Genomic DNA, 144,179 nt, shown 5'->3' with positions numbered 1-144,179 from the left:
GGAAAGAAAAAGTAATTTTTCAGGTGTAAATTGAGCGACCATGGGTTATGACTTTTAAAATGCTTCCTTAACCTTGCCATGTTGTTACAGTGTTGAGTTGTAGTTCAAGGCATCTTAATATCTTGCATATTCAAAGGCACATTTAAACAGCTGAATGAGCTTAATTAAACCCTTTCCCAGAAAGTTATCTGATGGTGGTGAAAATATAACAACCTGTTTCAAAACTTACACATAAATACCTAATTAACATTTTTCAGTTTAAGATCAGAGAAGAACTTAATATGTTTTTGTGAAGATTTTAACTGCCCCGTTTTAATTATTTTCTTCATAAAATCTGTTCAGTTTGAAACAATAAGTAAACCTGTCATGGGGCAGTAATGGAGGACATTGCCATCCATAAAGTATCTCTTCATTAGATTGAGCTTATTTAAATCACCGATAAAATAATTTGAGGTCAATATACAACAGAAAGTGAAGTGTGAATAAAAAGAAAAAAGAGTCAGCCTAAGATAAAATTATGTAGGTTAGAAATTTTCTTTGTTTAAATGAAGTTTATAAAGCATTTTTACACATTTGCAGTACAATACTGTAATCAAAATACTCCTATTTGTATTTATATATAGTTTCTATTGTGCCTTTTTAAAGTCATATAGCTACAATATAGCAGTACATGCATATGATAAATTTATACACTTACAAAAGTTGTTTGAAATCTACAAGTATTGCTTAAAACCAATGTTAACTCATTAACTCCTGGATGTTTTTGTCATTTTCGCCTGAAATGCAACCAGGAAACACATTTTGGGGGCTGTTTCTGAATACATCCTAATAAATCGACTTCCATGAGATATCTGGTTAACCTAATGCCTAGCTGTGTAAGAAATTTCGTTTTTCGTTGGCTATTTCACTCATGCATGAGCAGAAAGGTAAAAGTTGTTTTTTTTTTTTTTGCTTAACGGATCCATAATTTTTGCATCCATACCACTTTTTATTCCAAATCCCCATCTTATCCTACTTTTGCAAAGGTTCTCCTGTCTGTGTGCAGTTCAGACCAGTCTGCCTTAGACCTAAGACCAAAATGTCTAAAATTCAGACAAAGTTTGATTCTGACAACTTTGATTGGAAAACAATCAGGTCCAAAAACAGAAAAGTTTTTCCGTGTATTTTGTAGTGCAGCTAGAAGGTCCTGAATATTTGTTATGCAAAGCTATATTTGTCTTCCTTTCAACAATACCACCTACTTTAGTGTATCTTAAGTGACCCTGACGCTACAGAGCTCAGAAGTAAGGCATTACCTCCTGACACGTAAAAGAGGTGCCACTGGTTAATGAGTTAAATGCACAAATGCATACTGAGCAAAAGAGGGCATACTTTAAATAAGGGAACCAAAGCACACATACACTTTTCCCTGTTCTGTCAAAAGAAGAACTCGCTTCTCCCTACCATTCAAGTCCACCTGGACCCCTGCAAAATATGCCCCTGAAAGATATCAATACATTAATGGGCACAATCCCATCACTCTAATCGAGGACATGATCCAAGGGAAGAAATGCCACATGAAATTAGGGAGGTATACTGTTTTATATTCAAAACAGGATGAAAATTAGATGCAAAAATAAAATAAAAACAGCATCACTGTCTACCTTTAAACCCTATCCATACTGTTTCTAGAAAGGAATTGTACAATATGATGAATAGGAATGGCTAAAAAGTATTTTCAGAAATCCAAGATGAGACTAATCTTTTTAATTAGAGTGCTGAAACCATCTGATGGAGACACTGGATTTTATTTAGGACAAACCAGAACAAGCAGACATCACAAGTCTTTTCCCATGATGATACAACTACCCATTTAGGAGAAGCAAAAACAAGATTTTTAAGATGGCCACCACTGGTAGCAATCATGGATGTTAGATTGATGTAATTTTTCATCTTGGCCAACTGGACACCATAAGGAAAGTCTTTTGGCAAAAACCCCATCTCTATACAACTTTTCATTAGCAAGGCTGCATCTAGGATTTAGTAAAATGGGCACTGTCCCCATCTAAAACTGAGAGAAGGGGAACAATCTTGTCACACCTGGTGCCAAAGATTCCTCACAATACACTGGCATTACTATCTGTAGAAATCATTCAAATTTGTCAACTGAACAAAATGGCATAGATTAAAATCTGCCGGCACATTATCTGATGGTTGACTAATACTATATAAAGTGTCAACCCAGATAAATGGGGTGGGTGGGTGGGCTACAGTTTACTTCAGTAAAGATCACTTTTTCAGAACTGTTCTGAGAGCATCATCGCAAAACTGGTGGTTGGTGAAATTTTGAACAATACCTCATGTTTGGCAGTCAATACTGACAATATTGCACAATTTAAAACCTAACTATTTTAGAGTCGCTCTAATGCTTTTTTTCTTTACTGATGTAACTTCATGCATCTAGTAGCAGTATTTTTCAAACTGCTGACTACCATTTCAGTTCTTCGACTAGTGACAGTACCTTAGGAATACCAAAGTTGGCTGAAATGAGGTGCAATATATTTTATGAAATGAACACGTGTAATCAAAAGTTCAACTAAATGTGCAGACATATTCATTTAAGAAATTGCCCCCTCAAGTGCAACAAGCTTTCAGCATTCCTCCTGTGCCCTTGTTAGGATCAAACATCCATAAGAAGTCTTTTAGACATAACCACATGCTGATACGGATCATAAATTCTGGAGGAGTAGTTTTTAAGATGGCCAATATGGTGGCTTTACTGGATACCACAGTAGCATAATTTTCCTTTGAACATTACAATTTCATGCATGGTCTTACCTAAATGTTGTGCAACTTCTAAGACAAGCCTAGGACTTCTCTTCTCAACTTCAAGAGCATTTAAAATTGGCGGAAGACTGTCTTCAAACTGGACATCCACCACAGCTCCAATGACTGCCACAATTTTACCTACTGCCACTCCTGGTTTTGGCTTGGCTGCCTCTGAAGCATATTTCTTGTCTGAAAATAGAGATTATGAATTACACAAGACATGGAAATGAAAGAAGATGTATTTCTTAAAATTTGCCATTCTTTTTTTTTTCTGGTGGGGAGGAGAGAGAGGAATGAATGATGCTATAAACTGAAAAGGGCATTTGGCTTTATTATGAAGAATTATTTGCATCACAAGGTTTGTACAGACCTGGTAGCCTTTTGCAAGGACTTTGTAAAAAATTCCCTCAATTTGCAAAGATGTTTTTTATACTTTCACCGTTTTCTGCCAACGGTTCTTAGCTCAAAACTGCTTCAGCATGGAAACTGCTCAAAATATGAATCTTAAACATATTTGGCAGCAAATGTTTCTTAATACAATGTATATTTTATGAATATACAGTATTTATGTGCATGGCTTGAAAAGAACTTTACTCAATACTAGCCACATTCTGGTTTTCAGTAAGTAAAAATAGGGTTATTATTAATGTCCACTAGCATATTACCATGTTCTTAAATAAAAGTTTACAAAATATTTAGGGCTAGAAACTTCTAGCTCATTTTCTCAGCTAGCACAGGATTCTACTGGCAAGCTTTCTCACATTTCAACATTGGCAGATCCTGAGACTTGAACCAAAGCAGACAGACATGACTGCTATAGAAAAGCACTTTCAACCACTGGGCTTAGGAAGAAGTTACTGAATGACTGATAGTGTAGAATCAATAGACTAGAAACTATTGATATTAATTTTGATGGCAATGGCATTAACAAAGTTGTCGCCAAAATCCCACCAACCTCAATATTTTGTTACCAATTTTCATTTTTTTCCCCGCCATTTTCATAATACAGCACTAATTGTTCATCTTGATATCCTGTGACCAAGGTAATATTAAGCAGGCATTGAGATAGGTGTTTATGGGACAAGCTTACAAAAAAATCAGATTATGCGAACAAGTGAAAGACAATCTGGGCTCAGTAATTAGCATAGCTGCCAACCTTCCATGCCCACAATTAGTGAAAATAGGGATAAAAAGTCGTGAATTTGGACATGAAATAGTGAAAATTACGATAATAACTCCATCCACTCTGACCGTCAATACTACACTATATCAAGTTCGCAATATAAAACTAAAACACTACATATATGCAGAAATATTTATTTATCAAGACATGATACTGTGGCAGACCTGAGCTTCCTCAACTGATCGATCGTAAATTTGTTTTCTAAACAGTTCAGACTTCTTGCATGCTGGTTGATCTTGGTGACTAAAATTGCTGACAAATTTTCTGCAGCTAAGGAGGCCCTAAAGTCTCTTATTTTTACTCACTAGAGAAAATACTCTTTCGCTGTCACTGTCGCTGTGAGGAATGCACAGGAGCTGCAGCACTTTTGGTTCTTCCACAGGAAAATGTGGAAGCAATTTTCGAGTCCGGGAACATTTGTCATAACAAATGTTTAGCATGGTCTCCAACTGATAAAGGTAGATTGTGTTCGACAAGAAAACTCACAAATAATGCTTCAGCATAAGTAGCCTGCAGATCTTCCGCCGATGGCTTAAAATATTCCATAACTGAAATCTGCGAAGTCTTAATTCCCCCCCACTTCTACATGTTTTTGCAACCGACGTGCTTCCTCACATCGTCTCTGTGATGGCACACTGAGTGCAAAAAGCATGATGAATATCAATGTTTAATGGCAGAATGCACGACCAATTTTTGATATATTCCAAATTAAGCTTCACTTTTTGAGCAATACATTTCTTTTTTCCTTGGTGGTGAAGACATTTTCAACATCTTACATGCGATGCTGAACGGTAAATAAAATCAGTGTTAGGGACACATGCACGTTGGAAAATTCTGGTTAGGCCCCCATTTCTATCAAAAGCATTTGTAAAACTACTCTTATACATCTAGATTAAAACAGGCTAAAATGCTTGCTACCAGACCAACTGTACTAATCGGCTGTAGATCTACTAATATTGCTACCAGCAGTACTGGACTGTTTTGGCGACTGCAAATATCACGACTAGCACTTAACAAAAATCGGTTATTTTATTAAAGATTTTAAATGATTAAGGATTGGAGAATTCATGAATTTTTGGCTTGAGGCGTGAATTTCTGAAAAAGTCGTGAATTCGTGAGGGTTGGCAGCTATGAATTAGGTTTTACTCCAAGAGAAAATAAACAATGGACATTTTGATTAATCGAAGACAAACCTAGTCTGAAATACATGTGTAATGACAACTTATAACTGTGTTATATGATGTGATTTTGGATTTTTAATGTAGCTTTAACAATTTATCAGTCACACTGCTACGATGTCTGCAATGTGGCAGTTTATAGTGATGTCTAGCACTGAGGCAGCATAACGCAGACATGCAGCATGATGTCCCACCTAGTCACATTATCCAGACACCAGGCCGACCAGTCATAACACTAATCTATTAATGCTGAATGCTCAGCGAGGTAGCTGTTAGTATAATCTTTGTAAGTCTTTGGTATGACTCTGCCTTGGATCGAATCCACAAACTCCCATATCCGAGGCAGACACACTGACTACTAGGCCACCGGAGCGGTAGATAACTTATAACTGTGTAGAAGAATCCATAATGCGTTAACCACTGTAAATGTACAAGAGAAGTCCATGAAATAAGAGTATAAATCAGATGTTAGAAAATTTATCAAATCCTCTGTTAGAAAAAACAAACATGTATGCAAAAATGTCCTCATTTGATCTATATCCCATTGTCAACAAACATGTACCACTAAACAATTCAACCAGATATTTGTTGCCAGTAGCAGATGGCCTAATGGTTGTATATATGGTCTAGATTTTGGTCAGCTATCATCAAGCTATGACTACCCAAGAGGATGAGGCTGTTAAAAGGGAAATAAAAACGTGAACAGTTTAATAAACAGCTTTGCAATCAATATCTATGGTTTCAAAAGATCTGAAATTTGTGTCTTATGCCGCCTTTGGCAGGAATCATAAACATTTTTCCTGCAAAGATGAAACTTTCACAGCACAATAAGTGTTCCAATCTCTTTGGAAAATGCAACAATCCATCAGATACACTTGCTTTAAGTTTGATGCCTCATTCCTTTGATGAAGGGTGCATGTGTTATTGGAGTCACTGCTAAATGCAAACTTTCAAGAACCAAACAAACGCGTATTTGTTCTTTCAGCTACATCAAGTAATTGCAGAACACTGAAATAGATTTTTGTATTTTATTTGTTTAGCATTCATACAGAACAATTGGTGCTTCAAAGGTATCAAGTTTTCTTTAAACCTTCAGAAAAACTTGGGGGGGGGGGGATATAAAAAAAAAACACACACACACACCCATATGATTGATTGCACCCATTCCTGTTCCTGCATTTGGAGGTTCATCGATTGTAGCTAATCTGGTAGCATGACTATCTGAGTGTATCGCACATACAGTACCCAGACCAGATGTCTGCATAATGACATTATGATGTAAAAACGCACTAATTATGATGCCTTTTTTTTCAATATAAACAATGGATTTATCTAACAATTGATTCAGGTGCATATTATATCCAAGATTGTGGCTTCATTTCATGGTGGCTTTGAATTTCTCCACCCCAAGCCAAAGACTGTATATACAAGTTTAAACACATAAAAATATTGTTGCCAAAGAAATCGCAAGATATATTTTGTTGCCAATGAGTAAAAGAAATATGCAATCTGCTATATAAACGAAGCTCATTGCCATTCCTGCCTTTTACCTCATTGCCATTCCTGCCTTTTACTAAACATCCATCATTTATTTAGTCAGGCATAGATAAACCCATTTTAAACTTTATAAATAAATCAAGCCTTTCCCCGATATCCTCTTTCATAGACATTCATGATTTTCAAATCACGAATAACTTGTGAATGATATTACGCAAGAAAACCATCAAAAAGTAGGCAACGAACCTTCCAAAATAAACAAATAATGGGGTTAGGGGGTAATGCATCTTTCCAAGGTCATAGCATGAACCGTCAGATTATAAATGACATTTCAAGTTGCTTCGAAGCTGACTGACGTAAACATATCGTAATACAATTATGCTATTATACAGGGCGTCAATTCTCTCATCATACAATATTTGTACATCCAGCATTGAAATACAAGTTAATGCGGCCCGGCTATGTACCGGCAAGCAAAATTCCACAAGCGACTGGATGTCAGTGGCTTTTGAGGGAGAAAAGGAACAAGACTGCATAAAAAAACAACTGCTTACGTGCGATTATGCATCCTGGCAAAGCCTTAAACGCTGCATTATGTGTTGACGGCGTTAAAAAGGCCCCTTTTGAGGCCTTAAGCGCCCCGATACACGTCCTTCTCACCGCATGCATGATGGCGACCTGTACGAGAGATCTGTCACGTGACTAGTATACTAGAGCACTATGGGAGTAGATGCTTGACTGGAACACGCAAACTTCCAACACACGAAGTATTAGAAACTAACAATGATTAATGGAGTCGACAATGCAAAAACAAGTTAGAAGTTGTACAAAAGAAAGAACATTCATTGCTGTATCAACTGAGTTACCGCGACTAAAACAAACAGTAAATGACCACAGGTGCTGGACCCGAGCTTAATGTTAAAAACAGCAACAAGCTAAAAGAAAAAAATAATACAGAGTGACATAATTACCTTAGATTACCCCCATGATCCGTTCTGACATAGGACCTTGTCTATCATACTATAAGAGATAATAGACAGGGTCCCATGTGGGAACGGTAATCTAAGGTAGTTTTGCCACTGGGTTATTGCGTTTTCTCAGCAATAAACTTGCGTTGAGCACCTGAGTAAATGATTTTCCCAATTCGTGACCTTTTTCTGACTAATCACGACCTTGGCCTTTTAGCTAGGGAATTGGTTATTGTATAATAAAGTTTTATCAAAATATCTGCATGCAGAGCCGTTGCAAGTTTGAGCTGAACGGGGGGGGGGGGGGGATACCGCAATATCCGCGAAATTGCGCCTTCAAAGATCGCCCGTATCTCAACCCCCCGGTTATCACCTTGACCTTTCGCCGCGTGTCATACCTGAAATTTGCTAGACTGTCAAATAAAGGCATTTGCGAACATGATTTAAATATATCTGAACTTAATAATAATGATGTTTTACGGTTTTATTATTATTATTATTAGCACATCTACTTATGGTTCTGTAACTATTATATGAATTCACAAGGCTAATTTTCCAAGAAAAATCATGATTTCCGTGTTAGGGAAACCAGAAAATAGTATGTACAAAGACTAAATATCAAGTGTATGTTTGATAATGGTACTCATAACCTTTCCAGTTAATAAGTGCTTTTTTCTTTATCATGATTTAATATTTGTGCAGCGAAAATATCTTGTGTTTTTCCCAATTCAGCTTCATAAAATGTACCATAATTTTTTTCATCCATTTAAACTGTAGTGTTAGGCTTAATCTAATTAGCTTTAAAATATCACTTGACGGTAAAAGTAATCAGATATTACACACTGGATCAGAACTGATACACACCAACAGCGGGTTTATGTTATACATTCACAAGCGTTTATATTCCACGGAAAAACACTTTCAGGGCAGTCTTTACTCCCCTTCCTAGCTGTATTGATGTCTTGTATTTAATAAATAGTATAGAACGCCTTCTGCAGTTATTCTTCAATAACAAATAACATTACATAAACCTTCTGCTTAGTAAATAATTGGATTGATATACATGGTGTTAATTTTTACACATTCAATTTAATTCAGTTTTTGTGCATATATTTTGTCAAGAGTTGTTGTATATGACGAATGGTAGGACTGAACTGATGACTACATAATGTTCAACTATATAATGTAGTACGCACCCGTACTCTTTAATTAATTGTGGAACTGATGCTAGGCACCCACTTATACACTTTGAAGTTTGCGCTGCACATTTCTTAATCGCTTATGCCGGAAGTGGCAAAGAAGGAACGGAAATGGAGCGTCTCGATATCAGCCGATGGCTTCTGTTGATCCAGGGTTTAAAACTTGTGTGTTTTTTCGTTAAATTTTAACGGTATCGTTTAGTTACGATTAGATCGTTTATTACGGTCGTGTAAGGTCACTCTGCCTTCTACGACCAATTAATACAAACACGGTATACTTCTCAATTTATAACTGAGTAATAAGCGAATGATGTCCCGATAGGAGATCAGACTGACTGACTGATTGATAATGGATTATAGTCGCTTTCGACCAATAAGCTATGTGCGAGTGGTTAATTTGCGCATCGCGTACTTCTTAATTAATCGTCGAACTGGAGATGGACACCAGCTCAGCTAGACGCTTTCATGGATGCAATGCATTCTTCTTAATTTATCATGCAAAGAGGCGGGAACGGAAATGGAACTGGAGATTCGCACATCGACGTAACTACATGGCTCCTATTAGACCTGGATTGAAAATTTGTGATCTTTTCCCAGTGTTAAAAGGTATCATCTTGCACTGATATTTGGAAAATGTTATTTACTTATGAATGATTTAAAAAAAACTTCAAACGTTGTTTAAGGTTTAGGAAAGATCAACCCTGATTTTTTGTTCTTTTAGTTTTGTTTGGAACGCATTTATGCCACTTTACGTGGCCGGAATAGTCCTATATTGGGGTTGTTCTGGCCCAAACTTCTATTTTGAACTTGACGACAACATAATTCATAAAGTTGTATCAAGGGCTACGTGTTAAATAACATGTATCAATTAGGTTTTTCCAGAGGATTGACTCACATCCGGGCATCTGTTTTGCGTTGTAGTTAGATTTATTACTGATCTTTTGAGAAATAATAGTTATTCTTGCCTTAGCAATTGAGAAGTTAAAGTGTTTTATGTCGTGACCAGTTTGGGGCTAATTATTCTGTTTTCTTCAATTTATTTGGATTTCAAGTTTGTTTTCCCTGGAAATGCTAGTGCTCTAAATTAATTCTTGGATAATGACATTGATCAAAATTTACAAAGAATTCAAAAACTGAAATATTATTTTCTGTGAGTCAACAAAGAACTCAACTGTTGACACTTCAGTACGACGCTGACCAGAGCATACGTCATCGCTTTCCATTTTGGATTTCATCGGGATTCGAACTCAGATAACTTTTTATTACTAGGATTTTTATTATTTATTTCTTGGATTATTTTTGGATTTGATTCATAAAACCATAAGGTCTTTTTCTCATTTTTAAATTGTATTTCTAGGGATATAAATTATTTGTTAAATTTTATAAAGCTTGTTGTCTTCACTTTTTTCTTGTTACGTTTTGTAAGAGCCTAAAAACGTAACAGTCTAAACAACTACGAAAACAACTTTGTTGAGCCAACACAATTATTTCATAATCGATTACCAGCACGAGGACATGCCATTGTATAGTCGCCGTCGTCATACAAACTAGGGCTTGATCCAGAAACACCCCATCATATAAGGATACTGATATATTTTAGACAAAGTTGCTAGAGATTGCAAGCAATTTTTATATTTGATATTTCACACAAAATTGCTGCAGATTTCTCGAGATATTTTTTTCACGTCTAAGCTTTTGCAATAATATACCTCTCATCATCATGACAAAACAAGTACATATTTATTTTGCCGCTGATAAGAGAATCAGGTTCGAACATTTTGATAAAGTTTCCATGAGAAACTATTGTTTTATTAACGTAACATTTTTAGCTCATCATCAACTGTAATTTTTGTGTATTTGTTTTGCGATATTGGATTATAAAGATTGCCAATAGTTTTAACGAGCTCCTTTGTGATCAAAGGAACTCTATCAAAATATCCTGAATAATCATTACAAACAAGAGATAACTTTATCTTGTTTCTATTTTTGAAGTCCGTTCTATACTTCTCGTTGTTAAATATAATCGTCATATGCATACTCTGAAAGAGAATTATCTTCGTCTTTAACGTGGTATCTTCCACCGTAATATCTTCCATTATTTTCCCCACAAAATTTACTTGTTTTTCGTATTTTGCAACTCTATTTGGTATCATATCTACGAACAACTCGTCTTTAACTCGCAGTTCCAGTATAACATCTAACATTATAAACTGTTCACTTCTGAGATAAGCTCGAAGTCGGTTAAGAATTTTATTGATTTAAAAAAAAAATACATATCCCTGACACAATTAACAACAATGGGTTTGTGGTCCAGTCCGCTGTTGCAATTTCAACTGTTGTTTGTGGTCCAGTCGGCTGTAGCAATTTCAGCTGTTGTTATTAATACTGGAATATATTTCAGCTTGCTTTATATTCTGCTGTAATATTTTCTGGCGCGTCTGATACAGTCAAGTTTTATATGGTTATATTCATAGTATTTAATCAGCTCGACTCTATCATTGTCTTGGAGACCTGATGAAATGTGATTGAAGTCTATTATTTCATTTTTCGTCATTATGGACTGGTTTTATAATTATTTCGATAGCCGTAGTAAAAGCATTTTCAGCTGAAACGTTTTTGATCAGAGCACTAACTTTTTTGTTGACAGGATCGGCAAGAAACGTTATACCTATCATACACTTCAAATGAGATATCATCCTGTCTTATGATGGGTAAAACTGGGGATGAAAACGAAGGATTAAAATGTGTTGGTATCTTCTGTTTCACCAATATTGTTCTTGTTCTAGGGTTTAACGCCATTTTTTCAGCACAAGATAGGCTGTACATGGCGGCCAGTATAACTGGTGGAGGAAGAACCCTGGAAAACCCAGGGAAGAACCACCTACCCACGAGAAGCTACTGGCAGGCTTTCCCACGTACCCACGCTAGCCGAGCCTTGGACTCGAACCCACGCAGACAGAGGTGAGATGGCAGTGATCCGGAACGGTGAGCGCTTTAGACCACTCGGCCACTCGGGGCCCCCTTCATCAATATAACTAACAACATAATATAACTGATCCAGCTTAATTTTTTTAAAGTACTATATAAAGATTGAGAATTGCATATGCTGTTCCAAAACTTAAAAGACTGAGAATATCAGCTTGCCCTAGCAGCAGTGAGGGCGAACAGACCAGATCGTTTTTCCATATAACCTCTACAGAAAAGTTTGTTCGCAGAAGGGTTGAATTTCAAAATAGAACGCTTCTACGATGATTAAAAATCGCTGAAAAATATGAAAATAACTATATATATTATATCCTCGTTGTTGTCGTGGTAATTAAAATTAAATTTATAAATTAATCTTAATCAGGTAGGGCGAACAGACCAGATCGTTTTTCCATATAAAAAGCTCTACAGAAAACTTTATTCGCAGTAGGGCTGAAATTCAAAATAAAACTCTTCTACGATGATTAAAAATCGCCAAAATATCCGAAACAGCTACTGGGTATTTGTCTCCGTTGCTGTCTTGGTGGTAATGTTCTTTTTATCGAAATATTTTGTCAGGGCCAACTCGATATCGTTTTCGAGGATCATGTAAATTTACAGTTACAAATCCGTGAGGTGTTGCCTGAGCACGACTAAAGAAATTTCTAAATTTATTAATATCCATATCTCCGCTGCACCAGGTACAATGAATATTTCTTAGCGTGTGAGTATCTACGCCGTTGAAAACAGCTAAAATATTACAATTATCTCTAATTACTTTTGGTATTTGTGTATACCGCTGAGTTACGTAAATAATATCAGTATTTTTATGTCGACCACGAGAAAATATTCTTGCAGGATTTGCTTGTTTGTCCAACATTACATCGTCGTAAACAACGAAATTGTTAATAGATCCATCTAAATCATCAACTGATGGGGCTTCTTCGATATCGGTAATAAATTCAATAATATTATCATTATTATTTAACAACGATGCGTTCTCGCTAAAATCTTTTAATACTTGATAACATTGTTGATCATCAACAGATGGTGCAACCAAATACAACTTATCCCAGGGCCGATTTTCATTGAGAACTTTATTGATCGTGATTGATTATTTTAAAATCTGAAACAAATTTAGGACTGTCGCCCTCACTGCTGCTGTGGAAAACAAACAAAAAAAAATCAATCACGAGGCTAAATCCATATCGAGGCTAAATATTAGGTCATCAAAAAACAATCATTTGGGATGTGGGGAAAGTGTCAGTAAATAATTTTATTATTAGGGAAAATGACACTTTCCCCATACACCTAAGGTCATCATGGTCCTATGGTGCGGGGCTGATGACGTCATCAAATTGTTGTTTTTCTGCCAATAAAATCATTTAGTGATGGTGGTTCTTGTTTCCGAACAAAACATTTAGGATCCCTTGTTGAGTAATAATAACACGAAGAACGGTATTCGTTTCCGCCACAATCTCGACATAAATCAATTTGGCCTCGAACACCTCGCTGGCAAATCACACACGGCTGAGGTCCAAGGCGACTTTTTCGAATAAATTTATTGTGAAACCATCAATATTTACCGCGGCAACTTCGCCCGCAAATATCTGGGGAACTCATAATTAACCAGGAGCATTTATTCATGATATATATAATTATATCTTAAAAAATTAATTCAGTTTTTAATTAAAGATATATTTTTGTTGTAAGATATATATATGACAGAAAAAAAAATTGTGATGGTAGTGGTATATGTAATACGGACAAAAATTTAATTGAAAAAAATAATTGTAATTGTGTCGAAAATAACCCTGATTTTATCCTAGATGGGTTATTCGACAGTAACACCGAAGAAGAAATTCAAATACTCGTTGAGGCTAATTATTTTATGCTGCGGGATTATTACAATATTTTCTCGATAACAACACTTGACAAATGTGTCACGGTAACAAGTAAAGAGAAGCAATTCGAGCGCTTCGATCTGATAGTCATCATGATTATTATCTTGCGGGGATAACTATACAAAATTTTGATAAATTTTACGTGTTCGCGTCTGATGCGGATTTCATGCGTGTCGCTGATGCGTTTATTGGTCGATCATCTGTTAATGAAATTATTCCGGAATTTCGATTACGATATCCGATATTCGATATTGATTCATTCAACAAACTGCAGCGGGTTCATGAGAATACATTTGATCAAATAGGATCATTAATCGAATCGGACGAAAAAATAACACGTGAAGAAATTATTGATTATTTTGCCAAACTATTTGATTGTAGTCGCGATCGAGTTTATTTGTTTTTAACGACAAATGGGTATCATGTTGTTGTTAAATCAGGTCCGATATCGTTACATCAACAACAAGATCTTATTAAACGTGTTCATGATGATAATCCGCAGTGGAAGTTGGATCATCAGGCTGGGCTGCACAGTATAAAATTAGCGAACACGAAATCATACAAAAAAGATGAAATAACAATAAATAAAATTTGTATCTCGCACAATAATGTTTCTGCGGCTAATTTATTGGTTTGTCCAACTGTGATTCAACAGCGCGAGGTCAAATACGTCAAACAAGATTATTCTATTGATGTTGCTGCTGATATCAACGAAGAAGATTTTGTACAAATATCAACAGCGTTAACTGATGAACCCGATAATTTAATGGGTATAGTTTCGTGTACAAAAAACTACTATAACGTACGACGTCGGCCTGGTCATTATTCTATTATCTGCGAACGACACCACAGAGTAACTATACATGGTAATGCAGAATCAAAGTGTAATAATGCTATTGTTTTCGCGAGCACTTACAGATACATTATTATCTGTCCCAGCTCAATGAAAGACGGAAAAAAGATAATTATCGACCGCGGCAATAATTCAATAAATAATGAAATTAATGATATTTTATCAGGAAGACCGATAAATAATCCGGAATTAACCGCGGATGTAGATAAATTACCTCAGCAGCAACGTAGCAACGATTATATCAAATACTTGCTGCAGCATAATCATAATCCTACATACGATTATAATCCATCAATAACACCAAATTATGAATATATTTCACCACCTAGTCATGAATCAGGTCCAGGTTGCGAAATATTTAGTGGTGATTATATTGATGGATCAGCTTGTGGGTTAGGTAAAACAGAAGCAGCGTGGAGGTCAATAAAAGAAGATCAATCAGTAGTTTATATTAGTTATCGAAAAACTTTAACGGAAAAAATTAAATTCGATTATAATCTGGAATCTTATCAAAATATCACCGGCGAAATAATTATCAGCGGTAACAGGCGTGTTATCCTTCAAGTTGAGACATTGTGTCGAGTATCTGGTAACGTTGACGTATTAATCATTGATGAATGGCACGGGGTTCGAAGGCAAATTTACAACAACATCAATAATTGCAAAAAATATTATTCAAGTTTATCATCGCTGATAAACACATCCAAGCGTGTTATCGTTCTTGACGCAGATGCTAACGATGATGACGCTAAAATCTTTAAATAATCTCGGCCAAATATGAAGTTTGTCAAAAATAGTTATAAACCAGATCATAACAAGAAATTTATCTTGGAAAAATCTCACAAAGATAATTTAGCACTATTATTAGAAAAGATCAAGACAGAGAAAGTAGCTGTTTTCGCGCATAACAGGATCAACACAGAATACTCCGTAGAAGGAATAATTAAAATTCTTCAATCACATAATTATCGTGTTAAATACTATCACGCGGATACTAATCCTGAAGAAAAGCGACGAGATTTTTCAAACATCAGTGAAGCTTTTAACGATAAAAGCAATGTCGTTTTCAATCACACACTAGAAGCAGGTGTTAGTATTGTAGACGAATCATTCAGGAGTTTGTTTGCGTTTTCGTACGAGATCGGATCTGTAGAAGCAACTAAGCAAGCTGTCCACAGGTTCTGACGTGTTGATGAGATTCATTATTCATCAATAAGACGCTCATGTAATAAAAATTTACCACTAACAACAGCGGATCTAAGAAAGTTAATAATATCACGTAAAGAATCAATAACACGAGCACCAAGCACAGATGAATTATCAAATGCTTGCGGGTTACATTTCTTGCCGAAATAGTTGAGGAGAATATCTCCAAGAAATATTTCACACAGAAACTAACAGCGTCAATGAGTGATTCCGGATATAAAATTGACTTTGAAACTTTTACCGCGAAACAAAATAAATCTATTGATCGAGGCAACGGCGCAGTTGATGAATTTCTTGAATCATCGATAGGTGCGCGGATAAAATATTCCGAAGGCGACGTTGATGAAACTAAATCCGAGGATGATATTATTGCTGATGAGATTAAAAAATCTAACGAAGATGATATTATTGCTGATGAAACCAAAAAATCTGCTGTTTATCACAAATATAATCCTGATGAAAAATTATCACCGTATTTAGCTAAGAAAAGATATCTGGATTATATATTTCAGGCCGATATCGGTAAATTACTTGCAGAAGAAATCGAATATCTTGATAAAAAATCGAGAAACATGTTGCTGGCCCAGAAAGTTATTGTTGATAAATTCAATAACGGATCATCGATAAAACACACAAAATATCGCGCTGATAAAATATCCCCGCAAGAAAAAATTCATTTGATTCGTGATTTTCTCGTGATGTTAGCGTTACCTGATATCGTTAATGATAATCTTGCCGTGTCATTCGTGATAATCTCGCGAGAAGACCTAAAAATAAGAATCGAGGTCATGATAACCGATCAAGAACAACTTGGCAAATACAACAATATAATAAAATACTGGAACGAAATCCTGCCCGATATAAGAATTTATTCAAGAACACTTTCAGTGAGAAACATTATCGAGAAAATTAAATTGATTTATAAAGCATTTGGTGCGATATTAATTTCTTGCAACAAAAAACATTCTGATAGGGATAATTTTATACTCAAATACCCAGTATGGCCCGAATCAGATTTTATTACTGATAATAATTGGCGAAATTCTATTCTAGAATATAAAGATCGAGAAGGCGGTAACGATATCGTTATAACCAACAGGCACAGCGAAATATTAAAATTTCACATATGGAGTATCAATAGTTGGTTCTCGCTGCTAAATCCGCAAGGATGATCTATGAATCATTAATTTCTTTGAAGAAAAACAAAACAAAAAACACCAAAAATAACTAGCATGGATATATTTTTTATAAATTCATGATGATGTCATCAGCCTCGATATGATTTTGTTAATTTTTCCCACATGACCATGATGACCTTAGGTGTATGGGGAAAGTCGCAGTAAATTATATATATATATATATATATATATATATATATATATATATATATATATATATATATATATATATATATATATATATATATATATATATATATATATATATATATTAGGAATATCGCGACTTTCCCCACATCATAAACATAACTTTCGGGACCATCATGGATATATTTCAAGCAAATAATTAAATGCTATAATATATAATATGAACGAGAATGATATTTCACCGTTCATGTCATGCTGTAAAGTTAACCGTCGTGAAATAGTTCCAGGATTTGCAATTACAACCATCGTTGACAATCAAACAGAAATAAATTAGCCCGAGACAAATTACAGTTAAAATATCAACAACGAAAAAATCAAATTAAATCCACCAACAATCAATAATGATTTGTATTCGTTATCTTGGCGTTGCGATGATATATTCATGTTATTATGCTCGATGATTGATTTAGATTTGTCGATCGATGATATCATTACCGCGCGGCTCTAGCGAGATTTATACCCGGAATAATCATTTTAGGTTTTACATAATCAAATTTTTTTTTAGTATTTCATCAACAACAACATCATTGTAGAGTTTTTTGACCAACGTGGAATTATTAAAATTATTCAGCCGCGTATTGTATTCGCGAGTCATCTTGTTAAGTTGTTGCTGCTTAGATGCGATATCATTTATTCGTGCAACAAAAACGTCATTGTTGGTATCGAGCGATTTATTCATTGTATCATTGTCACGATAATTTAGCTTTGAAATTACCTGCTGAAGAGTTTTATTCTCCTCAGCGAGTTTGTTTTGTTGCGCAATTGAATCCTTCAGCAGCTGCTTGTTATCATCTTCGTCGCGAGCTAATTTTAAAATTTGTTATTTTTTCACGATATAAATTTAATTTTCGTTGTAATTTTTCAACATCAACCTTATCGGGTTGTTTCGCAGCCTTATTATGTTTTATAAATTTAGCCTCATCGGGTTGTTTCGCAGCCTTATTATGTTTTATAAATTTAGCCTCATCGGGTTGTTTCACAGCCTTATTATGTTTTATAAATTTAGCCTCATCGGGTTGTTTTGCGGGTTCATCATACTTTATTAATTTACCCTAATCGGGTTGCTTCGCAGGTTCATCATACTTTATTAATTTAACCTTATCGGGTTGTTTCGCGGGTTCATCATACTTTATTAATTTAACCTTATCGGGATGTTTCGCAGGTTCATCATACTTTATTAATTTAACCTTATCGGGTTGTTTCGCAGGTTCATTATATTTTATTAATTTAACCGCGCCAGATGGTTTCGTAGTTTTATTAACATTTATTGATTCAACATCATCAGGTGGTTCTATAACCTTATTGTTTGACTCAGCGCAACTTTTCCAGATTTCATAGATTCTTGTATTACCGATCTTATATTTAGCCGCGATTTCCCTGGCTGATTTGTTTCCACGTGATTTTTTTGTTGATTTTGACGGGGTAAATGATACTCAAAACAATTATTTTTGTTACTTTCACTGATTTTGCTGGGCTAAATTGTACTCAAAATAATTTATTTGTTACTTTTATTAATTTTGACGGGATAAATGGTACTCAAAATCAACAAAAATCACAATTAATATATCTGATCAAAATATTAAGTACAAAAATATTGTTTCAACAATAAAAATAAATGATTCAACCAAATAATTTCATCAGGAATAATTAAATCAGCCAATAATCGATTTTATTAATAATAATAATAATAAATAAAAAATGTCCGGTAATAATATATCCGGGCCTTTTACTGTTTTATTACTTTTCATTGCAATAAACAAAGTAGTACCAATAAGTACTTGAAAAGTAATGAAACAGTAAAAGGCCCGGAAAAACAATCTGGTCTGTTCGCCCTCACTGCTGCTTTGCCCTATATATATGGCGGGTAGGTTTAGGTACGCGGCAATCAGCTCTTTGATATTTTTGTGTTTTACTTCTGTCATAACTTTCCAACTTGTTTTGTATAGTTTTAATTGATTTTTTATGAACTAGTTTGTATTTCATAATCTTCGCAATAATATTTTTTACAGTTGTAATTTCGTCAAGCTCTTGATAAAAATATATCTCGTTCGAAATCATCATATAACTCAATTCTGGACTCAGTTTCTGATACATCGTTTAGTGCAGGATTAATGTGATTTACGTTATACGTTTCTTTATTGCCGGTGAGAGTCTATCAAAACTATATATGCTGTTGTTAGCAGGTTAGTGTCAGTACTGTTATGTACTATTTCTAACAGCGTCATTTTATCATAATAGTCCATACAGAGTACACGAAATACTAGACGTTTAGTGGATATGTCCTTGAGCTTACGAGTTTTTAGAAACTTGTGTTTCCTTGTTTCAGCTAGTTTGTCAAGCTCGTGGTGAATCTTCTTTAGTCGCTCTTGCACTGGTTTCTTACCACCATGAAATTTTGTTTTTATAAAGTTAGATTTATCAATAGTCAAACCATTTCCTTTATTTAGCCCGAGCAGTGTATTTATCAAATATTTTTCAACTTCTAACCGATATTCCTCATAGTCGCATATAGGACAGTATTTGCTAATTATATCAAAGTCTCTGATAACGTATTTCAGCTGAGGGCCTCTCATTCCTGAAACTTTGGCAAAGTTGTCACTGTTCTCAGTTAAATCGGGGAATGTAAAGCTAATTCTGTCATTCGAGCAATTATTTATTGCTCATGGCTCTTCCACATTTTCTAGGTCTAGCTAATCAACATCAGCGATTTCTATCTCCGTTTTCGAGTTTAGTATCAAATTATAAACCTCTGTTGCAACCCTGATCTATGTTGGATCAATATACACTGAAATCGCAATGACCTATACTAGGTCATCAAGTGCATGTATCTGAAACATAGACAAACCTGGCAAAGGACCTACTGCTCTGAAAACATAAATCCGGAAATACGAGTACTTCTTTGTGTTTTTTCTTTCAGGATCAAGTGTATCTTACCGAGAAGTAGTGGTAATACGATAACCCACTCCCCAATACTGCTCTTTACATGTTTTATTATTGTTAGATCGTTCTAATTTCCAGTGATAAATGTATCCGATAATATCATTTACTTGACCTAGTAATTGAAATTTCGATATTGCTACGGCAGCTGGACACTGTATTAAAATCCAAAAGTTTGAAGTTTCTCCGTCTGTGATCCACTCTAACCCGCTAGATATAAGGCTGTTAAAATCAAACGCATTGCCTGGATTAATATTTGAATACTAACTTGATGCCTTTGCAATAAAACCATAACTATTATTAACAGGATCAACAAGATGTGGGATATGACTGACACTAGTTTTAGCTCATTTTGTACTACCACCAATCACTTGCGATTTCGTAACACTATTCACGTACTGTTTATTGGTAAGATCGAATGTTGATACAGACACGTACGGAGAAGTTATCTTATAATCATCTATATCGCTCGCACCTGTTACCGTACCACCGTATGTTTTTAAGATATTTGGCATCTGCAGAATTAATTGTACTCCATGATGCTGCACTTATCTCAGCGTCAACATACAATTTGTTTGTTAGATCAAATGGATGCGATTGGATTTTATATATATATATATATATATATATATATATATATATATATATATATATATATATATATATATATATATATGTAATATCATATCCAGCAGTTGCGTTATATGACTTTGTTATCTTATTCGATCCCATATTTAACGCGCCAGTCATCGTTTCGCCGGATTTTATTACAATGTTGTCCTTGACAGAATTTACATTTGTACCAGAATCGTTATTGGTCAAAATTATTTTATCAAGTTGAGTATTAAACCTTAATTTCCCAACCATAACTAACGCGCCAGTCATCGTCCCACCAGATAATGACCATTTAGTATTATCTACCGAGCTAAGTTGTGCTTAACTTACCGCTTGCGAGATATTTATGTTAATAGAGGGTATTCGGTTTCTAGATTTACAATCTCTTTTTTTTGTTACTCATGTTGATATTTCTGGTCATCTTAAGTTACCGGTCATCTTTTTACCCGACTATGATAACTAGCTATTCCTGACAGCATTAAGTTGTCAAAGCTTACTGCTTGTGAGTTATCTGGGTTGACTGGTGGATATCTTGTTTCTAGATCTAGCACTGGTTGTCCTGACATGATAAGGTCACCGGAACGCTGAAGATAATTTGTTAGATCAACATCTGCTGTTATTGCTGTTGTTTCAGCAGACGAAGTACTGATTAACATCCATAGCTCATGTTCTTGTAATTGCTGCTGACAAAATTTGATTCACGTTATATGATGAGCATAACAAACTTTGATACTGATCGAGCAATAAAAATATAAACACAATTTTGAGTTACCCGATTGTCATTACCCGATAGTAGGACGTACTGGATCTGGCAAAACAAACTTGCTGATGAACAACGACATATTCAACTACGATCGGGTGTATATTTACACAGTTAATCCCCAGCAGGACAAATATGTTTGCTGAACGAGTACAACGAAAAACTAAAGATCGAGTTTGGTGTTGGTGAAGATATATTTGTTTTAAGAACAGCATAAGTTCTTGTTCCTGTTGCTGAGCTAGACTCGGATTAACATAAGATTATTGTGTTTGATGATATCCCGTTGAGCAATGCTGAGATGGACAAGATCAAGAAACCGAAGAAATAACGCAATTTATCTTGCCCAAGATTTTTATTACGTTAATCGTTTTATCCGAAGAAATACAGGTTGTTTTATAAACTTTTAACGAACTTGACAATATTGACGTGCAAAACATAGCACGAGAACAATGCGGCGATATTCCACAGACAAATTTGTTGAGCTATATCATGAGGCCGCTTATGGAAATCACTTTTTTTTTATTCAATAAACTTGCCTGAGAGATCAATCATATGTTTCGATGCGGAATTGACATGATCTTGGACTGTAAAAAAGTATAAAATTAATGTGTGTTATTCACAATAATGGACAAGGCGAGGATAAATCGACTAAAAAATATCTTGCTACAAGAACTGTGTTTAAGAAAAAAGTTGAGAAAGAACGTGCTGAACAACACCAAACCACAAAAGAAACTGCTAGACACCTTAAGCTTATCACCGAATCCGTACTTGGCAAACAACTCGGTGTTGATATAGTATCACCAGAGGATCTAGAAAAGCTAAAAGAAAAGGTTTACGAGGAATACTCGAAGAAGGACAATCGGAAATCGATGAGGATATTTTTGAACGAATTGGTGATCATAATGAAAGCCGGGGTTTTACAAAAAGATGAGAGAAAAAGATGTGTTATTTGGCCAGCAGATCAGAAAACAACGAAAGAAACAAAAGAATTGCCCACTGAACTTAGACAAAAAGAAACAGTGATCACGTTCAAGGGGGCTCTCAAAACGCACTTATTTCGACTGCAAGAACAAACTTAAAGACCTAATAATGTTTCCTACCTGAAATATTCTCAGCATGTTTTTTTTTTAAAAAAAAATGTTTTTCTAATTTCGTGTTGTTTGTTTTTGTAATAATAATATTATGTTTCTTATCTTATAGGTGTTGTCTAATGTTGTAAAGCGCTTAGAGCTTCTAAAGATTAGGCGCTATAAAAAGTCCTCATTATTATTATTATGATTATTATGATTATTATTATTATTATTATTATTATTATTATTATTATATCTCAAAGCTAATAGATCTTGAGACAATGCTAGCCGCGTACAGTAGAAAAATACATTTTGAACAGCAAAAGGTTTATCGAATTGCAGTACCAAACACATCAGAAAATACATGGCGGATAACAACTGCGCCGAGCGAAGAATTACGCAATAATTAAGTACAAAACAACTGAATTTTTGATAACGCTGACGTTTGGCGAATATTTGTTAGAGTAAACTCTAATCAATACCCTGAAAAAGCGATCGAATGCAGCTTCGGAAATAATGCTAATAGAAACGTATCTCAAGCATATATGTATCTGATGGAGGCAATACAGAAATATCAGGACGCTGTTACTGGATTTCAGATATCTGTCGAAGAGTTCCCTTCCCTTTACCACATATTTCCTTTTGATGTTAGTATGCACAGCGAACGAGCTATTGGATCAACATCTGACATTGAATTAACACGGACGTTGGGAGTGGTTCCTGTTGCTCCATATAACGTATACTACCCTTATGCTCTTGTAACATCTGACAGAAACATAGCCATCAAAGGTAGAATGACTGCATAAGTGAGTGTTAAAAATATTTTATCTGACAAAATTAATAATGAAATATATTTTACATGATATTGATTTGTCACAAGGACAAATACAAAAACTAGCACGAGCAGATAAACGAAAAGTATTTTCATTACAAATAGATTCAAAACTCGACTAGTTCCAACAAAACTACTTCTTACACAACGACAGATAAAATGTTAAAAAGGTAAGCATTTTCAACTTGATCTGTCAGGGGCACAAATAAAAGCATTTGCCAGATTGAAAGTGATCCATAGTGGACTGGATCAATCGGAACAATGATATCTACTTTAGCACGAACATTATTGCCAAAGATACTGCCTGTGCTAAGAACGTTAGGCATAGCTGCAGCGTCACGTTCAAAATCAGGGGCAACAAAAAATTATGTATCCAGCGATGGTATAAAACAGTTGCTGTAACGTGCAGATTGCAAAAAGAATTGAGTGCTTTGCACTCTAATTTTATCTGATCAGTAATTATAAACAATGCCGACAACACGAGCATGAAAAATGCCTAGGCCAACAAGAAACAAAAGACAACCAAGAACGAACTGCAACGCGGTCAAAGGTGGGTTCATCATAGGTCTTCTACTAGCAGGGATAGCAGGAAGTATGTTACCAAATCTGCTTGGAATAGGACGCGGACTGCAATTGCACCGTATGAGAAAAATGACTAGGGGACGAGGATTAATGCTATCTGGAACCAGACGATGAAATCGTCCGCGTTAAATAATTCTGATATCGCTGATAAACTTAAATCTGTCGACGGATTCGTCGGAGTATTTTCCAAAGACGAGCTTACAAATAAATCACCGGCAGACACAATCGCTGGTGCAGACCGCGAGCGGTCCACAAGCTGTGTCATCAATATACAAGATTTCAACTACGGATCTGGAACGCATTGGGTAGCGCTCTACAGCAACTACTTTGACTCGTTTTGTCTCCCTCAGAGTGATGTTATTAAAGAGTACATCATACAAAATATAACAAAATAAACTATAACTCTGGTCAGCTTCAGCCAGTTGGAACTTCAGCTTGTGGTCATTATGTTTATATTGCATATGTCTGAGACGCAAGCGTCCAGGTCTGATGGCGAATCAGTTAACTTTTTTAAGTTTATTCTGCAATTTGACCCGTTCCTGAGGGTCAGCAACGATCGTATAACGGTACTTGGATCGTAAACGATCTATTATTAAATTTTTCTGACATCAAGTATAAAATGACAACATATTGTCCCAAATGCAGAACCAAAACTAATAACATCGATGAAACAACAGAAGCAACCGCTAATAACAGAAACATGCTGAAAAGTATCTATGCTGTCTGTAGTATGAGAAAGAGTATGTGCCTTAAACAAGAATAGTCCGGTGATACGATTACTGATGATACAATCAGTGGTGTTTGTGCAATACAAACCTAGAGTGCTAGCACTCTGACAATAACGTCCGACTATAAAGTTATTTTAGTAAGCGACAAAAACTAAATGAAATGTAACTGCGAAGATGTGAACAAAGATCTGTGCCTTGAGCAAAATAAGATAGTTGTTTATTGCCAGAGTTGCAACCATAGAGCTGTCATCGGATCAGGTCTTGACATACATAAAATTATTGGCAAATTACCGAAACCAAAGTGAGGTCGGACATTGGCAGGACACAAATATACCAGTCCGTGGGACAAACTCGATCAGCAACTCGATGAAAACGAAAATCCGTTACTGGGACAAGAATCTTACAATGCAGTTGATGCAATTGCGATGAGTCACGATATTTGTTACCGTGATCACGTAGACGATAAACTAGGTTGCTATCGAGTCACGCTTGGTGATCTATGAGATGTGAAACCTGGCGATACGCGAGAGCGATTTGACAGAAAACTAATACAAGGTATCATTGGAGCAAAATATAAAATTGGCGTTGGTATACTTGGGTAAACATGCGATGGAGACGCTAGCTCATGAGCCACACAGACCTAAAAAAAATGTTTCTACGACGAAAGGTTGTCGTAAACGCAGTTGATGATATCTGGGCGATATATCTATTAGATTTGCAAAACATTGCACAGTACAACGATAACAAAAGATACTTGTTTAATGTTCTTGAAAAGATACGCGTTTAGTGTTCCTGTTACTGATAAAACTGGGCAGACGATAACAAATGCGTTAGAAATTATTGTTAAGACGGATCGAAAACCAAATAAAATCTGGACCGACAATGGATCAGAGTTTTTTAATAAGCGGTTCGAGCAGTTTCGGAAACAAAACAATATAAACAGTTGTTGCCGGTAAAGAAGTAAAGTGTATCGTTGTCGAATGATTTAATCATACGATAAAAGAAAGGATCTACATGCAGCTTGCAGCAAACAACACCAACAGATATATTGATTATCTGCCAGCAATAATATTAGATTATAATAACACTAATCACAGTAGAATAGGCATGTCACCGAACGATGCTATAAAAATCATATTCTTGCAAACGAGGACATATGTAGCAGGCAAAAGTTTAACGTTGATCGTGTCAGAATTTCATTAACTGGTCTGAGTAAGTGTTTGTCATCGACAAGATTTTAACAACAATAACGGTAACATACAATCTACAAGATCTTGCAAACAAAGATGTTGTAGGAAGTTTCTACGAACAGGAGCTTCAACTAACAACACAAGATACATTGTGGTAATAAAGGTTTGGTCAAATGGCGCGGTTACGGTAAAAGTTAAAACAGTTGGATTCCAATTAGTAAAATCAAAGATTTTTTATAAGATCGCTAGCGAACCATTTAGATCGCTTTAGTTCTTTTCAAATTTTAGCAGAACAGACTTGCATTTAACGATCCGATTAGAATGCAGTAAATCTCGTGTTTTAGCAGAACAGACTTGCATTTACTGGTCTGTACAAAGGTATCAGATATCGTCTTCGATCTTCTGTTAAATCTGTCAACAATTTTAAAATCTTTACAAAAATAAAATCAAATTGTATTTTTTTGACGACCATAAACTTCAAGTTATCTAATACGTATAAATGGCTTAAGTATCTCCCAAAATATCTGATGCTCTGTGACAATAAAAATCATTTTTTTCTAATTATCTTTTTGGCATAAACTTGTTTGTGCTGAGGTATAATACCTTGTTCATCAGATAGTTGATCATCATGCACAGGAAACGGATATGTTTCAAGATGACACTTTGAACTGCAAGCATTTTTGTGATGCTCTACATGCTGATGCGATATTGTCTGTCGATTACAGTCTTCAATTTATCTAGATTAGCTCCAAGATCAGACAATCGTTGTAACACAATTTTTTTTATCATCGACATTATACATAAAACCTTTACCTAATATGAATAATAAAAATACTAAATGAAATAAAGTGTATTGTGCGAGCTAAAATATTTAATATAAACCTGCTGTTTGACGCGGTTAACGTTTTCATGAGCAATGATAAAACAGATCTCAAGTATGTTAATCGTATCGTTGAATATAATCCTTACTCGGCTTTTGATGTATTGTTAACAGATTAAGAGGTAATGGAACTTGAAAAAGGTAAAAAGATCTTTAGCAGATATGGCAGGGAAACTGTCATGAAATGGACACATTGTTGCTTGACCAGAGAAAATCTTAGGGATATACTAAAGATTGACCTGTGATCGGCAATTTTTATATTAAATACTTGAATAACATGGAACGGTTTGTTACTCGAGCTTATGTTGTAAACACATATCAACGTGAAGAGGCTATCAGAAACATGTTTCATGGTGATGCTAATGCGATGGCCCGCTTCGAAGTAGAACGAGAAACAAATAATCCTAATTTGTTTAGTAACATTGAACGAGATCACATGCTAAAATATGGTACGTTTTGGATCGAATACGACACAGAAGCTTTAAACAGATATATTAACTGAATAATAAAAATGACAAGCAATGATGTTTCCGCTATAATAAACAACAAATTAGTATCGAAATAAGAATCTATCGAAAGTTGTTGTTGAGAAAGCGGTATTTCATAAATAAAACGATGCGATATATATACATATATATATATATATATATATATATATATATATATATATATATATATATATATATATATATATATATATATATATATATATATATATATATATATATATCTTATTTAGTTTGTGTACCTCTTATTGTCACCTGAAAATATTTTGTGTTATTGATACGACCAAAAACATTTTTTGTTTTTATGTTTCTGACAAAACCTGCTCTGTTAGCCTCATGCAAATAGTAGATAGGATGCTGCTTAAAATCCTATCTCAAAGACAAATTTCCAATGGCATTTTTAGTGACCTGATCATTAACGTGATATAATTGCATTCCAGCTGGAATGTCATCGTTGAACAGTATCCATATAAATTCATGGAAAAACAAGTCAGCGTACTTTACTTTAATCTTATAACCTTCTGGTGTTATAATCCCGAACTAAGCTTTAGTTTTAAGATTAATAATAACTCCAAGTTCATTGTTGGTAAACAAGTTATATTTTGGATGACACCAGAATAGTTCAGGGTACCTTGCAACATCATTTACGATGATGGGTCGTTGATATAAATTCTCCATTATACATGCTATGTGTATTTAATGTAATTATTTGTATGTTAGTTTTTATTTTAAAAAATTACAATTCTGTTACTTGCTATTGTAATGTAACTTTGTTTACTGGATTTGATATTGTCTAGAATGGAGTTCAGTTCTGAATGATTTTTTGAATGATTTTTTTAAAATTATTTTTTGACGTAAACAACTAATAATAGGGATATTGTATCTAATGCTGGCCTCGTTCCTGACCTTGTTTCAGTGAAAGTATTGGTAAACAACTTTTTAAAAAAAAAAATCTTTCTTAGAGTAAGAATTGTTAAGTTGAGCCAAGGTCATACATGGACTACATGATAATTTTCATGTAACAAGCTTCCATTTCTTCTGCATGGTTGAACTCTTGACCCCCATCCGGGAATCTGTTTTGCGTCTTAAGATAGCCTTATACCTAATGTTTTGTATAGAAGTAGACAGTGGACTTTAAACTTTTGACACGGTAAGTTGTGTTGTTTCGACCAGTTTGGGCTGAAATTTTATTTTCTTCAAAGTTATTGGATTTCAAGCGATTATTTTTCCTGGAAATCCTTTGCTCTAAATTAATTATTGGACAAGGATTTGGATTTTTATTTTAAGGTAGCTTTAACAATTTTTGAGTCATATCGCTACATTGTCTGCAGTGTGGCAGTTTATAGTGATGTCTAGTACTGGGGCATCATGCCGACCAGTCCTAAACTAACTTCAAGCGAGGCAGCTGTTAGTACCATTGTTGTAAGTCTTTGATATGACTCGGCCGGGGATCAAACCCACAACCTCCCGCATCTGAGGCGGACGTTCTAACCACTAGGCACTGGAGCGGCTAATTATTGGACAAGGACATTTATCTAAATTTATCTAGAATTAAAAAACTGGAATAATATTGTATGTGATTCAGCAAGAGACTGTTGACACTGCGGCACTTCGCGGGTTACAACAGACGTCATCGTCTTCCATTTTGGATTTCATCGGGATTCGAACTCAGTTTCATTCAGGACTTTTTATTACTAGGACTTCTATTTTTTAATTCTTGGATTATTTGTGGATTTGATTCGTAAAACTTTGTTTTTTTCTTCTAATTTTTCACTTGATATTTAAGGGAAATAAATTATTTGTTCAATTTTACAAAGCTTATTGTCTTCACTTTTTTCTGTTACTTTGTGCAAGAGAATAGACTCGTAACATATACTATACGTTTTTCAAATCGCTAATTGGCAATTTCATATTGTACTATTAAATAAATATAAAACACAATATTATATGAAGTTGAAACTTGCAGATATCGCAAAACGAGGTTTGTTTTTTTTGTGACAAAATATCAGCAAACAAAACACAACCTGCAACAGCATTTTCAGGATTCGATAATAGCTGGTGATTTGATAATCAACTTTTAATAACAAATTTCTCATCTACAAATCTTGTTTCATTTACTAAAAACCACCAATAAAATCTGAACTTGTCAAGGATAGCGTATTCAAGATTATTGTGTTCGTTTTTCAAAGATGAGTATATCATCGGATCGGCAATCTGATCAGACGCAATCAGCAATTCGAAGAACTTGCTGATCATTACATTACATCGCTGTCCCGCTGAGTTTTGATTGGAAAAAATTTAATGTCATTGTCAGATGATAATGAAAAAGATTGATGAATATACATCTGGATCGGGTTGGAGATTCGATACAATAACATAAATTTTGTTTAACACAATGAAATACAATCCTTTGCTAGGTAGTTCATATGTCGATCTGCCAACTAAAATTCAAAATTCGAAATCTTATATCAAAGTCTAGAACAACAACAAACAAATGCTTTCAATAGGCGTTATTATCAGCGTTATTCACGGTAGATCAGCACGCCGACAAAAGTGGCAAATTACATTTGTCATTCTAACAATCTAAACTTTACCGATATTGTATTTTTTGTTTCTGAGTATCAAATTCCAAAATGTGAGAAACAAAACCTTTTGATTTTACCAGGTGGTATTGTTGTTTTTGGAGAAGATGAAGATACACAAAATATTTATCTAATATATATATCAGCGATCCAGCCACATCAGATACTGCAAGATCAAAACAAACAACAATAAACTTGCTGTTCTATAAAAACCACTACGTGTGCATTAAAATGTTTAACGGGTTTGTCGGTGGGCAGTATAACAAACACGAAATCACGGCTGGTATTAGATCGTCATCAAGAATATTGTTCTAACGTACAATGAATATCAATGCCAGGTAAAGATGAAAATATATTGCAGTTTACGAACTACAGGCACAAGATGAAAGTTTCTTTTACGATCTACTACGAGTTTGTGTCTATTCTGCTTCCAGTTCTAGGAGTAGAAAATAACCCCGATAAATCCTCGACAAGAAAAGTACAAGAACATGTTCCTTGTGCAGTAGCATATAAGGTTGCATGCGCTGTTCATAAACTTTATCAAAACCTATTAATCTATATCGAGGAGAAATTTATTCTCTGTAGTTGTTGAAAAATCTCATTAACAAAGTTGATACCATCATGATGTTGTTCGATAGAACTACAAAAATGAAACCTATAACCGTAAAACAGAAGTTGAATTTGCATCAGCAAAACATGTCACATCTGCGAACAAGTGTTTACATCTGAACTTCACCAGGATCGAGTAAAATATCAGTGTCATATTACATGTAAATATCGTGGTCCAAATAATGACAAATGCAATCTTAAATATACCGCACCAGATTTTATTCCAGTCGTTGTTCATAATTTCCGTGGATATGATTCTTGTATTATTGTAGAAGCATTCAGTAACAAGGACATAGTTAACCATATGAAAATCAATAACAATGATAAAATGTATCCCAAATAACACAGAAAAGTATAAGTCAGAGACACTTGGAAATTTGAGATTCATCGACAGCTTACAGTTTATGACAGCATCGTTAGATGAGCCTGTAAAAGGATTTGGAAAGTTTGATAATTTTACAGAACATTTCAGTGAAACCTCGTTTACTTACAAGAAAAGGAATGTTATCTTATGAATATCTTGACGACTGTGATATACTTAATGAAACAAGTTTACCCATTTATTGTCGATTAAATCTTGAGAGTGTTAGCGATGACGACTATGCTTACACTAAGCAAATTTGGAATGATTCCAACTGTAAAACATTCGGTGATTATCATGACATGTATCTGATCACATATGTATTGTTGCTCTCAGACATATTTGAGAATTTTTGAGATGATAACTATGGACTTGACCCAGCATGATATTAATCAGCACAGGGATTATCTTACTCAAGCACATCATAATAAAAATGGAGTTGCTGACAGATCCTGACATGTTTTGGTTCATAGAAAGTGGAATTAGAGGAGGAATACTCATGTGCAACTATGATAAGACCTTACTGTCGTTTTTCATTGTTTATTTGGACGTCAATAACTTCTATGATTATGCAATGTGTGAACCGATGCCGTATGGCGGATTTCATTGGATAAGTCTGGATCAGTTTTTCAAAGAAATTGATAAAACTGTACCTGATAATATTGGTTATTTTGCTGAAGTTGATCTCGACTAACCTGCAAAACTACATGAAGCACATAATGATTATCCGTTTTGTCCCGAGTCAATGCTGATAGACTATAATTTGCTATCAGATCAACAATGTAATTATTCGTCTAGCACTAGTGGTAAATCTGATGTTCAAAAACTAGTTCCAAATCTTCTTGAAAAACAAAGATATATTTGCATTACAAAAGTCTGAAACGCACTTGATAATGGTCTGATACAAAGAAAAATTCATCATATGTTAAAGTTTAATCAGTCGCGTTGGATGAAAGATTATATCGACTCTAATACTAGAGGAAGAGCAGCTGCAACAACAGAATTTGAGAAAAACTTCTTTAAGCTCATGAACAATGGAATATTCGGAAAGACCATGGAAAATCTAAGAAAGCGAGTCAGTATTAAGATCGTCAATAATGCTGAACATCGTAATAAACTTGTATCATCAGATAATTTTGTTAGTATGAACATTTTTTATGAAAATATTGTCGCAATTCATAAGAAAAGAATAAACTTGAAGTTGAACAAACCAGTTATGTCAGTATGGCAGTGCTTGAGATATCAAAGACGCTAATGTTTCATTACAATTTTGTTAAGGTTAAGTGGCCTGATGCAGAGTTGCTATTTACAGATACTGACTCGTTCATGTTCAAGATAAAACCTAATGATATTTACAGAGAATATTATGAACACCGGGATCTATTTGATCTTTCTGATTATCATAGAGACAGCAGATATCACTGCAATGACAATCAAAAATGTAATAGGAAAGTTTAAAGATGAAGTTTCAATGAAAATTATAATGGAATTTATTGGATTATTTATTGGATTGCGTAGTAAAATGTATTGTTTAATATTATCAGATAACAAGGTTAAAAAACGAGCCAAGGGAATAAAAAGAAATGTGGTCGGTAAGGTAATAAGATTTGATAATGATAAGTCAGTGTTAGATGGTTTTAGTGGTCATGTCGAAATGATGGCAATAAAATCAAATTGACACAAATTTGAGGCTGATGTCATAATAAAATCTGGTCTTTGCAATTTCGATGATAAGAGGTACTGATGGCATTAACACATTAGTGTTAGGATATAGAAAATATTATGTTGATTTTAGCAAAGTAGATTTTTTAGATTGGTTGCTACAGTGAACCTCTAGCAATTTTGTGTGAACTATCAGATATCAAAATTGTTAGCAAGTACATGGTAACATTTTGTGTGAAAAATACCAGTAGTCTTATATAAGTGGTGTTTCTGGATCAAACCCCTATTTCGTTTGATGACGGTGACAATTCAATAGCATGACCTTGATGAGTAAACGGTTATGAAAAAGACGCTGTTGTCTCAACAAAGTTTGTTTTCGTCGCTGTTTAGACTAACTTGAGAGGGCCATGTAGGGGGGAAAAATCATATTGTCGTCCTATACAAGATGAGATTTTGGGCCAGAAATCCCCTCATATAAGACTACTAGTATCCAGATTTTACTGCAAACAATCGTATTTCTATAACGGTTTGCTATTATTCTGTAAGTGCGCATGTCTTCTACTCGATGGAAATGGCTGTCAAATCGCTCAATTTTATTTTCATCGTATCTTTTAATGTACCAGAAATTGTAACCCAAAAACCGGTGAATGTAAAATATAATCAGGTGAGAGAAAAAAAAACACATAATGATTATGCTAAAAGCGGACTGGTTGTCATGTATGGGTTCATCACAGTGATTGAAAAACTCTTATTATTGTCAAGAAAAACTTTACATGTTCTTATGACTATAAACTCAGTTAAAAAGGTTATCGATGAAGAACAGTATCTACAGGATCAATTCGAACACTGCCTGGAGGAATGTTTCTAACAAAATTAGATTTGTCACAAGCTTAAACCAAGCAAGAATCAGAGGAAAAATCTAAGCAATATTTGAAAATCAATACACATTAAGGACTGCTTAGATTTAAAAGGCAAGCATATAACCTAATATGATTGCCATCTTTCAGTCTGTCATAGACAGAATTCTAACAGGGCTACTAGGATTTTTATACCAAATTAATGACATCCTGATCACTGCCAAAAATTGGGAATAACATCACGTTAAACTCGTAAAAGGCAAAGACGTATCCATGGCTATAAAGGTCATATAGATGCCGAGAATATTGATACTAATGAAGAAAAATTGGATGCAGTAATGAAAGCCTCAGAATCCCAAAAATCTGGTCTTGTATATGGAGTTACTAAGTTTCACAAATACCAACCGTGCGCACTGGCGTCGATACCTACTGTTGGTCAGCTAATCTGGGTTGCAACACCGACAAAGGAATAATCAAGTCTCGGGCGCGATCATGACTGTTTGATCAAGTAAACTTGAAAATGGGTGCCATTGTGTCACAATGTCCACACAAAAGGACGGCCTAACAGGATCAAGTCCTCTGCCACACTGAATAAATTGAGGAGCTGCAAAAACTCTCGTTGAAATCAAAGTCATGTTGAAAACAGCCTCGACGGGCTTGAAAATTCTGATTAAGTTGTACTAGATTCCGGTTTGTTGAAAATTCCATGTCCAGATGGACAGAATTCTGTGAAGGACAGGGGTCTAGCTTTTCCCAGTTCATTAGAAAGCCTGGATGATCTGAAAGAGAGAGGAGATCGTTCCTGCCTTGGGGTAAAATAGATCTTAATATGATTCTGGAGGATGTCGTCCAGGTAAGCTGCTATCTTTGTAGGTGACGTTGATTGGAACAAGGTGACGATGTAATCCATAATCTGACCAAAAGCCCTAAGGGCTGAAGTTGAGGCCAGAGGGAGACTGACGGCAAACTTGTCCCACTGAATGGATAGGTGGATTGAACTCGCTGTCTCCATCTTGAACTAGTTGAGGAGGCTCCTGTCAATAATTTCACTTGATGACTAGAAAACCTGCATTTCACTCGATGCTTCCTCTGTCACATTCAGTTCAGTGAAGTACAGGTTTTCTATACAAAATTGACGAGTACAACAGAAACCCATAATGTTCTAGCCAATGTGAAATATCCTTTTATTATACATAGTACAGTTTTCTGGAAAAGCTGTAAATGTGACTTCATTCAATCATTACACTGTAACTCATGAAAAAGCAGATGAAAACAATGGAAGGTTTGGGGTGGAAAGCTAAATGGGTCCATGCTGTTATCAGTGGAAGTAGACGAGGTATAGAAGGTAAATGTATATTGCATTTGCTTATACTATTAATAGGTTATTAAAGTGTTTATCAAAACACGCATGGTTTGCTTGGGCAAAGCCTGCTTTTAAGGTATATTTGCCTTTAAAACTTTGTGCCCAACGAGGTCAGAAACCCACAATACCTGGTTTCCTTGGGCACAGCTATCTTTAAGACATTTTGTACTTAAAGTTTTTTGCCCAGTAAGGTTATTCAAGTGTATTAGAAACACACAATAAGTACCTGGTTTAGTTGGGCAGAAACTGATTAAGGTATTTGGCCTTACAAGTGTTTTGCCCAATACGGTTATTAGTATGTGTTAGAAACACACAAAATAAAATGGTCTGGCTTGTATTCTGCCTTAAAGACTCATTGCTCATCACATGAACGCTTAGAATATACAGTTTAATTGATGTTTTATAGTTTTAAAGTTCATGTATTGTAAACTATCAAAATCTGAGTTAGAGTGAACTCAATTTAGGATTATTTTGAATAAAATGTCTGCAGTATGACAGTTATAGTGATGTCTAGCACTGGGCATCATGCCGCAGACATGTAGCATGATGTCCCACCCAGTCACATTATTCTGACACCAGGCTGACCAGTTCTAACACAACTTCTTAATGCTGAGTGACAAATGAGGCAGCTGCAATTACCATTTTTATAAGTCTTCGGTATTACTTGATCAAAGTTCAAACCCACGACATTGCGCATCCAAGGTGGATGTTCTAACTACTATTCCACCAAAGACATCTCTAATTAGAAAGAATTTTGGTCATACATTCAAAATCCAATCAAAATCATACATTATTTATCACATAATCAATATTAAAATTAACACAAATCAAAATTTTTTATAAGGAATCTTAATTAGATTATTGCTATTTAATGCCATATAATTATTATGTAGGAATTCTTTATAAAGCTAGTTTATTAGTTGACAGTGTTGATAACTCACTGTTGAAAGGCATGTTGTATCTTACCATTAGTATTTATTAAATCTTTTAAACCTCGTCTTGTTTAGATAACATTCCACTGGATGTTATAATATGTACCCACTGGAACTTTACTTGCCCCTTGATTGGTAATAACATAATTGGTTTTTTTTCTCCTCATACAATTCTGAAAACTACTGGACTAATGGTAAAACTTTCATGTCAGTAGAAAAAATCTAGGCCACTTTGTCTTTCAAAATTTAGCGAATGAAAACAGTGACCTTCATGCCAAGTCACTAACCATAACATTCTTTATGAAAATCTCAAGGCCAGTGAAACCAATTTTATGAAAAACCTTAGCCACTCCCATTCTATCCTAAAATTCTTTTGGGACCCTATACCACTGGCATTGAAAATGTAATGAAAAAACATGGGCCAAGTAGCTGAGGATTGGAGGAAGCATGACAAATGTGCTACAGATTTGGGGCAAATGCACAAATTCTTTTGGCCTTATCCAGCCATGCACAAGGTTATTTTGTTTTCTATCAGAGAAGGAGGGTGAGATGGAAGTTAGTGCTTTAGCTAAACAGCAATCCAAATATTACACCTAAGGACACTGTGGTTGTCTTCATATGTTAGTAATACAATATTTTGAAGGTATTATTATGTCTTAAACACCTGATTCCTGTTGCCCTAAAATGTTAAGTGATCAGTGTGTAGTGGAATAATTTTTAGTTATGTTTAATTATAATTTGAAAGGAATCTATTTATATGAATTACAAAGTGCTCATTTGATATTTTGGTCAAAAACATTATTTTGGAGTTACAGTGAATTCATTCAAAGACAATCTGGATTATACCATTGTGATATATCATGACTGTTGGCATATCAACACTTTTGAGACTACAGTACATCAGCATATTCAAGATCATAATTCATTCAGAACAACACTGGAATTCACTCCAAACTCTATGTACTTATATAACTTTTAGGATTAATTGGAATTTAAATCACAATACTGCAAGTTCTTTTTAAACAAAATAAAATTATTTATTGACTTTGACAAAACTAGTTATTTTGCTTTTATTCTGTTACGTAGTTTATGACATTAGAGTTAGAGAGAAAGCGATAAAACTGCCACACATGATAAAGAATACTTGTAATCCTATTAAGACTCAAAGACAAGTCAGTAGGCTACAGCAACAATTGCCTTGCCTGGAAATACCAACTCCATTACCCATCAACCATGAACACATCCCCAAAAGTCACTGGTATAAGAATTTGTTAGCGGAAACACGTCCACTTGGCAAACCTGCAATTATCCCTCAGCTAATGTACGTTCACTTCATATTCTTTGTTATGCTGACTTTATTTTACCTCATTAATAATTAATATAAAATCATCACCATCATTTTAAAAAAAATCACAATGAAAACAATGATGCAGATTATGCTAATAAAATGTCTTGTTTACTGTTGTTATTAGTATTACCATTATTATAATCATCATTATTATGACATTTGCAATTGATGCATATAACAAAAAGTTTCTATAAGAAAATTAATACTGGTATAATAAACACTTTACCTGATGAAAAAAAGAAGAAAGTAAAACAAACCTTAAACAAGAGTCAATTAAGCCAAGTGAATACGCATACAAAATATACAGCTTATGTAAAGCCTTATAAACCTAAGGTAAAGTCATACACACCATAGGCAAAGTAAAGTCATACACACCTAAGGTAAAGTCATACACACCTTAGGTAAGAAAAAAACATAATTCACACCTTTGGCAATGTAAAGTCATGCACAGCTTGGGTCAAATTATACCCACCTTATGTAGAGTTAAACACAGCGAGGTAAGTCATATACACCATAGGCAAAGTCATGTACAGCTTATGTAAAGTCATGCACAACTTAAGTTATGTCATACACACATCAAGTAAAGTCTTACACAGCATATGTAAGGTTATGTCATACACACCTCAAGTAAAGTCTTACACAGCATATGTAAGGTCATGTCATGCACACCTCAAGTAAAGTTTTACACAAGTTTTACACAGCATATGTAAAGTCATGTCATACACACCTCAAGTAAAGTCTTACACAGCATATGTAAAGTCATGTCATACACACCTCAAGTAAAGTTTTACACAGCATATGTAAAGTCATGTCATACACACCTCAAGTAAAGTTTTACACAGCATATGTAAAGTAATGTCATACACACCTCAAGTAAAGTTTTACATAGCATATGTAAAGTCATGTCATACACACCTCAGGTAAATTTTACATAGCATACATAAAGTCATATCATACACACCTCAAGTAAAGTCTTACACAGCATATATAAAGTCATGTCATACACACCTCAGGTAAAATCTTACACAGCTTATGTAAAGTCATGCACAACTAAGGTCATGTCATACACACCTCAGGTAAAGTCTTACACAGCTTATGCATAGTCATGCATAATTAAGGTCATGTCATACACACCTCAGGTAAGGTCTTATACACCTGAGGTAAAGTCTTACACAGCTTATGTGAAGTAATGCACAACTAAGGTCATGTCATACACACCTCAGGTAAAGTCTTACACAGCTTATGTAAAGTCATGCACAATTAAGGTCATGTCATACACACCTCAGGTAAGGTCTTACACACCTCAGGTAAAGTCTTATACAGCTTATGTAAATTAATGCACAACTAAGGTCATGTCATACACACCTCAGGTAAGGTCTTACACACCTGAGGTAAAGTCTTACACAGCTTATGTGAAGTAATGCACAACTAAGGTCATGTCATACACACCTCAGGTAAAGTCTTACACAGCTTATGTAAAGTCATGCACAATTAAGGTCATGTCATACACACCTCAGGTAAGGTCTTACACACCTCAGGTAAAGTCTTATACAGCTTATGTAAATTAATGCACAACTAAGGTCATGTTATACACACCTCTGGTAAAGTCACACACTACATATGTAAAGTCATACACACATCAGGTAAAGTCATACACACCTCAGGTAAAGTCATACACACCTCAGGTAAAGTATTACACAGTGCAGATATAATCAAAGACAGTTTAGATGAACTCCTACACAAATTAGGTAAAGTCATACATTGGTTTTAAGTAAAGTCATGCATATCTTTTGTGAAGTCATACACAAATTAGGTAAAGTCATAAATTGTTTTTAAGTAAAGACATGCATATCTTTTGTAAAATCGTACACATTGTCAGTACAATCAAACACAGTTAGGGGAAAGCCATACACAATTTAAGTGAAGTCATACACACAGTACATAAAGTCATGAACAGCTTAAAATAAAGTCATGTATGACTATGGTCAATTCATACACACCTCAGGTAAAGTCACACACCATACAGGTAAAGTCTTAAACACCTCAGGTAAAGTCACACACAATTTAGGTAAAGTGCTACACAACTTAGGAAAGTCATACATATCTTCAGTAAAATCAAACACAGTTTGGGGAGAGTCATGTACAGATTAGGTAAGTCATATACAGATTTGAGCCTTTTCACTTTTTTATAACTACTAAAAGGAAGTTACAGAATTCATTTAAAGCTAAACAATGCTCACTCAAAGTCAAGTGTGGCTATCATAATAATAAACTGTATAATGATCACTCCAAATGCAGTGTGGCTTTCATAATAATACACTGTACAATGCTCAAAGTCTAGTGTGACTTTCATAATAACACACTGTACAATGCTCAAAGTCAAGTGTGGCTTTCATAATAATAAACTACAATGCTCACTCCAAAATGTAGTGTGGCTTTCATAATAATAAACTGTACAGTGCTCGAAGTCTAGTGTGACTTTCATAATAACACTGTACAATGCTCAAAGTCTAGTGTAGCTTTCATAATAATAAATTGTACTATGCTCACTCCAAATGTAGTGTGACTTTCATAATAATAAATTGTACAATGCTCACTCCAAATGTAGTGTGGCTTTGATAATAACAAGATGAGTGACGGTCACTCCAAGTGTAGTGTGGCTTTGACATTAAGCTGTATGATACACATTCCAAATGTAGTGTGGCTTTGATAATAACGAACTGAATGATGCTTACTCGATGTGTAGTGTAGCCTTGATAATAACAAGCCGAGCGATGGTCACTCCAAGTGTAGTGTGGCTTTGACATTAAGCTGTACAATGCTCACTCCAAGTGTAGTTTATCTTTGATAATAACAAGCCAAATGATGCTCACTCCAAGTGTAGTGTGGCTTTGACAATATGCTGTACAATGCTCGCTCCAAGTGTACTTTGGCTTTGACAATAGGCTGTACAATGCTCGCTCCAAGTGTAGTGTGGCTTTGACATTAAGCTGTATGATACACACTCCAAGTGTAGTGTGGCTTTGACAGTAAGCTGTACAATGCTTACTCCATGTGTAGTTTATCTTTGATAATAACAAGCCAAATGATGCTCACTCCAAGTGTAGTGTGGCTCTGACAATAGGCTGTACAATGCTCGCTCCAAGTGTAGTGTGGCTTTGATAATAATAAGCTGAATGATACTCACTCCAAATGTAGTGTGGCTCTGACAATAGGCTGTACAATGCTTGCTCCAAGTGTAGTGTGGCTTTGATAATAATAAGCCAAAATCAAAGATATATAGGATCTCATTTTTCTAATCGTTTTTATCATTGCAGTTCCTTTAATGCATTTGACCAGAAAAACTTGTACGTTAAGGGGACAAATCAGCAGCCATATCTAATTTATAATAGTTGGCTACATTTTTAGATCAAACTGCATCTTAATGCAATACAAAAATATTACACAAACATCCCCTGATGACAATCACAGTGTTTTTAACCTGCCTATTTTCTCATTATTATAAGCTTTCATTGCCAATGATGCAGTGGAAGGATTGATGATTGAATACATTTTTCCAACCAGTGAATACCAATTAATGAACTTGCTGCTGGTGCTTTTCACATCAAGCGGTGATTAACATGTCTTTTTCTGCACAGATGATGTCATGCAGGAAGAAAATGTTTTTCATTCATCATTTGTTTTCAAAATCAAAGATACATTTTTCATACTTGTTGGTATAGATATACATTATTCTTCTATTTATACCAATAATCTGCTATGGTTTCTGCAAGATATTTTCATGATCTGTTGGCAATTTTCTGTCTCTGGTACTACAGGATTTTTAATGGGTCCAATAATATTCAATCCCAGAAAACTGGCAGTGTCCAATAATATTCAATCCTACTTGGGTAACTGAATACATATAGTGTGCTCAGCACTGTAATCTTGTTGGACGACAAGGCATAATACATTTGTAGACTGTGTCCTGTGTTGCACTTCTAGTTTAAAGACTCTATCAGGTATATTCACAAAAATGTCCACAACCTGCTGGGCACTGTGGATCAAGTGATAACCAGTCTTGAATGTGCTGCATGTGACCACCATGTGAGCATCCTTGACACCATACATACAGTCCCTTGACAGGCTGGTGACTGAAAGAGAAGAAAAACAAAGTATAAATATGACACTAGACATGCAGTCCTTTGACAGGCTGGTGACTGCAAGGGAAAAAAAAAACAAAGTGTAAACATGACACCAGACATGCAGTTGTTTGACAGGCATGCGACTGAAAGGGAAGAAATATGACTGGTGACTGAAAGGGAGGACAAACATAATGTATAAACATGACACCAGACATGCTGTCCTTTGACATACTGGTGGCTGCAAGGGAAGAATAAACCAGAGTATAATCAGTGATTACACAGCTGACCTCTACTTTCACTAGTCTCCAGTAGCCACTTTAAACACTAGTCTCCAGCAGCCACTCAAAACACTAGTTTCTAGTAGCCACCATAAATATTATCATGCATCAAAATATATTCAGATTAAAGTAATTTTGGCCCCCTTTTTCCAACTAAATATTTAACTTTACATCTGAACCCTTGTATTCATTTTAAAATCTGAAATTGGAACTTTTAGTTGGCACAATTTGGCCAGTATTGTGCTGACATACTGTGAAACCAACTACATAGTTATCCATCAATTTACCTACCTATCTACTGTGACAGGACATTAAAGATATAAAAAAATAGAAAACATTGTTTCTACCATACCAAAGTGGAAGTAATAGGTTGATAATAAACAGATTAATGTTAATTTGTTTTAATTCCTTTCTTAATCAGCTTCTATCGCTGTTATCAAGGTCCACCTGCCTGAACAGCTGTTATCATTGTCCACCTGCCTGAATAGATATTATTATCCAGCTGCTTGAATAGCTGTTATTATTGTCCACCTGCTTGAATAGATATTATTATCCAGCTGCTTGAATAGTTGTTATCATTGTCCACCTGCCTGAATAGCTGTTATCATTGTCCACCTGCTTGAATAGATATTATTATCCAGCTGCTTGAATAGCTGTTATCATTGTCCACCTGCCTGAATAGCTGTTATCATTGTCCACCTGCCTGAATAGCTGTTATCATTGTCCACCTGCTTGAATAGATATTATTATCCAGCTGCTTGAATAGCTGTTATCATTGTCCACCTGCCTGAATAGCTGTTATCATTGTCCACCTGCTTGAATAGATATTATTATCCACCTGCCTGAATAGCTGTTATCATTGTCCACCTGCCTGAATAGCTGTTATCATTGTCCACCTGCTTGAATAGATATTATTATCCACCTGCTTGAATAGCTATTATCATTGTCCAGCTGCTTGAATAGTTGTTATCATTTCCACCTACTTGAATAGCTATTATTATCCAGCTGCTTCAATAGCTATTATTATCATGCTGACTGAATAGCTATTATCATTGTCCAGCTACTTGAATAGCTATTATATTGTCCACCTGCTTGAATAGCAATTATCATTGTCCACCTACTTGAACAGCAATCATCACTGTCCACCTGCTTCAATAGCTTATACTGTCCAACTGCCTGAATAGCTATTATTTGAACAGCAATTATCATAGTCCACATGCTTGAATAGGTATTATCATTGTCCACTTGCTTGAATAGCAATTATCATTGTCCACCTACTTGAACAGCAATCATCACTGTCCACCTGCTTCAATAGCTTATACTGTCCAACTGCCTGAATAGCTATTATTTGAACAGCAATTATCATAGTCCACATGCTTGAATAGCTATTATCATTGTCCACTTGCTTGAATAGCAATTATCATTGTCCACCTGCTTGAATATCAATTATTATTGTCCACCTGCTTGAATAGCAATTATCATTGTCCACCCCTAGAAGTCAGATATTACTGGGTGAAAGTCAGACTTCCGCTAACTTTAGAAGGACTACCTGTAGAACAAAGTTCATATATCAATATTTACCAGTAATGACCACTACAGGTAAGGTTTCACATGAAACACGTTGCATGCAGTCCACTCACACGATTTCTATAATCATTCAAATCTACAATACCCAGCTAACCTGTTGAAGTTGTCATTTTGTTGTTGCTATGGAGTTAATGCCATTTCTCTGTGCAAGATAGGCTGTACTGTTTAACTGGTTCAGGAAGAACCTGGGAAAACCAAGTAAGAACCACTTACCCATGGGAAGCTAATGGCAGTATTACTCCCAAACCACAATGGCTGAGCCCAAGCAGACAGGTTATATGTTAGTGATAGGTAAAGGTAAGCACTTTAGACCACTGGGCCACTCCTGCTAAAGGTAACACAGCACAAAATACAATGTATAGCATGAATCCGTAAATACAGAAAGAGTACAATAGAAAAAGCATATTTATTGCAACTACCTTGGTCACAAAGGGTGTTCTGAGTAGAATAGGATGCATACAAGTCTAGCATGAATGAATCTATGTGATCGTAACTACAAAAACTTATGTTAATAAAGCATAAAAATGTGGTTCACACTGATATTCATTGGTTAGAAAGATATTGTAGTAACAGAGATACACTCAATTATCAAGTTTCATGACTGGAACATAAACAGCACTCAAGAAATTAACTTTTTCATATGATATAAACAAAGTCACTGAGCATGCAAAAATAGGTCACAAAGACTGGGAAATCGGATATAGAACTTATCAATACACATCCACATGCCAAGTTTCATGATTCTCAGAAGGATAATTTATAACATGTCAAAAATAATATGTCGAAAGCTCACGTGGCCATGGGCTAAATATCAAAACTCACCAACAGCAAAAGATAAAATATTGTTCACGAGGAGTATTTTAAAAACTGAATCAATGTGGTCATATACACAAACACATATTTCATCAATTTCATGATTACATAAAGATATTAAAATTTGGTGGCAATGAGCAAAATGCAAGTATTTATATAAGAATATTTTAAGGTCACAGTGACCTTTTAAGTATAAGTGTGATACTAAGAAATATGCATAAATCATCTAGTTAAATGAATATAGTGTTAACAAACAGTTACAGTGTCAAACTGAACCAAAGTCAGTGACACAGACCTACTTTTAAGAACATGATGTCATACTTATCAAGATGCACTCTCTTACCAAGTTTGTGAATCCAGGTATAACAGTATTATCAAACAGTTGCTGTTGTTGTAGGGTTTAATGCCATTTTTCAGCATAAGAAAGGCTATACATGGCCGCCAGAATAAAGGGAAAACCCTGGAAAGAACCACTGACCAAGAGAAGCTACTGGCAAGCTTTGTCACATACCCACATTGGCTGAACCTGACACTTGAACCCACCCGGGTGAGCGATCAATGGGAAAGTGTATTAAATGTGAACCTGAACTTCTTTGTTGTAGCTTCACACATGGCATGTGTGAAGCTACAACAAAGCTGCCAAGCCCCCATGAGAGGTAGAAGCGTAATTTATTACCAATATAAGAGGCAAAAAAGCATAATCTGAGCATAAAAAGAGCAATCTATATATCACATGCCATAATTACGGAAAATGGTATGAAAAAGGTACATATTTATTTTATTTAACGTACATTTACTTTTGCTACTTACCTGGGTCTGCAGTTACATCTATTGTCATAAATTGGCTAAATCCATGTGGATTAGTAGTTAATACAAGAGTATACACAAAAAAGAAACTGATAAATAATGTATGCATAACACTAACTTTAACTAGTCTACAGTAACTTTAGCGAATAGTTGTATAGTCCACAAATGGTTTAAGGTGAAGTTGATTTGTTTGCATATAGAACATGCACAATGGAGAAAATGTTGACAGATCTCTGTTCTTTTCATGTACCATGGTTAAAATTTCTTTAGCCATCATAACTGTAGAATGTGTACCTGCACTAAGCACACAGCAAACCAAAATAACTGCTCCAATGTGCTCGAAAATCAGCCCAGAGTAGTCTAAAGTATTCTATTTTGAGCAGTTATTGAAAAAGGGAAAATGAATGTTGCCACACTAGACAATATCAGCTTCTGCAAGTTCAGTTAATGAATTACCAAATATATAAAATGTAAAAAAGATTTTTTTTAAAATACAATTTACCTCTAAAGTCCAGGAAGTGAAAATGACCAAACAGAGTTAGCAGTTTTTGATTGGTGTACACATTCAGTAAGGCCAAGCTGTATATTCTAGAACCCAAATGGCAAACATGAATCATACAACAAAATAAAGGGAACAAAAAGTTCTTTAACAATACCGAATATATATATATATATATATATATATATATATATATATATATATATATATATTCAAGTTTTTTTTAAAATACTCAGTAAAACCAGTGAGGAAAACTTGGCAAATTCTTTCTCTTCTGAAATCTAACTGCATGCAAAATACCAAACTGCAGAGCACCACTAAGTACCTGACAAGGACAAATGAGTATTGTCAAGCACTGTTCAGTTAGTTTCCAGAGTAATTGGCGAAGTCAAGTTCCAGTACTTTTTGGAACCAATCTTAAATACAATTACTTTCCAAAGTAGTCACCAAATTTAAGTTCCAGTATATTTTGGAATCAATATTAAATACAATTAGTTTCCAAAGTAATTGGCAAATTCAAGCACTGTTCAAGTACTTTTTGGAACCAACTGCAAATACAATTAGTTTCTAAAGTAACCACCAAATTCAAGCATTGTTTAAAATTGTGTGAACCCTCAGCCTAGGCTTACTAAGTATGAAAACACACATTTGGATGCGATTCACATTGGTCTGTGGGTCCAGTATTACCCTCACTCCCACCACACCTCACACAGAGCAACAAGGGGAGTGAAGGAATATGTTTGACAAGTTTAAGACTGTACCATAATGATGAATTACTGTTAGTGAATATCACACCTAATGTACAAGGTCTAAATAAATGATGTCTTGTGTATGACTTAACGCAAATAGTGCTAATGTTTTTGCATAAAATGGAACATTACCTTCAGAAAACAAAATTCATTTTCAGAAAGTAGGTGGATAGATTCTTTGCCCAAGAAATGAATCAATGAAACTTTTCAGAAGTACTAACTGGCCTTTAAGTATTTAACTCTATTCAACTTCAAATCTTACTAAAAATATCTGGACCAATGAGAAGGCTGAATTTGTTGCTTCTGAGTAACATGCTGAAGTCTGCAGTAGCACTTCTTACTGGAAATAAAGTTTTTGGATAAAAGAGTTATGTGCACAAACTGTGTCTGTAATAAACTTCACTGACAAAAGCGCCTGGTGCAGAGGTAGTATATGACGTAAAGGTGGCTTAAAATAGAATGTAAAAGAATATGATAAGTTAAAAATTCTGAAGAGTAAAAAATGACCAGTTTTTAAAGTGAAGTTTGTGCATGGATTTTAGACTTTTTGGTCTCAGATTTAAAGCAACAAAAAACAATTTAGAGTACAATAAACACCCCCACCCCACCCCCCAAAAAGAAGTCCAATTTTCATCCTTCTACACGTGTGTGTGAGAAGTAGCCAATCAAAAATATCTTTCATACACCTAAGCAGCCAGCTAAAGAAAAATCTCTCAAAAACAGATGTGTTTTAGATGCATACAAAAATGACCCATATTTCAGGAAAAAATTAAAACTTAGGAAAACAATGAGTGAATGTTCATAAAATGTATCTCCATTTCTTATGTTACATATACCTAATCTTGCTGAGGTGGCTGACTGATTTACACCTTTGTCAGCTCCAACCCGAGTTGTAAATCTATGTTACACATGATAAAACGTATCACTATTTTATGTTTCATACAATGTTCCTGATTTATTATCATGTTCAACTTACCAAATGCTACAGAGGTTTGTGACTGATTTACACCTGTCACAACTCCATCCTGAGCGTTGTAACTGTCTGTTACACTTGTTACATGTGATATGGACAGTAGTTGACTGTTGGTTTAGGTGACTGACAGGAGATGGATAACTCAGCTTGATCACTTCATTCGCAATGCTCCACAACTTAAACCTGCCCAGCAAGTCTGGAAAAAAACAAAACAAAATATAAACTTCTTAGTTTAAAGTAAAATGCTACATAACTTAAACCTGCCCAGCAAGTCTGGAAAAAAACAAAACTAAATATGAACTTCTTAGTTTAAAGTAAAATGCTACATAACTTAAACCTACCCAGCAAGTCTGGAAAAAAACAAAACTAAATATGAACTTCTTAGTTTCAAGTAAAATGCTACATAACTTAAACCTACCTAGCAAGTCTGGAAAAAAACAAAACTAAATATGAACTTCTTAAGTAAAATGCTACACAACTTAAACCTCCCCAGCAAGTCTGGAAAAAAACAAAACTAAATACGAACTTCTTAGTTTTAAAGTAAAATTCATCAGAGAATTTTTTTTAATAAAGGCTTGACTTACCAAAGTGTTACCTGCAAGTCAATAAGGAAATATTAGGTGGATTTCAATAAGTTATTGTGTTAATGTGTTCTCTACACCTGTACTGTGACTGTACAGGGACAGGGGATGATTTGGGAGGTAATAATTTTGTGTTAATATATTCTCTACACCTGCACTGTGACTGTGTAGGGGAAGATTTGGGAGGTAATAATTTTGTGTTAATATGTTTTCTACACATGTACTATGACTTTGCAGGAGATAATTTGGGAGGTACCATAATAATTTTGTGTTAATATGTTCTCTACACATGTACTGTGGCTGTGTAGGGGATGATTTGGGAGGTAATAATACATTTGTGTTAATATGTTCTCTACACCTGTACTGTGACTGTGTAAGGGATGATTTGGGAGGTAATAATTTTGTGTTAATATGTTCTTTACACCTGTACTGTGACTGTATAGGAGATGATTTGGGAGGTAATAATACATTTGTGCCACCAGAATCACCAATACATAAGCCAGACCTATGATAACTAGTTTGTTACATGTGTATTATTTATGTAAACCTTTAATTATGAATCTGATAGATGTTTACAAAATAAAAGACCCATGTGGATCAAATATTGCTCATCTGGCATGCATAGGTCAAAGGTCAAATGCTGTAATAAGGCTTGTGACTTAAGTTAAAATACTTCCAAGTCTGGACAATTTCCAGCTGTTTGGTAGAAACTGGTGGTATCTAACATGCTATTTAACTACTTCTATCTTTAAATGGACTAGGTGGTACATTGGTTGTATAAATGTGAGAGATGTTCATGCAACGACTAAATGGTACACAGGTTATATAAACATGAAGGGTGTTCATGCAAGGATTCTGTGACATAATTCTGACATAGTAAGGCAGATTTGTTAATAAAGTCAATTTATGATAGTTTTAAATAAAAGCATGTGTGACAATATTGACACCTGATGGAAGATAAATATATGGGACAATATTGACACCTGATGGGAGATAAATATATGTGACATTATTGACACCTGATGGGAGGTAAATATTTATTACAATACTGACACCTGATGGGAGATAATATATGTGACAATATTGAGACCTGATGGGAGGTTAATATTTATCACAATACTGACATCTGATGGGAGCTAAATATGTGTGACAATATTGACACCTGATGGGAGATAATATATGTGACAATATTGACACCTGATGGGAGATAATATGTGTGACAATATTGACACCTGATGGGAGACAGATATCATTTGAAGGTATTCCACCATATCCTATGGAATTAGACATTATAAAACATTTATACCAAGCTAGTGAAAGCTGGCTTAAGTATCCTAAAAAAGATGCTGAAAAAATATTTTCAACTTGGTCACTATGGAAGCCAAATTGTTGTTAGGGGAGCAGCCTTGGACATAGATTTGATAGATAATGTTGTAACACAACATTCCTACCAAGTTAGATCAAAATTTACTTGACTGTTTTAGATAAAAGGTTGCAAATAGGATTTCCATATGGTTGCTATCGAAGCCATAACATTGCTAGGTGAGCCAAAATTAAAATAAAGAATGCTCCAAGAAACACTGCTGCCAAGTAATAAAGAAGTCAAAAGTATTTTTTCAAGTATTTGCTAAGGATGCCACTCTGTTATTTGAGTAACCACCATAGAAACAACTTTGACAGACCAAGTGTCAAGTAACCACCCCAGATACAACTTTCACAGACCATGTGACAAGTAACCACCCCACATATCTTTGACAGACCATATACCATGTAACCACCACAGATACAACTTTGACATATCATGTGCCAAATAACTATCCCAGATAACTTTGACAGATCATGTGCCAAGTAATTACACCAAATACAACTTTGACAGACCATGTGCCAAACACCAACCCAGACGCAACTTTGACAGGCCATGTGCCAAGTAACCACCCCAGATATAATTTTGACAGACCATGTGCCAAGTAACCAATCTAGATGAAACTTTGACGGACCATGTGCCAAGTAACCAACCTGATATAACTTTGACAGACCATGTGCCAAGTAACCAACCCAGATATAACTTTTACAAACCATGTACCAAGTAACCACCCCAGATACAATTTTGACAGACCATGTGCCAAACACCAACCCAGATATAACTTTGACAGACTGTGTGCCAAGTAACCACTCCAGATAAAACTTTTACTGACTACGTGCCAAGTTACCAACCCAGATATAACTTTGACAGACCATGTGCCAAGTAACCAACCCAGATATAATTTTTACAAAGCATGTACCAAGTAACCACCCCAGATACAATTTTGACAGACCATGTGCCAAACATCAACCCAGATATAACTTTGACAGACTGTGTGCCAAGTAACCACTCCAGATAAAACTTTTACTGACTATGTGCCAAGTAACCAACCCAGATATAACTTTGACAGACCATGTGCCAAGTAACCACCCCAGCTACAATTTTGACAGACCATGTGTCAAGTAACCAACCCAGATATAATTTTGAAAGACCATGTGCCAAGTAATCACTCCAGATACAATTTTGACAGACCATGTGCTGAGAAACAGAATTGTGAGGTAGTGGTTGTACTCCTGATACATCATAATTGTGCAATGTAATTGAAAAAAAATTTAATGGTGACTGCAATGACTGTTTTTAACATCAATGCACAGCTAGTTAAATCTTACTAAGTGACTGAGCTTATCACTTAAGTGAAACAGTGCTGCACACATGCCGACCCAGAGAGAGAGGTATAAGCATAATTTTTGCTAATTTAAATGGCAAAAAAGTATAATCTGAGCATAAAATTGTAATTTATATATTAAAAGCCATAATTACAGAACACTATATGAAAAATGTTTGTGAAGTGATGTTGATTTGTCCTTTTTCTGTTCTGAAATGATTCAAATTTTAAAAAGACCATCTGCTCTAACAATTTTATATCATATAACATCGACATGTTACACTGTAAAAGACTCTTTTGCTTAACATCTGGCACTATTTTCTTGTAAAAGTAAAGACTGGTCAGATACCTAACTATATTAACAATATAATGAATCTGCGGGGCCAAGTTTCATTTTCAAGAAACCCATGTTTTCTTGGAAATATGTAATACATAGTTGCTATAAACAGAAAATCAGCAGAGTGCATGTAAATCTTGGATGGGCGAATTTACTCTTATGCTATTATTATGCAGTAGCCTTCCTTTTTAGAATATTCTCAAATTTCTAATAAGAGTGGGATTAAAGAGATGATAAAAAAAATGAAAAACACCACATTTTTGAGCTTTAAAAAAAAAATGTACCAGAAAAGCATAATCCCTATACAGGCAAGTTTAAAATGTAATTAAGTTTAAAAAAGGAAAATGATTACACCAAAAGTATAATGGATGGCATCTATGATGCTGTGGGCAACTGTAAAGGGAGTTGGGGCACTCAATCCCAGTAAAGGACCTACAATATGGCCCAAACAGAACAACATATATTCAATGCTTGTATTACCCACGTAATTGTTCAAAATCAGGCCATCTGCTTTATTCTAAACATTTGTGCTATGTAGGTAGTCATAATCAGGCCTTCTGCGTGTTTCCAAACAACTATATTACAGAAGTGCTCAACATCACACCTACTATCTTATTATGAACACTTGCCTTATCATTACTTCTGCTTGATCCTAAATACCTGTATTACAAATATTAATATTCAAAAGCATGTTTTCTCCTTGATTTTAAACACTTGTAATGCCTATATAACTACTGATAAGTAGGCCTTCTGCTTGATTCTGAATACATGTTTTACATATGTAAGTGTTCAAAATCAGGCCTAATGCTTGATTCTGGATACATGTTTCACATATGTAAGTGTTCAAAATCAGGCCTATTGGTTGATTCTGAATACATGTTTTACCTATGTAAGGGTTAAAAATCAGGCCTAATGCTTAATTCTGAATACATGTTTTACATATGTAAGTGTTCAAAATCAGGCCTAATGCTTGATTCTAAATACATGTTTCACATATGCAAGGGTTCAAAATCAGGCCTAATGTTTGATTCTGAATACATGGTTTACATATGTAAGTGTTCAAAATCGGGCCTAATGCTTGATTCTGGATACATATTTTACATATGCAAGGGTTCAAAATCAGGCCTAATGCTTAATTCTGAATATATGTTTTACATACGTAAGTGTTCAAAATAAGGCCTAATGTTTGATTCTGAATACATGTTTTACATATGTAAGTGTTCAAAATCAGGCCTAATGCTTGATTCTAAATACATGTTTCACATATGCAAGGGTTCAAAACAGGCCTAATGCTTGATTCTGAATACATGTTTTACATATGTAAGTGTTCAAAATCGGGCCTAATGCTTGATTCTGGATACATATTTTACATATGCAAGGGTTCAAAATCAGGCCTAATGCTTAATTCTGAATATATGTTTTACATACGTAAGTGTTCAAAATAAGGCCTAATGTTTGATTCTGAATACATGTTTTACATATGTAAGTGTTCAAAATCAGGCCTAATGCTTGATTCTAAATACATGTTTCACATATGCAAGGGCTCAAAATCAGGCCTAATGCTTGATTCTGAATACATGTTTTACATATGTAAGTGTTCAAAATCGGGCCTAATGCTTGATTCTGGATACATATTTTACATATGCAAGGGTTCAAAATCAGGCCTAATGCTTAATTCTGAAAAAATGTTTTACATACGTAAGTGTTCAAAATAAGGCCTAATGTTTGATTCTGAATACATGTTTTACATATGTAAGTGTTCAAAATCAGGCCTAATGCTTGATTCTAAATACATGTTTCACATATGCAAGGGCTCAAAATCAGGCCTAATGCTTGATTCTGAATACATGTTTTACATATGTAAGTGTTCAAAATTGGGCCTAATGCTTGATTCTGGACACATATTTTACATATGCAAGGGTTCAAAATCAGGCCTAATGCTTAATTCTGAATACATGTTTTACATATGCAAGGGTTCAAAATTAGGCCTAATGCTTGATTCTGGATACATGTTTTACCTATATAATTGTTCAAAACCATGTTCTATGCTTTAACCTGAACACTAATTTACCTATGTATGACAGGAGCCAGTTTTCTTGTATCTGATGGTCAATTTCAGATTTGATTCTATTGCCAAGTACGATCAGCATACAGGCTGGGGTTTGCACATCAAACTGAAAGCAGCAGAAGTAACTATTGTTAGCAGTTTGAATTATCAAACTGGTGATATGCTGATATGAAGATGAGACTTAAATGTGACCTATTGAAACACTGGCTTGGTCTATTTACAATAAGCCTTACGAATGGTCAAGTTAGCACTGGTTTTATATAAACATTGGCTTGGTCTATTTACAATAAGCCTTACAAATGGTCAAGTTGGCACTGGTTTTATATAAACATTGGCTTGGTCTATTTACAATAAGCCTTACAAATGGTCAAGTTGGCACTGGTATTATATAAACATTGGCTTGGTCTATTTACAATAAGCCTTACAAATGGTCAAGTTGGCACTGGTTTTATATAAACTTTGGCTTGGTCTATTTACAATAAACCTTACAAATGGTCAAGTTGGCACTGGTGTAATATAAACATTGGATTGGTCTATTTACAATAAGCCTTATGAATGGTCAAGTTGGCACTGGTGTTATAAACACTGGCTTGGTCTATTTACATTAAACCTTACAAATGGTCAAGTTGGCAGCGTTATCAAACTTGATATACTAGATGGAATAAAATTACAAATTTACAAAAGTCAGCTAATATCTCTACCAACTATTAATTATACCAATTTTTTTTTTTTGGGGGGGGGGACAAAGCTGTATGTAGTAAATTAAAAAGAGGTATTGGATGAAGTTAAGAAAGAAAACAGAATACATATGAAAAGACAATTTAAATTAAAATGTATCAATTGAAGAGATATGAATGTTAAACATTCTGATCAATGTTTGCACTATAACTTCTCTCAAAATCCCACTGACACCAAACTGATCCAAGTTGCTTCTCTAACTTCTCTCAAAATGTCATTGACACAAGGAGCTGAAATCAAGCAATTTCTAGTTTTACCTCATTTTTCAAGAAATTCAAAGAGTGGCATACAATCCAGACATTTTAGGACTTTAGCCAGCAACTCAAGCACTTTTATTGTCAACTTTTCATCCATATTTCACCTAAATTCAATGCAAAATGAACTGCAATTACATCTCAAAATAAGGATGACTACAGGGTCAAATAGTCTTTGCAGGCAAAGGTGTTGTTTACTTACATCACTGTCAAACAGTCTGCCATGTGCAGATGTTTTACTGTAAAAAAAATTTGTTGCAATGAGTTTATAATCATAGACTTACCTCCCTTGCATGATATTTCATCATATCAACCACAATATTCTTAAAGTTCCATTCTGGAAACTGCAATGCTAGTGGATCAGCTGTCAGTATGGGGAAACTGGTTTCCTTATCTGATGCATATGGATTGGCACTTCCATTTCCAGTTGAAGTTTCCCCCTCATTACCACTGGCTGGAGATTCGGTTCCATTCTGAAAGTGTTCTAGGGGTCGAGTCTGACTGGCAATTTCATGGCGAGGGTGAAAGGCTTCTGTGGGTAGTGTCAATGGCTGCAAGATATTTAAATCTTTTAGTGTACTTATGTTACTGACAGCAAGATAGCAGTGGAAATGCATGTACATGGCACCACTTCTTCCTGCATTAGCAGTGCATTGGCATGTATATTGCATCATTTCATCCTGCATTAGTAGTGCATTGGCATGTATATTGCATCATTTCATCCTGCATTAGTAGTGCACTGGCATGTATATTGCATCATTTCATCCTGCATTAGTAGTGCATTGGCATGTATATTGCATCATTTCATCCTGCATTAGTAGTGCATTGGCATGTATAAAACACCACTTCCTACATTATCTAAGATATTTCTGGCTTGCATCTGATAATGTGCAAAGAAAAGAATCCATGCAGGACAAAAATTTTGGTATCTACCTCTACAAATGCAAATGAAGTTTTTAATGCTTACCAATTTAGAAAACAACAAAAGCTCAGAGGCAATTTTAACCAAAATAATGCTAAAGTGTCTTATAAAAAAAGGTATTGAACTGAACACTTGGGGGTTGTTTTCCACTACCATTCTTTGTTCCATGCAGAGTATAGTATGGGTTTATTATTTTGAAATTTTACAACTGCTTTTTTATGTGGAGTTTTGAAGGCATCAATCCCTTCTAGGTATCAATACAGAGAGTTCAGTTTTTCATGTGGATTTTGGATGTGCATGCATTCCACGAATTACTACAAAGAATTCTGATTTTCACTTGGGTCTGGGGTGTGCATGCCTTCCAGGAATCATTACAAGGAGTTTTGATTTTGACATGGGCCTGGGGTGCACATGCCTTCTAGCAAACATTATCAATGGAGTTTAGTGATGTGTGCATGCCTTTCAGCATACATTATCAGATGAGTTTAGTGATGTGTGCATGCTTTCTAGCAAACATTATCAATGAAGCTTAGTGATGTGTGCATGCCTTCTAGCAAACATTATCAATGAAGCTTAGTGATGTGTGCATGCCTTCTAGCAAACATTATCAAATGAATTTAGTGATGTGTGCATGCCTTCTAGCAAACATTATCAAAAAAATTTAGTGATGTGTGCATGCCTTCTAACAAATATTATCAATGGAGTTTAGTGATGTGTGCATGCTTTCAAGCAAACATTATCAAATGCGTTTAGTGATGTGTGCATGCCTTCTAGCAAACATTATCAATGAAGCTTAGTGATGTGTGCATGCCTTCTAGCAAACATTATCAATGAAGCTTAGTGATGTGTGCATGCCTTCTAGCAAACATTATCAAATGAATTTAGTGATGTGTGCATGCCTTCTAGCAAACATTATCAAATGAATTTAGTAATGTGTGCATGCCTTCCAGCAAACATTATCAATGAAGCTTAGTGATGTGTGCATGCCTTCTAGCAAACATTATCAATGGAGTTTAGTGACGTGGATGTGGGATGTTAATTGCATGGAATTATTTATTTTTATGAAAAGCTAAGTCCCCAAATCTTGTGTATATGGCCTTGTTATTATTTTAGCATGCATTTTATGGTGAGTAAAATGTATCTGATCCTCTTATCCAGCCAAATATGTGCTCAACACAGACATTTTAAGAAAGAACAACAGCTTTAATATTTTTGAACATATTTTTGAAAATTTTAACTGATGCACCTTGCCTAAAAGTGAATTTTGAATTAAGTGGATAAGGCATGTAATCCAACTGGATGATGTATTACATGGTGGAAGTAGCGCAAATTAGTGACATCATTCTAAAGGCTCTGAAGTATGTTACAATACAAAAGTATGTCAACTTTTGGATCAAAGTTAGCACACCATATAACAATTTCTTAACTTTTCAATCATCAAATATGTAATTTTCATAGATCTGATCACCAGCTTAAGAGGTATTAACCCCTTCATATTCTTGAGGAGTCTTTTGAAGCATTCTTTCAATTTCTTCATTTACTACTCAATTTTCAAGTACAAGAACATGTGCAATTGAAACAATGAATAATAAAACACATTTGTATTCAATGATTATGTCTTAATTTAGGAGTAACTCAAACCAATGTGAATCCTAATGTACAACTGGGGATGATTTACCCAAATTACCTAGATCAGAAAAACAATGGGATACATGTTTTCACTGTCTTTTTAATTCATTTGAGGAAATGCTGGAATATCACAAGATTTTTTAATTAGTTTATGGTACAATAAGAAATGTTTTGAATTTGACATGTTTGGAAATTCCCCTTTGTAGAAGAAAACAACAGCTAAAGTTTGAAACTTTGATTATATGCTATTTATAGATTTCAACTTCTGATCAGCTCCTGGCATAATATCTTAAAGTTTATAGGGGACAAACAAAAAATATGTAATAATGAAACCCTTACTATTACTCCAAAAAATGCATATTTCAAAATACCTTGAGCACAGCTAGTAACATCCTTTATTTATTATCTACCTGTATGTATCATCCCTTATCTATCATTTACCTGTACAAATCAACCTCCATGTATTATTTACCTGTAAATATCATCCTCTATGCAATATCTACTTGTACATACCATCTTCCATGTTTTATCTACCTGTATCATCCCTTATGGATTATCTATCTGTACATATCACTCTCCTTGTATTATCTACCTGTATGTATCATCCATTATGTATTATCTACCTTTATGTATCATCCTATATGTAATATCTACCTGCATGTATCACCAGCCATATATTATCTACCTGTACATACCTTCCTCCATGTATTACCTACTGTATGTATCATCTTTGATGTATTATCAACCTATACATATCATCTTACTTGTATTATCTACTAGTACATATTACCTTACATGTATTATATCATGTATATACCTTCCTCCATGTATTATCTACCTGTACGTATCATCCTCCATGTATTATCTACCTGTACATATCATCCTCCATGTATTATCTACCTGCATGTATCATCCTCCATGTATTATCTACCTGTATCATCTTCTATGTATTATCTACCTGTATGTATCATCCTCTATGTATTATCTACCTGTATCATCCTCTATGTATTATCTACCTGTATGTATCATCCTCTATGTATTATCTACCTGCATGTATCATCCTCCATGTATTATCTACCTGTATCATCTTCTATGTATTATCTACCTGTATGTATCATCCTATATGTATTATCTACCTGCATGTATCATCCTCCATGTATTATCTACCTGTATCATCTTCTATGTATTATCTACCTGTATGTATCATCCTCTATGTATTATCTACCTGTATCATCCTCTATGTATTATCTACCTGTATGTATCATCCTCTATGTATTATCTACCTGTATCATCCTCTATGTATTATCCACCTGTACGTATCGTCCTCCATGTATTATCTACCTGTATGTATCATCCTCTATGTATTATCTACCTGTATCATCCTCTATGTATTATCTACCTGTATGTATCATCCTCTATGTATTATCTACCTGTATCATCCTCTATGTATTATCCACCTGTATGTATCATCCTCCATGTATTATCTACCTCTATCTATCATCCCCGTCATATTATCTACCTGTTTATTATTCTCCATGTCAGCAAGGGAATCAAAATCCAGGAAGGAATTTTCTCCGCCACCATAATATATATCCCAGTCAGTGGGGGGATTTATCTGACCACGAGCAATGTTGGACAGATTTCTTTCATTCATCTCCTTGTCTGAGATTTCCTCATCACTACCCCCTGACATAAGAAGAAATTTAACATTACCACAACAAAGAAAGTACTGACAACAAAAAAATTGCTCAGAATGCTCTACAATGCCATTCTGAATAAAAAACATAATATAGTTATTGACATGTGCAAGAAAGAAATAATATCATCCCTCTTTCTTTACCTCAGTGAGTGGTTAGACTCAAGATGACTTCACCTATCCAGACTCACAGCAGTACATGCAAAAGTGTCTGAGACAAAAGAGGATGGATACAAAAAATACATGTATAATACAATATCTCCATATTGTTGCTACTGTTGTAGACAGCAGTAACAACAACAACAATATGTACATGTAATAAGAATATGTGTTGTTGTAGGGTTTAACACCATTTTCCAGCACTAGATAGGCTATACATGGCAGCCAGAATAAATGGTGGAGGAAGAACCCAGGAATACCCTGGAAAGAACTACCGACCCACGAGAAGCTACTGGCAAGCTTTCTCACATACCCACATTGGCTGAATCAGAGACAGACACGCAGACTGAGGTGAGATGGTAATGATTCGTAACGGTGAGTGCTTTAGACCACTCAGCCACTCAGGACCCAATAAGAACAGTAAAATTAATAATAATAGTGATCTTCCCACAAAAATGTGATTGCATGTTTCCTAAATGGGGTTTGGGTTTTGATCTTGATTTCATATTTCCCAAATGGGGTTGGGTTTTGATCTTGATTTCATGTTTCCAAAAAGGGGGTTGGGTTTGATCTTTATTGTATGTTTCTCAAAGGGGTTGGGTCTGATCGTAATTGTATATTTCCTAAGTGGACTGGGCTTGATCTTGACTGTATAGTTCTTAAAGGGGTTTGGGTTTGATCTTGACTGTATATTTCCTAAATGGGGGGTGGTGGTGATCTTGACTACATTTGAAAACAAATTTGCCTTGAAATTTAACATAACACACAAACCCAAGCTATGTCAAGCAAAGTCGATCATTGCTGCTTCCATTTTTACTTTGTTTCTCAACCACATAAATTTTTAGCTGAGTAACTGCCCAAAGGAATTCAGTTTTTTTTAGTTGTTATAAATTCACTCAAATAAATATATAATTCTACACTGAAAAGTAAATAAGTTGATATTTAAATATGATTTATGTCAAATATGTGTGTGATTCTTGTTTAATGTGTGACACAGCACATCTTGAAAATATGTGTCAAATCTGTGTGTGATTCTTGTGTTTAATGTTTGACACAGCACATCCTGACAATATATGTCAAGTCTGTGTGTGATTCTTGTGTTTAATGTGTGACACAGCACATCTTGACAATAGGTGTCAAGTCACTGTGATTCTTGTGTTTAATGTTTGACACAGCACATCCTGACAATATATGTCAAGTCTGTGTGTGATTCTTGTGTTTAATGTTTGACACAGCACATCCTGACAATATATGCCAAGTCTGTGTGTGGTTCTTGTGTTTAATGTGTGACACAGCACATCTTGACAATAGGTGTCAAATCACTGTGTGATTCTTGTGTTTAATGTGTGACACAGCACATCCTGACAATATGTGTCAAGTCTGTGTGTGATTCTTGTGTTTAATGTGTGACACAGCACATCCTGACAATATGTGTCAAGTTTGTGTGTGATTCTTGTGTTTAATGTGTAACCCAGCAGATACTGAAAATAAGCAATTAGAAAAGGTGGTTCTTTGCTTTTATTCATATTTCAGATTAAAGAAGTATCTTGAGTGCATTCTTTAAGTTTAATGTTTTCACCCCTCTCATTTACTGTTAACTTTAAAATTGATTCTAATGAGGAGAAGGACAATTTTTGTATTACCAAAGTTGACATCTGAGTTAGTTTTTAAGCAAGGCATAAGTCATGGTTGGCAGTTATGAATACAAATTCTCAAGTGAGTTCCCATGCACCAAAAAAAATGTAATCATCTCTTAAAGCTATGATAATTAAAGAGGACAAGACTTGTCAATGATAACTGGTTTCAAATGCAAGCTCACTGGAGAAACAAGGTCCCACAATGATATTCAAGTTACATACAGTGCTGTCTTAAGCCTGACATGTGATAGCGTGCTCTGAGTGCCTTTCACTGAAATAAAAATATGTCAGACTTGTTAACTGGTCAAGTCTTCTTCCAGTTATATCCCCAAAAAGCATGGTAAAGAAACAGCAACTAATCAAGCTCAAAGAATAGCACTGACATATACCCTCCCCATAGTCCTTTTCTCTTCAGATTTACTCTGATCTAAAAAGTGGATATCATGGCAATAAGAAAAGTGGAAATCCACCAATCCTTGTCCATAACTCACCAGTTATTATGTACTTTTGAGAGAGTGACATATGTAAGGTGAAGTTGTTTGCATTTATAACATGCACAGTGGAGAGAATGTTGGCATACCTATATGCTACAGTAATGTAATGTGGATACTTCTTTGGATATTGTACTTTTGGAAATTGTACATGAATTAGTCTAAAGTACACTATCCATAGCAGCTATTAAAATAGGGAAAATTAATTTTGCCAGACTAGACAATACCAGCTTCTGAAAGTGCAATGAATGAATTACCAAATATATAAAATGTAAAAAAAGTTATCGGTTCTTTTTTATACAATTTATCTCTGAAGTTCAGGAAGTGAAAATGACCATGTGGAGCTAGCACCTTTTTGAAAGGTACACATCTGGAGTAAGGCCAAGCTGTATACTCTGTAACCCATATTACACCCATCAATCATACATCAAAATAAAGGGAATTAAAGATTCTTTGAATTATACCTAAGATATACAAGGTCTTTTTTAAATAGCCAGTATAATCAGTGAGGAAATCCGGGGAAATTCTTTTTCTTCAAAATCCTAACCCTATGCAAAATACGAAACTGTAGAGCGCCACCTTAGTTACACTCTTTGAGATGTATTCATAACCAATTTTTTTAAATAGGGTCCAAGACGATGAGTATGGAATTAATGAGTATCTATAAATACAAAAGTCACTGAAGCTTGAGAAGAATTTCATGGTGAGGGGCCGTTCATTTAGTACATTTGCATGGAGGGGGGTAACCCAAATGCATATGCTTGCTTATGGGGGTGGGTCTACTGGTAATGTACGTACGTATAGGAAACGGGTGGGTGGGGGTGAAACCTCAATAATAATTTGTCTAATACGTAACCTGTTCGACTGGGTTCAGTTGGCGTTTGAATTTTAGTGGACACTAGACAAATTTTTGAAAGTTACGCAGCTTATTTCTTTGATGCAGCCAGACATTCAACGTCGGTTGACTAGCTGTTTTATTAAACATGTGAATATTATTAATCCTTGATCATTTCTGCATGGATTAAATATAGGACATTTTATAGAAGGGGGGCATCGAGCATACATACGCAGGTGGGGTTGTTGTTGTTGTTGTTGTGGGGTTTAACACCATTTTCAGCACATGATAGGCTATGCATGGCGGCCAGTATTAATGTGGAGGAAGAACCCAGGAAAACCCCGGGAAGAACCACCGACCCACGCGAAGCTACTGGCAAGCTTTCTCACATACCCACACTGGCCGAATCCTAGACTTGAACCCACACAGACAGAGGTGAGATGGCAGTGATCCGTAATGGAGAGCGTTTTAGACCACTTGGCCACTAGGGGCCCCCAGAGGGGTGTGTGTGTAAAAAGGTATGCATGTGTATGGGGGGTCAAGCTTTGCCAGATTTTCGTGTATGTACTAAATGGATGGCCCCTGATCTAGATTTGATATGACTGAGCTACCATTCCTAACGTGTACCTACATAATAATTTTCAAAGCTTACTTGAAATAGGGTGCAAAATAATGAAAGTGACACAAAATATAGCCAGAATACAAGACATATCCAAGCATATAAATGATACCACAGTAACTTACGTTTTGCTTAGCTAGGTTTTATTCCTTGTGAGACAGCAGCATATCAATGTGCTGGTGGAAAAGGTTCAAAATACTGAAGCGAATGGATCAATGAACACAATAATAATAAATTAAGAATGGGCAAAACACTATATCCCATCTTATTGGCAAGGGAATAATAAATCTGCATTGATTTTCCTGAAGTACATGAATTTCTAAATGGCCCATCTACTAGTCATATTTGTTGCTGGCCTTGTGTGTGATAGGGCAGAGGCTGACTGTGACAGGTAAAAAATGTGCAATAACAACAACATTAATTAAATTGACACTAACTTGTGAATTAGTAAAATGCCCGAGATGTCCAGTAAATAATACTAGTACTAAGGGTATACCTGAAGTACCATCAAATGTCTTGTCTTCTGGGTCAGCTTTACTCTTGCGCCTTGCATCCTTTCCCACCTTGTCACCTGAAGAAGGAATATTTCACATGAACATGTTCCAAGAACAGTCAGCAATGAACTTTCTTAGGGTTCATTGCAGTGAACACTGAAGACAGACAGAAAGACAGAAATGGGTACAATTTTTGATTGAGGTTTATGTAGATTTTTCTGTAAAGTCTGAATCTATAATTATTCTTCATCTCTTCTGTATTCCTATAGTCACATCATGACATAATTTCATAAGAATTATTCACTCAAATGTGACATAACTAAGCAATTTCACATGACCAACAATGGAGTGATGCACATTGCAATGTATTGGAGTGATGCATACATGCCAACCAACCAACCCCCACCCTGAAAGGTTGAAGCATAATTATTGCTATTATAAGTGGCAAAAAAAGTGAAACCCATCTGTGTTCTTGGAAATGGGTCACACAGAGCTGCTATAAATAACAAAGAAGGAAAGTACTCTTGTGCTATTCTTATACAGCAGTCATCTATTCAAGAATATTCTCAAATTTATACAAGTGGAATTAAAGATGCAACATGGAAGTATAATGGTATAATGCCACAAGGCAATGTAAAGGAGTGATGCCATAAGGCAATGTAATGAAGTGTTGCTACATAGTTGTGGAATGGAGTGATGTAACATGGTAATATAATGGAGTGATGCCACATAATCATGTAATTGAGTGATGCAACTTAGCAATATATTGGAAATTAAAAATGTTATGGAGTAATGACACCTGGCAATGAAATGGCATTATGCCATGGCCATATAAAAGAGTGATGATACATAACAATACACCCCATCTGCACACAGGCATACAATATACCTAATATGCACACAGACATACAATATACCTAATATGCACACATACAATGTACCCCTTCTGCACACAGGCATACCATATACCTAATAAGCACACAGACATACAATGTACCCCTTCTGCACACAGGCAAACAATATACCTAATATGCACACAGACATACAATGTACCCCTTCTGCACACAGGCACATAATATACCTAATATGCACACATACAATGTACCCCATTTGCACACAGGCATACAATATACCTAATATGCACACAGACATACAATGTACCCTTTCTGCACACAGGCATACAATATACCTAACATGCACATAGACATACAATGTACCCTTTCTGCACACAGGCATAGAATATACCTAATATGCACACAGGCATACAATGTACTTCTACACACAGTTATTCAACATACCTAATATGCACATAAGTATACAATGAAGTTCTGCACACATGCATACAATATACCTAATATGCACACAGGCATACAATACACCTAATATGCACACAGACATACAATGTACCCCTTCTGCACACATGCATACAATATACCTAATATGCACACAGGCATACAATACACCTAATATGCACACAGTCATATCGCTACAATGTCTACAATGTGGCAGTTTATAGTAATGTCTAGCACTGGGGCATCATGCTGCAGACATATAGCATGATGTCCCACCCAGTCACATTATCCTGACACCAGGCCGACCAGTCCTAACACTAACCTATTAATGCTGAGTGCCAAGCAAGGAAGCTGTTAGTACCATTTTTGTAAGTCTTTGGTATGACTCGGCCGGGGATCAAACCCACAACCTCCTGCATCCAAGGTGGATGCTTTAACCACAAGGCCACCAGAGTGGTACAACAAGCTTTGTAAAATTTATCAAATACTTTATTTCCCTAGAATATCGGGTGAAAAATGAGAGAGAAACAACTTACAAATTTATAAATCAAAACCAAAAATAATCAAAAAATTACAAATTAGAAGTTCTAGTAATAAAAAGTTCTAAATGAAACTGAGTTTGAATCCCAATGAAATCCAAAATGGAAGACAATCATGTCTGTTGTAACCTGTGAAGTGCTGTTATGTCAACAGTTTCTTGTTGAATCACAAAATATATTCCATGTAAATTTCAGTGAATCTCTTTGTCCAAGAATTTTGTAGGAGAACATGTATTTCCAAGGAAAAGAATCACCTGAAATTCAATCAATTTGAAGAAAATACAATAATTAGCCCAAACTAGTCACCATATAAAACAACTTGACTTTTCAAGTGTTAAGGCACGACTGACTGAATTTTATCATGAGTTATAAGACTAACTAAAATGCAAAACAGATGCCCGGATGTGGGTCATGAGTTCATTTTTCCAGAAGGAATGAAATTTTTAAAGTGATAATTATCATATCGTCCATGTATGGCCTTGACTTAACCTTATAATTCTTACTCTGAAAGAATTTAAAATTTTTTTTTACAAATGTTATTTACCAAAAGTGTCTCTGGGTCTGAATCAAGCTCAGAAACTAGATACAGTGTTTCTATTATTAGTTGTTTATCAAAAGAAAAAGCAATAGTCAGGTCAAACAGAACCGACTTAAATTTATGGACAATGTCAAATCCAGTCAATAAAGTTACATTATAAAAACATGTAATGGAAGAAGAAAAAAATTAAAACTAACAAACAAATAATTAAATTAAATCAAATATATATTGTTACATGTTTAGGCTCTCAAAAAGAGCAACAAGAAAAGAGTGAAGACAACAAGCTTTGTAAAATTTAACAAATAATTTATTTCCCTAGAAAAGCATGGTAAAAATTAAGAATAGAACTTGCCATTTTAAGAATCAAATCCAAAAATAATCTAAGAATAATCCTAGAATTATAAACTATTAGTCATAGCAATAAAATGTTCTAATGAAACTGAGTTTGAGTCCTGATGAAAATCCAAAATGGAAGACGATGACATATACTGAAGCCAGTACATGTCCAACAGTTCTTTGTTGAACCACAGACAATAATATTCCAGTGTTTGAATTCCAAATAAAATGTCAATAAATGTCTTTGTCCATGAATTCTGTATGAGCACTTAAATTATTCCAGGGAAAAGAATTAATCTCTTAGAATCCAAATAATCTGAAGAAAAATTACAATTAAACTCCAACTGGTCACAACAGAAAAAAAACACCTTGATATTTAAGTGTTTAAAAGCCCAACTGAGATTATTTCTCAAAACATTACAGTATTAGACCTGACTACTGTGCAATTCCAGTAAAACCAGAATTTCAAAATAGAGGCTATTATGTGTAAAGTCATGTACACCCAGTACAGCATCGATTCCACCCTAAAATCCCACATTTGGAATGAATTTTTAAAAAATAATATTTACTTCAACTATTACTAATTTTGAATCAAGGTCAGGAACTAGGTCAGCAAAAAGATACAAAGTTTTATTATTAGGTGTTTATGAAAAAACAGTCAGGTCAAACTAATTTCTGGAAAATGTAAAATGCCAGTAAAAAAATTTACATTGCTATAACATGTAATGGAATAAGAAATTTAAAACTAACAAACAAACAATTAAATATAAATTAAATCAAATATGCATAACATAACAATACAATGTACCAATTCTGTACACAGACATACAATGTACCGTTTCTGCACACAGGCATACAATGTACCACATCTGCACACAGGCATACAATGTACCTAATCTGCATACAGGGATACAATCTACTACTTCTGCACACATGCATACAATGTAACACTTCTGCACACAGGCATACAATGTAGCATTTCTGCACACAGGCATATGATCTACCATTTCTGCACACAGGCATACAATGTACTATTTCATTTCTGCACACAGGCATACAAGGTACTACTTCTGCACACAGGCGTACAATATACTACTTCTGTAGACAGGAATACAATGTACTATTTCTGCACACAGGCATATAATGTACTGTTTCCACACACAGGCATACAATGTACCACTTCTGCACATAGACATATAATAAACCACTTCAATCTGATTAAAATCAGTTCTCTGCTGTTCTATGTGAAGATCTGACAATGACCGCTTAAGGGTTATGTTCTGGTGACCTTTAAATTGGCCAATGGAATGCAGATTTAAAAAATCTGAAAATGAATCAAATCGTTCGGTACACATTCATCCTCTTCATCCACAGTGCTCTGTCTCCAAACGCAAAGATACAAGACTTTATCTCTTTTGTTGATGCAATCAGTGATTATGGTAATAACATAGGTTACCAAAGCATGACCCTTAAGCTATCGCTGTCAGATCTTCATGTATAGCAGCAGAGATCTGATTTTAATCATACAATATACCACCATTTTTACACACAGGCATACAATATACCATTTCTGTAAATAGGCATACAATCTACCACTTCTGCACACAGAGATATAATAAATCACTTATGCGCACTGGGATACAATGTACCACCACTTCTACACACAGGCATACAATATACCACTTCTGTAAATAGGTGTACAATGTACCACTTCTGACCACAGGCTTACATTGTACAACTTCCTCACTCAGACATAAAATGTACCATCACTTCTACACACAATGTACCACTCTGTACTCTGGCACAGAATATTATTCAACTCATTTCATATAAAACCAACATCATGTCTGATTCTCTGTATATTAAAAATGCAATGATTACCAAAATCGCAAAAACCTGTACACTGCATACTTCACAATCAAATACAGTGATTACCAAAATCTCAAAAGCTGTACACTGCATACTTCACAATCAAATACAGTGATTACCAAAATCTCCAAACCTGTACACTGCATACTTCACAATCAAATACAGTGATTACCAAAATCTCAAAACCTGTACACTGCATACCTCACAATCAAATACAGTGATTACCAAAATCTCAAAACCTGTACACTACATATAACACATTCAAATACAGGGATCACCAAAATCTCAAAACCTGTATACTACATATAACACATTCAAATACTGGGATCACCAAAATCTCAAAACCTGTACACTACATATAACACATTCAAATACAGGGATCACCAAAATCTCAAAACCTGTACACTACATATAACACATTCAAATACTGGGATCACCAAAATCTCAAAACCTGTACACTGCATACTTCACAATCAAATACAGTGATTACCAAAATCTCAAAACCTGTACACTACATATAACACATTCAAATACAGGGATCACCAAAATCTCAAAACCTGTACACTACATATAACACAGTCAAAACAATTATGTTTAATCAACAAGATTTTCAAATGGGCTGCCACTCTACTGAATGAAAGCAGGAATTCATAAAAGATCAATTTCTTCTATCTTCTTTTCTCTCTAATTCCTGAGATACGAAATCATATGGAATATGTTTGTTAAAAAAACTCCATCATACCAACTTTGGTTTTTAAAAAAAAATCTGCTGACATGTTTCAGTCAACATTTACAAAATACAAGTCAAATATAAAAATGTGTCGTGGCCTTTAATTTCAGGTACTGATATCACAGATTGCTGAACTTAAATATTGTCTAGATATACCCACACTGATATCACAGATCACTGAACTTGTTAAGATGCTGTCTAGATATACCGACACTGATATCACAAATCACTGAACCTGTCCAAGATGTCTAGATATACCCAGTGATATCACAAATCACTGAACTTGTCTAACATGCTGTCTAGATATACCCACAATGATATTACAGATCACTAAACTTGTCCAAGATACTGTCTAAATATACCCACACCGATATCACAAATCACTGAACTTGTCCAAGATACTGTCTAAATATACCCACACTGATATCACAAAATCACTGAACTTGTCCAAGATACTGTCTAGATATACCCACACTGATATCACAGATCACTGAACTTGTCCAAGATACTGTCTAGATATACCCACACTGATATCACAAATCACTGAACTTGTCTAACATGCTGTAAGGATATACACACACTGATATCACATATCACTAAACTTGTCCAAGATACTGTCTAGATATACCCACACCGATATCACAAATCACTGAACTTGTCCAAGATGCTGTCTAGATATACCCGCACTGATATCACAAACCACTGAACTTGTCTAACAATTGATGTCACAGATCACAGAAGTTGTCTAACATACTGTCTGGATATACCCACACTGATATCACAGATAAGTGAATTGTCTAAGATATTGTCAAAATATACCCATATCTGAGGTCACAGATCAGCTTTTGACCTTTTTTTAAAACCAGGAGGATGATCCAGGACTAGAAAGCTGGAGTCTGGTCATTTTCTGCCCTCCTGACCGAACCCGACTGCATTAGGTTTTATGCCTCTTCCAATAATTGACTCAGTCTGGACTGGTGAAACTGACAAGAGCAGCCATTCCCGGAAATGAAGCTAGTAGCCACCCTATAAGGTGGAATGGACTCGCACACTGGCAATGATGCCTGACCCAAACCCTGAAAATAAGGGCTAAATAAGCTTTTATTGAGATGCTGGGAAGAACAAGACATTGAAGGAATGGATACAACTCCCTAGAGCCAAACCCCTCTCTTCTTGAGGTGGCATTCAAATACTTTCTCCCTTCACCTTTCTGACTGCCTGGTCTAGCAAACAAAGGGTGAAAGGGAGTTTTGAACTGAGGCTGTTTGTGAGGCTGTTGAGGCTGTGCCTGCCTGAACAACTTGAGAGAAGGTCCCACTGGGTGGTCAAGTTAGGCATGCTTCAAGGCCTGTTTCAAAACGACCAGAGTCCTGACAGGCACCTGTGTTGTTGGTCCCTCAAATCATGTGATGCCATGTAGGGGATGAGGCTTCTGAAAGATCGTCTCAGCTTCAAATGTTGGAGAACTTAAACAAGTTCTTACTGTGCTCCAGCAAGGCCTTCAGTGTCTCCAAGTTGGCATCCCTGTGGAGGGTGAAGAGGCTCCACAGAGTGCACCCACTGAATATGCTTAAATACTGCTGGAGACATTGATATGCCTTCAAGAGACTGAAGATGGCTGCCATAAAGAGACTGGCATATAAGATGGATGATCATCTTGAGAGTATGGGCCTTAAAGCTCCAAGGTGGGCTTCCATTAATGAACATTTGTGTCCTTAAAAACAATAAAATGACAAAAGGATGCATTAATACCCCATCCTAAAACTCCAATAGGACGCATTAAAAATTGCAGTTTTATTAAACATGCTAATTTTAATCACAATCAAACGTAAATGAACCAGCTGTTTAGCTATCAACCAGAGTAGTTTCCCCTGGATTTGACAGCACTCCTCCGTGACTTCCATGATGGAAAAAAACACTTGATGAGTGCTAAGTACAGCAAGTACTGGTATGTCTTGGCTATGTGGAAGCAATTTCAATACCAATCTAGGCATAACTACATATGCATATTCACTGGTCAATTTCTGGGGAATCTTGGTTTTAAATATAAACCATGCAGAATAGTTCTAGCCCATGGAAAGGAGACTTTGGTAGGTTTCAATGCAAAAGATAAAACTATCTGAAGTTACTTCATTTTTAGTATAATTATGGAGCAGGAGGAGGCAAGCTCAGGCCCCAGCCAATATCCCACTTGTGATGCACCATAGTCCAAGGGTTCAGGTGGCCTTAACTTATTCAGCCCCATTCCTGCCTGTAGGCCTGATGAGGCTTTACCCTATTTCCGGTCAAGGTCATTTAAAATACACCACAGTCACTGTGGGTGGTATTACAAAAAAGCAGACAGATATAGCTCTACAATGATACCAAATAATCTGGAAGTTCTAGTTGCACTACAAAATACAAAGGGAAAAACCTAATTTTTTGGACCCTGTTTTTGTTTCACCCAAAATTCGCTCGCGGCCGGAGTGCGATTTTGTGTCTGGATTTTAGACCTTTTGGTCGCAGATCTAAGGCAGACTGGTCTGAACTGCAAACAGACAAGTGAACCTTTGCAAAAACTAGGATAAGATGGGCATTTGGAATAAACAGTGGTCTCCATATGAAAATTATGGGTCCATTAAGCAAAAAAAAAAAAAAATCCAACTTTTACCCTTCCACTCATGCACAAGCAAAATTACCAATGGAAAACAATGATTCTAATACAACTAGGCATTAATCTCATGGAAAATCTGTTGAAAGCAGATGTATTACGATGCATTCAGAAATAGCCCCAAAATGTCTTTCCTACTCGCATTTCAGGCAAAAACGGCAAAAACCTCCAGGGCCGAATAAGTTAATAGGCCCTAACAGCTGGAGGTGTCAACCAACAGCCAAAATATGCAAGAGGGGAATGACCACCCTTCTGCTGCCTGGCAAACTCATGTCCATAGGAAAATGTCTGTGTAACCATCCTGACCACTGCAAGAGTGCATTAGCAATTTAAGATCAAGATGATGCCCCAGAAAGCCTCTCTAGACTAGAGAGAATATTTTTGTCCTTGGCACTAGAAGGCTTTTGGGTTGTTTTCAACCCTTCTACCAAAATACTTTAAAACAGACACTCACATACACAGTTACATACATACACACATACATACATATGTACATCCATACACAGTTATACACCCACACACCCACCCACACATACATACATACATCAGACAGGTTTTATACCTGACATTGATTGAATAACCCAAAATATTGTATGGGAATCACTTCACTGTCAAGGTCCAGTTTGAAGATCAATGGAATGTTGCATTAGTTCTATTATTCAACATAAGAAACTATCTGGGGAATAAAACTGGAATTAAGGGATGACTTGATTCACTTAAAAAATATTAGATTAGTTTTAAAATCAAGTAACAATTGGTTCCATGGATGTCAATTTCTATCAATGTTCTGGTCTCTGTCTGAAACAGTGAAACTATCTGTCCCGCCTGTTGATAAACCAATGGTATGTAAACACAATTATTTTCTTGTTGTTGCATAAACTAAAATTTATTTTTTTGATATGTTATGATTCTTATCATTCTTCTATTCATCCTCCCAACTACCCATCTGTTCATCCTTCCAACCGTTCATCCATCATACCAACCACCCATATGTCCATCCTCCAACCATCCATCATACCAACCACCAATATGTCCATCCATCCTACCAACCACCCATATGTCCATCGTTCAACCATCTGTCCTACCAACCAACCATATGTCCATCCTCCAACCATCCATCCTACCAACCACATATATGTCCATCCTCCAACCATCCATCCTCCCAACCACCCATCTGTCCATCCTCCCAAACCATTCATCCATCTTACCAACCACCCATATGTCCATCCTCGAACCATCCATCCTCCCAACCACCCATATGTCCATCCTCTAACCATCCATCTTACCAACCACTCATATGTCCATCCTCCAAACCACCCATCTGTCCATCCTCCCAACTACCCACCTGTCCGTCCTCCCAACCACCCATCTGTCTATCCTCCTAACCGTTCATCCATCTTACCAACCACCCATATGTCCATCCTCTAACTATCCATCCTACCAACCACATACATGTCCATCCTCCAACCATCCATCCTACCAACCACATACATGTCCATCCTCCAACCATCCATCCTACCAACTACCCATATGTCCATCCTCTAACTATCCATCCTACCAACCACCTATATGTCCATCCTCCCAACCATCCATCTGTCCATCCTTCCAACCGTTCATCCATCTTACCAACCACCCATATGTCCATCCTCCAACCATCCATCCTCCCAACCACCCATATGTCCATCCTCCAACCATCCATCCTACCAACCACCTATAAGTCCATCCTCCCAACCATGCATCTGTCCATCTCCAAACCACCAATCTGTCCATCCTCCCACCCATCCATCCTTCCAAACAACCACCTGTTTATCTTCCCAACCACCAAAATGTAAATCCTCCCAATAACCCATCCTTCCATCCTCCCAACCACCCATCTGTCCATCCTCCCAACCACCCATCTGTCCATAAATAATTTGTTTTGACAGGACAAAATCTCTGTGTAATAATGAAAATGACTGAATGCAAACTCTTGTAAAGAAGCAATAAAGTCAATGATAAACACATGCACTGATCCATCTATTATATCAAACTAGCAACAGACACCTTGATCTACCAATGTATCATAGGATATAGATCTACACTGATTACAGTTGAGTGAATTTTGTATACAAAAATTTATACTGTACTTTTTTCCTTAACAACAGTGGTGTCCATTTTGTCAGTGCTAACAGAAGTGGTTCTCTGCTGGTGGAGGTTAGGATTTCCTGTCACCCCAGTACTTGGGAGATTTGTGCAGTACAGTGTCTTCAACATTTCCCATGTCTGTGCCACCTGGTATGAGAATTCAAAGTTTATGTAAAGTTTGTCTGGATTTATTAATTTTAACACATTTCAAGCAGTGAAACGCTACAGCTACTAACTTGTTCAGCATCAAACAGTATTTAGAAAACAAATTTAAATACCTGAAAATATTGAAAGTTACAAAGTATTCATTTACAGTATACTTTGATTTCAACTGGAAGTTTTGAGGACAATGAATTTTAAAAGCATCATCATAAAATATAAAAAATAATTATTTACATTAAATGTTGAATACCTCATGACTTATTTTCATGGGGTACCAATTTTTGTGGATTCTGTTGTTGCCCCAAACCTCAAAAGCAAAGACTCAACCAAAATTTAGCAACATATGAAGAAGACCCACTTTTTAATTTCATTAATCGAGGTAAACACAACTATTTAATAAATCAATGCCATTTCTGTAATTTGGCATAAAAATTAAGATTTTACTTGTTTTTGTTTTATTTTAACCTTTTGAAAAGATTTTATATTGCTTCAATATTCACATATCTATAAGATTGCCTGGCTGCATCAGCTTTCTTTGAATTTGAGTGTAAGTGATTGATCCTGACAGTTGTCGATATCGAATGTTAGTGATTAATCCTGATATTTCTTTGATTTTGAGTGTCATTGATTCTGACGTTATTTGATACTGAGTGTCAGTGATTAATCCTGACAGTTATTTGATACTGAGTGTCAGTGATTAATCCTGACAGTTGTTTAATTTTGAGTGTCTGTGATTAATCCTGATGGTTGTTTCATATTTAGTGTCAGTGATTAATCCTGACAGTTGTTTGATATTGTTTGTCAGTGATTAATCCTGAAAGTTATTTGATAATGTGTCAGTGATAAATCCCAACAGTTGTTTGGCACTGTATGTAAGTGATTTATCCTAACAGCTGCTTCATTTTGAACATCAGTGATTAATCCTGACAGTTGTCTGAATGTCAGAGATTATTCCTGACAGCTGTTTGATACTGAGTGTCAGTGATTGATCCTAACAGCTGCTTGATATTGTGTAAGAGACTAACCCTGACAGTTGTTTGATACTGAATGTCAGTGATTAATCCTGATTTTTTTTGATAATGTGTCAGTGATCAATCCTTACAGTTGTTTGATACTGCATGTAAGTGATTCATTCTAACAGTTGCATCAGTGATTAATCCTGACAGTTGTTTGATTCTGAGTGTTAGTAATTAATCCAGACAGCTGTTTCATATTGGGTGTCAGTGTCTAGCTCAAACAGTTGCTTGATCTGAGTGTCAATGACTGAGCCTGACAGTTGCTTGATTTTGAGCATCAGTTTTTAGTCCTTACAGTTATTTCAATTCAAGTGTCAGCGATTGATCCTATCAGTTGCTTTTAAGTGTCAATGAGTTAGCCTGACAGTTGTTTTATTTTGAGCATCAGTGATTAATCCTTTGTTATTTGATTTTGAGTGTCCGTGATTAATGCTAACAGTTGTCTGATATTGAGAATCAGTGATTAATCCTGACAGATGTTTGATACTGAGTGTCAGTGTTGTTGTTGTTGTTGTAGGGTTTAACGCCATTTTTCAGCACACGAAAGGCTATACATGGCGGCCAGTATTAATAGTGGAGGAAGAACCCGGGAAAACCCCAGAAAGAACCATCGACCCACAAGAAGCTACTGGCAAGCTTTCTCACATACCCACATTAGCTGAATCCTAGACTCGAACCCACGCAGACAGAGGTGAGATGGCAGTGATCCGTAATGGAGAGCGCTTTAGACCACTCAGCCACTCGGGGCCCCTTGAGTGTCAGTGATTGGTCCTAACAGTTCCTTGATTTTGAGTGTCAATGATTGATCATAGCCATAGTTTGAAATCGTGCTCAGTTGTAAGTATTGATTTAATCATTGCAGTAGCCATCATTTCTTGTCAGCATGGTTTTCTTATTTTGTATTCTTTATTTTGGGCACTGGTAGAGATTAATCCATGAAATTAAATACCAACAAAATAAAAACTTGGAGAAGCAAAACCCATGAAAATGTTTTTCTTTATAAAAAAGCTACAACAATTGAGACCCACTAAAATAAATGATACTAAGGTAAGTGAAAACCAGATATACTTAGTTTCAAAATGTTTTTGCTAAAGTCGGTTCCAGTAAAACATACCTGGGACCCAGGAAAGGCAATTTAATGAGGAGTACTCACCCATACATGCAATTTAGAATTTTCTTGTCATTTTAATATGAACTATGTGCTATCAAAATACCCTGGTATATATTTTATTTTTAAAACTGCCTTCCCTGGTTACCATGTATGTTTAAATGAAATAGTCCTAATAACAAAATGTTCTTGCTAAGGGTAAAATGTTCAAGTTAATGGTAAAATGTTCTAGTTAATGGTAAAATTGTTTTTGCTAAAGGTAAGATGTTCTAGTTAATGGCAAAATGTTCTAGTTAATGGTAAAATGTTCTAGTTAATGGCAACATGTTTTTGCTAAAGGTAAAATGTTCTAGTTAATGGCAACATGTAAAATGTTCTAGTTAATGGTAAAATGTTCTAGATAATGGTAAAATGTTCTAGTTAATGGTAAATGTTCTAGTTAATGGCAACATGTTCTTGCTAAAGGTAAAATGTTCTAGTTAATGATAATGTTCTAGTCAATGGTAAAATGTTCTAGTTAAAGGTAAAGTGTTCTAGTTAAAGGCAAAATGTTCTAGTTAAAGTGTTCTAGTTAAAGGTAAAATGTTCTAGTTAAAGGTAAAGTGTTCTAGTTAAAGGTAAAATGTGCTAGTTGATTTTGAAACATTCTTGTTAAATGTACAATGTTTCTGTTAATGATAAAATGTTCTTGTTAATGGTAAAAAACTGAAACTATGCTAAGCTATGAAATAATTGGGTTTTTGATCCCACAGGTGTTTAAATAAGTATACAAAATAAAATTAAAATAAATCAAATGATATCTTTATGTTAAGTAATTAATCAATTAGCTAGTTATTCTTTCAGTTATTCATTCATCCATTCTATTATTTATTCCTTCAGTCATCTTGCCCAGTGCATTTATGCACATATACATTCACCTGATGCCGGCCAAGATCACGAGCCACATTAGCATTGTGCTCCAACAAGTCCTCCAGGGGGCGCCCTGTCAACAGGTATTTCTGAGCTGATATCACAAACCAGTCCATCGATAAACTCTGGAAAATACAAAAAGCTAGTACAATATAGTACACTGACCATATGACCATCTTAGAGAACACATGTAACACTGTCATTAACACACATGTAACACCATCCCACAAAACACATGTAACACTGTCCTACAAAACACATCTGATATTGTCATTAACACCCATTCTCCTGACGGAGACCTAAAAAGTGGGGAAATCTGAAAAGCAGTTGTAGCTCCAAATATCAATGAGCAGGCTTTCTAAGCTCCCAGTCACATTTAATTCGACTTCTGAGAATGGGATTTCCTTTTAGGACACCAATACTCTGGGCTGATTCTTTTACTGTAAATCTAGAATAATTGTGAAAGATGAAAAGTTACTGAAAATAACTTTGCTGATAATTGATACAGATGTGGTAAACAGAATAATTTTCAAGTCATGAGGAAGATGATCAAACATTTAGTTTATAACAGAGTTTCATGATAAACTTTAAGTGCGATATAAAGTGTGATATAAACTTTAAGTGTGGTATAAACTTTAAGTGTGATATAAACTTTAAGTGTGGTACAAAGTGCGATATAAACTTTAAGTGTGATATAAAGTGTGATATAAACTTTAAGTGTGATATAAAGTGTGATATAAACTTTAAGTGTGGTATAAATGCTGGCAAAATCTGGTTTTTCATTGTGCAGATTAACAGTTTAACAATGTAATGGGTGTCAGTGACAAAATAAGCATCTCCATAAACAAGGATACAAAAGTGAAACTTCATAAAGTTATGGTGTTCACTGAAATGAGGACACAAGGATGATGATGATGGTAACATCATGGAGTTCACTTAACATTTATTTCATGTAAGCACTCATATAAGTGGACACCTCTACCCTATTCTCATGGAAGCCCAAGTGGACATCTCTACCCAATTCTCATGGAAGCCCAAGTGGACATCTCTACCCTATTCTCATGGAAGCCCTAGTGGACATCTCTACCCAATTCTCATGGAAGCCCAAGTGGACATCTCTACCCTATTCTCATGGAAGCCCTATATAGAATCTATGTTGGGTTTTGGACCGAGACAAAGAAATCCCAGTCAAGGGGTTACATTATTTGTCTCCCAACGAGGCTTGCCATGTGGGGAGACATATAATGTAGAACCACGACTGGGATTTCCTTGTCTCAGTCCAAACCCCAAAGCAGATTCTTTTTCTCACCCAATATTTTCCTTTAAAGTAAAAAGAATTCTTCACCAGTATAACATAGTTCACATCCAAATGTTTACATGCGGCTCATTAATACAAATATGTTGTATCCAAAGTACACAGTTTATATTTGTGAGCAAAGAAAAATAACAACATAAAACGTTGCATAGTAATGAGGCATTATCACATTTGATATATGGATGTCACATGAAATTAACAAGAAATAATTAATATTTATTACAAGAAACTGTTTCATTTCCAACAGTTCCAATTTTGGAAAGTTTTACTATAAATAATGAATGTGTACTGGCTACTCAGCTCTACTGTAGTTATACTTAGTACAAGCTGTAATGAAGAGTAACACCTTTCTTTAGATTATTCATGGGTAATTAGAGATCTCTGTCACTATCGTCTATAACTCTCCTTTTCATTGGAAGAGGTGAAACTGCTTCTGACATACTTGTGTTGTCCTTAATATTGATTGTAAAATTACCCCCAGGTATAAAAGACCCTCCAAATATGGACCCTAGCAGATAACCATGTGCTAATCTTTCAAGTTTATGGATTCTTTGAGAGAAAAAAATTATGTCTTGGAAATATGGCAAGTGCTACAGTGAAATTTGCCAATGGATTAATGTGTTGATGGATAAGTGCATTATTTGTCATTAAATATTGTAGGCATATTTTTGATTCAAGCAGGGAACAATGGAGATGCTTAACAAAATTAGAATAAAGCATGTTTGACATAACACATTTCTGGCTGTTAATAAGTTTTCTGTAGTTTTTAAGGGAGTTGGGAGGTTATGAAGTGTATAGGTCTATAGTCTATGTGCATGGATTAATGTTTTCTGTCATAGTTCATTTCACACATTGAGAATTTTATCCTATCTGTAGCACAGACAAATTTCAGGTCAGAGTCATTAAATTTAGCTGACAGGATATAATTGTATATAATTAGTTTCACACGAAGTATTTAAAACTAGTTAGGTAGCTTTAGTACATTTAATGATCCTGACCTAAAAATGGAATGAACTAGCATAATACCAAAAAGCTCGACATCCTGTGCATGTGTCTTTGTCTCTCTCAAAATGTTTTTGTATGGTGTTTTCTCAGAAATGGATTGACCTAACGTTACTATGTTTTTGTTATATATTTGCTGTTATCTGATGTTAGAACAACTACGTCGGGCACAGCAGAAGACAACATGGGTGTCTTTTTTTAAAAGTAGTTCTGAGCACGTGAACACCTTGACTGAGATGACTGGTCTGAGATGACTAGACTGAAATAAGGAAAGTAAGGTTAGCAAAACAGCAAGATTTCTCTGTCGCATGGGTGAGAAAGTGAACACCTCTACCCTATTCTCATTGAAGCACAAGTAGACACCTCTACCCTATTCTCATGGAAGCCATAGTGGACAACACTACACTATTCTTATTGAAGCACATGTGGACACCTCTACCCTATTTTCATGGAAGCCATAGTGGACACCTCTACCCTATTCTCATGGAAGCCATAGTGGACACCTCTACCCTATTCTCATGGAAGCCATAGTGGACACCTCTACCCAATTTATTGCAAGCACATATAAATAAATGCATCTGCACCATCCCCACGGAAGCATTTTTGGATGGCTACTGTAAACATCAGCCATTTTTAACTGATTTTCGTAGCACCACAATCATGGGAAAACCGCCTTTAGATACAACAGGCTATGAGGTAAATGGCAATGTCGCATTGTGTAGCTGCTATTTAAGATCTAGTCATACTCTGCTTTTTAAAGTAACTCTGTCAGATTCTCCAATCTGCTAATTGGTGACTGTGGAGTTCGTTCAGTAGATTCTTGAGTCTGGGTGATTAGAATTATGACTATGAACACTTAGTCCAATGTTGATGTTGGCAACAGTGATGCTTCTTAATTTATCAAATCCAAATGATTTAGTGATGTAGACATTGAAAATGAACAAGTAGATTTCAAGATTTAGTAGTGTCAGCTATGGCTGGTCACACTGCTTCACTGGCTTGACAGTGACTGAGTTCTCACAAGATTTTAAATCACATCAAAAAAAGTGTTTTCCATTAAAAATAATTATACAACTATAAAGATCAGTTTGTACTAATAAATCTTTTTAAAGATAATAGATGTGTACCAGAAAGGTAAAATGGTTCAAATTGATGCTGAACTTAGCACATACTACACTGATATAAATTTAACAGGCAAGCCTGTGCTACCAAGCCATGTAAGTAACATGTGTTCTATTTAAAGCACAGGGGCCCCGAGTGGCCGAGTGGTCTAAAGCACTCACCGTTCCAGATCACTGCCATCTCACCTCTGTCTGCGTGGGTTCGAGTCCAAGGCTCAGCTAGTGTGGGTATGTGGGAAAGCCTGCCAGTAGCTTCTCGTGGGTCAGTGGTTCTTCCCTGGGTTTTCCAGGGTTCTTCCTCCACCAGTTATACTGGCCGCCATGTATAGCCTATCTTGTGCTGAAAAATGGCGTTAAACCCTAGAACAACTAGAACAACATTTACAGCACACTGGACTGTGTGACTTTGGTACATGTATATCAACTACCTAAACAGCAAAAGACTCTATGAGGTAAAGGGTTAAGTGAGGATAGAAAGGTAATTATGCCTGATAATGTCGTGGTGTTCACTGACGCTATGGTACAAGAGTTACATTTGGTAGGTGTTGGGTTTTATCATACTGACCTCTTCAGGGTGACTGAAGGTCATCAGGTAACTTGTGGCATCCAGAAACTTGTCACTGCGACCTGGGTGTTTCTTGAAAAATGGCCGACCACTAGGTGTCTGTGTCTTCTCTATATGCAGAAATTTGAAAAGAAAAATTGTCAGTTTAAGTACAAATTTAGCAGTTCAGGGACCAAATGTTAGGGGAAAAAAGCATTGGAGATAGCAAATAGTTCAGTATGTCAGTTCAGTTGATCAGATCTTATGGAACAAAATATCCCATAGTAAACAGTTTAGTATTTCAGTTCCATACATCAGATGTTAGAGAACAAAGTATTTCAAAATAGTAGATAGTTAAGTATTTAAGTTAGTCAGTATTGTGGTCTGCTTATTCTATAGATATTTCAATTATCAAAAGAACAATATCAGCTGTAAGGTAAACCAAATAACTCCTTGCTGAGATATTAAGGGCTATCAGATGTAAGCTAAACCAAATACTTCCTTGCAAGAAAATTTATTATAAATATTTATTTATCCAGCTGGTAGTAGTGCAATAAACCTAAAGAAAACAATAGGTTTTACTCTTTTCTAGTATTCAATAAGCACTTTTCCTATCTGACCCTTCAATACTTTCAAAGTGTTTAAAAAAACTTATAATTAAAATCACCATGTTTATCTGTGCAGGCATGAGAAATTATGCCTTGTGTGCTGATATCCAGGCCAGCTGGTACCAGAAGATCTCCTGGTCGCTTGGCATCTTTGAACAGGTGCTGGTAGATGAAACAGTCTTTGCTGCCACTATACAACATATGGGGGTCATCCTTCTTCCAGACAATGCCTGAAAATTAGACTAACAATTAACATCCTAGTGTAAGAAATCTTCTATATACAATGTGCATTTGTCATGGACCATCCAAATGATGCCTGAACATTATAAAATGACATACAGGTTTACAATAATACCACTACAATGCTGCTGTACAAAGCACATGTGTCTGTGTTCTTATTCTGTATAGTTACTGAAAAGCGTAAAGCAAAGACGTTGATGATTCTAATACAATTAATGATGTTGAAAATACTAGTATTTAACAGCCATCATGTTATTAGTTACTGTCTCAAGTTCTGTCATTGCAAAACCACTCTACAATACCAAGGAGTTATCCTGCGTACAAGTTATGCAGTATTCGAAAAACATGATAGCCTCATGCCCAGGTTTATGTCAGTCTTATATAGGCTTCACTTTCTCAGAGAGCTTCTGACCCAAGCATATCATTCTTTTATAGGCCCCTCTTTCTCAGAGAGCTTCTGACCCAAGCATATCCTTCTTTTATAGGCCCCTCTTTCTCAGAGAGCTTCTGACCCAAGCATATCATTCTTTTATAGGCCCCTCTTTCTCAGAGAGCTTCTGACCCAAGCATATCATTCTTTTATAGGCCCCTCTTTCTCAGAGAGCTTCTGATCCAAGCCTGTCACAGTCTAATATAGGCTCTTCTTTTTTAGAGAGCTTCTGGCCCAGGTCTATCTCAGTCTTACACAGGCTCCTTTCTCAGAGAGCTACTGGCCCAAGCATATCATTCTTGTATAGGCTCCTCTTTCTCAGAGAATTTCTGGCCCAGGCCTATCTCAGTCTTATACAGGTTCCTCTTTCTAAGAGAGCATCTGGCCCAGGCATATCTCAGTCTTATACAGGTTCCTCTTTCTAAGAGAGCATCTGGCCCAGGCATATCTCAGTCTTATACAGGTTCCTCTATCTAAGAGAGCATCTGGCCCAGGCATATCTCAGTCTTATACAGGCTCCTCTTTCTCAGAGAGCCTCTGGACCAAGCATATCTCAGGTTTTTACAGGCTCCTCTTTCTCAGCAAGATTCTGGTCTAGGCCTATCTCAGTCTTATGTAGGCTCATCTTTCTCAGAGAGCCTCTGGACCAGGTAACAGTTGATTTTTTCTTCTGCTCACAAATAAAACTTCTCTGGAGCAATTAGATTTTGACATTAGTAAGTGATTATTAAAATCCAACTTTTGCCTGGATTGTGTGTTAGAGCTATTTTGGGGGCGGTGATCTGAAGTGGCTAACAACAAGAAAATGTCACTGGAAAGCATGGCATTCTGAAAAACACTGCAACATCATCCATCATTAAAGGAGTAATTTCTTGTGGTGAAGACAAAAAAATCGACATTTTATCACATAATCTAAATAAAGCAGCATGAAGACAAAATGGTGTTCATTCACCTTTATTTTCTTTCATTATCTAGCAATATTTCATTAAGTGAAATTGCAGTCTTCTCTTTCACACTCTTGATTGCTTCTCAGCCATGGTTTATTTCAATAGAAGTTTTTCAGTATATCAATGTGATTCATGTGTAGTGACATCTTTGTCAATAAAATATTTTTAGCATAGCAATTTGATTCATGTGTTCATGTGTAGTGACATCTTTGTCAATAAAATATTTTTAGCATAGTGTTACGAGACAATGCTCATAAAATAAGTAACAGAAAAGAGTGAAGACAGCAAGCTTTGAAAAATTTAACAAATAATTTATTTCCCTAGAATAGCGGCCCCAAGTGGCCGAGTGGTCTAAAGCGCACTACGTTACGGATCACTGCCATCTCACCTCTGTCTGCGTAGGTTCGAGTCTCGGATTTGGCCAATGTGGGTATGTGAGAAAGCTTGCCAGTAGCTTCTTGTGGGTCGGTGGTTCTTTCCGGGATTTTCCTGGGTTCTTCCTCCACCATTAATACTGGCTGCCATGTATAGCCTATCGTGTGCTGAAAAATGGCATTAAACCCAACAACAACAACAACAACAACAATTGCCCTAGAATACAAAGTGAAAGATATAAAAAAAGAACTTATGGTATTGCGAATTAAATCCAAAAATAATCCAAGAATTATAAACACAAGTCCTATCAATGAAAAATTCTAAGTGAATCTCAGTTCAAATCCCGATGAAATTCAAGATGGAAGGTGATGACAGCTATAATAACCTACAAAGTGCAGAAGTGTCAACAGTCTCTTGTTGAATCACAGAAATATTATTCCTGGTTTGAATTCAGTATAAATTCCAATAAATGCCTTTGTCCAAAAATTATCAGAGCACTTTTGTACTTAATAATAACAATAATAATGAGGACTTTGTAAAGTGCCTAATCTTTAGAAGCTCTAAGCGCTTTACAACATCAGACAACACCTATAACATAACAAACATATAATGATATGATTACAAAAACAAACACCATAAAATTAGAAAACATAAAAAAACATGCTGAAAATATTTAAGGTAGGAAACATTATTACGTCTTTAAGTTTGTTCTTGCAGTCGAAATAGTGAGTTTTAAGAGCACTCTTGAATGGGATCACCGTGTCTTTGTGTCTAAGTTCAGTGGGCAATTCATTCCATGTTGCTGGGCCCTCATATGCAAAAGAATGCTGTCCATATGACTTTGTTTTCATAGTGGGAATAATGAGTATACGACTGACAGAAGAGGAGCGTAAGTATATTGCTGGTGTGTACACATGGGTGAGGTCGGATAGGTATGTCGGACTGGAGTCCATCAGTGAAACATAGCACAGAGAACAAATTTTGTGTTTGATTCTGAACTGAATGGATAGCCAGTGTAGGGTACAGAGCAGCAGGTAGGTGTGCTCTGATCGTGCTACTCTAAGTATGATCTGAGCAGCTGTGTTTTGAACTTTTTAAAGCTTCTGGAGCAGATATTGAGATGAACCAGACAGAATTGAGTTACAATAGTCCAGTCTTGAAAGTACTAATGAACACACAAGTGTTTTAGTGGCATCACTAGGTGTTCATCCATCCATGCTTTTTGTTTAACTTTCACTACAATTCCCTTTAGGATTTTTACAATTTTTAAGTTTCTAATTCCCCAAAAGATTATCATGGGTAGCAAAAAGTCACCAGATGCCAGGCACATCAATAAACAAGTTAAATGGCGCTTGTCACTGCTGGTACCTCTAATATGCACCTCTCTTGTCCCGACTTCATCAATTATCTTCCCTGGAACCAAGTCAAAATACACTGGCATTTTGTCCATATTTCCAATTAAATGTTCATCAAATTCCTCCTCCTCCCACAGCCTTCTTATATATCTGGTAACGAAGTCTATTTTTTCCTCTAGACAGTTTTTGAGATATTATAGTTCTGCATCTCAGCTCAAGTCCATTTCGCTTGAAAAAGCCATCAACCCATCCTCTTGAGCCCTGAAACTTTGGATTTTCCTCCTGAATAATTGCAGTGGCATAATTTTGCAGCATCTCAAATGTTACAGGCATGTGATGGTCCCACATACAGAGTAACCAGGATAAAATTTCCTGCTCCTTTTCATGTGAATATGTCAAGGCTCAGCCGGCACCTGGGATTGATCCTTTCTTTGTCCTTTCAATATTTTTCAGAGTCAGCGACTTTTGCATTTATGATTAAAACTAACTGGGTTTTTATAGTTTTTACTGCATTACTATATTGAGACAATAAGATTAATTGCCCAATGGTCTGTGGTCTTCACTTCATCCTGTACTGAGATATTATTTTTACTGGATAAATAAACTCAAATGGCTTCTGAACCCATTTTATTCAAATGCACATGTTTCTTTATTACACTGACTGACGTAAAGAAGAGCGCTCATTAACGATGTTTTCCAGCTGTTAATGAATAGCGGTATATATTGTAATGACAACAACAGAACAAAAATATCAATCGTTATATTTTCTCACTGATACAAAAGACAAAAGAAGGGCAATGTGATGAATGCGAATAGATTCTCAGTTACAAAAACTGATCACCTTTCTAAGTAAGCTGGGCAAAGGGCTTTCTACACACTTATAATAGGTGAATATTTCTTTAGTTTTTACTTTCTTTTTTATTATTAGATGCTTCAGTTACACATTTATGCAAAGATAACAGATAATTCATGTTTGTGTTTCACTGAGGAAACAAATATTTATATTTCTCATATGGGATTATACAAAATATACTCAGCAAAGAATAAACTAGTCGTTTTGCATATCTGAGTGATACATCAATATTTTTTCTGACGCAGTTTGAAATGTGAAGCAAATAAAAAAACATAAAAATATGTAGTGAAATACAATAATAAAAGAAAGAAATTATCAATGACCTATATGCATGAATATATACGATTATTATATTGCGTGAATCTCTTGTTTCACCATTTGATGCCTCAGTTAAGAACGTGCCCAAAGTTAGTCACTATTCATAGCTTGCTTAGCAAAACAATACCCTGGTCATTTGATGTACCTATATCGAACTTTGGTATATTGTGTCCTCAGTCAACCCAACACTGACTGATGTGCAGCATTGCCTGGGGGTTTAATCTGTGATGAAATAGTGTCCCATGTCAACCCAACACTGATGTGCAGCATCAACTGGGGATCTAATCTGTGATGAAATAGTGTTCAGTACATGGAAAATAAAGTACTCTCAGACAGCAATGGAGGCCAGAACAAACTCCTGTCTTATGACCTATTTGTAGACTCCTTAATAATTTACCTTTCAATAAAGTTTAAGTGCTTACTTGTTGTGACATCCTTGTGGTTTTCAAAAGTTGCAAAGGGGATGAACGGTCGACGGATGTCCCAGATGTTGATGCTAGAGTCGACAAGAAGCGAACAACTGGCAATATAGAACTCTCTCAGTGGCCGCCAGCGTATCTTAGATACTGATGCAATTGTCTGGATGCAGTGGGTCAGCTTACACTTAGCACTGTCCCACACCTGTTTGTAAAAAAATAAATAAGGAATCAAACTTAGCACAAGGCCTAAATGGTAGAGTGCAACACCTGTGAACAAATTCAAATAAGGAAAGAAACTTAGTAAGTGTTCACTGGAACACCACCACACCTGTAAGAACAAGAATACATAATGGATGAAACTTAGTATGTTGGATACTTAGAACATAACTACACCTGTGTGAACAAAACTAAATAAGTACAGAAACAGAGTACAAGGGTTCCCTGGAACACCACCACATGTGTGTGAAGAGGAATATATAATGGATGACACTTAGTAAAATAATTATTTAGAACATCACCACAACTGTATGAACAGGAATAAAGGCAGAATGAACTTTGTGCATGGGTTTGATAGAACAATGCCATGACACCTGTGAAAACAGGAACAAAATATAGGCTTAAACTTAGTCCAAGGGCTCATGGAACACCATACGCCTGTGTACAAGAAAAATGAAGGGATAAAACTGAGTACAAGGTTTCATGGAAAACCACACATCTGTGTGAACATGAAAATTTAAGGGATGAAACTCAGGAAATGGTCTGTGGAACACCACACACCTGCGTGAACAAGAGACAAATAAGGGATGAAAATTAGCACAAGGCTTCATGGAACACCACAACCATGTGAACAAGAAAAATGTTGTGAAACTTAGTACATGTACAAGGGTTGATGGAACACCACAACCATGTGTAAACAAGAAAAAATATCATGAAACTTAGTACAAGAGTTCATGGAACACTGCACCTGTTTGAACAATAAATAAGGAAATAAACTTAGTACACTACTCCAGTGGTTCCCAAGCTTTTCAAGTAGAGGGCCATATCTACTATTTTAGTAATTAAGCGGGCCACAACGTTATAAAATTATAAATGTTTATCAATGTTTATAAAATTATAAAAGTCATGTAATATCATTCTTAAATTTATTAACTTTCAGCAACCAAATTCTAAAACTTTAAAAGCAGTCAGTGTCAGTCCTACACTACAGTCATTTTCGGTTTTGAATCAAACGGTCATTTAACAATTTTAAATCAGTTTTGAAAACCGATATTAATATAATTAATTTACAATTGTAACTGTTCTTCACAACCAGTTACTGAAGTTCAGATGCGGGTTTATTAACGTCTGGGCACAAAGCTGTTGTGCCCAAAGCCATAAGCGCAGCTAGGTTACTGTCGGTGAGTCTCGAACGTTGCTTGTTTTTTTTTTATAATTGTCATTGCAGAAAATGACTGCTCACATCTATAAGTCGAACCAAAACGACAAACATATCTCTGTAAATGAACGCAAGTGTTCAAACTGTTTGACAGGCAATAGTCGCCAGAATGAGATCATATGATCAGCTGAGGGTGAAGCAGGCAGCTCCTGGAATTTGCATCTCAGTGCAGAATTGCATTTCAAATCAATTACTTCGACAAGGCTGGGAAAAGTGAATTTCCTAATGTTTCGTTCGCTAACTCAATGGGCGCAATCAATAATTATATCCGAGCACAACAACCACACACAGAGTGAATTATCGAACGCTGACGGAGCTCCGAGTGCTCGACCAAAATGACAGACTTCTTAGAAATAACATTATAGACTCTGCTGTAGATCGCGCATTATTGCAACTTTTGTCTAGTTATTATTTATTTATTTGAACGTTAATAAATATTTGAAATTATTAAAATACATTATAGTAAATATAAAGGCCTCGCAAGCCACTTTCTGAGAGCTGACGGGCCACAAGTTGCCCGCGGGCCATGGTTTGGGAACCTCTGCACTACTCCATCACTATCGATGACCTGGATAATTTTTTAACCCACTTAAAATGTGGAGGCAGGTGTGGATCCCAGTTAGAAAATGCAAAATAAATAGGAAATAATTTGCTGAATGTGAATGATGTCAGTATCAAAATTGGTAAATGATACCTTGATATATCACTTATTTTATAGCTGAAAACTGGCTAGTACCCTGGAATTTGAATCAACATTAATACTTACAGAATTAAATAACAATAAAATAAGTTTTGCCAAGTGAAACTTGTGTATGAGTTTAATCTTTAAACTTGGTTTCAGTGTAATCATTATAGATGTGATATGTCCATTGTATTCCAACACAATGCGTCTATTAACCATCATAGCGATGCCCATTAGGGTTACTGTGAGAACCTAATTAAGTAACAGCCGTGTTTTGATCTCTGACTTGCAAAAGTGCTGGCTACACACTGTCACAATCAAATTAAAGTTTACTTGCATTGTATTATCATATTAATTAGTTTGTAAAGTGGTAGAAGAAAGAAAGTTAAATGGGATACCTACCTGCATAAGAGCTAGAAGTAACAGTCATACAAATCCTACCGGTGTAAGAGCCTTAAGTCACAGTCATAATGATCCTACCTGTGCAAAAGCTAGCAGTCATGATCATAATGATCCGACCTGTGTAAGATCTATAAGTCATGGTCATACAAATTAAACCCATGTAAGAGCAAGCAGCCATAGTCTTATAAAAACTACCTGTGCAAGAGCTATAAGTCAAGGTCATACAAATTAAACCTGTGTAAGAGCTATCAGTCATGGTCATACCAATCCTACCTGTGTAAGAGCAAGAAGTCATGGTCATACAAAAACTACCTGTGTAAGAGCTAGCAGTCATAGTCTTACAAACCCTACCTGTGTAAGAGCTATAAGTCATGGTCATACAAATCCTAACATGTAAGAGCTAGCAGTCACAGTCATACAGATCCTACCTGTGCATGAGCTAGCAGTCAGTCATACAAATCCTACCTGTGTAAGAGCTAGCAGTCCTGGTCATATCCTACCTGCATAACAGCTAGCAGTCACAGTCATACAGATCCTACCTGTGCATGAGCTAGCAGTCAGTCATACAAATCCTATCTGTGTAAGAGCTAGCAGTCCTGGTCATATCCTACCTGCATAACAGCTAGCAGTCACAGTCATACAGATCCTACCTGTGCAAGAGCTAGCAGTCAGTCATACAGATCCTACCTGTGCAAGAGCTAGCAGTCAGTCATACAAATCCTACCTGTGTAAGAGCTAGCAGTCACGGTCATATCCTACCTGCATAACAGCTAGCAGTCAGTCATACAGATCCTACCTGTGCAAGAGCTACAAGTCACTGTCATACAAATCCTACCTGTGTAAAAGCTATAAGTCACAGTCATACAAATCCTACCTGTGTAAAAGCTATAAGTCACAGTCATACAAATCCTACCTGTGTAAGAGCTATAAGTCACAGTCATACAAATCCTACCTGTGTAAAAGCTATAAGTCACAGTCATACAAATCCTACCTGTGTAAGAACTAGCAGTCACAGTCATACAAATCCTACCTGTGTAAGAGCTAGCAGTCACGGTCATATCCTACCTGCATAACAGCTAGCAGTCAGTCATACAGATCCTACCTGTGCAAGAGCTACAAGTCACTGTCATACAAATCCTACCTGTGTAAAAGCTATAAGTCACAGTCTTACAAATCCTACCTGTGTAAAAGCTATAAGTCACAGTCATACAAATCCTACCTGTGTAAGAGCTATAAGTCACAGTCATACAAATCCTACCTGTGTAAAAGCTATAAGTCACAATCATACAAATCCTACCTGTGTAAGAACTAGCAGTCACAGTCATACAAATCCTACCTGTGTAAGAGCTATAATCAAGGTCATAATGATGCCACCTGTGTAACAGCTGTCAGACATAGTTCATACAAATCCTTCCTGTGTAAGAACTAGCAGTTATGGTTATGTGTTAAGTCAACTCATTTCAACTGACTAATCAAGCTGAACTAAATACACTAAATACATGTAACATAATTAAAGTATGATAGTAAAGGAGCTAAGCACTAATCAGTGATAGCACATGAACCATGCACTAATTAACGATATTAAGGGAACCAGGAATTAATCAAAGATATTAAAGGAACTCTGAAGTAATTGACGATTATAGTAATGGAACCATGCACTAATCAACAATAGTAAAGGAACCATGCAATACAGTGCTTCTCTTTACCCTCATTTGTGCTTCAGAGACCTCCAGATTTTTTTATTTCACCCCCAGTTTTGATATCAAAGTTTGTTTTTTACTCAGTCTGACCTCCATTTTTGACACCAAGGGGAATTTTGACCCCCAATCTTGCGACCCTAGGGGATACACTGCGATATATCAATTATAGTAAAGGAACAGCACACCAATCTGATAGCAAGGGGACTAAATTGATCAACAATAATTTATCATACTTAAATGTTATCAATACAAAGGTCATCCATAACAGGAGAGGAACCATGCAATATATCAATTATAGTAAAGGAACAACACACCAATCAATGATAGCAAGGGGACCACATTGATCAACAATAACTTATCATACTTAAATGTTATCAATACAAAGGTCATCCATAACAGCAGAGGAACCATGCAATATATCAATTATAGTAAAGGAACAGCAGAACAATATGATAGCAAGGGGACTAAAACTGATCAACAATAATGTATCATACTTAAATGTTACCAATACAAAGGTCATCTATAACAGTAGAGGAACTGTGTCCTAAGTGCATGAAAAGCTTAGTTTTATGATGGAGAAGCATCCAAAGTCTATAGTTAACTACAAATTCCCAACAAACTGGCACTCAGAGGTTTGCTAATGGATGAGCAAAAATTTCACTCTAACTTGCAAAAGAATTACAACATCAGTATTTTATCAACATAATTTTTGTTTTTAAAAATCCAATTTTTACATTGTTTGTCTACAAAATGTCCCTATTTATTAAGAATCTTGTTTTATTTTGAATCAAAAGAAACATCAGAATGCATCCACATTCACTTGCAAAAATGTTTTTGCTGGAACATGGGATGGGTGTTGAAACTACTTGGAGTACTGTTTTCAACAATCTTTCAGTGACTGGATATATTAAAAACAAAGGTAATTTACACAGAAAAGCAAAAGAACATCATCAGAAAAGGCAATTTATCAACAATTATTCCCCACTTGATTATTAAGACAGCAATCAACCACTTAACCTGTGCCACACCCACCTACTCCTTGATGTTCTTCCATTTTCAATTTTTCAAAGGTCCCTCAGTAAATTGTGCTACCATGCCATGGTCTATGTTTATGAATAACTGGACCATTCCACATGAATAACCTGACCATTCCATATAAATAACCAGACCATTCCATATGAATAAATGGACCATTCCATATGAATAACTAGACCATTCCATATGAATAACTAGACCATTCCATATGAATAACCAGACCATTCCACATGAATAAAGGGACCATTCCATATGAATAACCAGACCATTCCACATGAATAACCTGACCATTCCATATGAATAACCTGACAGGAACATCAGTCAGAACATTGAGTCTGATTTGCACATTGATCTAAAGTTGGTAACACCAATGAAGAAACTGTCAAACCAGCATGCACATCTCACCTATTACTTGAGGAGGTAAGTCACCACTACAGAGTTGTCTGACATAATCAGGACTGACTTCTCAAAGAGTTGGTCCTTCCAGAGATGAAAGGCATTTATAACTTTCAATTCCTGAAGGCTGATGTGAAGAGGCTGGTCCCCATTTGCTGTTGACTGCACTGAACCTTGGCAATAAGTTGGCTCCCCAACCATATGTACTGGCATCTGTTCATACCTTCATTTCCAATATTAATCTACTGGTCAAAAGGACTGGGAAAATGACATTACTGAGCCAGCAAAGTCATTTGTATGAGGCACATGCAAAGATGGCCCAGTGGGATCAGATACCCTGCTGCACTGAGTAACCAGATGGCCCAGTGGGATCAGATACCCTGCTGCATTGAGTAACCAGATGGCCCAGTGGGATCAGATACCCTGCTGCACTGAGTAACCAGATGGCCCAGTGGGATCAGATACCCTGCTGCATTGAGTAACCAGATGTCCCAGTGGGATCAGATACCCTGCTGCATTGAGTAACCAGATGGCCCAGTGGGATCAGATACCCTGCTGCAATGAGTAACCAGAGGAGTTGCAAGAGTTCTCTTGCTGAAATCCAAGTCCAGTTGGAAACGGACTCTAAATGCTTAACATTATGCAGATACACCACCATTGCTATAATGGATGTTGACCAGAACAGGGCTATGATGCAATCCATAATTTGGGTGATGATTTTTAGGCTGAAAGGAAGGACTAGAAACTGGTCAATGATATGGAACATCCATGAACAGAACAACGGAGATTGTTTTTCATTCAATCTCCAACACCTGTTTCTTAATAAGCAATTATATCTCCTGCTAAAGAACCCAAATTGTCTGGAAAATAGAAAATGATGTAGGGCAAATAGAAAGTGATGTAGGGCAAATAGAAAGTGATACATAGAACGGATTTTCAGTATTGATCTCCTTTATTTTTGCCCTTTTTTGTTTTATAAATGTGTATGCATGAATTCTTAAACACATAAATCTTTTTAGATTTTAGTCTTTATTTGTACAAAAATATTATCAAATGAACTTTCTTGTACAAACAAATAATTATGATTTTTATAACTGAACTGTGTATTAACATTAAAGCTGAAAAGTTACATGAAATATAGTATGTTTAGTCAAGGAATAATATTTATATAGTCACAAGAATGCTTTTTATTTATATTCACAGGATGACTATGTACAGTTAATAGTACAGTAATGAGAATACTACATTTCTCCTCTGAATAGATTCCCCAGTGATACTAACTTTTCACCTCTGCTTGCATGGGTTAGAGTCTCAGGTTCAGCCAACCTGAGTATGTCAGAAAACTTGGCATCAGCTTCCTGTGGGTCAGTAGTTCTTCCCTAGTGGTTCTTTCCTTCAACATATATCCTTGAAACTGAAATATGGTATGTATTTTTATGATTTCTATTAACTATTTTATTGTATGTACTGTTTACTCTTTGCCAAAAGTTGCAATTAATGGGGCTGTAAAGTACATTAAGTAAAACACCTGAAATCTCTGTCTCATATAAGGACATATATTATTTCAATCACAAAGTGCAAAAAGAAAATATGTAATGGAATACTTATGACCATGGCATGATTATTCCTTTTACAACTTGTCTATTCTAATACACATGTCATCATATTTAGACAACATATAGTAGTGCATGCTGCTTTAGCACAGTTAAGTTTGATGGATGTGAATTTAATACTGATGATCACATGGATATTATGGAATCCTTCTCAGTGTCAGACCATTTAATATTTCATATGCAATTATCTTTCCTAACATGATAAAATTTTGTATGCATTATTTTTTATACTTTGAAACAGATACTTATTTTTTTACACACCAAACAAATTACATGAATTACATTGTACAGAACTCCTGTAACTTTAAAGATATTCACGAAACTGTACATAAATAGTGTTCTTGTGAATGAACATAAACAGTAGTCTGTGACTGCAGATAAGCCTTCTTGTGATTGTAGATAAATAGTATTATTGTGACTGTAGATAAATAGTATTATTGTGACAGTATATAAACAGTACTCTTGTGACAGCATATAAATAGTATTCTTGTGACTGTATATAAATAGTATGCTTGTGATTGAACATAAAAAGTATTCTTGTGATTGTATATAAATAGTATTCTTGTGACAGTATATAAATAGTATTCTTGTGACTGTACACAAATATTATTCTTGTGACAGTATATAAATAGTATTCTTGTGACCGTACACAAATAGTATTCTTGTGACTGTATATAAGTAGTATTCTTGTGACATCATATAAATATTATTCTTCTCACGGTATATAAACAGTATGTTTGTGATTGTACATAAAAAGTACTTGTGATTGTATATAAAAAGTATTCTTGTGACAGTATATAAATAGTATTCTTGTGATTGCACACAAACAGTACTCTTGTGACTGTATATAAATATTAATCTTGTGACTGTATATAAATAGTATGCTTGTGATTGTACATAAATAGTATTCTTGTGACTGTATATAAATAGTATTCTTGTCACAGTATATAAATATTATTCCTGTGACTGTACATAAATAGTATTTTGATAACTGTAAATAAATAGTATTCTTGTGACTGAATATAAATAGTATTCTTGTTACTATATAAATAGTATTCTTGTGACTAAATATATAGTAATCATGTGACTGTATATAAATAGTACTCTTGTGACTGTACATAAATAGTATTCTTATGACTATATAAATAGTATTCTTGTGATTGTACGTAAATAGTATTATTGTGACTAATACATAGCATTCTTGTGACTAAATATATATATTATTCTTGTGACTGTATATAAATAGTACTCTTGTGCCTGTACATAAATAGCATTCTTATGACTATATAAATCATATTCTTGTGATTGTACATAAATAGTATTCTTGTAAATGTATATAAATAGTATTCTTTGTGACTGTAGATAAATAGTATTCTTATGACTGGACATAAATAGTATTCTTGTGACTGTACATAAGTAGTACTATTGTGACTGTAAATAAATGTTTTATTATGAGTATATATAAATAGCATTCTTGTGACTGTACATAAATAGTATTCTTGTGACTGTATATAAGTAGTATTCTTGTGACTATATATAAATAGTATTCTTGTGACTATATAAATAGTATTCTTGTGACTTGATATATAGTATTCCTGTTACTATATAAATAGTATTCTTGTGACTGTACATAAATAGTATTATTAAGATTATATATAAATAGTATTCTTGTGACTGTACATACATATTATTCTTGTGACTGCATATAAATAGTATTCTTGTGACTATATAAGTAGCATTCTTGTGACTACATAAATAATATTCCTATGACTGTACATAAATATTATTCTTGTGACTATACATAAATAGTATTCTTGTGACTATATAAGTAGTATTCTTGTGATTGTGCATAAATAGTGTTCTTGTAGCTCTACAAAACATTCAAACAACTGTACATGAACAACATTCTTGTGACTGTACACATACAGTATTCCAGGGAATTGCAATGTATATAAACAGCATTCCTGTGAATGTACATAAAGAATATTCCTATGGCTGTACATAACTAGCAATCCTGTAAATGTACATATATATTATTCCTGTAAATGTACATAAACAACATTTCTGTCACTGTACATACATAGTATTATTGTGACTATATATTATTCTACTGAATGTACACAAATGCCTTTAAAATTATTGAATGTGCAGTGTTGAACACCCTTTTATCATACTGGTTACGATGGCTGTCTGACACAAGATCACCTTAAGACCAGGAAGCTTATAATATTGAGCAAGCAAGAGAAGAGGAGGATAAAAGCAGTCAGATTCGTTTAGCTTTGGGTCATATATCACAGATGGCTGTACAAGGGTTAGCTGCCCACGTAGATCGTTAGTGGACTGTTTTCTGCACCAAAGATTCACCTAGATTGTTAGTGGATTGTTTTCTATGACAAAAATCCATCTAGATCGTTAGTGGACTGTTTTCTACACCAAAGATCCACATAGATTGCTAGTGGATTGTTTTTTATACCACAGATCCACCTAGATTATTAGTAGACTGTTTTCTATACCAATGATCCACCTAGATTGTTAATGGACTGTTTTCTATACCAAAGATCCACCTAGATCATTACTGAACTATTTTCTATACCAAAGATCCACCTACATTGTTAGTGGACTGTTTTCAATACCAATGATCCACCTAGATCATTAGTGGACTAATTTCTATACCAAAGATCCACCTAGATCATTAGTGGACTATTTTCTATACCAAAGATCCATCTAGATCATTAGTAGACTGTTTTCTATTCCAAATATCCCCCTAGATCATTAGTGGACTATTTTCTATACCAAAGATCCATCTAGGTTGTTAGTGGACTCTTTTCTATACCAAAGATCCACCTAGATCATTAGTGGACTGGTTTATATTCCAAATATCCCCCTAGATCATTAGTGGACTATTTTCTATTCCAAAGATCCATCTAGATTGTTAGTGGACTCTTTTCTATACCAAAGATCCACCTCAATCATTAGTGGACTGGTTTATATTCCAAATATCCCCCTAGATCATTAGTGGACTATTTTCTATACCAAAGATCCATCTAGATTGTTAGTGGACTCTTTTCTATACCAAAGATCCACCTAGATCATTAGTGGACTGTTTTCTATACCAAATATCCCCTAGATCATTAGTGGACTATTTTCTATACCAAAGATCCATCTAGATTGTTAGTGGACTCTTTTCTATACCAAAGATCCACATTATTTCGGAAGATTCAGATTAGCTCTTAATTTTACCTTTATCATTTTATCTCGTCCTGCAGTGGCCAGACGAGTGCGGTCCTCAGGGTGCCAGTCTATAGTGAATACAGGCCCATTGTGAGCTGTAAATTGCTTTTCGAAACGGTCAGGCCTTCGCATATCCCAAATCTAAACAAAAGAAATAATGACAGAACAGGTTTTTCAGCTAAAAAATTAAATGGATCTTGCACATTATTTCTAATACGTTTAGATTCAGATTTCAAAATGATGTTTTAAAATTTCATACTTTGCATAAACATTGCTTTAAGCTTTAAGCTATCTATAAGCATAACTGATGAATGGCCATATTCAGAACTCATTTCCAGTCCCTCTTAGTAGTGCCTCCCACTTACACCGCTATAATAATAGTACTCAAGCAAATATGCAGCTGAAGTGGGAGCTGGAAGAGATGAGACAAAGGGCATAAAAAAGGAGAGACAGAACAAATGCTGAATGCAAGACATATCCTTGATTCTTGATCTGGACCGAAAAAAACTCAACTATTTCTAAACCTAATGGCAATTCCACCCAACCCCATTACATAATAATGAGATAAATAAATACTTGTAATTGTGATACAACTCACAAGCACATTTCCGCTTTCATCAGCAGAGGCAAATGTGAAGTAGCTAAGCTGACATGGACAGAACTGGACATCTCGGACACTTGTGCTGCCAATACAAAACTCCACACCAACTTCCTTTTTCCGAATATCCTAAAAAAATACATGCATACAAACAGATAACAACAGACAGAACTTAACTCAAAATGTTTCCTCCCATATATATATATATATATATATATGCTACTCAACATTTAACTGCACAAAAAGAATGAGATTTAATCTTCTAAATCTACAGATGGTACTGTGGTCTACTTCACACTTCTAGAACCTTGGGTTTGATCCTTCATTCACATTAAGTACAGGATAAGTGGCTATGCATCGAAGGTACACTGCTCCCTTGATAACTCGTGCCCCGATAACTCGCGATCCCACTTATAACGCGGTGTCCATCTTGGCTCCCGATTTTTTCCAGAGAAAATGTATTTAAAATATCTTTAAAATATGCTGAACATGAAAAAATTACGATAAGAACTGATAAATTAAATCTTGATACATTGCTCGTTTTATCATCGAAAATGGTGATTAATACCCGTAAAAATATAATCCATATTTTGAAATTTGCAAGTTCTAAAGAAGAATTAATTTCAGAGATCTCGAAGACGCTTAATTACGCGTATTTGGATGCCAATTTTTGATCTGGGAGGCAGAAAATCACTGAAGCAGGAGTCCTCCGTACGCATGTAATAGGTGCACGGGAAAATTCAAAGATTTGCCGGTCCTGTTTCAGCCACCTGCTTTGTGGGAAAATATGTTGATCAGTTAACTGAGCTGATATTTACAATGACAGAATTCAGTGACTGAAAGACTCTTTGATGTACTGTTGCCATCTTATAAGAGTACATTAAAAAAAAAAAAGAACATGATGCAACAGCTAGGCAGCTAGTTCAAAGGCTTTGACAAGCGGCCGAGTGAGAAAATGTACTGATATTTAGTGATTGAATTCAGAGGCAGGAAGACCCAGTTTTGAAATCCTAGCGAAACCTCTGTTTAAAGATATCATATATTATGTAAGTTTTTATGATAAATAGTTGTCAGTATACTGTAAATAAACAGTCTGGTGAAATAGTGATCAATGAAAACTTCTGGTAAATGCTAACAGGTGGCAACAGAGAATGAAATAAACACCAATTAAACGTCTTCCTGTGTGAAAGTCACGTTCTAATCCTTTAATTCCATTTCAGTGTAAACATTATAATCACAACATATTCTGTTCATTGAAAACATGAAAAGAGTCAATCAACCGTCACATCGAAACCCATGAGTACTTCTGTGAGAACCTAATTACATGTACATGCTGGCTTTGTTTTGATCAACAACTTGGGGAAGTGTTTGTTGCATTAAAAAAAAAAATCGATTACAAGAGACCTCGGGTGCTGGATTAAGGGTCTTGGAGCTGCCTTTGATGTAAAGCAAAACAGTAACAGAGACAACGACGATGATAGTGACTTCGAATGTTTCAGTGAAACTGATGTCATTAATGCCGAGGCTGTTTTGGAGAAATTCGTACAGACTCATGGTCCTGAGATGGGCGTTTCTCTTGATGATATGGAGGAGTGGATTTGTGCTGACAATGATTGCCCCACAGCCAAATACATGTCAGATGAAACTATAATTATTTCTATAGCGAACAAATTTGCAGCAGAAGACGATTTTAACTGGAGTAACACAAGTGTTGAAAGTGATGCAGACGCAGATGTTGCACCCCCACCCCTCTGCACAGGAAGCAATCAAATATTTTGATATTGCCATAAGGTGGCTGGAGACCCAAAATGTTGACTACGTAAAGCTCATGCATTTGAGAAATCTGAGGGATTTTGCTCGGAAGCAGAGAAACCAAGGAGTAACACACACAAAAAAAAATAACTGATTTTTTTCAAAAAGTGAATTGATATTTGTCAAGCGTGGCACAAACGGCAAGTATTAACTTGTTCTAATTTACGTTGTTTTAAATTTGTAGACCAATTAAATATGTTAGTACTGATTAACCCTTGTTTTTTTTTGTTTTCCATTTTACTTCTATCACATTCAAAAATATTTATCTATCTATTGTTCGATCGACACTGTTTCTCGAAAAGAGTCGATCTTTTGTATATAAAAAACGTCTAATTTGAATCAAAGAATAAAACTAGAATGTATCCAATTCAACATAAAAATTAGTGACGTAGTACACAATGTGTGAAGTGGTACACATGTTAAGCGAACGGAAACCACGTGGAATAATGTTTTCGATGATCGCCTCAATATACTGTAATTTATCCTGAAATTAATGTTGTCCTATGAGGAAATAATGAAGTACACCGTTATGAAGAGATATTTATTAACATTTAATCTCAGAACGATTATAAAGTGAGTATTCAACAGTATAATCTGTCTACCCCCCCCCCATTTCTCCATTATGTCGTCAATCACTTTATTGGTTTTGGGCTTATTTTATAGGTCCCTCGATAACTCGCGCCTCACTTATAGTGCGGTCGATATTTCTGGACCCCGATGTGCACGAGTTATCGAGGGAGTGGTGTATACAACCCCCATCCATCAAAAAGACAATCTGTTTCCAACATACAAGCTCTGAGAGTAGACAATACCATATTTTAGAACCTGTTACAGGTTTTGAGGTCTTTGGGAGTTGCCATCTTACGTGTTTTGGGGTCCAAGGGAAATAGTTGTAGGGAGTAGACTGATTTATCTCACCTGAACATCTGCAACCTTGCTTCAGTTATCTTGACTAACTAGGACTGCCAACATGACTCTTGTAAGGAAAGAAAAAGATACCCGACCTTTGTAAGAAAAGAAAAAGGTACCTGGCCTGTTGGTAAAGTATTAGGAAACGGACTCACAAACAACTTCATGGATCCATCCTGAGATCCACTCAAAAGCATGTTGTGTTCTTTTTCATGGAATGTCACTCTGTTAACTGTTCTCTTGTGTTCTTGAAAAACAAACTCTGAAAGATATTAATTATGTTAACATTAAATACAAATCAACTGAGGGCAATGTGCATGGAAACACTGTATCAATTTTCAAAAATCAGATAAAAAATCATGTACCCAGAGTATATATATATATATATATATATATATATATATATATATATATATATATATATATATATATATATATATATATATAAATTTATATTTATATAGTGTGACCCCACTATAACACGGTAGTTGGGATCCACAGAACCCGACCATGTTATAGACTGAACCATGTTATAACAGCCAAGTCAGTTAACTGATGAAAATGATGCATTTTCCTAAATTATGGCATGATTTTGATTAAATGAAGGCAAGCTAGTCCAAAAATAAACACTTGCACGTAGACAACTTATATTTGTGTAATATAATCCATAATAAGTTAAGTACAGTACTTGTATATAATAAATCCATGAATTCAAGTATAGATCACGTTATAAACTTCATATATGTCTAACATCCCATTAGAAAACACAAATAACACATATATTATACAAACAAATGATAGTTCTCATTTTGATATATATCTGATTGTCACTTAACAATTCACTGCTCTCGTCGCAAGTAGCACATGGCTGTAGCTATTTACATGCTGCATGTACATGTATTTAAATTGGCCTAGATTTTGGTCAGCTGGAGACAGAAGCCTCTTGCCGAGGATACCCACAGGATGAGGCTATTGATAGGGAAATGAAAACTCGAACAAATTAATAAGTTATACAAAATCTTTGCAAGATACAACCCAATCATCGATTAATTTGATGGCATTTTATGCGGCCATTGGTAGCTACCATAAGCATATTTCTTTTCCCGCAGAAATGAACCTTTCATGGTACAGTAATCGTGTTCCAGTCACTTTGGTAAATGCAACAATCTATAAGATTCCATTGCTTTTATTTAAATTTGATGCTAACTTCCTTAGATGAAAGGTTATTTATTTTTATTGAAGATTGTAGTCTGCTTTTTTTGATGAATGGTGCATGTGTTATTGAAGTTACAGGTAAAGGGCAGCTTTGGAGGACCAAACAGATGTATGTTTCTCATTGCAGCGGCAACATCAAAATAACTGTAGAACAACAGTTGTGACCGATTTCTTTTCCTCATTTGCTTACTATTTATACAGAAAGACCGGTGCTTCATTCAAAGATCATCAGTTTTCTTTGAAGTTTCAACAAAACTATTTTTTCTGGGTACATTTTAAAAACAAAAGGAATTAGCTGTCGTTTGGTCAATTGTAGCAGTTACTTTTCCTGCTTTCAAAGGTTGGACAATTGTACCTAGTCCCGGTAGCATAGATAGACGTAAAAGTAGATCTCTTTTTGGGGGGGGGGGGTGACATTTCTGGTGGCGGAATGATACTACATTTCATGCATGCATCGGAATTTTTTATTTTTATTAAAAGCCAACAGACAATGAATACACAGGTGTTCTGTTCTTCTACGAGGGACAAAAATGTTTTTGTGTACGAGATAAATACATATACATGATATTACAGGAGCCATGGCATGATCTTCTTATACTAGAATTCTCTCTTCCCCAAAAATGATAATAAACTTTTTACATGTTACATTTCATACTCTTAAGAAAGAGAGAAAAAACATTTCATATATGAGAAAAGTACATGTATATGAAATTTCAGGAGCCATGCCACAACTGTGTTATATATATATATATATATATATATATATATATATATATATATATATATATATATATATATATATATATATATAGATATATATATATATAGTTATGTGTATTTAATTTACATTGTTGGTTAGTTTTTATTAAAAATATTATTTCACTATATGTTATTGGTAACCAACAATGTAGTTGCTGTACTTGTCCAAATCAGTGACTACTTTGTAAAGAATTTTTTGTGTCTTGAGTGAGGATCATTATCTTGAGCTGAGTTAAGGACACTGTATTTTGTTTCTTCTATAGTTATACTGGGACTGTGATTCCCATCACATGGTTTATGGTAACATACTTTCTAGTCCTTCTAGAACAATGAACTTTTGATCTCATCCGTGGTTTTGTTTTAAGCCTTAGTTTTGTCTTATAACTGATGTTTTTCTGAAAATCTGTTAATTGTGCTTTAAAATCTTGGCAGAATCAACTGTATTATGTTTTGTCCAGTAATTCATTCAGGCTGGAATTTATTTCCTCAGATTATTCAATTCAAAATTATTCACTGGAAATACAGAGTGCTTATAAAAGATAATGTTCTTGGACAGAGATATTCACTGGAATTTATAGTGAATTCACATCTGGAATCATATTATTTTGATCCAACAAAAGACTGCTGGCACATCAGCATTATACTGGACACCACAGGCACATCAACGACATGTTGGACTTCAATGTTGGATTTCCACTAAAATTTATTCAGAACTTTAATTATCAGGACTTGTATCTGTTATTCTAGGATTGTTTGGGATTCAATACCTTAATTTCTTTTTGTTTACATTTTCACTTCGCATTGTTTTTCATAAAATATTCTGACCTGTAGAGCTAGAAATGGATCAAAACATTAAGGCAAAATGACATGCACTGTCATCACTATGTAAGTAATATCTACCATGCTTCAACACATGCAAAGGAAAGACAGGCAAAATGACATGCACTGTCATAACTATGTAAGTAATATCTACCATGCTTCAACACAGTTCAAGGAAAGACAGGGACAGAATGACATCCACTGTTGTCACTATGTAAGTAATATCTACCATGCTTCAACACAGTCCAAGGAAAGACAGACAAAATGACATGCACTGTCATAACTATGTAAGTAATATCTACCATGCTTCAACACAGTCAAAGGAAAGACAGACAAAATGACATGTGCTGTTGTCACTATGTAAGTAATATCTACCATGCTTTAACACAATCCAAGGAAAGACAGGCAAAATCACTTGCACTGTCATAACTATGTAAGTAATATCTACCATGGTTCAACACAGTCCAAGGAAAGACAGGCAAAATGACATGCACTGTCATAACTATGTAAGTAATATCTACCATGCTTCAACACAGTCCAAGGAAAGACAGACAAAATGACATGTGCTGTTGTCACTATGTAAGTAATATCTACCATGCTTTAACACAATCCAAGGAAAGACAGGCAAAATCACTTGCACTGTCATAACTATGTAAGTAATATCTACAATGCTTTAACACAGTCCAAGGAAAGACAGACAAAATGACATGCACTGTCATAACTATGAAAGTAATATCTACCATGCTTTAACACAGTCCAAGGAAAGACAGGCAAAATCACATGCACTGTCATAACTATGTAAGTAATATCTACCATGGTTCAACACAGTCCAAGGAAAGACAGGCAAAATGACATGCACTGTCATAACTATGTAAGTAATATCTACCATGCTTCAACACAGTCCAAGGAAAGACAGACAAAATGACATGTGCTGTTGTCACTATGTAAGTAATATCTACCATGCTTCAACACAGTCCAAGGAAAGACAGACAAAATGACATGCACTGTCATAAATATGTAAGTAATATCTACCATGCTTCAACACAGTCCAAGGAAAGACAGGGACAGAATGACATGCACTGTCATAAATATGTAAGTAATATCTACCATGCTTCAACACAGTCCAAGGAAAGACAGGCAAAATCACTTGCACTGTCATAACTATGTAAGTAATATCTACCATGCTTCAACACAGTCCAAGGAAAGACAGGCAAAATCACTTGCACTGTCATAACTACGTAAGTAATATCTACCATACTTCAACACAGTCCAAGGAAAGACAGGGACAGAATGACATGCACTGTCATAAATATGTAAGTAATATCTACCATGCTTCAACACAGTCCAAGGAAAGACAGGCAAAATCACTTGCACTGTCGTAACTATGTAAGTAATATCTGCCATGCTTCAACACAGGCAAAGGAAAGACAGACAAAATGACATGCACTGTCATAACTATGTAAGTAATATCTACCATGCTTCAACACAATCCAAGGAAAGACAGGCAAAATCACTTGCACTGTCGTAACTATGTAAGTAATATCTGCCATGCTTCAACACAGGCAAAGGAAAGACAGACAAAATGACATGCACTGTCATAACTATGTAAGTAATATCTACCATGCTTCAACACAATCCAAGGAAAGACAGGCAAAATCACTTGCACTGTCGTAACTATGTAAGTAATATCTGCCATGCTTCAACACAGGCAAAGGAAAGACAGACAAAATGACATGCACTGTCATAAATATGTAAGTAATATCTACCATGCTTCAACACAATCCAAGGAAAGACAGGGACAGAATGACATGCACTGTCATAACTATGTAAGTAATATCTACCATGGTTCAACACAGTCCAAGGAAAGACAGACAAAATGACATGCACTGTCATAAATATGTAAGTAATATCTACCATGCTTCAACACAGTCCAAGGAAAGACAGGGACAGAATGACATGCACTGTCATAACTATGAAAGTAATATCTACCATGCTTCAACACAATCCAAGGAAAGACAGGCAAAATCACTTGCACTGTCATAACTATGTAAGTAATATCTACCATGGTTCAACACAGTCCAAGGAAAGACAGACAAAATGACATGCACTGTCATAAATATGTAAGTAATATCTACCATGCTTCAACACAGTCCAAGGAAAGACAGGCAAAATGACAGGCACTGTCATAAATATGTAAGTAATATCTACCATGCTTCAACACAGTCCAAGGAAAGACAGGGACAGAATGACATGCACTGTCATAACTATGAAAGTAATATCTACCATGCTTCAACACAGTCCAAGGAAAGACAGACAAAATGACATGCACTGTCATAAATATGTAAGTAATATCTACCATGCTTCAACACAGTCCAAGGAAAGACAGGGACAGAATGACATGCACTGTCATAAATATGTAAGTAATATCTACCATGCTTCAACACAGTCCAAGGAAAGACAGGCAAAATCACTTGCACTGTCATAACTATGTAAGTAATATCTACCATGCTTCAACACAGTCCAAGGAAAGACAGGCAAAATCACTTGCACTGTCATAACTATGTAAGTAATATCTACCATACTTCAACACAGTCCAAGGAAAGACAGGGACAGAATGACATGCACTGTCATAAATATGTAAGTAATATCTACCATGCTTCAACACAGTCCAAGGAAAGACAGGCAAAATCACTTGCACTGTCGTAACTATGTAAGTAATATCTGCCATGCTTCAACACAGGCAAAGGAAAGACAGACAAAATGACATGCACTGTCATAACTATGTAAGTAATATCTACCATGCTTCAACACAATCCAAGGAAAGACAGGCAAAATCACTTGCACTGTCGTAACTATGTAAGTAATATCTGCCATGCTTCAACACAGGCAAAGGAAAGACAGACAAAATGACATGCACTGTCATAAATATGTAAGTAATATCTACCATGCTTCAACACAATCCAAGGAAAGACAGGGACAGAATGACATGCACTGTCATAACTATGTAAGTAATATCTACCATGGTTCAACACAGTCCAAGGAAAGACAGACAAAATGACATGCACTGTCATAAATATGTAAGTAATATCTACCATGCTTCAACACAGTCCAAGGAAAGACAGGGACAGAATGACATGCACTGTCATAACTATGAAAGTAATATCTACCATGCTTCAACACAATCCAAGGAAAGACAGGCAAAATCACTTGCACTGTCATAACTATGTAAGTAATATCTACCATGGTTCAACACAGTCCAAGGAAAGACAGACAAAATGACATGCACTGTCATAAATATGTAAGTAATATCTACCATGCTTCAACACAGTCCAAGGAAAGACAGGCAAAATGACAGGCACTGTCATAAATATGTAAGTAATATCTACCATGCTTCAACACAGTCCAAGGAAAGACAGGGACAGAATGACATGCACTGTCATAACTATGAAAGTAATATCTACCATGCTTCAACACAGTTCAAGGAAAGACAGGGACAGAATGACATCCACTGTCATAAATATGTAAGTAATATCTACCATGCTTCAACACAGTCCAAGGAAAGACAGGGACAGAATGACATGCACTGTCATAACTATGAAAGTAATATCTACCATGCTTCAACACAGTCCAAGGAAAGACAGACAAAATGACGTGCTGTTGTCACTATGTAAGTAATATCTACCATGCTTTAACACAATCCAAGGAAAGACAGGCAAAATCACTTGCACTGTCGTAACTATGTAAGTAATATCTGCCATGCTTCAACACAGGCAAAGGAAAGACAGACAAAATGACATGCACTGTCATAAATATGTAAGTAATATCTACCATGCTTCAACACAATCCAAGGAAAGACAGGGACAGAATGACATGCACTGTCATAACTATGTAAGTAATATCTACCATGCTTCAACACAGTCCAAGGAAAGACAGGCAAAATGACAGGCACTGTCATAACTATGTAAGTAATATCTACCATGCTTCAACACAGTCCAAGGAAAGACAGGGACAGAATGACATGCACTGTCATAACTATGTAAGTAATATCTACCATGCTTCAACACAGTCCAAGGAAAGACAGGCAAAATGACAGGCACTGTCATAACTATGTAAGTAATATCTGCCATGCTTCAACACAGGCAAAGGAAAGACAGACAAAATGACATGCACTGTCATAAATATGTAAGTAATATCTACCATGCTTCAACACAATCCAAGGAAAGACAGGGACAGAATGACATGCACTGTCATAACTATGTAAGTAATATCTACCATGCTTCAACACAGTCCAAGGAAAGACAGGCAAAATGACATGCACTGTCATAACTATGTAAGTAATATCTACCATGCTTCAACACAGTCCAAGGAAAGACAGGCAAAATGACAGGCACTGTCATAACTATGTAAGTAATATCTACCATGCTTCAACACAGTCCAAGGAAAGACAGGGACAGAATGACAAACTTGACAGTCCATTGAAAGAGATAAAATGACAAACCTAACTCATATTCATGAGAGAGTAACAAATTCTACTTGATATCATATCACTATGGGAGAATGACAAACCTAACACATACTTAGGGGCAGTTGAGGGATTAGAATTAGAGGAGAATGAGAACATATTCAATACCTTGTTTATTTCTCTGATGTCTATTTATGTCCCAGATTACAACAGCACCATTGGTGGCTGCAGATGCCAAAATATTATCTGAAAGTAGAAGATATCACTCTTTAATAAGTTTCTAAATATTGTCAGAGAAGAGAATTCAGTACTACCTGAATGGTCAATCTTAAACTTTACCAGGATTAACTCACAAAGTATTTTAAACAGCAGCAAAGGAAAAAAAAAACATTGCACATTTTCAACCTTTTTAATGCTGTTAGTTCATTAATGCACTAGGCAACATGATCACATGACCTGTCACTGGAAAACTAACCTGTATGGCTAAATATGATCAAAAAGACAGTATGTGCAAAAGAAACATCTTTAAAAATTAATAACAACCAGTACTTTTATGGCAATAATTCCTAATGACAATAAAATCGTCCAATTTCTTAAACACTGTTCAGTTTTATTAACTTCTTTCATACATAGATCATATATCCTATGGCTTCCACAATGGCAGTCCTATGATGTCATCCTTGTCCAACATAAACGGTCCAATAAAATATTGTCTTCTGTCATATTTCTAAGCTTCTCCTGGAATACCTATATTGGAAAGGGAAGTAACTCCTATATAAGTTTGGTAAACTTAGAGGTATGAATAATACCCAGGAGTCAAAAATTATACATTGGTCTTCTAATGTGTAAGATGAGTTGCAATTCAGGTTTTCTATCTTCCATGTCCCTAATTGTGTAAAAGATCTAAATGCTCCATGTCTCTGTGTACTGATTGTGACTGCTCCTTGTCCCAAATTGTGTAAAAGATCTCAATGCTCCATTCTCTTACTGTGTATTGGATCTCAATGCTCAAGGTCTCTGCTAGTGTACCATATCTCAATTCTCCATGCCCTTGACTGTGTAAGAGGTCTCAATACTCCATGTCCTTGAGTGTGTATGAGATCTCAGTACTTCATCTCACTGTGTATCACTATAATCAGACTTCATAAACTCCATATCCAAGACTGTGTATCAGATCTCAATCCTCTGTTACCAAGTGTGTATCAAATCTCAGTTCTCCATGTACCTGACTGTTCATTAGATTCTAAAAATTCTTGTCCAAGAATATGTGACAGATGTCCCTGACTGTTTATCAGATTTCAATGCTCCATGTCCCTGACTGTGTATAAGATCTCAATATTTTATGTCCCTAACTGTGTATATCAGATCTCAATACTCCTTGTCCCTAAATGTGTATTAGATCTCAATACTCCATGTCCGTAACATTTTATTAGACCTCAATACTCCATGTCCCTAACTGTGTACATCAGATCTCAGTACTCCATGCCCCTAACTGTGTATATCAGATCTCAATACTCCATCTGAGATGACTAGAGCTTGCAATGGTCTGATTTTAGTTTTCGGACAGATATTCTTGTATATCAGATCTCAATACTCCATGTTCCAAACTGTGTATTAGATCTAAATATTTTATGTTCCTGACTGTGTATCAGATCTAGTATTTTGATGTCCCTGACTGTGTATTAGACCTCAATACTCCATGTCCCTAACTGTGTATTAGACCTCAATACTCTATGTCCCTAACTGTGTATAAGATCTCAATACTCCATGTCCCGAACTGTGTATAAGATCTCAATATTTTATGTCCCTGACTGTGTATCAGATCTCAATACTCCATCTCCCTAATTGTGTGCAACAGATTTCAATAGTGATGTGACTAAAATTGTCAAAGCTATGTTAAAAATCTAAAAAATAAGCACACATATTTTTGCCATTCTATAATGACTCACTATACTTTTGCCAACCTATAATGACTCAATATAATTTTGCTAAATGTGTGTGCGTGCATATGTGCATGCATGTGTGATTTGGATTTTTAACGTAGCTTTAATAAAAATATCAGTACTACTTCTACAATGTCTGCAGCATGGTAGTTAATAGTTATGTCTAGCATTGGGACATCATGCTGCAGACAACTAGCATCATTATCCTGACACAATGCCAACTAGTCCTAATACTAACCTCTTAATGCTATAATGCCAAATGAGGCAGCTGCTAGTACCATTTTTGAAGTCTTTGGTATGACTAGGCTGGGATTGCCAGATGTAATGATCCCTTAATTTTCAACAAAAGAAGAAGAAAAAACCTCATGATGGAAATTTCTAAAAAGAACAAACAATACAGAAAATAACCTGTCACTAGAAATGGCCTCAGTGCTAATCACAAACATTTAACAAATTTTTTGTAAAAATGATACAGCAAAGTACTCTAAGACTTAAAATGCTTTTAGAAATAAACACTTCCATGTTTTTTTCCTGGATGATTTTGATTTTTTGTCAAGGTCCATTTATGACCCTTACTAGAGAGAAAAGAAATTTGATAGTAAATTATGTTTTGCTGAAAATACTTACCGAACCACATTAAGTTAATGGAAATACTTCTGCAATTCTCCCACTATTTCATTTTATAATATTCTTTACCTCTGTCCATAGTTGTGAGTTGCAAAGAGAAGGTTTGTAAAGCTAACTTTTGTCTATGATTCCAAATGGTAAACAACTTGTTTCCATGGCAAAATTTCAAAGTCAGTCTTGTTTAAAGTTAGACATGGTTTTTCCACTGGAAATCTTCACATTCTATTATGTTACAGGACAAGTGACAATGTGTATAAATAGGGTTATGATAAATAATTAATTCCTATTTTAGATCAATCTCGGGAATCCATATGTTATCAGATTTTACAGTTGTGTTCAGATTCAATTCGATAGGAATTATTTATTGGAATTACTAAGTGCTCATTGACTTTGGGTATACACAACTGTGGTACATTCAAGACTACTGGAATTCATTTGGAACATTCTAAATTTTTGGACTTGTGATAGGACACTTAGGATTATTTGGGATTTAATTCACAATACTGTAAATGTCTGTTAAATCATCACTTTGCTACTTAGAGAAATATATTCTTTCTTGATTTTACTTAAACTATTGCTTTTACTTCTTTCTGTTACTTAATTTAAGACCTAAAGTCATAACACTCCTGAATCCAGCCATCCCATGGACTTGAAAATGTCTGTCAATACATGTACAAAGAGAAATAACTCTTGTAGATTATCCTGCTAGGTGGCACTCCATATACTTAATATCATCAGTTTTCACTTGAGCTGTCAGAAACAGAATGCTCGCATTGTGAGGAGGGCTGGAGGGATTATATGTAAACATAACTGGATGAAAGTGATCAACTATGAAATACAAAACCCAATCACATTTTTGATGGGAGTATAGGTAGGAGGAGGAGGAAGTGCTGAGCATCCAATCGCTACCTAAAAGCACCTGAAGGGTCAAAAGAATTCTCTACTTTTAAGGTAAACTCTCCCAATGACAGCTGACACAATCAATATAAGCATATGAACTATCCAGTGGACTCCTGCACTCGATAAATAATTACAAAAGAAAGTTTTTCTTGGGCAAATTAGGTGAAAGTTGACAGTTGAAAGTTGACAGGTCCCACCTGAGGATGCGGTTGTGTCAGGGGTAGCATGGTCTGGTGACAAAGCAGCAACCAGTGGACCAACTAGATTAAACTCTGTAATGTTTGTGGCCATGTAACGCAAACAGAATGAGGAAAATGTGGATTGGGCATGCCAGCAAGACTGATTTTATTATACCTTTAACTGAGACAATGCACTGAAAAGCATGGTTCACAAAAATAACTCCTATTTTGTGAGCCAAAATCCTCATCAGATAAGAGATCAGAATGGACTCCCTTTAGCCAAGATGATAATGCTTGAGGGGTTATGTCCTTGTTTCCCTGGTTTTAGTGTGAGAAAAAGCCTCTTATCTTCAGACAGAATGGACTTTGTGCCCTTCAATAACAGCACATACCAGGTCCTGTAATCTTGCCTCTCTCAAAGTATCAATTGATGAGAAGGGCCACAAAGTTATTTTCCTGTTGCCAGTAGATGGAAGCCTTTTCTTATGTGACAAAACCTGTCTGTGTCACCAATACGACCAAACTGTCTGCATTAAACTGTGGCTAGTCTGATCCATGGACTGAGCATGGAACTCACCAGTACTCTCAATGCTGAAGCCAAGACTATCAGGAAGAATGTATTGTATGAAATTTACTTGAGTGGGACTGTGGACAGATGTTCCAACTTGGTGAGATGAGCCATGTCAGTACCCATAAGAGCCATGTCAAGACACATGAAAGCCATGTCACGACTCATGAGAGCACATCAAGACCCATGAGAGCATGTCAAGGCCCATAAGAGCCATGGCAATACCCATGAAAGCCATGTCAAGACCCATGAGAGCCATGTCAAACCCGTGAGAGCCATGTCAAACCCATGAGAGCCATGTCAAACCCATAAGAGCCATGGCAATACCCATGAAAGCCATGTCAAGACCCATGAGAGCCATGTCAAACCCATGAGAACCATGTCAAGACCCATGAATGCCATGTTGATACCCATGAGAGCCATGTCAATACCCATGAAAGCCATGTCAAGACCCATGAGAGTTTCTAGATCAGGTTAGCATGATGTCAGTACTGATCAAACTTGGTTAGCTAGTCTGAGAGATCTTTTGTTGCGGCTAATGTCAAGATGTCCATAATGTCTGAGTGTGTGCTGCCTGTGTTCTGATTTCTATTATACGTCCCCTGAATAAGAATGGGAACCCAAAAGTGCAAAGTCGCTTCTATGGTTTGAACAATGCTGAGTGAAATGAGTCTCCCTTTGAATTAAATCTAGGTTAGAGGAGACTATTAGGGCATTAGCCATAAACTGACAGGCAACCTATTAATGACTCTGGAAAAGATACAGCCCAAATCTCAAGCGTGATCGTTCTATGCCTTCTCTGCCAAGCAGTCCACCATGAGAGAGGCCAAATCCAATAGAGAGGAAATAGAAACCACATTCTGTACAAGTTTTGATGTGGCATTGAAAGGTTGTCTGTCCACCTTGTAATACAAAGGGGATGGCATATCTATAGCAGTGAAATCTTTGTCAAGGCTAGGCACATCTGTATGAAGCTGACTTACCAAAAAAGGCTTTGCCTTACTAAGATCACTGATTTTCTGTGAGAAGCAACCACTATTTCTGCAATTTTCAAATACTGGGCTAAAATTCTGAAGGACAGATGCATGTCATCTTTGTGCATTATCAATTGACTTTATAATTTGTATTTGTAATCGGCAGTGTGGGACATTCCATAGAGGGTAGATACAAGAAATCTCTATAGCCACTCTGAAACGAATTCAGATCTTTCCATTGTAGGATCAGAATTATCAGGAGACTCTAAGTCAGAACAGCTGTCGACTTGAGGTTCCTCTTCCCCCAGTGGATATGTCCCAAGATATTGTATAGCAAAGATGCCATCATACTGTACGGTAAATAGGCCATCATCTCATAAGCATGCATTGCAGAAACATTTCAGCACTGGATGGTTACAAAAGGTGGTTTTGGAACATTCTTGACTTGTACATTAATATGATGGTCTGGCATGGCTGGGTGGGTTGGCTGGGACAGCACAAATGGATGTGGGGTGGGACAGACAGTTGGGTTGTTAAGTCTAGCCAGCTTATCTGGTTAGACTGCTGTGCTTGTGTGTGTTGAACCAGCATTATGGGTGCAGTCAAGTCAGCAGTACAGATGGAAGGATGACTGGGTGATCTGGGCAGAGTTGTCAGCATAAAACATACTTGCTGATGGTATGGATGAAAACTTTTTGAAAACTGATCCTATACCATATTATATTGTGTCCAAATTCCTGGATGGTTCTGTCAACAACTAGCACTACAAATATATTACTATGGTCATTTTCTTGGCCAGACAGCTGGACAGGTTGGTCAACAGCCAGAGTGGTAAATAATTCACCATAAGACTGATGCTGGTTGGATTGGTTGTCAAAATCAGAAAACACTTCAATACATATGGCTTCGCTACCTATATCATGTCTGGGCAGGGAGCTGGACTTATACAAAGTGGGATGCCAAGATCTGTATGATGCAACTTGTCGACATTCTAGTTGTTAAATCTCATCTCTGATTCAAGATCTCTGTTGGCATGCATCTGGCTATATCTCCTCCACATGAACCAATTCAACAGGTAGAGGGGGAGGTATTCCCATATCCAAAGTTAAGCTAGATAACAAGTCAGAGGGAGAGTGGAAACTTGAAATGGGTTGATCACTAGATTCATACTGATCCCTTTTTTCCTTGCATTTGATCATACATTTTCTGCCCACAAAAAGCACACCTTACAGGTGTTTTGGATGACAAGCACTTAATGCAGGCAAGGCAGGATTCAGGACTTTTTCCACAATCCTTATAAAGCCTTCATTTGTTATATTTAATATCCATGTTGTCACACACAATCTCAAAATACAAAGAACAAAACACACCTGGTGTAAACAGGATGTGATATAATGGCTATCAAATATGAACATATGATTTCATTAGACAGCCTAAATCAACAAGAGTCTGCGAATAGAAAAAGAAAAACTGTTACTGATCAAATTTAACAAGGACTGAATGAAACAGTAATTAAATGTATACTGATAATATTATCTATGTTTTATAAATATATCAAAATAAAGTGACAATATCTGTGAATAGGCAACCCTATGAAAAAAGAACAGCTATACTGCAGCACTACACAACTGCAATATGACATTATGATGTAAACACTGGTCATATGGAGTGTTAACAAATTCACACAAAATGTCTGAAATTTTCACCAAATACACAGAAATGTGCTACACAGTATGATTGTTTGACTCAATATACAACCAAATAAGATGGCTAACAGAAAAAACCCAGAAATCCACATTCTTGAAGCCTGTAGACAGTTTGCATTAAAAGATAAAACTGACAATATCCAGTACATAGATCATCACCTCACAAGGTAAAAGGAAATAATGTCTAAGAATTACTCTCTTTTGTGTAAACAAAGTATAAACAGACATATTTATCAAGTCTATTGAAGAGATTGATTCAGAGCATAACAAAAGTAATCACTAATATTAATTTAATTGGGTAAATTATTTGATAGAGAAGCAACAATAGTGCAGCTCTGAAAATGTGCAATTTTACAATCAAAAAACTTTCCATTCTGCTACTCTCCCATAACATCTGAATTTGATATATGACTATGTAATAAACAAAAGGATGTATCACTAGTAACAAGGATAAACAATGAAACACTGTAATTCATATAAATCTGCATGCAAACATTTAAATTTACAGAATAAGAATGTAAACTTTACTCTGCTTAACTGTAAATACTGACAAAAAGAAAGTTTGTTCTGAATAGTATTGTTCTAAATTTTCAAGAAAATAATCAAAAATTGTATGTCATTGTATAAAAAGGACTGATTTTTGCTATGTGCCCTAACATCCCAATGTAGTCCAGCTATGAAATGTATATTTAATCCAATCAATGTCATGTACACCGAGAGCCTGGGATACTGCATTGTCAAGAATGTTTAGACTATGATATTCTACATTTTCAAGTATACCCGGAGTGTGGTATTCTACACTGTCAATGAATGCCCAGTCTGGTATTCTAGATTGTCAAGAATCCCCAGAGTGTGATATTCTGCATTGTCAAGTATGCCCAGAGTGTGGTATTCTGCATTGTCAAGAATGCCCAGTGTAGTATTCTGCATCGATAAAATCCCCAGAGTGTAGTACTGTGGTATTCTAAACTGTCAAGTATGCCCAGATTGTCATATTCTAGATTGTCAAGAATCCCTAAAGTGTGGTATTCTAGATTGTCAATGAATGCACAGTCTGGTATTCTAGATTGTCAATAATCTCCAGAGTGTGATATTCTACATTGTCAAGTATGCCCAGAGTGTGGTATTCTACACTGTCAAGAATCCCTGGAGTGTGGTATTCTACAGTGTCAAGCGTGCCCAGAGTGTGGTATTATACACTGTCAAGTGTGCCCAGAGTGTGGTATTATACACTGTCAAGTGTGCCCAGAGTGTGGTATTTTGCATTTATAAAAATCCCCAGAGTGTGGTCTTCTACACTGATAAGAATACCTGGAGGGTGGTCTTCTAGAGTGTCAAGAATGATCAGAATGTGGTATTCTGCATTATCAAGTATGCCCAGACAGTAGGATTCTGCACTGAAATTTGCCCATCAACTAGTAGAATTCTACCTATTTAGAAAGATCCAATAGTGCAACTCACCAGAAAGGTGGGATAAGAGTGATTGCAAAGGTTATTGACAACAACATTGAACATGGTGTTACCAGTGCAAACTACCAAATAAGAATAAAAGATTTATTACAACACATTTCCATTAACTTCACTGATAAGTTTTAATATTTTTCTCTTAAACTCATTAAAATTACATGCTGCATACAACATGAAGGCATAATGTAACACCACTAGACTGGTCTTCATAAATTCTATGTCAGAAAATATACAGATATGGCACTGGCTTTAGAGTAACCAATCAACATTAGTAATCTGATTACCTGAGTGCTTAAACTAAAAATATGTCAAAAGAGCTTCTTCTGCAGTTAGTCAATTTTGCAACTAGAGACCAAACTTTTAATAACATCTAACATAGTTGTCATTAACCCATTTAGTAATATCAAGTATAGTTGGCACTAACCCATTTAACACTATCTAACATAGCTGGCCCCAACCCATTTAATAATATCAGTCATAGTTGTCATTAACACATTTAATAATATCTAACATAGTTGGCATCAACCCATTTAATATTTAACATAGTTGGCACTAATCCATTTAATAATATCGAACACAGTTGGCACCAACAGATTTAGTAATATCTAACATAGTTGGCACTAACTCATTTAATAATATCTAACGTAGTTCGCACCACCCATTTAATAATATCTAACATAGATGGCACCAACCCATTTAATAATATCTAACATAGTTGTCATTAACCCATTTAGTAATATCTAACATAGTTGGCATGAACCAATTTGATAACATCTAACATAGTTGGCACCAACCCATTTGATAATATCTAAACTATTTGGCACCAATCTGTTTAATAACATCTAACATAGCTGGCACTAGCCCATTTAATATCTAACATTGTTGGCACCAACTGATTCAATAATATTTAACATAGTTGTCACTAACTCATTTAGTAATATCTAACAGTTGTCATTAACCCATTTAGTAATATCTAACATAGTTGGCACCAACTCATTAAATAATATGTATCATAGTTGTCATTAACCCATTTAATAATATCTAACATATTTGGCATGAACTCATTAGTTGGCACCAGCCAATTTAATATCTAATATAGTTGGCACCAAGCCATTTAATAATATCTAACATAGTTGGCACCAACCCATTTAATAATATCAAACATAATTGTCATTAACACATTAACAAATATCTAACATAGTTGGCACCAACCCATTTAATATTTAACATAGTTGGCACTAACCCATTTAGTAATATCTAACACAGTTGGCACCAACCCATTTAGTAATATCTAACACAGCTGGCACCAACCCATTTAATAATCTCTAACATAGTTGTCAATAACCCATTTAGTAATATCTAACATAGTTGGCATCAACCCATTTAATATTTAACATAGTTGGCACTAACCCATTTAATAATATCTAACTGTCATTAACCTATTTAAAAATATCTAACCTAGTTGGCACCAACCCATTAAATAATATTTAACATAGTTGTCATTAACCCATTTAATAATATCTAACATATTTGGCATGAACTCATTTAATAATATCTAACATGTTTGGCACCAGCCCATTTAATCATATCAAAGATAGATGGCACCAACCCATTTAGTAATATCTAACATAGTTGACACTAACCCATTTAATAACATCTAACATACCTGGCACCAACCCATTAAATAATATTCAACATAGCTGGCACCAACCCATTTAATAATATCTTACATAGTTGGCACTAACCCATTTAATAATGTATAACATAGTTGTCATTAAACCATTTAGTAATATCTAACACAGTTGGCAACAACCCACTGAATAATATTTAACATAGTTGTCATTAACCTATTTAATAATATCTAACATAGTTGTTATTAACTGATTTAGTAATATCTAACATAGCTGGCACTAACCCATTATTTAATACTTAAAATATTGGCACCAACCCATTAAATAATATTTAACATAGTTGCCACCAACCCATTAAATAATATTTAACATAGTTGGCACTAACCCATTTAATATTTAACATAGTTGGCACTAACCCATTTAGTAATATCTAACACAGCTGGCACCAACCCATTTAATAATATCTAACACAGTTGTCAATAACCCATTTAGTAATATCTAACATAGTTGGCATCAACCCATTTAATATTTAACATAGTTGGCACTAACCCATTTAATAATATCTAATTGTCATTAACCTATTTAAAAATATCTAAAAATATCTAACATTGTTGGCACCAACCCATTAAATAATATTTAACATGGTTGTCATTAACCCATTTAATAATATCTAACATATTTAGCACCAACTCATTTAATAATATCTAACACGTTTGGCACCAGCCCATTTAATAACATCTAACATACCTGGCACCAACCCATTAAATAATATTCAACATAGCTGGCACCAACCCATTAAATAATATTTTACATAGTTGGCACTAACCCATTTAATAATATCTAACATAGTTGGCACCAACCCATTAAAAAATATCTAGCATAGTTGGCCCTAACCCATTTAATATCTAACATAGGTTGCACTAACCCATTTAATAATATCTAACATAGTTGTCATTAAACCATTTAGTAATATCTAACACAGTTGGCAACAACCCATTGAATAATATTTAACATAGCTGTTATTAATTGATTTAGTAATATCTAACATAGCTGGCACTAACCCATTTTATAATATTTAACATAGTTGGCACCAACCCATTAAATAATATTTAACATAGCTGGCACTAAACCATTTAATATCTAACATAGCTGGCACTCTCCCATTTAATATCTAAACTTACACCACTCACTCGATAACATGCGCCCTGATAACTTGCAAACCAGCTTATAACACGGTGTCAGGCATGGATCCCATTTTTTAAACCCAAAAATACCCCAAAATACCCCCAAAAATTATCCCTATTTGTTGAACTTGAAGAAAATCGCAATCAAAATTGGTAATGGAAACTTTGATGTATCACTCGTTTTATCGTTGAAAACGGTAGATAGAAAACTGGAAATTTTAATCAACACTATGAAATATCAAATTTAAAAATAACTCATACAATTTTTTACATTTTCTTTCCAAACGACATTCCTAGTACACAGCAATTAACGATATGTAAGGAAATTTTGATCAATTAAAATGTCAATTACGCCGAGTGGAGGCAGTACTTTAATAAATAAATACATATCAAATAACTTTTTTCTCAACTGAAATTTGTGTTCTAGTTCCATCTTTCAGTTCCTTTTAAGTGTAATCATCATAAGTGCAATGTGTCCTCTTGTAATTAAATGTAAAATGCATCAATCTACTGTAACAGCTATGTCCACGAGCGTTTCTCTGAGAATCTAATTAAGTGCTGATCATGTTTTGATAACTGACTTGCGGAAGTACTTGTTGCATTGTTGCAATGAATTAAAAGCTGGCCTCCTTTATATTATCACGTTAATTATGTCTTTTGACTAATAAAAAGGAAGTGGAATAAAAGAAAAGTTAAAAGGCAAAAAAATCAGACTGACTTAAAATCTAGCGGCCTCGGTCATATGAACTCACTTCTTCTTTTGATCAATCGAACACTGTAATAAACGTTATTGTGTATGTAACAGAAAGTACCTTAAATTAACCGACTCTTTCATAACTGTGATCTAAGATAACAAAGCAGCAAAACGAAAAGAATACTTCATAAAATAAAGAGCTTGATTTCACAGATACAGACCATTGTGGGCAAGCGAGTTTCAGAGAATTCTTGCATTGGCATGTAGAGATATCTTCAGGGATGATACAAAATTTCATTATTACTTCCAATGAAATCACAACATTAACACTGTACTAATTGAACAATAAAAATTGAGTTTCGATGTAAATGTTGCGTGTTTTAAAAAAAAAAAAGGAATCTTGTTTGCTGGTGTCTCAACAGTTAGTTTAGTTCCCAAATTGTGGACTACCAATTTGGCAAGATACTATTAAATACCACTACGGGAACCAGACTCATCAAGAAAACAAAAAGCAGTGATGTAATACACAGATTTTTTGCATATATGTGATGGTTGTTCAAACCAGTGGGAACGATCTTTCATATCTTGGATATTTTGAGTAAAAAAAGGTTATTTAAACAGAATAACAAAAAAATTCATTAGGAAAAGCGCATTATTAAAAATTATTATCGACGTGATTGTAAAATGAGGATTCAGTCATCAAACAACCCAGTTCCCTAACGCTGCCCCCCCCCCACACATACACATGGTTTTCTTGATGTCAAAGCGATTTTGTTCAATTTTTGGAGGTCCCTCGGTAACTCGTGCCTCATTTATAGTGCGACCTATGTTTGTGGACCCTGTTGTACGCAAGTTATTGAGGGTGAGGTGTAGTTCTCACCAACCCATTATATAATATTTAACACAGTTGGCACTAACCCATTTAATAATATCTAACATTGTTGGCATCAACCCATTTTTACTTTAGTACTGATAGACCCTTATTCCTTTTTACTTATTAAAGTTCCATGCAAAATAGAGTAGTTGGGTTTTCAAAAAAATTGTAAATGACATTTCAGTTGACTAATGAGTGATGATAGCCAAGGAATTCTGCAGTTGTTTTATGGTAGATTTTCTTTATGAAACCATATGTCTGATAACACATCTGACCAATGTGATTAGCCTCATTCATTTCATTCAAGAGAATAAACTCTTTTTTTCAACCAGCTATTATCACTGCTCTACAACAAACTGAAATTCCATTCACAGATTTTCAAAAACCCAAACGTTTGAATGTGCATGGATATACTTCAGTAAGTAGAAAGGAATAATACAACTAAAGCAATTAAACTCTAGCTTGTGCAACAGTGTCAATATGCAATAATATGACTAAAACAATCAGACTCTAAATTGTGAAGCAGTGTCAATATGCAATAATATGACTAAAACAATCAGACTCTAAATTGTGAAGTAGTGTCAATATGCAATAATATGACTAAAACAATCAGACTCTAAATTGTGAAGTAGTGTCAATATGCAATAATATGACTAAAACAATCAGACTCTAAATTGTGAAGTAGTGTCAATATGCAATAATATGACTAAAACAATCAGACTCTAAATTGTGAAGCAGTGTCAATATGCAATAATACAACTAAAGCCACTGAACTCTAATCTGTGCAACAGTGTGTCAATATGAGCTGCCAATTATGTCAAATAGTTTTGAAACTGTGGCCTCTACTTCCAGTGTCCATTGACCTTGGAATGAGATACAAAGCACTGCTTATTTTGACAGTAAGATGTCAACTCCACCACCTTTCATGTAAATCATGTTCAATGTCCTACACTGTGGTAAGATTGATTTCCAGGTAGCTTATTAAAACTGATAAACAACAAAACCCTTGTATACCTTCAAAATGGTTCCAGGCAATGTCAAGTGTGCTGTAGCTCAGATTCAAGTTCTTGCCAACACGAAGGTTCAACCTTTCTATGAACCTCTCCTCATCCACACTAAAGATCTTGAAAACTGAAAGATTAAGGAATAAGTAATGTATATACCTGTCTTACAGATTAGGTCCAATGGCAAATAACATATATACTAGTCTTCCACTGCATGATGCACTGGCAGATTAGGATCTTTGCTGTGTGTTGTACTGACCTGTACCTAATAAACTGCACAAAGATCTGCTGGTGCATTAAGAGATGGTAGATCTGTGTCAATACAGTTTGCACTTCAATCCAACTTAAGTGTGTGTGTGTGTGTGTGATTTTGGATTTTTAATGTAGCTTTAAAAAAATTCAGTCATATCGCTATGATGTCTGCACTGTGGCGGTTTAAAGTGATGTCTAGCACTGTGGCATCATGCCGCAGACATGTAGCATGATGTCCCACCCAGTCACATTATCCTGACACCAGGCAAACCAGTCCTAACACTAACCTCTTAATGCTGAGTACCAAGCGAGGCAGCTGTTACTACCATTTTTAAAAGTCTTTGGTATAATTTGGCCGGGGAACAAACCCACAGGCAGATGCTCTAACCAAAATTAAATGTCTAATAACGTAAAATTAAATGTATAATCATGTATAAATTGTATAGCTACAAGTAATGTTAGACTGCAGATGAAAGATGAAATGTTTAAAATCCAACCATTTAATATGTACACTATATACACTATATATATATATATATATATATATATATATATATATATATATATATATATATATATATATATATATATCTTTCTCTGTTCAATTATTCTTAACCTGGAGCAGCTTGTTCTTTTTTATACCGCTTTACTCTAGCAGTCTTCCTCATCCTGTTGCTTTTTGTGACTTAGAAAAAACTGCTTTCTCTGCAAAGACAAGCCTGATACTGGTGATATGTACTGCTGCAATGCATCAATGGTTTTTGAGTCATCAGCACATTCTCCACTCCACACACACTGTCAGTATAATTACAGACAGTTCTTCTGGCAACTATACCTTGAAATTGTGAGCCTCTGCTTCCTCGCTGACACTAAAACCACACTCACTGAAAGCTTGACTACGCGATAACAGCACAGTAGTTTTCACTGCTTTCCGTACATGAAAATATCAGGGTTTAAATGCCAGCCTGTCAGCGTAACATTTGTCAGGGTGATATGATGTCTATTAACTGTCCCAGTGACCCATCAGCAACAGCTGTCCCAGTGACCCATCAGCAACAGCTGTCCCAGAGACCCATCAGCAACAGCTGTCCCAAAGACCCATCAGCAACAGCTTCATGAATACTGGTAAATGTATTCCACTGAGTAACAGCCTCGTCACAATCTTGTGGAGGAAAGTTTCTCCTGGAACTCAGAAGCTGAAATGTCTCTATTTGACAGACTAATGTTGGTTCCAAGCAAGCAATATACCACTGAATAATTCAATGAGGATTTGTCCAGCAAAGCTTACCAAATCTTCTCATACTAAGCTTCTTCATCTTCTTCAAGTCTAACAGCTCTGTGATAAATCCCACATGCACTTTGTGCAGAACAGGGTGTTTTGAATCATTACCAACATCGAGACCATGCAACCTCTTAGTGCCAGAAATTTTTAAAGAGATTGACAACTACATCACCCAAAGCCTGACAGGCAAATGGAAGCAAGGGATTGTGCATTTGGAAATGGAAGCAAGGAATTGTCCAATTGGAATTCTTTTAAATACGGATGCACCACTTTGGAAAACACAACAAAACAACAGGGTTCGATATAATGGAATCTCCCAAATGTTTTTGATATACATACTGTGAAAGGGACTGACTTCTGGCTTGAGTTAGTGGTTATTGTGAAAGGGACTGACTTCAGTTAGTGTAGACCTTAACAGAATTCTGGCTTTAGTTAATGTGTACTGTACTTCCCCTCAAAGAAAATATACATCCTTTAATGCAGATAGCTTCCAAATACTTGTATGTGGATTGCATGGCCTATCTGTCCGTATAGAGCATGCTACTAGGCACACGCGGAAGTACTAATTGAACTATTCATGGATCTAGTGCCAATCCCTGTATCAAGGGGAGATTAATCTAACTGCCACCAAACTGGGCAGATAACTTTAAGCCTTTATCTATCTAAAACGTTTTAGCATTGGAGGGCTAGATTTACAAGATACATGAAGTAGTTATGACAGGGTAACATATCTAAATAAGAAATACTGTATCAAGGGATTTCATTGCCACTTAAACATAATAATGAAAATACAAGAAAAACTGCTTCAGTGTCCTAGTGGCTAGAGTGTCTGCCTCGGATGCTGGCGGTTGTGGGTTCGATCTCCTGCCGAGTCATACTAAAGACTTACAAAAATGGTACTAACATCTGCCTCACTTGGCGGTCAGCATTTAAAGGTTACTGTTAGGACTTGTTCAGCCTCGTGTCAGGATAATGTGACTGGGTGGGCCTTCATACTACATGTCTGCGGCATGATGCCCCAGTGCTAGACATCACTATAAACTGCCACAATGCAGACAACACAGCAATATGACTAAAATATCTTCAAGCTATATAAAAATTCTAAGTCCAAGTCACACAAAATACAAGAAACTGTAACAAGGTATTTGACTATCACCTAAACATGAAATAAGAATGCAATATTCTGTATCAAAGATTTCACTATGAAATAAACATGAAAAAAATGCAATATCTTCTAATTCCTCACACAAACAAGATACTTAATATAAGACCAAGTCTGCCAAAGAGCAAATCCATACCCATATTTTCATAATATGTATAATTTCTTGTTCCAAATATAAATAAATTGGATTGGAAAGTTTTAAATGCACAAGCAGAAGTTAAAAAAAAAAACATAAGAAGAGGCCAATGTGGGTCTTGTATCTCTCAACTATCATACATTAGTCTAGTGAGGCAAATTTATTTGCACAGGAAACAGATTAAAATTTCAATGTTGACAATGTATATATCTTAGTCAACTATGCCTTATTTTTTCACAAATAAAGTAAACTAGAGAATTATTTAACAATGTAGAGAAATATTGAGATCTTTTTATACTGAATGTAGATCTTAGAGTAGATACTTAGTCACAAACTTCATATAAGTTTGGACCCAACAAATAAAATTTCAAGTAAGCTATAACTGATTGTGTTAGGTGTTTCTTATTCTTCTTTGGTGCAAAATGACACAAATCTCTTAAAATCTGACACTGTAATATAATTAATATTTATTACATATACCGGTAATTATCAAACTTTGACTTTTAATTGATAGGTTATAATTGGAGTAGTCAAGAATGATTTGCTCTGAGTGATATAAGTGACAACTTCCCCAAGCTGGGATCTGCAGTAAATATCCTCTCTGAATGCCAATGATGCCAATAATGTATTAGTGTTAAAATTTCTGTTAAGTATCCAAGTTCTAGTTACAGAACACATTAATTAAAGCCAGCCCCTTTTAATAGTACATATTAACTAAAGTAAGTTCCTTTCACAGCAAACATCAACTAAAGCCACAATTCTGTTACAGTACACATCAATTGAAGCCAGCATTTTGTTACAATAGAGATTAACTGAAGCCAGAATTTTGTTACAATACAGATTAACTGAAGCCAGCATTTTGTTACAGTACACCTCAACTGAAGTCAGAATTTTGTTACAATGTTCACACTAACTAAAGTCAGTCCCCTTCACAATACACATCAACTGAAGCCAGCATTTTGTTACAATACAGATTAACTGAAGCCAGCATTTTGTTACAGTACACCTCAACTGAAGCCAGAATTTTGTTACAATGTTCACATTAACTAAAGTCAGTCCCTTTCACAGTACACAGTAATTGAAGCCAGAATTCTATTACAGTGCACACTAACTGAAGTCAGTCCATTTCACACAATACATTACATGAAGTCAGGTCTGAATTTTTATACATTAACTGATGTCAGGTCCTTGTTACAGTACACATTAACTAATGTCAGGTCCTTGTTACAGTACACATTAACTGATGTCAGGTCCTTGTTACAGTACACATTAACTGATGTCAGGTCCTTGTTACAGTACACATTAACTGATGTCAGGTCCTTGTTACAGTACACATTATCTGATGTCAGGTCCTTGTTACAGTACACATTAACTGAAGCCAGTCCTTGTTAAAGTACACATTAACTGAAGGCAGTCCTTGTTACAGTACACATTAACTTAAGCCAGTCATTGTTACAGTACACATTAACTGAATCTAGTTCTTGTTACAGTACACATTAACTGATTCACCAATCCTTGTTACAGTACACATTAACTGAAGCCAGTCCTTGTTACAGTACACATTAACTGAAGCCAATCCTTGTTACAGTACACATTACCTGAAGTCAGTCCTTGTTACAGTACACATTAACTGAAGCCAGGTCCTTTTAGAATGCATATTAACTCAAGTCAGGTCTGTTACATATTAACTGAACCAGGTCTTTGTTATGGTGTAATTAACTGAAGTCAGATTCCTGCAACTGTACACATTAACTGAAGCCAGTCCCTGTTACAGTAACATGATCTGAAACCATATTCTTCTTGCATATAAACTGTACCATGTCCTTGTTTAAGTTAGTGGTGTCATTTGGAGCTGTGGTAATTGATATCAAAACTAGGCCTAGCCACTTATGTCTTGATGAATACATTTCACTACAACACTAGAACTAACTGGGCTAAGGCAAGGGGCATTTTAAAAAAGGTAGGGTCGGTCAATGTACCTCTTAAATAATTACAGGGCAAAGTCATTTTCGCTTTCCTAACAGAAGAAGATGAAGTTTACATTTTTAGGCGACTTAGTCATCCACTTCACTTGGTAGCATGACCCCTGGCCCTCCCCCAAAAACTAAGAAAATTAGAAGAACTATTGGTTGCCAATGAGTTTAATTTCTACATTCTTTATAACACAGACATAGCTCTTGTTCGTCCATCAGAGTGAGACTGAATTTTGTCAATCCAAGTAAGGACTTAATCCAAACACTAAGCTAGGCATCACACACTTTCCTACACTTAGCTACTGTCCCATCCGAACTATCAATTCTAGCAGCTTAAGCACTCTTTTGAATCTCGTTACAATCTTCCTAAGTTTGCTGTTTAACCCCAAAACACTTATCCAAATTTATGAATGGAATTTTGTCTTAGTCTCAACATGTCTTGATTCTGAGGTCATGTGCACTGCTTATTCCACTACATTCGGAAATGAACACATTAACGAAAGCTAAAGTTGTTTTTTATGTACTTTTATAAATGACCACATGTACATCTTCTGGGTCTTTCTGCCTCTGAATTCAATCACTGTAAATATCAGTACATTTTCCCACCCGGTTGCCAGTCAAAGCCTTTGAACTTGCCGCCCAGCTATTGCATCATGTTCTTTTGATGTACTCTTATAATGGCAACATGTACATCAAGGGGTCTTTCTGTCACTGAATTGTAAATATCAGCACAGCTAATTGATCATCACATTTTCCCACAAAGCAGTTGGCTGAAGCAGGACTGGCAAGTCTTTGAATTTTGCCACACACCTATCACATGCGCAAGTAGGACTCCCGCCTCAGTGATTTTCTGCATCCCAGATCAAAAATCAGCATCCAAATATGTGTAATTAAGCATTTTTGAGACTTCTGCCCCCTATCAGAAACTGAACTAAACCAAACATACCATGCATCCATGTACCTTAACAAAACAAAATGAAGCAGAAGTAAAAAATATTCCCCATGTTTTTATCAAAGAGCATGTGGGTAATATAATGAATACTAGTTTTGGGTTTCAAATAAATATTTCAACAAAGATCACTAAAAACCAGGCTATGTACCTGACCGTCCTGCAGCAACAACGAGTGTTGCATCTCTGTTTACGGCAATGGAGTTTACTTGTCCCTCTGTATTACAGTACATTGTTTTACCACTACCGGAAGACACTGAAATGATATATGCATTACTCTATATATATATATATATACACATACATGTGACATAAAACAGGTCAGCTTAATAAAAATCAGAAAATTTGTAAACTTTGATAAGGAGTTTTACTTCTCAATGAGAAAGGCATGTTTGTTTTTATTGTGGCATGTCTTTGACTTTGATTGTTTGGTTTTTGAGACATGGAAAATTAAATTCACCAGATCTGTACAATAAGCAGATTATGTTCAGATATAAAGTTAGCAAACTGTGTCTTGGAACATACATATATCATTATTCACATTTGATGCAGATGCAGATGTACATGGGTTTCAGCAATGGCATATTTTTTTGTGCATTTAATATGTTGTGATACGGCTTTTTAACACAACACAATATGTCATTCCTGTCACCATATTTCAAAGTCAGTTTTATAGGAGTACAAAATGCATATTCACATCCTCTGAACTTGATTCTAACCAGTGACATTCCTGTGTCCATCTATCATTAAATGTCATACTTCAGTTGTTTAGATTTTGGCATTGTGAGATTATACATGCTTATACATCTTGACTACCTTTAAACACTGATGTTACACCAATTCTGTTTTAAGTCACCAGAGCTCTTTGGTAACCCAGCCATAATCAATTAACATAATCCAGCCATAATCAATTAACATATTTAATCCTGTCCAAATTACATTTGACCACATAGAATACAGACTTTAATCCATCTTAACAGCTTAAAACACCAGAAATACTTAAAAGCTTACCAGAACCTCTCCTGTGGAGAAACTTAAAGTAATGTCACGTGTTTTATGCTGATTAAGCTCTTTAGTAATCCAACCATGTTCATCTTTCGATAACTACTTCTAATCACACATAATATATTCCATGTCAACAAAATTTCAAACGGTGAAGCCAACAGGCACTGCCAACAGAATCAATGGAATGTTAATTGTTTAATGCTTTTTTAAGTCAGTAATTAATGTCTTGCCCTGCCTAGACCAGTTCAGTCACATTATCACAGACAGGATTACCATAAATATAATATACTGGATGAAATGTGTGATTAAAAAAATGCAAAAAAATATATTTTTCAAATAATTTTGCAGATGCAGAAGATTTCAGTAAGTGACGGTACAGCCTGGAGACATTCCTCATCTTTATATATATATATATATATATATATATATATATATATATATATATATATATATATATATATATATATATATATATATATTCAAAAAAGAATAATCTTTCCAAACTGATACCATTTTTTACTAAATCAAGCATTTCTGCATTTTCCTTTGGTAGGAAATATAATATCTGATATCATTTATACAACCTTTTAAATATTTTATTATATGGTTATTAGTTGGAGGCAAATATCTACTGACTACAGGACTATCCCATACCAAAAAAAATTTGAATCCCTAAATATACCGATTTCTTTAAATGATTTAACCTCTAATAAGCTGATTGCCTATGAAAATATTGACAATTGATAATGCCAACAAAGAGTTTCCACCTCTAGAAATCACACCCTAATTTTCCAAATGTTTGGTAGCTAGATCACAGATATGATTCAAAGTCTTGACGAATTGATTGTGTTATATAGATCTTATTAACTCTGACATAGACATTATCCATTTCATCATGTTGGTAAAGTAATAAAATTTATATACACAGAATATCAAGCCAGAAACAAACTTCACATTTTTGCATGTAGAATCATTTCAAAATACCAATAGTCTTACATTTCAATAGTGGCATTTTGTTCTGATAAAAGGCTGTATATTTTCCATAGGTTAGGTGAGAAAATGAAATATCCAAGTGGGTGAATATGTAACTATTCATAATTATAGTGGAAACTTAAATGCTTTGAAAAGTATTGCCAATTCCCATACTCTTATTCAGGTTTATAGCTTATATGTTCAAAATGACAAGGATCAGGGGGACTGGACTTGAATATTGCATATATTGTAAAAAAAAATAATTTCTTTTTTATCATCATCTACTATGTCCCAAATACAATGAAACAATGGTGAATTTTTGTTCTTCTCCATTTTATAACCATATAAAATGGTAAATCTTACTTCTTTTCGTCCAATTACTGAATTTATGCAGTACTGTGATGTGCTTCGCCATTGCTGGTCTTTCAACATCATATATACTTATCCAAGATATGGATTTGTCTGGCATTATTTGCACAGGATCATTTAGAATTGCTCATATGAGCAATGATATGCCATACAATTCGAGTGAGTGTATCTTTGTAAGATTCTTACCCCTGTCTTGAACAATCTTTGATACACTTATCATCTTGCTGTGCTGTGTGCACACCCTTTGTACATCTGGTTCTTTTCTAAACTGACCTACACGTATCGTACACTTATCATTTTCATGTGTTGTGTGCACATCCTATACAGTACAAAGGTTCATTTTGCTTCGTGTGCATACCCTGTATATGTCGAGTCCCTTTACGAATCGACCTACATGTTTTTCATTATTAACTATTAACAGTTTTACAATAAAAAGATTTATCATTCACATTATATATTAGTTACGAGTGTGGTAGCCGCTACGAGTATACCGTAGAATTCCTTTCATCTATGTAACAGAAAATCAAATTAAAATAAAATTAGATTCTCCGCAACAGTCATTAGCGAATGAAAAGATCTACTGCTGCGGGAAAATACGTATCTTTTAATATCTTTTTAATTGATGAAGAAAATTATTAACTAATATGTAGTTATTGTAAAATAACCGAATAAGCCCCATGATGGGGTGTGCGTAAACGTCATCAATTTTCGTGGTTCCTTAGACTGGAATCCGACATTTTCACTGGCGTAAATATAAGTAATACAAAATTGTGAATGTGACCAATTACCGAATGGGACCGAACTAGTAATATGCTAGCACATTAACAACAAGTAGGTATATTTTAGATACGTTAGTTATTGCTAGTCACGTTTTGTCAGAGTTTAGGAAACAAAGTTTGCGATAAATACATTGTAATGTATCTTTTTAAACAAAGCCACTTGGTAATTAGTTTCATTAAGGCTTCTTTCGTTTTCTCTAAGGGAGATTCTATTTTAGTCATGCTCGAGGTTTGTTTAGTGCATCCGAGGGAGACGTTTTAAGATAACTACCGTAATCCTCCTTATAGTGAACACAGTAAACCCTGTTTTAAAAAATGGCATGTGTTATGTTTGTAATTTGAACATGACAAATGTGTGTGGTTACCTACGTTCGCTCTTTTTATAAGTCAATATGCACACAAAAAAAGCGCTACTTTGAGAATGAAAACTACTCTGGTACCTTTTTCTTATAATCGTACCCTCATCTAACGATCACTACTCTATCCACTTGTTTACTCTTATTTTTATGCATTCATATATTTCCTAATTCTCTTAAGTGCCTATTTTCTTGCTCATTCATTCATTCGTTCTTATACTTACTCTCTTCCTCTGTGACTTGACATCTCAGACTATAACATAATCGGCATATTGCGGACTCGATCATTACACATTCGGTTAATACGAATTTAATAAAGAAAAGATTACTCTCGCGGTAGGTCTAATCAAACAATGTCTATTATCATCATTGCTTTTAACTGTGCATGGATTCGTAGCACTTGTTATTATTGAGTAGTTATTATACAGATGGTATTTGCAAATTAGTTAATCATTAATGGGTGTACAAACTTTACCCTTCGTTGTAGTTTTAAATCACACCTAAAGATGAGAGTTGAAAATTCGCGAGATGGCATTTATTTAACGTCGACAACAATTCAAGATAAGCTCTAATAAGCTTTTTACCGACATTGCATAAAACAACTGAATCCATTGATGTAAAGCAGAAAGACTAGGACAAATTACTCACATAAAACTTCGACCTGGTTGTAGTTCATAAAACGATGATCGTTTCAAAAACAATTTGTCACCTTGCCATAGATGTTCATGCAGTGAACCAGAAACCACAAATCATTTTCTCTTAAACTTTACAAAATATGTTACCCTCAGAAACCGTTAAGCACGATCTCTTCCACTGTACAAAGTATGTTATCCTTTTAAACAGAACAATAGGAATTAGCTCATGCTAAAAACATAACTTGGTTATTAAAGGTTAACCCAGTCGGTTGAGGTCATCTAGGTCTTCAATGAATTATGTAAGTATATACTGTTACGACTCTATGTTCTTAAACTGAGTAACACAACAGAGTGAAACCAACAAGCTTGATAAAATACAACAAATAATGTATTTCCCTTGAATACAAAGTGAAAATTTAAAAAGAACTTACAGTATTGTGAAATACATTCCAAAGAGTCACGAAAGTTCTATTTTAAGTCCGAATGTACGAAGTTCAAATTGAATGCCAGTGGTGTTTCAAATAAATTCCAGTCTTGAATGTATTGATCTGCCCGTAGTGTCGAACGTGGTAATATGCCAATGGCCTGGAGTGTAGTGATGTCTCAGTCTTTTGATGTATCACAATAATATAGTCCAAAAATATCTTTGTCTAAATTCTATATAATTCCAAATGAATTTTTCTATCCAAGAATATTATTGATGAGCACTTTGTATTTCCAGTGAATAATAATTTGAATAAATAATTTCCACCCAATGAAAAACTGAACACAACAATAAGGCTGATTCTGCTTCAATATTTTATGACAAGAATGCGTAATTTCTCAAGTAAACAATACTATATAGAAATGTAAGGCACAAAAATAGAACCAGGATGAGGGTGATAACTTCATTTCTAGAAACTTGTAAGTTGTAAAAACGATAAGATCTATTACTAAAATTATAATAAATAACATGGCAAACATCAGCTACACCAGGTCTCTCCACTGGGAGATTCCATTTTCCTAGACTTAGATTAAGATAAAGATGTTTACCTCCATTGATAAGGATTATAATATTAAATATATACCCACAGAGAAATGTTAACAGTGTGTTGTATTGTTTACAGAATAAATGCCCATGGTCACAGACACAATGAACTTGATTTTGGACAAGCTCAAGTACAAAATACAAATGTATATAACATATAATCATTAAGAAAAGCGATCAACTAATCATATTAAATGTACATAACAATTATCACAACAACGAGATTTAGTTCATCGCTACTTATGTCTTCATTTTAAGCTGTTAAGTCTTCATTATTTATTTTGTTATTATAAATATATGCCACCCGATCTGAAGTCAAAAGTCCATTATCTACTCAGCCCCCATCAACTCTCAATGCAAACAACTTCATTTCTGTAAAAAGTAATTACCAATGAGAACTTTTTTCTTCCCAAAAGCCCGATTATTGGAACTACATTCATGCGATCGAAGTTTGGTGCTCTTAAACGTTCGGTATCACCCACATGATTAGCTCACAGTTTTTCATTACTATTAATTTGATGGTGATAGGACGAGTACTACTGGGCCGAATTTGATTTGTCTGATTTCGTTGTTGGCCGAGAATGTTAGTGGGCCGATTTTGCTATGGGACCAGAAATCAAGGAATTGTTTGTTAATCTTTTGCAAAACTAAAATTAATTTAAACGATGACGGATGAACCAGAAAACTCCAAATAATCATAGAATTACAGACACAAGCAAATAGTAAAGCCAAACATTCTTTCTCGATTGTGGAATAATTTCTCCGGTGCTTTTTTAATTTCTATAAAAAAGAAATAACACACATGATGATCTACACCACTTCTGTCTTCTTGAACCAATATTGCATTGACCTCAACATCCCTTGCATCAACAAATCTTTTAAATGATTGACTGAAATTTGGAACTGTAAGAACTGGTGTTCTATTCAGTATGGCCTTTAACGTGTTAAAAGCCTCCTGAATTTTTTAAAACAATTGAAACATGGTTTTCTTGCTCAACAAATTTGTCAGAGGTTCAGCAATTATAGAAAATTGGAACAAAATTTCCGATAGTATCCAGCAGTACCCAAACATTGTCCGTTGTTTTTACTGATAGGCACAAGGAATTCGGAGATAGCCTTGACCATAGCATCTATAGGTTTAAATTGTCCATGCCCCATGATATGTCATAGAAATGTAACACAAGCACGACAAAATTCACTCTTAGATAAATTAATTGTCAGATTGGCATCAGTGAGTCTGTCAACTAATTTCCGAATTGTCTCTAAGTGGTCTTTTCTGGTGGCGTTGTAGATGATGATATTGTCGATGTAGCATCAAAATTATCTAAACCAGATGTAATCATGTTAACTGACGTTGAAAAGTACAAGGCGACCCTTTCATCCCAAACGACATCAACTTGTATGGACAAAGTATATTTGGAGTCACGAATGCCGAAATTTCCTTTGCCCTTTCCGTCAGTGGAGTTTGGTGACATACGTTGCATTTCAAATTTTTCTAATGCATTCATCGATTTTCGGCAATAGAAATCAATGTGTTTTAGTCACATTGTTCACCTTTCTATAGTCAGTGCACATGTGGAAGGTGTTGTCTGGTTTCGGTGCAAGAATACATGGTGAACTCCAGTCACATTTAGTCGATTGTATGAAATCGTTCTCCAGCAAATACTAACTTTCTTTTTTCAAGCATTCCTGTTGGTGTTTCACAGATGTGGAATTTACAATTTCAACGTCATGGTAGATTTTATCTGTTCATATATAAACAACTGGAAACAAGTGTTCATATTCAACGAATAGCTTATTTAGTTCATTCTTTTCATGTTTCTGCAAACGTGGAAATTTCTGGTCCAGATTAGCCATAATTTCTAAATTCTGAAGATTGGTTACTCCAAAGTCACTACAGTCCGATTGCATTTCATCGCTCAAATCTTCACTGTGTCGGACAGGTACAACTAAATTAATTGCATGATTAACCTGGCTATCTGTATCAACACACTCTTTAATATATTTAATGGCAAAGTTGTTATTATTTTCTCCTTCCAGGAGTATTAATGATATCATTTAAATCGTCGTTTTTTTTTTCTTTCTTTCTTTTTCTTCTCCCAGCTGTGTAAGGACCAAGTTACTTAGCCTGAAGAGGATTTTGTGGTACGGGCAAAACAGCCAGAACTCTATCACCAGGCTCAAAACTCCTTTCCGTTATATTTTTATCATACATTAATTTCATTTTTGACTGAGTAGAGTATATATTTGTTCTTGCAACCTCACAAGCTTTTCACGACTTGTATTCAAAATTGGAATCTTAATCGAGAATATTATTTTTTCTATCTTCATTTTGAAAAGAGTTTCTCTTTTAACAACTTCAGTGGTCTACGGACAGTGTGTCCAAAAACTAGATCAAAGGAACTTAAGCCTAAGGATTATTGAACTGAGTCCCTACCAGCAAACGACAGTAAATGAACTCGTTCGTTCCAATCTTTTCCAGTATAAAAACTATGACTGAATCATATTTTTCAAAGTTTGATTAAATCTTTCTAAAGCCCCTTGTCTTTCAGGATGACATGCAGAAGACTTGAGTAGTGAATAGCGGCTGTTTGGCGTCAATGCGAATTAGCATTAAAAACCACCCTGGGCCTGTTTAGCGTCTATGTAAATTTAACACGGAGAAAAATCGTGGGCCTGTTTAGCGTCAAGGGAATTTAACATGGGAAAAAATAATCTTGGGCCTGTTGAGCGTCAAGGGAAATTTAACAGAGTGGGCCTGTTTAGCGTCAAGGGAAATGGAGCATGGGAATAAATCGTGGGCCTGTTTAGCGTCAAGGGGAAATGGAACAGGGTCGGGACCCTATTTTAATATGGCCCCGACCTTATGGGTCTATGGAAAGGGAACAGGAGAGAGGGATAGAACACACACACACACACACACACACTATAGACAACATACATTTTTTTAAAAAAGGGGTAGGCAATGAAAGTCAAGTTCTTTTCGAGACCTATGAGTGGCCCTGAAAAGGGCCTTTGGTTTTATGTTAATATACCCTTAATATTAACATAGAGGGCATCTGTGAGATCTTCTTCTTCTCAAGCTGCGCCTGACTACAGGGCCATATACTAAAACTCTCTTGAGGCATCCTTGCCTCTCCACATATATCCTACTTATCCATAGGCTGGTGTCTGTCCTATGGACAACTGTCCACTTGGATCGGACATACATTGGTATGTCCGTCCGGAACATCATGGAAGACACAAGAGTTGATGATTGCACGTCGGTCCACATGTTGGGGTGCTGAGAACAGGTGAAGGAATGCAGTGAACTGCGCTTATTTGTAGGGAGAGGAAGGATTGAAACAGATTGAGTTCATTGACCAATCCAAACACGCGTTACAAAATTCAGTCAGCCCACGTCCAATCCGAAGAGAGCAGTCTGTGACGTCACATGTCCTATATAGATTCGCTAGCGCCTGTGCGCAGTCAATCCATGCGGAAGTTTTTCAAAATGACGGAAACTCAGAAAACGATAAATTGGGGTGCACCAGCCCTGGAGACTACCCAAGGGAACCCGGACTTACTTTCAGAAGAGGTGAATTGGGATTTTGTTGATTTTCTTACTTCGCAAGAATTTGTTCCGGAACCTTCGTCACCTTCTCCTTCTTTACCGCACGTGGAGAATTTTAGACAGAGACAGAAAGAAGAATTGGAGAAATTTATACAACAGCAAAGGAAGCAGAACAAGCTTTTCTCCTACAGCAACAACAGCAAGAAGAGGTAAGAAAAAGACAACAAGAAGAAGAAGCAGCAGCAGCAAAGAAACAAGGGTGTGAAAGTCAAACGGTCACGGTACTGTTAGACATTTTAGCGGAGTTAAGAAGTCTGAAACAAATGTATCAGACTTCTTTATTACGACCGAAGAGAATACGACCTTCCCGAGCTAAACACTCCAACACTGTGACTAAGCCTACCGTACCACCCTTAGTGATTTCAACCAAATCATCATCATCATCAACAGTACGCAGTCCAAAAATAGGCCTTGGCCGTGGCAAAGGCTTAAGGCAGATAAAGTTGATTGTTTAAACTCACTCATGCACCAACAAAAGCCCTTTTCAGGGCCACCCATGTCTTTCGAAAAGAGATAGTCTTTCAATTGCCAATAACTCAAAAAAGCCCCATTTTACCCCTATAGTACGTGTGAATGATGGAGTGTGTGAGTGTAGGTTCTTGTTTTAAAATCAAAACCCAAAGACACTTACATTTTATACCTAATTTATTCTTTTATAAATATTTACAATCCAATTCACAATTCACAACATAGCACTTTAAAAAGTTCATAGACTTCTTCTGTCTGTTTGTTCACTCTCTCTGTTTTTCAAATTTCTTCACCGTCACAGTCTTTTTCTCCTCTTCCTCCTCACTTTCTTCTTCTTTTCTTCTCCTGTTTCTTGTTCTTCACCTGTCTGCTTTCTTCCTCTTCTTCTTCCTCTCTATCACTCTCCTCTTCTTCTTCTTGCTCCTGTTGTTTCTTAGGGCAGTCTGGAGACCAATGTCCTTTTTCTTGACAATGATAACAGGTATCTTGACTTTTGTCTCTTTTAGCCCCTGTTTTGCTTTTTTGACGGTCTGGACACTCTGAAGACAAATGCCCTTTCTTCTGACAGATATAGCAAGTATCTTGACTTTTATCTCGAAAGGAAGGAGAGTAGTCCGACGACTGGTCAGAAGAAAATTTTCTAATGACCCCTTGCAATGCTCTGATGAAACGTTCGATTTGTGTAGTCTCTTCCATCGTTGTGCTCGGTTGGAGAGTGAAATGAATAGCGAAAGGACAAGACACATACCCTTTATATACGTTGGTCTACCATGACTATAAAGTAGCCCATGGTGTTTAAATTTGATTCATTTGACGTTTCGGTATCAAGATGATACGATCCAATTCATTTGAGAAGAAAGAAGAAGAAATTAAGAGGCAGATACGTGATCTATCGCCTCGTACCAGGGCTGAAGTCTTGGCACAAATTCATGTCAGTGATTTTGAAGAGGACATGAGTGAACCAGAATCCAAACCCAGAGAGTTTTCCTCCAAACAAAGTTCACCACCCTTAGTCTACCCTGAAAAATACTATTCCATTCGAGAGACGGAAAAGCGTCCCTCTAGAAAATTTAGAACCACGGCTTACAAATACACAGTGAAGTTTAAAGATTTCAAGTCCGAAGTACCGTTAGAGAAAGCAGAAGGGTTCATCACCGAGATGTGGGATTCTTTGCTCACCTCACTCAAGCGACAATGTCAACCCAAAGAAGACGTTCGCTTGAGACTTTCCATACAACACGACGGTTTGAAATCCCCTGTTTGGATCGAGTTTAGCAGACCTGCAGAATTGACCGCTTCCAAAGTCATGGACAAGATTCAACACGTGCAACAATCTAATGACCAGTTTGACATCACCGATGGAAAAGCCACACTGGACATGACCCACGTCTCTCCTCCTCAAGGGACTGGACAACGCAATAAGGTGTTATTGGTGAACGGTCTTCGCAGCACCAAAAACAGCCTCGTCCAAATTCACAATTCTCAAGACCAGATGTGTTTAGCCAGGGCTATCGTGGTGGGACGAACCTATGCCAATAAAAACGACACGGCAGAATGGAAAAGAGCCTGGAAAACTATTCAACAATCGGACCGAGCCAAACAACGAAACGATGCAGAACTCCTGTTACAACAAGCCGGCTTGCCCAAAGACAAACCCTGTGGCATTCCTGAAATGCAAAAAATTGCAAGATGTCCTAGCTCCACGCTACACCTTGAAAGTGCACCCTCAAGAAGTGCGCGGGCCTCTGTTGTTTCGAGGGAAAGACTTTAAGGATGGAAAATACATTCACCTCTATCATCACGATGAACATTTCGATAACATTACCAGTATCACCCCATTCCTGGGATACAGTCATTACTGTGAGAAATGTGACTATGGCTATAACAATCGAGAGCAACACAAGCATTGTGGATCGAAATGCTCAGGATGTTTGGCCTCTCAACCCTGTCTGAACGAAGGGCAAGAACGAGTGCATTGTCCTGCTTGTCTGCGCACGTTTGTCAGCCCTGCCTGTTACCAACAACATCTGAAGACGCAAGGTTCACAGCAGAAATGTGCTTGTCAACTCCTGAGATTGTGCCTTACGTGTGGACAAGGCATATGTACCAATACTACCAAGGCACACGTATGTCGAGGAAAGAAAAAATGTCACATTTGTCACCACATCGTCGACTTGGAACACCAATGCTACGTGCAAAAATACCAACCCCAACCAGAGAAAGAGGATGGTCACAAGAAGAAAGGCAATTTTATCTTTTTCGATTTTGAATGCATGCAAGAGACCGGCATTCACATTCCTAATTTCTGCGTGGCTCATCGAGCGTGCGAGAAGTGCATTCAAGAACCCATTTTCAGTAATTGCCCTCACTGCAGTAAGATTCCTGGAGGGCGTGAAAAAAATATTTCGAGGACCGAACACACTAGCCGATTTCGCTCAATGGGTCTTAGACTCATCGACAAGACGTGGAGTCAAGAGGACATCGAACGTTACGGAAATTGTCATCGTCATGCCACGGTGATGGCTCACAATTTATCCGGATACGATGGACAGTTTCTTTTGAGATACTATACGGAACATGGTACCCAACGTCCTAAAGTGACTTTGAACGGAGCCAAAATCATTTTCTTGCAAGTGGGACAAGTGCAGTTTAAAGATTCGATGAGTTACTTGGCCATGCCTTTGAGTCGAATGCCTAAAACGTTTGGAATGACAGAAATGGCTAAAGGGTACTTTCCACACTTTTTCAATACGGAAGCCAATCAACATGCCGTTCTACCCCATTTGCCTGAGGCTCACTATTACGACCCCGACAACATGCGTACCGAACAACGAGAAGCTTTCTACGCTTGGTACCAGGTCCATGCCTCTGACCCTTTCGACTTTCAGGAAGAAATGTTTAAGTATTGTCGTTTCGACGTGGACATTTTACGGCGATGCTGTGGAAAATTTCGAGAACTGTTTATGGAACATGGAGGGGTCGATCCTTTGAAAGAAGCTTGCACCATTGCCAAAGCGTGTTCCTTAGTCTACCGGCAACGATTCATGCCTGAAAACACCGTGGCTGTCATCAGTCCTCAAACGACCAACTATGTCAAACGTCAATACTCGGTGAAAGCCCTACGCTGGTTACATTACTTGTGCGACAAGGAAGACAAATGGATTCAGCATGCCCGCAACGGAGGGGGCGAAAAGACCATTGGAACGCATTCGGTCGATGGCTGGGACTTAGAAAACCCCAAGATCGTGTACGAGTTTAACGGTTGCTTATTTTACGGATGCCCCGTCTGTTACCCTGATCGTGGCACTAAAAATCAGTTTTTACAACGAACCATGGAAGACTTGTACCAGGACACTTGTCAGCGACGCCTAAAGTTAGAACAGGAAGGATACCAAGTGGTGGAAATGTGGGAACACGAGTATAATCACCGTTTGAAAACCGATCCCGAGTTTAAACGCATCGTGGAAAGTTACCAGTTCATGGACCCCCTGAACCCGAGGGATAGTTTGTACGGAGGAAGGACCAATGCCACCTGTTTGCTGTACCAAGTCGACGAAGAGAAAGGAGAAGAAATCAAATACTTGGACGTGTGTTCGCTGTATCCCTACGTGCGCAAATATTGTCGCTTTCCTGCAGGGCACCCACAATTGTTAACGGAACACATCGACCTGAAAAACATTCGACAATACGAAGGCTTGATCAAGTGCAAAGTTTTGCCTCCCACCGACTTGTGCCATCCCGTCTTACCTCACCATTGCCAAGGCAAACTGATGTTTCCTTTGTGCCGTACTTGTGCTGAAACGTGCAAACAAGACCAATCTTGTCAGCACACCCAGGAAGAACGGGCCTTGACGGGGACGTGGGTCAGCGTAGAATTGTTCAAAGCTCTGGACATGGGATACCAACTGTTAGAAGTGTACGAAATTTGTCACTTTCCCAAGACACAACAATACCACAAGGGTGACCCCAGTCAGAAAGGCATTTTCGCAGACTACGTGGATGCCTTTTTGAAACTAAAACAAGAAGCCAGCGGCTATCCTTCCTGGTGTCACACTCCCGAAGACCAAATACAATTCAAAGAGAAATACTGGGCACAAGAAGGCATCATTTTAGATCACATCGGGAAAAACGAAGGCAGACGATCGTTTGCCAAAGTGATGTTAAATTGCTTGTGGGGTAAAATGGCACAACGGTCGTGTTTACCCAAGACGGAATATTTGACAAAACCTTCCCGCTACTTTCAGATGATTCAAGACAAAACTAAATTCATGAAACACGTGGACGTCGTTCGCGAAGATTTGATCTTAGTGAATTACGAAGATCTGGACTTTGTAGGAGCCGATCCCTTTGGAAATGTCATCATTGCGGCTTACGTGACAGCTCATGCTCGCTTAAAATTGTACGAAGCTTTAGTACTGTTAGGGGAACGCGTCCTGTACTTTGACACGGACAGTTGCATTTACATCGATCACCCGAGTCAACAGCACCCTGACATCGAAGGAGACCGTTTAGGAACCTGGACAAACGAGCACCCCGACGACAAGATTCTAAGTTTCGTGAATGGCGGTCCTAAAAATTACGGCTACGAATACCGGGACAAACAAGGAGAAGTGCACACGAAGTGTAAAGTGAAAGGATTGACTCTGAATTATCGTACCAGTCGAGTGGTGAACTTTGGCGTATTGAAAGAAGCCTTGCAGTCTAGAGAAGATGAACACTTTAAAGTGACCACCTATCAGCCCAACAAGATTGTACATTTACCCACTCACCACATCGTCAGTCGATCCTTGGAAAAAGTCTATCAAATCGTGTACCACAAGCGAGTGCGGCTTCCCAACCACTTTATTTTGCCGTATGGACATGTCGGTATAAAACATTGGTTGTAAGAGGATAGCCACCCACCAGAAGTATGACTTCGCCACAGCAAGAATCGAGTGAGAAATCCAGTGAGAACTCCAAGTTCAAACCCCACCATTTTCCGGTCTTCTTACCTGACTATTGTGATTGTGCCCGTCGATTGGAAACGTTTCAAGCATGGCCTGCAGATATGGAAGGATTACTTTCTTCGAATGTTTTAGCTAGAACAGGATTTGTCTACTTGGGACCTGAGTCTGGATTGGGATACGAAGTACAGTGTTTCGCTTGCGGACTGAAGTTACGAATGGATCTATGTATCTATAAAGATTCAGCTATTCTGGAACATACTCGATGGTCTCCGCACTGCCCTTACCTTTCTATGGCCATTCCACCCATTACACTACGGTACAATTATGACGATACCTTAGAGTTGTTGTTGTTGTGGGGTTTAACGCCATTTTTCAGCACGATAGGCTATACATGGCGGCCAGTATTAATGGTGGAGGAAGAACCCGGAAAACCCCGGAAAGAACCACCGACCCACGAGAAGCTACTGGCAGGCTTTCTCACATGCCCACATTGGCTGAATCTTAGACTCGAACCGCCGCAGACAGAGATGAGATGGCAGTGATCCGTAACGAAGAGCGCTTTAGACCACTCGGCCACTCGGGGCCCCGATACCTTAGAGACGGTACCTTCCAAAACAAAACATAAAAAAGGAACGATGTACAAGCTTGAGACTTCATTGCGACTAGTATAAAAAGGAACCCTAGGCAAGATCGATAGTTCATTGTGACTACCAAGACCAAGCGAACAAGATGAATCTTTTGAAAAAGACAACATTCCAGTTTGGGGATTGTAAAAAAGTTTTACCTTCCCCTAGTGTGACTAATATTGGATGGATAAGACCCATGCATTGCGACGGAAAATGTCCGGAAGGAAACTGGAAGTGTCCATGCGGTTACCATTGTAATTGCGTAACGGAGTTTGCAGACGAGTGCGATTGTGAGCCTTGGGATGGGAACGATGCTGTACGTTGTGACCTTAGCGATGCCGTAAAGCATCATGGGAACTTTAGTGTCACTACCCCTATCATGGAAAGTGATGCTGTGCGTGTCAGACCTGAGGGATGCAAAGGCGATGCCACTCGTCCTCTTGGACACTTTACTGGGTTTCATTTTAAAGGTGGATGTCAACCTTCACGTCTACCCCCCTACAGATGTCATCCAGCCCTGAGCAAATTCCTATCGATGTCACCCTACCCTCATCGAAACGAACCTGTGAAAGACGAATATTCGTTCCCTGTGCGTTTGTCGAAATACTGCAACTTTGAAAATCGTTTTCAATCTTTCAAAGGAAAATGGCTTAAGTATCTGGGAGGACCAACCCCCGAAGAATTAGCCAGAGCCGAATTTTACTACTTGGGCGAAGGGGATAAAGTCAAGTGCTTCAGTTGCGGTGTGTCACTTTACCACTGGGAACCTTAAGATTCACCCTACCTGGAACATGCTCGATGGTCTCCCAGTTGTCATTACTTACCCTTAGTAGGACAATATATTTAAATGGATACTTTAGAAGAGAACATTCGTGCTTTGCCTGTGGAGTTGAGAGAACGCATTTACCGAGAGCTGGTCAAAATACAAGTGAAACATAAACAACAATTGCATCCGTTACGTCACCGGTGTTTGAACCACTGGTACCTGAATGCTATACAAGGACTGATTCAGTTGAAAGTGTTCCATTGAACAGACATTGATCAACGACCCCCTGGTTTTAAAAAGGATTCGTTTGCTATTGATGATTCTATCTACTACATTGTAAACTTACTGCATCGAATTCCAGAGGAAGAGTTAACGAATTACCAACATCTTTTACACAATGTCAACTTAGTGAAAGAGGAAACTTCTGAACGAATTGTAATGTGTAAATTAGTGACTAAACGATTGAGATTCGACACTGAAGTAAAACCATGTCTGAGCAAACGGTACATTTCTTGTGTTAGACAAAAGAGGATTTAGTATGACCTATTCATGGATACTTTACAAGAGAATATTCGTGCTTTGCCTGTGGAGTTGAGAGAACGCATTTACCGAGAGCTGGTCAAAATACAAGTCAAACGTAAAGAACAATTACATCCGTTACGTCACCGGTGTTTGAACCACTCGTACCTGAATGGTATAAGGGAACTGATTCGTCAAAAATTGTTTCAGTGGTCAGATCTTGTTCAACACTTTGAGTTAGTGAATGATCGAAATGTTCATCATTTTGGTTACTTCGAGATTCACCTAGTGCAACGCACTGAGGAAGACAAGTTAAAGGATTACAAAGGTCTATTACGTGGAATCTGCTTAGCCGAAGAGGAAACTTCTAAACGAAGTTTGAACTGTAAGTTACAGTTTGGAGCATTTAAATTTCCAACTGGAGAACGAAGATCTCTGGCTAGAAAGTATGTGTATTGCTTCCGAAACAAAGAGACTATAAATTCAGGAATCCATGCCACGACTTTTATCACATGTGATTGAACAGATTCCGTGGAAGGAACTCAATGACCATATTCAAACCGTGGATCATTACCATCAATTATTACAAGAACTGTATCCAATCAATTTGGGACGACGCATAGTGTGTGTCTTAGTGACTTGTTTTCTGGGATTTCGTTTACCAGCCGATTCCTTGTGGACTCTTTACGAACAGTACTTACCACCCCATTCAACATGAAAGTGGTGCCTTTAAATGGTCACGAAAGACTCCTTTTGCTCAAAGCCTTGCGTTTTCATCTGGATACTTCTCGACATCTACGGGAAAAAAAGATTCGTCAACTTTTAGTTACCGAAGACGTGTATGACGATGTGTATGTAGCTTGTGACTTACACCCCCATTGGACAGATGTCCGTGCCTGGAAAAAAGGGGGTTTTGAGGCTTGGACCCAAGAAGTGGCCCAGTATGCACGAGAGTTGTGATCCTTCCTTTCAACGTCCAAAGAAAAAAGTTTCTTTTCAACCTGTGTTAGTGACAGTGCCAGAAGAACCCGTCACCCAGGACAGGACTGTCGCGGACATTCCTGAAAGACCCTTTCGGGAGGACACTTGTGTGACCTTACCCCCTATAGAACTGGTCAGAACATTACCCAAAACATATTGTACAGAAACTTGTTTTTATTCCACGTTGATGGTTTTCATGTGCCTTTTATCCTTGTACTTAAGCCTTTGGCTTTTATGTATGTTTGTCTTTCGTGTTCATGTTTAAAACATTCAATAAACGTGTCCTGAAAAAAGTATATAAACTCTTGTCTTGTGTGTTTTCGTGTCACAAGTGACATTCCTGACACTATGGCTACCTCTACTGTCTCTATTCCCTCTTCCTCCACTGTCAAAGTCATCGACGAACACTTAGATCGTGCCAGTTGGGAGGCTTTGTATCTTCGCCATCCCTTTAACATGCTCATTGCTGGACCTAGCGGTTCAGGCAAAACCGAATTCGTCAAACGTTTGATCGAACATAAACATCATTTGATCGATCGTGCACCTCATCGTATCGTGTGGTGTTACAAAGAGTGGCAATCGGCGTACAGTCTCTTGCGAGAAAGTCAAGGCGATTCCATCGTGTTTGTGGAAGGCATTCCTAAAGAAGACGACGGAATCGTCTCTGACTCCCGTCAAACCCATTTGGTCATTTTCGACGACATGTTAGGAGAAGACGAAGAAGAAATTAAACTGTGGTTTACGCGCAAAGGGCATCATCGTAATGCCAGTGTCGTTTACATCACTCAAAATTTGTTTCAACAAAGTAAAGCCCATCGCACCATCAGTCTCAATGCGCATTACGTGGTCTTGTTTAAAAGCCCTCGAGATAAATCGCAAGTGCAAGTCTTAGCTAAACAGTTAGGAACGCCTTGTCTCACTCAGGCGTACGACGATGCCACTCAAACTCCACACGCCTATTTACTCGTCGATTTGAAACCTCCTAGCCCCGATGATTTGCGATTTCGTACCCAATTGTTTCACCACTGGTGCCAAGACGGAGGGCCTGTCCTGTACACGTCTCCGTCCTCGACTTAACCCCACCAAAAAAAAATCTATAAAAACCTCAGACACTTTTCGTCTGTCTCACACAGTTTGAACATGACGTCCCTTCAGTCGCATCTTCCCGTCAAACTGATTCGTGCCTTGTATGGCATCAGTCGAGAAAAAAATCCACAAATACGGGCTCGTGTCTTAGAAGCTAGTCTCAAAGAAGTTTTACGATGGTTCACGGTGACAGCACGTCAATTACTACAAGGGATCATTCAGATTCCTCATCAAACCAAACGCTTTTTTGATCGAAACAAAGTCGCTTTGACCCAACTGGCCGATTCCCGCATCAACACTCAAACCAAAAAACAAATCATTTTGAAACCTGGAGGGAGCGGTACTCTAGGAGGTGTCATCATTCGCTCTCTCTTAAGATGGGATCCTAATGCTCCCAAAGTTCTCCCCAAGAAAAAAGAAGCCAAACGAAGCTCCAAGAAGAAGAAAAAGAGCCACGGTGTCAAGACCAGGACCCCAAGGAGACCCGTGTCTCAAGAACTTCTCCAGTGGCGGGACCCTCCTCTTACCAGTCACCACCCCGGAAAAAGAAAAGTCTACAGAAAAAGAAAAGCCCACAGAAAACTAGTCGCAAGAGAGGCACTTCGGCCAGGACGCAACCTTACACTCGCAAACCACCGCGTCTCCGGTAGCCTCAGGTTCATTCACTTCTCCGTTGATGACACCAAGAACTGAGAAGTACTTGGAGACGTTGATCACACCAA

General features: G+C 36.1%; 2 protein-coding genes and 1 pseudogene across 4 annotated transcripts in view; 1 reads left to right on the top strand and 2 right to left on the bottom strand.

Moving 5' to 3' along the window:
* Positions 1 to 7,378, bottom strand: part of LOC149776617 (ATP synthase subunit beta, mitochondrial-like) — a 19,141-nt gene extending 11,763 nt beyond the window's left edge. The window contains exons 1-2 of the mRNA XM_089941119.1: positions 7,221 to 7,378; positions 2,818 to 2,997 (exon numbers count right to left, since the gene is read on the bottom strand). Of these exons, the coding sequence (XP_089797245.1) occupies positions 2,818 to 2,997; positions 7,221 to 7,335 (295 nt within the window). The 5' untranslated portion in view covers positions 7,336 to 7,378. The remainder of the gene's footprint in view (positions 1 to 2,817; positions 2,998 to 7,220) is intronic.
* Positions 7,379 to 30,647: 23,269 nt separating this feature from the next.
* Positions 30,648 to 38,538, top strand: LOC149776616 (uncharacterized; annotated as a pseudogene).
* Positions 37,046 to 128,384, bottom strand: LOC149776615 (GATOR2 complex protein WDR24-like). Of its 3 annotated transcripts, none has more exons than XM_089941116.1 (18): positions 128,321 to 128,384; positions 125,461 to 125,565; positions 119,566 to 119,682; positions 105,973 to 106,050; positions 98,705 to 98,811; positions 95,829 to 95,957; positions 95,240 to 95,371; positions 84,740 to 84,938; positions 79,859 to 80,029; positions 79,213 to 79,322; positions 75,218 to 75,334; positions 72,017 to 72,161; positions 61,939 to 62,013; positions 57,525 to 57,691; positions 53,739 to 54,005; positions 52,466 to 52,568; positions 46,793 to 46,985; positions 37,046 to 41,092 (listed from the first exon to the last, which is right to left on the bottom strand). In XM_089941116.1, the coding sequence occupies exons 1-18, from the start codon at positions 128,355 to 128,357 to the stop codon at positions 40,957 to 40,959; spliced, it is 2,388 nt and encodes a 795-aa protein (XP_089797242.1). In that variant the 5' UTR covers positions 128,358 to 128,384; the 3' UTR covers positions 37,046 to 40,956. The 3 variants fall into 3 exon arrangements, with proteins under 3 accessions (XP_089797242.1, XP_089797243.1, XP_089797241.1); XM_089941117.1 differs by lacking the exon at positions 128,321 to 128,384 and adding an exon at positions 127,842 to 128,311; XM_089941115.1 differs by lacking the exon at positions 128,321 to 128,384 and adding an exon at positions 127,650 to 127,754.
* Positions 128,385 to 144,179: the final 15,795 nt, after the last annotated feature.

The sequence above is a fragment of the Sinohyriopsis cumingii genome, chromosome 18, assembly GCF_028554795.1.
Source record: "Sinohyriopsis cumingii isolate HCF-2022 chromosome 18, ASM2855479v2, whole genome shotgun sequence".
Classification (NCBI taxonomy): Eukaryota; Metazoa; Mollusca; class Bivalvia; order Unionida; family Unionidae; genus Sinohyriopsis; species Sinohyriopsis cumingii.
This window is presented reverse-complemented; position numbering and strand designations above follow the sequence as displayed.

What these genes read in the sequence shown, in the direction of transcription:
- LOC149776615 (XM_089941115.1), bottom strand. Translation starts at nt 127,701, where the DNA reads ATGGCGAAGCACATCACAGTACTGCATAAATTCAGTAATTGGACGAAA. An exon ending in CAGTAATTGGACGAAAAGAA is followed by an intron (nt 125,566 to 127,649) that starts GTAAGATTTACC and finishes ATATCATTTCAG; the next exon opens with TGTCTTCCGGTAGTGGTAAA. An exon ending in ATGGATCCATGAAGTTGTTT is followed by an intron (nt 95,958 to 98,704) that starts GTGAGTCCGTTT and finishes GTATTTTTTTAG; the next exon opens with GATATTCGGAAAAAGGAAGT.